The sequence below is a fragment of the Pleuronectes platessa genome, chromosome 15 (genome assembly GCF_947347685.1).
Source record: "Pleuronectes platessa chromosome 15, fPlePla1.1, whole genome shotgun sequence".
NCBI lineage: Eukaryota > Metazoa > Chordata > Actinopteri > Pleuronectiformes > Pleuronectidae > Pleuronectes > Pleuronectes platessa.
The window spans coordinates 261,789-396,508 of NC_070640.1; the positions used below are offsets into that span (position 1 = coordinate 261,789).

At 45.8% G+C, this 134,720-nt stretch overlaps 12 protein-coding genes and 1 long non-coding RNA gene across 18 annotated transcripts; 10 read left to right on the forward strand and 3 right to left on the reverse strand.

Annotated features, from left to right (window-relative positions):
- The first annotated feature begins 5,091 nt into the window (after positions 1-5,091).
- Positions 5,092-12,936, forward strand: cdx1b (caudal type homeobox 1 b). Its single transcript, XM_053442287.1, has 3 exons — positions 5,092-5,639; positions 12,382-12,530; positions 12,667-12,936. The coding sequence occupies exons 1-3, from the start codon at positions 5,102-5,104 to the stop codon at positions 12,934-12,936; spliced, it is 957 nt and encodes a 318-aa protein (XP_053298262.1). The 5' UTR covers positions 5,092-5,101.
- Positions 12,937-25,726: 12,790 nt separating this feature from the next.
- Positions 25,727-27,991, forward strand: taf9 (TAF9 RNA polymerase II, TATA box binding protein (TBP)-associated factor). Of its 3 annotated transcripts, none has more exons than XM_053441505.1 (8): positions 25,727-25,801; positions 26,361-26,457; positions 26,539-26,620; positions 26,813-26,949; positions 27,028-27,162; positions 27,245-27,323; positions 27,426-27,539; positions 27,664-27,991. In XM_053441505.1, the coding sequence occupies exons 3-8, from the start codon at positions 26,542-26,544 to the stop codon at positions 27,819-27,821; spliced, it is 702 nt and encodes a 233-aa protein (XP_053297480.1). In that variant the 5' UTR covers positions 25,727-25,801; positions 26,361-26,457; positions 26,539-26,541; the 3' UTR covers positions 27,822-27,991. The 3 variants fall into 3 exon arrangements, with proteins under 3 accessions (XP_053297480.1, XP_053297479.1, XP_053297478.1); XM_053441504.1 differs by having other exon boundaries at positions 26,361-26,453; XM_053441503.1 differs by lacking the exon at positions 26,361-26,457 and having other exon boundaries at positions 25,733-25,801.
- Positions 27,992-28,740: 749 nt separating this feature from the next.
- Positions 28,741-47,648, reverse strand: LOC128456575 (arrestin red cell). 2 transcript variants are annotated; one of them, XM_053440780.1, is made up of 16 exons: positions 47,417-47,648; positions 42,897-42,927; positions 42,618-42,678; positions 42,422-42,466; positions 41,162-41,259; positions 40,958-41,056; positions 40,630-40,689; positions 38,961-39,028; positions 38,651-38,786; positions 38,449-38,533; positions 37,989-38,061; positions 37,720-37,857; positions 37,291-37,374; positions 32,897-32,973; positions 32,596-32,650; positions 28,741-32,187 (listed from the first exon to the last, which is right to left on the reverse strand). In XM_053440780.1, the coding sequence occupies exons 1-16, from the start codon at positions 47,437-47,439 to the stop codon at positions 32,100-32,102; spliced, it is 1,221 nt and encodes a 406-aa protein (XP_053296755.1). In that variant the 5' UTR covers positions 47,440-47,648; the 3' UTR covers positions 28,741-32,099. The 2 variants fall into 2 exon arrangements, with proteins under 2 accessions (XP_053296755.1, XP_053296754.1); XM_053440779.1 differs by having other exon boundaries at positions 28,741-32,190.
- A 304-nt stretch (positions 47,649-47,952) lies between these two features.
- Positions 47,953-60,158, reverse strand: ap4m1 (adaptor related protein complex 4 subunit mu 1). 3 transcript variants are annotated; one of them, XM_053442399.1, is made up of 16 exons: positions 60,022-60,158; positions 59,513-59,633; positions 58,864-58,949; positions 58,475-58,581; positions 57,836-57,932; positions 57,408-57,518; positions 56,064-56,141; positions 55,874-55,936; positions 55,706-55,772; positions 55,156-55,209; positions 54,893-54,999; positions 54,175-54,266; positions 53,827-53,871; positions 52,059-52,109; positions 48,385-48,502; positions 47,953-48,298 (listed from the first exon to the last, which is right to left on the reverse strand). In XM_053442399.1, exons 2-16 carry the CDS (start codon positions 59,568-59,570, stop codon positions 48,107-48,109), a joined length of 1,326 nt encoding a protein of 441 aa, XP_053298374.1. In that variant the 5' UTR covers positions 59,571-59,633; positions 60,022-60,158; the 3' UTR covers positions 47,953-48,106. The 3 variants fall into 3 exon arrangements, with proteins under 3 accessions (XP_053298374.1, XP_053298375.1, XP_053298372.1); XM_053442400.1 differs by having other exon boundaries at positions 59,967-60,099; XM_053442397.1 differs by having other exon boundaries at positions 59,960-60,083.
- A 605-nt stretch (positions 60,159-60,763) lies between these two features.
- rbmx2 (RNA binding motif protein X-linked 2) lies at positions 60,764-63,572 on the forward strand. The gene is made up of 6 exons (XM_053441863.1): positions 60,764-60,902; positions 61,610-61,725; positions 61,801-61,852; positions 61,935-62,064; positions 62,278-62,473; positions 62,540-63,572. The coding sequence occupies exons 1-6, from the start codon at positions 60,898-60,900 to the stop codon at positions 63,310-63,312; spliced, it is 1,272 nt and encodes a 423-aa protein (XP_053297838.1). The 5' UTR covers positions 60,764-60,897; the 3' UTR covers positions 63,313-63,572.
- Positions 63,573-65,537: 1,965 nt separating this feature from the next.
- Positions 65,538-71,951, reverse strand: siah2l (seven in absentia homolog 2 (Drosophila)-like). The gene is made up of 3 exons (XM_053441984.1): positions 71,595-71,951; positions 66,021-66,200; positions 65,538-65,909 (listed from the first exon to the last, which is right to left on the reverse strand). The coding sequence occupies exons 1-3, from the start codon at positions 71,949-71,951 to the stop codon at positions 65,538-65,540; spliced, it is 909 nt and encodes a 302-aa protein (XP_053297959.1).
- Positions 71,952-71,965: 14 nt separating this feature from the next.
- On the forward strand, positions 71,966-73,586 carry LOC128457334 (uncharacterized). The gene is made up of 2 exons (XR_008341919.1): positions 71,966-72,093; positions 72,226-73,586. It is a non-coding gene; the product is annotated as an uncharacterized LOC128457334 (long non-coding RNA).
- Positions 73,587-75,414: 1,828 nt separating this feature from the next.
- Positions 75,415-87,413, forward strand: LOC128457336 (neuronal acetylcholine receptor subunit alpha-10). Its single transcript, XM_053441986.1, has 6 exons — positions 75,415-75,466; positions 80,360-80,505; positions 80,581-80,735; positions 80,820-81,066; positions 81,144-81,429; positions 85,406-87,413. Exons 1-6 carry the CDS (start codon positions 75,415-75,417, stop codon positions 86,122-86,124), a joined length of 1,605 nt encoding a protein of 534 aa, XP_053297961.1. The 3' UTR covers positions 86,125-87,413.
- LOC128457335 (E3 ubiquitin-protein ligase TRIM39) lies at positions 81,834-84,911 on the forward strand. The gene is made up of 2 exons (XM_053441985.1): positions 81,834-82,246; positions 82,360-84,911. Exon 2 carries the CDS (start codon positions 82,369-82,371, stop codon positions 84,019-84,021), a length of 1,653 nt encoding a protein of 550 aa, XP_053297960.1. The 5' UTR covers positions 81,834-82,246; positions 82,360-82,368; the 3' UTR covers positions 84,022-84,911.
- An 18,008-nt stretch (positions 87,414-105,421) lies between the features above and the next one.
- LOC128457279 (olfactory receptor 146-like) lies at positions 105,422-111,778 on the forward strand. The gene is made up of 3 exons (XM_053441914.1): positions 105,422-106,354; positions 110,538-110,643; positions 111,708-111,778. The coding sequence occupies exons 1-3, from the start codon at positions 105,422-105,424 to the stop codon at positions 111,776-111,778; spliced, it is 1,110 nt and encodes a 369-aa protein (XP_053297889.1).
- A 1,063-nt stretch (positions 111,779-112,841) lies between these two features.
- LOC128457280 (olfactory receptor 146-like) lies at positions 112,842-114,259 on the forward strand. The gene is given in 3 exon segments (XM_053441915.1): positions 112,842-113,513; positions 113,516-113,759; positions 114,243-114,259. Coding segments are annotated over 3 exon segments (933 nt in total).
- A 5,307-nt stretch (positions 114,260-119,566) lies between these two features.
- On the forward strand, positions 119,567-120,547 carry LOC128457281 (olfactory receptor 146-like). The gene has a single exon (XM_053441916.1). It carries the CDS (start codon positions 119,567-119,569, stop codon positions 120,545-120,547), a length of 981 nt encoding a protein of 326 aa, XP_053297891.1.
- A 5,113-nt stretch (positions 120,548-125,660) lies between these two features.
- On the forward strand, positions 125,661-127,067 carry LOC128457282 (olfactory receptor 146-like). The gene is made up of 2 exons (XM_053441917.1): positions 125,661-126,593; positions 127,059-127,067. Exons 1-2 carry the CDS (start codon positions 125,661-125,663, stop codon positions 127,065-127,067), a joined length of 942 nt encoding a protein of 313 aa, XP_053297892.1.
- Positions 127,068-134,720: the final 7,653 nt, after the last annotated feature.

Sequence of the window (134,720 nt, forward strand, 5' to 3'; positions counted from 1 at the left end):
ACCTTTTAACAGGTACAAACACATAGAAACCTCAGAGACACATGTGAGGACCCGTCTCCCAGGACGGACACAAGTCAACAGATGTCAAGTGAAGGAAACATCAAGATTAAAGTTGTTAGCAGCATTGATGAGGGGAAACATCTTGAAGGATAACTTCAATACGACATGTCAGCAACCAGCAAGACCATGATCCACCATCCAGACCAGATCCACTATAGTCCACAGTCATTGTCCACTGCCACCAGTTAGGATCCATCATCAGCCGCCGACCTCGGTCGTGGTCCACCACCATTATCTGACGCCAAAGCGACACAGGATCCACCATCACCACTACGATCAGCCCACACGATACAGAATCCACCAAACTGGATCAAACTGGATCCACCACCGCGACCTCTGATACGCGATCCACAAATCACAATCCATGGTGCGGCCACAGAGGCCCTGGATCCGCGGGCGATAAAACAAAGGGACTCTGTGAAGAGGTCAAGGGTCAGTAACATGTACTGATGAGATATGAATTACTTCAATGTGATAGGGATGAAGAAGAGGAAGAAGAAGCTCCGTGTGTCATGTGTCATAAAGTCCCTTTGCACCATCAGGTGTGTTTGTCTTGTAATCAATGACACAATGATACAGGCTGAACCTGAGGCTACACTGAGGCTCAAGGTAAATCTGACTGGCTACTGGTTTGTATGGTAGTACGATGAAAACCATGTGGCCCACTCAGTAGATCAGACATCAATACCTCTATGCCTTTTTAGACTAAACGCTTCCTATTTTAGAAAATAGAACAAGTAACGTTCTGCTGCACTAATTAGCTCTAACTATAAGCTTTATCAAAAATGAAGGTTTTGAGTCTACTCTTAAGCGAACAGATGGTGTCTGCCTCCAGAACTGAAAGTGGTAGATGATTCCACAGCAGAGGGGCTTGATGGCTGAAAGCTCTGGCTCCTCCTCTACTTTTAGAGACTTTAGGGACGACAGCCTGAGTTCTGGGAGCGGAGTGCTCTAGCGGGTTTATAAGGTACTAACAGCTCTTTAAGGTAAAAAGGCGCTATATTATTAAGGGCCTTGAAGGTGAGGAGGAGAATTTTAAATTCTATTCTAGATTTAACTGGAAGTCAGTGTAGCGATGGTAACACAGGAGACATGTGGTCTCTGGTCCTGGTTGTCTTCAGGACACGTGCTGCAGCATTTTGGACAAGCTGTAGAGTCTTTAACGACTTCCTGCTGGAGCCTGATAATAATGAATTACAATAGTCCAGTCTCGATGTAACAAAGGCGTGGACTAGTTTTTCAGCATCTTTTTGGGAAAGGACATTTTTTAGATATTACGTAAGTGGAAAAAGGCGGTTCTAGAAATTTGTTTTAGGTGTGAATTAAAGGACACCTAATATGAATTACTTTGATATGATAAGGATGGAGAAGAGGAAGGAATCACATGTTATCATGTCATCACATGTTATCATGTTATCATATCATCACATGTTATCATGTCATCACATGTTATCATGTCATCACATGTTATCATATCATCACATGTTATCGTGATATAATATCATCACATGTTATCATGTCATCACATGTTATCATGTCATCACATGTTATCATATCATCACATGTTATCATATCATCACATGTTACCATGTCATCACATGTTATCATATCATCACATGTTATCATATCATCACATGTTATCATATCATCACATGTTATCATATCATCACATGTTATCATATCATCACATGTTACCATGTCATCACATGTTATCATGTTATCATATCATCACATGTTATCATATCATCACATGTTACCATGTCATCACATGTTATCATGTCATCACATGTTATCATGTCATCACATGTTATCATGTCATCACATGTTATCGTGATATAATATCATCACATGTTATCATGTCATCACATGTTATCATGTCATCACATGTTATCATATCATCACATGTTATCATATCATCACATGTTACCATGTCATCACATGTTATCATGTTATCATATCATCACATGTTATCATATCATCACATGTTATCATATCATCACATGTTATCATATCATCACATGTTATCATATCATCACATGTTACCATGTCATCACATGTTATCATGTTATCATATCATCACATGTTATCATATCATCACATGTTACCATGTCATCACATGTTATCATGTCATCACATGTTATCATGTCATCACATGTTATCATATCATCACATGTTATCATATCATCACATGTTACCATGTCATCACATGTTATCATGTTATCATATCATCACATGTTATCATATCATCACATGTTATCATATCATCACATGTTACCATGTCATCACATGTTATCATATCATCACATGTTATCATGTCATCACATCGAATCATCCCAGTTCATTTAGGCTCAGTAAAATAAGTGATATGCTTTCAAGAGAAGCTAAAGGTCAATGCTAAGCTAACACCTGATGTTTTAGATTTATTTTAAAAAGTGAAACTTTGATGAAGCAGAAACTTCTGCTGCGTCTCACCCTGCTAGCGGCGCATGCTAGGCTAACAGAGCAGAAGCAGCTGGCGCTTGAGGTTTTCAGGATTAAAAAGCTAACGTTTCTCGTTCTCACACAAACTGTGTCAAGGTGAAGAACGAGCTCAGCGAGGCCATAAAGCTTTTCAGCCTTTACGACCCGTCATCATCCACCTCCCAATAAAATGGAGTTTTATGGCCGTTAGCAGGTTAATGGTTCACCTGGAGACAGGTGACCGAGGGAAACACAAGATGGCCGTTCACACACAATCCTCCTTATCGTCTTTTCATTAACGTCTGCCTCCATCATTCTTCCTTTTCTCTTCTCAATTTATCCTCACTCTTAAGATGTATTAATGATGAATGAATTAAAGTAATTTATTTAACATTAAATCAACTTAATGTGACGTTCATGTTATTTAACAGATTTTTTCCATTTCATTGCAACTTTATTTTTCTGCCTCAAAACATTTTGTTTGATTGATTTCAAAGGAAAATGTTTGTAGTTTTTATTTCTCCTCTTTCTAAATTTATTTCTTAATTTTATTTGGATTTATCTTGATTCTCCCTAAACATTATTGTAAGTTTATTAAACCATTAAAATTCACACTGTGTGTATTTAAATGTTATATTAAACTTCAAAGTGACCAAGAAAATATTCCAGCTCTGTGAATCAATTTAACTAATTTCAATATTATACATATAATATACAAACAATATAAATATCAATTGATCATTATCAATTAAATCTATTTGTTCATTATTCATAATTAAATATGATTTAATCACCTGAGTGTTATCTGAACACGGGATGTGAATGTGTCTGAAACACGAGGAGATTTATATTTGTTGTAAAGTGTCGTTATGCAGCAGCCGAAGATTTTAACAGATACTTTGATTAACAGAGATCAGCTACATTATAGTTTGTTGTATAATATATATTAATTATTATATTTTATTATATTATATATGTTATTGTAAAGTTCGTTTTACTGTGAGTTAAATAGACGTCAAACTAAATTCGTCAATGTGGCTTATTATTATATTTAATCTTAAAATCTTCCACCTGCCGTATATTCATTAAAAGAAAACAAATCTTACTTTTATTACTTTAGTTATTTTTTATTTAATCAATAATATATTGATATATATGTGTTGCAACAGAATAACTGAATAAGAGGTCAAGATTTACGTATATAGAAAATAGAAGAATATTTCTGTTCATTAAAAGTATTTGATAAACAGAGGCTGTATGCCACATAATATATAACATAAACACTAAATAAATACATTATACACACTACATAAATACATTATAAATAAACATAAATACTATATAACATAATTAATACAAAATACTAGATAAATATAACATAAATACTGCATCAATGAAAGATTTATACTATGTCAATACAATGACAATATAACATCAATATAAGATCTATCAAACTGTTGAAAACACCAATAGTCGTGTGTATAATGATAATTATTGTAGTGTTTATGTGATTTTACTGCACTAAACTAAATACTCATCAGTGTAAAACAATAAATCTCCAATAAATCCATAAAGGCAGTTAATTCCTCTTCAGGAGGCAGCGGAGAGGGAATCTGAGGACGGGCCGGACGGCCGCTTCTGCTGGAGGGTTGTCGGTTTGAATCCACGACGATATCCATCTTGAAAAGGGTTAGGTTTAGGGCAGGTTCAGTTTGGTTCAGTTTGGCTCAGTTTGGTTCAGTTTGGTTCAGTTTGGCTCAGTTTGGTTCAGTTTGGTTCAGTTTTGTTTAGTTTGGTTCAGTTTGGTTCAGTTTGGCTCAGTTTGGTTCAGTTTGGTTCCGTTTGGTTCAGTTTGGCTCAGTTTGGTTTAGTTTGGTTCCGTTTGGCTCAGTTTGGTTCAGTTTGGTTCAGTTTTGTTTAGTTTGGTTCCGTTTGGTTCAGTTTGGCTCACTTTGGTTCAGTTTGGCTCAGTTTGGTTCAGTTTGGTTCAGTTTGGTTCAGTTTGGCTCAGTTTGGTTCAGTTTGGTTCAGTTTGGCTCAGTTTGGTTCAGTTTGGTTCAGTTTGGTTCAGTTTGCTTCAGTTAAGAGTTTAGATTTGACTCTTGACTTTATTCTTCAAAATAAATATGAGAGAGAGAGAGAGTTACTCACTCTACCTGAAGACAGGTGAGAGAGAGAGAGAGAGATAGAGACAGAGAGAGAGAAAGAGACAGAGAGAGAGAGAGAGAGAGAGAGAGAGAGAGAGAGAGTTACTCACTCTACCTGAGGACAGGTGTGAGAGAGAGAAACAGAGACAGAGACAGAGACAGAGAGAGAGAGATAGAGAGAGAGAGAGAATCACTCACTCTACCTGAGGACAGGTGAGAGAGACAGAGAGAGAGAGAGAGAGAGAGAGAGATAGAGAGAGAGAGAGAATCACTCACTCTACCTGAGGACAGGTGAGAGAGAGAGAGAGAGAGAGAGAGAGAGAGAGAGAGAGAGAGAGAGAGAGAGAGAGAGAGAGAGAGAGAGAGAGAGTAACTCACTCTACCTGAGGACAGGTGAGAGACAGGTGCGTGGACGGACAGGCTGGAGCCTCAGTATGCAGAGGGACCCCCCCTCACCTGGAGCCATGTTCGTCAGTTACCTGCAGCTGGATAAAGAACCCCCCATGTACCCGCACCAGAACCCGGGCACCCGACACCCGGGGCTCGGCCTCAGCCCGCAGAGCTTCCCGGTGTCCGCCCCGCCTCAGTACTCTGACTTCGGCTACCACCACCACCACCACCACGGCCTCAGCAACGACCCGCACCCGGTGCAGCAGGCCGGGCCGGGCGCTGGTGGCTGGAGCCCGGCCTACCCCCCACCTCCTCCGGCCACCCGGGACGACTGGTCCACCCATCACTACGGACACCAGGCCGCCGCCGCCGCCGCAGCAGCGGCCGCGGCTGCCGGGGGAGGTCCCGCTTCGTCCTCGTTGCCCGGAGCGGTGGGTCCCCCCCTGGGGTTCAGCCCCCCGGAGTTCCCCGGGCAGCCTCCAGCGCTGCTGCCCGGAGCGGGGCAGCTGTCCCCCGGGTCCCCGCTGAGGAGGAACCCGTACGACTGGATCCGCCGCTCCTCCGCTCCGCCCGCCAATCCAAGTAAGTCCCGGGACAGCGGCCTCATGGTCCCGGACAGAATATCACGATGACCCGCAATAACAGTAGAGTTTATATATGTGGTTGATTGTATTATTTACTAAATATAATTACATCATTAATTATGTCTGTAACAAAATTAATTAAATCAATATAGTCAGTTATAAACAGTTAAATGATTTGATATGATAAACACTGGTTCTCAAATATCATTCAAACCTTCAGCTGATGCGGATTTCTTTTGTAACCGTTTTTTAAATAATGAGTTTGCGTTGAGCTAAATGAAATCAAATGATAATTATAATTTATAATATATTATTACAATACATTATAATTATAAATCTGGTGTAAAAATATTCTGATAAAACTAGTTAAAGAATGAATCACTAAGTATAAAACATTCTATTTATTTTCTAAAACATCTGATTTAAACCATTTAATACCTAAGACAATCAATAATAATAATATTATTATAAATTCATAATTGAAGGTCTGCATATTGTTTTAATTGTGTGTGTTGAAGGTTAAAATGTGATTTACAATTTGTATTAATATTTCTTCAAGCTACTTTTTGGTGAAAGTTTTGTTTAGAATCTCAGAAACGTTTTAAGTTAAGTTTCATTGAATTGAAATGCTTCACTGCTAAATCATGAACTTCACGACTGTGTCCTGGCTCCTGAGCGGAGGAACCAGCTCCACATCGACATCCAGACATCACAAAGTTCACACATCTTCCGCCTCAAACTAAAAACACACCTCTTCCGACTATACATTGAATAATTTTGAAACTAACAATTTAGTAGCACTTAATGTTACTTACTTTTAGCACTTTGTAGCTTGGCTTTCTTGACCCAGAACTACTTTCTTGATTCTTGTTGTTCTGGGTTTGTTCCCTCATGGTTGATGCACTTATTGTGAGTCGCTTTGGGAAAAAGCTCAATGAAATGTAATGTAATGTTGAATTTTTTCAGCTTTTCTTCATTTTAATTTCGATTATTTGCTTCATAATTTCATTGAACTCGGTTGATCAGCTGTGACTTTTATTGATCATTAATTTCTCACCAGAAAATATCTCAAGCTTTACTTGTGTTAGGCACGGCTGTTTGAAGCCGGTGTCAAGCTAGTGTGAAGTCAGTGTGAAGCCAGTGTGAAGCTGGTGTGAAGTCAGTGTGAAGCCAGTGTGAAGCTGGTGTGAAGTCAGTGTGATGCCGGTGTGAAGTCAGTGTGAAGCCAGTGTGAAGCATGTGTGAAGCCGGTGTGAAGCCAGTCTGAAGCGATATGAAGCCAGTGTGAAGCCGTCGTGAAGCGGTGTGAAGCCGGTGTGAAGCTTGTGTAGAGCGGTGTGAAGTCGTGTGAAGCTAGTGTGAAGCAGTCTGAAGCGGTGTGAAGCTGGTGTGAAGCGGTGTGAAGCCTGTTTGAAGCGGTGTGAAGCCAGTGTGAAGCGGTCTGAAGCCGGTGTGACGCAGTGTGAAGTGGTGTGAAGCGGTGTGAAGTGGTGTGAAGCCAGTTTGAAGCGGTGTGAAGCGTCGTGAAGCGGTGTGAAGCGATGTGAAGCCAGTGTGAAGTGGTGTGAAGTGGTGTGAAGCGGTGTGAAGCGGTGTGAAGTGGTGTGAAGTGGTGTGAAGGGGTGTGAAGCGATGTGAAGCCAGTTTGAAGCGGTGTGAAGTGGTGTGCAGTGGTGTGAAGCTGTGTGAAGGGGTGTGAAGCGGTGTGAAGCCAGTGTGAAGCGGTGTGAAGCGGTGTGAAGCTGTGTGAAGTGGTCTGAAGTGGTGTGAAGTGGTCTGAAGCGGTGTGAAGTGGTGTGAAGCCGGTGTGATGTGGTGTGAAGCCGGTGTGAAGCGGTGTGAAGTGGTGTGAAGCGGTGTGAAGCCAGTGTGAAGCGGTCTGAAGCCGGTGTGACGCAGTGTGAAGTGGTGTGAAGCGGTGTGAAGCGGGGTGAAGCCAGTTTGAAGCGGTGTGAAGCGTCGTGAAGCGGTGTGAAGCGATGTGAAGCCAGTGTGAAGTGGTGTGAAGTGGTGTGAAGCGGTGTGAAGCGGTGTGAAGTGGTGTGAAGTGGTGTGAAGGGGTGTGAAGCGATGTGAAGCCAGTTTGAAGCGGTGTGAAGTGGTGTGCAGTGGTGTGAAGCTGTGTGAAGGGGTGTGAAGTGGTGTGAAGCCAGTGTGAAGCGGTGTGAAGCGGTGTGAAGCGGTGTGAAGTAGTCTGAAGCGGTGTGAAGCGGTGTGAAGTGGTCTGAAGTGGTGTGAAGTGGTCTGAAGCGGTGTGAAGTGGTGTGAAGCCAGTGTGAAGCGGTGTGAAGTGGTGTGAAGTGGTCTGAAGCAGTGTGAAGTGGTGTGAAGCCGGTGTGATGTGGTGTGAAGTGGTGTGAAGTGGTCTGAAGCGGTGTGAAGTGGTGTGAAGCCGGTGTGAAGTGGTGTGAAGCGGTGTGAAGTGGTGTGTAGCGGTGTGAAGCCAGTGTGAAGCGGTGTGAAGCCAGTGTGAAGCGGTGTGAAGCCAGTGTGAAGCTGTGTGAAGTGGTGTGAAGCGGTGTGAAGTGGTGTGAAGCGGTGTGAAGCGGTGTGAAGCCTGTTTGAAGCGGTGTGAAGTGGTGTGCAGTGGTGTGAAGCTGTGTGAAGGGGTGTGAAGCGGTGTGAAGCCAGTGTGAAGGGGTGTGAAGCAGTGTGAAGCGGTGTGAAGTAGTCTGAAGCGGTGTGAAGTAGTCTGAAGCGGTGTGAAGCGGTGTGAAGTGGTCTGAAGTGGTGTGAAGTGGTCTGAAGCGGTGTGAAGTGGTGTGAAGCCGGTGTGATGTGGTGTGAAGTGGTGTGAAGTGGTCTGAAGCGGTGTGAAGTGGTGTGAAGCCGGTGTGAAGCGGTGTGAAGTGGTGTGAAGCCGGTGTGAAGTGGTGTGAAGCGGTGTGAAGCGGTGTGAAGCGGTGTGAAGTGGTGTGTAGCGGTGTGAAGCCAGTGTGAAGCGGTGTGAAGTGGTGTGTAGCGGTGTGAAGCCAGTGTGAAGCGGTGTGAAGCCAGTGTGAAGCAGTGTGAAGCCAGTGTGAAGCTGTGTGAAACGGTGTGAAGTGGTGTGAAGCGGTGTGAAGCGGCGTGAAGCCGCGTGAAGCCGCGTGAAGCCGGTGTGAAGCGGTGTGAAGTGGTGTGAAGCCGGTGTGAAGCGGTGTGAAGTGGTGCGAAGCGGTGTGAAGCGGTGTGAAGCGGTGTGAAGCGGTGTGAAGCGGTGTGAAGCCAGTGTGAAGCCAGTGTGAAGCGGTGTGAGGCGGTGTGAAGCGGTGTGAAGCGGGGTGAAGTGGTCTGAAGCGGTGTGGAGTGGTGTGAAGCGGTGTGAAGCGGTGTGAAGTGGTGTGAAGCCAGTGTGAAGCGGTGTGAAGCCAGTGTGAAGCGGTGTGAAGCCAGTGTGAAGCGGTGTGAAGCGGTGTGAAGCGGCGTGAAGCGGCTTGAAGCGGCGTGAAGCCGGTGTGAAGCCGGTGTGAAGTGTTGTGAAGCGGCGTGAAGCGGTGTGAAGCGGCGTGAAGCGGCGTGAAGCGGCGTGAAGCGGCGTGAAGTGGCGTGAAGCCGGTGTGAAGCCGGTGTGAAGCCGTGTGAAGCCGTGTGAAGCGGTGTGAAGCGGTGTGAAGCCAGTGTGAAGCGGTGTGAAGCCAGTGTGAAGCGGTGTGAAGCCAGTGTGAAGCCAGTGTGAAGCGGTGTGAGGCGGTGTGAAGCGGTGTGAAGCGGGGTGAAGTGGTCTGAAGCGGTGTGGAGTGGTGTGAAGCCGGTGTGAAGCGGTGTGAAGCGGTGTGAAGCGGTGTGAAGCGGTGTGAAGCGGTGTGAAGCCAGTGTGAAGCGGTGTGAAGCGGTGTGAAGCGGTGTGAAGTGGTGTGTAGCGGTGTGAAGCCAGTGTGAAGCGGTGTGAAGCCAGTGTGAAGCGGTGTGAAGCGGTGTGAAGCGGTGTGAAGCGGCGTGAAGTGGCTTGAAGCGGCGTGAAGCGGCGTGAAGCGGTGTGAAGTGGCGTGAAGCCGGTGTGAAGCCGGTGTGAAGTGTTGTGAAGCGGCGTGAAGCGGTGTGAAGCGGCGTGAAGCGGCGTGAAGCGGCGTGAAGCGGCGTGAAGTGGCGTGAAGCCGGTGTGAAGCCGGTGTGAAGCCGTGTGAAGCCGTGTGAAGCGGTGTGAAGCGGTGTGAAGCCAGTGTGAAGCGGTGTGAAGCCAGTGTGAAGCGGTGTGAAGCCAGTGTGAAGCCAGTGTGAAGCGGTGTGAGGCGGTGTGAAGCGGTGTGAAGCGGGGTGAAGTGGTCTGAAGCGGTGTGGAGTGGTGTGAAGCCGGTGTGAAGCGGTGTGAAGCGGTGTGAAGCGGTGTGAAGCGGTGTGAAGCGGTGTGAAGCCAGTGTGAAGCGGTGTGAAGCGGTGTGAAGCGGTGTGAAGTGGTGTGTAGCGGTGTGAAGCCAGTGTGAAGCGGTGTGAAGCCAGTGTGAAGCGGTGTGAAGCGGTGTGAAGCGGTGTGAAGCGGCGTGAAGTGGCTTGAAGCGGCGTGAAGCGGCGTGAAGCGGTGTGAAGTGGCGTGAAGCCGGTGTGAAGCCGGTGTGAAGTGGTGTGAAGCGGCGTGAAGCGGTGTGAAGCGGCGTGAAGCGGCGTGAAGCCGGTGTGAAGCCGGTGTGAAGCCGTGTGAAGCCGTGTGAAGCGGTGTGAAGCGGTGTGAAGCCAGTGTGAAGTGGTGTGAAGCCAGTGTGAAGCCAGTGTGAAGCGGTGTGAGGCGGTGTGAAGCGGTGTGAAGCGGGGTGAAGTGGTCTGAAGCGGTGTGGAGTGGTGTGAAGCCGGTGTGAAGCGGTGTGAAGCGGTGTGAAGCGGTGTGAAGCGGTGTGAAGCGGTGTGAAGTGGTGTGTAGCGGTGTGAAGCCAGTGTGAAGCGGTGTGAAGCTGTGTGAAGTGGTGTGTAGCGGTGTGAAGCCAGTGTGAAGCGGTGTGAAACGGTGTGAAGCGGTGTGAAGCGGCGTGAAGCGGCGTGAAGTGGCGTGAAGTGGCGTGAAGCCGGTGTGAAGCCGGTGTGAAGTGGTGTGAAGCCGGTGTGAAGCCGGTGTGAAGCCGTGTGAAGCGGTGTGAAGCGGTGTGAAGTGGCGTGAAGCGGCGTGAAGTGGCGTGAAGTGGCGTGAAGCCGGTGTGAAGCCGGTGTGAAGTGGTGTGAAGCGGTGTGAAGCGGTGTGAAGTGGTGTGTCATTATTTACAAAAGTCTCAGTTTATGTTCAGATTAAAACACAAACCCAGAGTTTTGAAACCAAAGCTGATGAAAACACAACGTGACATAGAATCATTAACATCTGTGGCTTCACACACCATGTGAGCAGGAAACACTGTGTGTGTGTGTGTGTGTGTGTGTGTGTGTGTGTGAGTGTATGTGTGAGTGTGTTTGAGTTTGGGTGAGTGTGTATGTGTGTTAGGGTGTGCGTGTGTGTTAGGGTGTGAGTGTGTGTGTGTGTGTGTGTGTGTGTGTGAGTGTGTGTGAGTTTGTGTGAGTGTGTATGTGTGTTAGGGTGTGAGTGTGGGTGTGTGAGTGTGTGTGAGCGTGTATGTGTGTTAGGGTGTGCATGTGTGTGTGTGTGTGAGTGTGTGTTTGTGTGTGTGTTTGTGTGAGTTTGTGTGTGTGTGTATGTGTGTTAGGGTGTGCATGTGTGTGTTAGGGTGTGTGTGTGTGCTGTATAAATAAATGTAAACATTTCATGAATCGGCTTTTCACAGCTGAACTCATTTCAGTCACATTCGATCATGTAATATATTTATTACAACAGATTTAGTGTTTGGCGTCTAGGCTCCAACTTAATCACTCCCCCATATGATTTTATAGGAGTGATGAGCAAATACTTGTAACCCCACGTTGGAACCTACAGGTGGATGTTGGGGGGGTGGAGGTGCTAAAGCAACTGGTGGCGATACTGCAGTAGCAGTGCGAGCAAGAGGGGTTGATGGGAAATGTCTCTCTGGTTAAATAGACCACCTGATAAGGTGGGTGTGTATTAGAGATGGTTGTGGAGAGTGAGGTATGAAACATGATGAACGTCACATGATGTATGTCACATGATTAGCGCAGCGCGAGTTCCCTGCCAGAACTAGCTCGCCGGCGTCGCCATATTTGTGTGTTTTTAGAAACAGCAGATAACAGCAGTTGTGTATTTGCCTGCGATGAGAAGTCGGAGCTCCGTCACATTCATCACGCTTCCGTTCAGATTCTACGATTCTCAGCTCGTCGCAGTCGTACGTTGATTTTCTGATTCACAACAACAACCGGACCAATCAGCTAACACAACATTGTCTGTTAACTGAAAGGAAAACAAAGAGACATGTTTAATAAAAAAAAAATTCTGTTGTGATAATTAATCAATAATATATTTACTATATGATCAATACTATATATATATATGGAAAGGAATTTAATAAAATGTGTTATTTTTAGTTTAGAAACAAGTAAATTATATTAAATATAGTAAATAATTCTGTTGAAGAATAACTCGCTAGCGCCTCCTGGGGAACTGCAGCAGTTGTTCTCTATAAAGTATACGGAGGGTTTGTCGTGACCTCGTCTGAAAACACGATGTTCCGTGGTCACGACGTCTACTGACTGCAGTTCACACACTGGCCACCGGTGTCAGTAGTAAGATGTTTTTTTAACGTTACATACAGAACCGGGTTGTTCCCATGTTTGTCTCAGTGTGGGCGGAGCTCTTTATCCCCTGTCTGGCAGATTCCAGCTTTAATTCAGATTGGTTTGTAATAACCTGGTAATGTTTCGGTGTTTAACAGACGGAAAGACTCGGACCAAAGACAAGTACCGCGTGGTTTACACCGACCACCAGCGTCTGGAGCTAGAGAAGGAGTTCCACTACAGCAGATACATCACCATCCGGAGGAAGGCGGAGCTCGCCACAGCGCTTAGCCTCTCGGAGAGACAGGTACTGATTCACAGCATAAAAACATTTAGAGTTGTGGTGAATGTGCAAAAACACAAATATGGTCCTTGCTTAATATTCAGAAAAGTTTTCCGGTATTATATAAAAATCAAAAATGTATATTTTGCTTCTGCTGCAGGTGAAGATCTGGTTCCAGAATCGACGGGCGAAGGAACGTAAGATCAACAAGAAGAAGCTGCAGCAGCCCGCCTCCTCCACGACCGCGCCCACCCCGCCCAACGGGAGCAGTGGCAGCGGAGGAGGAGGAGGAGGAGGAGGAGGAGGAGGAGGAGGGGGAGGGGGAGGCGGTTTCCATAGAAACGGAGGCAGCAGTGTCCCCATGGTGACGAGCAGCAGCGGGATGGTGTCCCCCTCGTCGCTGCCTCTAAACATCAAAGAGGAGTACTGACGAGGACGAGGACGCTTCCTCAGACGCTGATTTCAGGGATCGCAACCAAAAGTGAATTCATCGGACTGAAAGACGTTTTGCGTCCCGTCCCCGTGGAGATGAAGTTCACAGAAGTTCTTCAGCCTTCAGCTGCAGGTGGTTCGTCCCGAGGATCGACTGCGCAGAGGAAATCAGTCGTTTGGTTTCATCCAGACTCAACACGCTTCTAAAACCTTCTTCTTATCATTTGTTCTGTTGGTGAAAACATTTTCTTAACGCTTGTAGTTTTAGTCGAACTTTATTCAACCTCATTGAACTTTATTTGAATGCAGAGATCCTGCAATTTCCACGTAGGATATTTCCATGTGGGTGAATCCTCATCATAAATAATCATATCATCATTGAGTGACAGTTTGTGCGAAAACATTTGTTTTTTATCTCTATAGCTTAAATACTCATAGTTTTGTTTTTATCATTTTTTTATGAAGTAAAGTAAAGTATTTTCACAATTAATTAACAAATGTATTCTCAGGCCATATGGGGCGATGAAATCCTTTTATCTGAAGTTAAACACTCACACGACGCTGCACTTCTATTCGTTCAGACTTTGTCAGTAACAGCTCAGAGGCTCCGCCCTCACCGGATTGTCATCACTGCTGCTATGGTTTCACCTGGCGTCCTACATGACTCTGAATCAGAGACTGGTGTGAACTGGTCTCATTCCAGTTTGAAACTCTGGTTTGTGTTTGAGTCTGAACAGAAACTGAGACGTTCTCGTCCTGATTGGTTCTCATCAGTCACATGACTCGACTTCCAGCGGTGAACACAAAGTGTTGCTAACACTTCCTGTCAGTAACACTTCCTGTCAGTAGCACTTCCTGTCAGTCTCACTTCCTGTCAGTAACACTTCCTGTCAGTAACACTTCCTGTCAGTAAAACTTCCTGTCAGTCTCACTTCCTGTCAGTAACACTTCCTGTCAGTATCACGTCCTGTCAGTCTCACTTCCTGTCAGTCACACTTCCTGTCAGTGACACTTCCTGTCAGTGACACTTCCTGTCAGTGACACTTCCTGTCAGTAACACCTCCTGTCTGTAACACCTCCTGTCAGTGACACTTCCTGTCAGTGACACTTCCTGTCAGTCTCACTTCCTGTCAGTGACACTTCCTGTCAGTGACACTTCCTGTCAGTCTCACTTCCTGTCAGTCTCACTTCCTGTCAGTAACACTTCCTGTCAGTGACACTTCCTGTCAGTGACACTTCCTGTCAGTCTCACTTCCTGTCAGTAACACTTCCTGTCAGTGACACTTCACCTTCACTGTTCCTCCTTCAGAGGAGTTTCTGTTACTAAGCAACCAACTGCAGAGGAGACAATCCACTTCCTGTTTACATCACATGACCAGTGTAGGTGAAGGGTCATGTGACGTGTGTTCAGGTGTTGGTGTGGACGGAGTCTAAGTACATTAATACCCATGAGTCTGAGCTCCACAATAATCATTCTAGATGTATGAATATGACATAGAAGGAGTTTCCCCAGCATCACGTGCACTCTGTGCCCGCTGAGTTAATCAGTGATCAACAGTAATAAACTGACGACGGTTCAAACTTCCCTCCTGTTTTTATTCTGCTCCATGTTCAGTAAATAACCTGTAAATGTTTCTTTTTCATGTGAATATTTTCGAATGGAATTTCTATTAAACCTCAAAGAATTTATTGTACAGCACAATGTGTTATTTTTTATTTAGTGTTTGTGTTATTTGACTAATTAGAAATAATTAAGATAAAACGTATAAAAACGGTATTTGTTTAGTTAGCGTTGATATTTGTTCAAGATAAACTCTTGTCTCTGAACAACTGAGTCAGAAAACTGACGTTAAATTTAAACAAGAAAGTGAAAAGAAACAAAGAAAAAACCAAGAAGAAAAACAGAATAAACACGACACACACACACACACACATTTACTAATTGATGCAGCAGTTGAGGTGTGGTGTCCAAAGGGCGAAGAGGAACTCTGGACAAACACGCTATCTGTGTGTGTGTGTGTTTGTGTGTGTGTGTGTGTGTGTTTGTCTGTGTGTGTGTGTGTGTGTGTGTGTGTGTTTGTCTGTGTGTGTGTGTGTCTACACGGATAGAGATAATCAGCTATGTGATTGGTTTCTATATTTGTGAGGATCAAGAGTTGGTTTGAAGGTTAAAGTTTGAATGACTTTTATTCTCCTCCTCCTCCTCCTCCTCCTCCTCCTCCTCCTCCTCCTCTTCCTGCCACATGTTACAACAGGAGAAGTTGTTCACATGGTCGCTCGTCCTCATTTTTATGTAAACACATGAACCAGCTGCTCTCTCTCCTCGCCACCATAAACTTTATTGGGGGCGGAGTCAGTGAAGTGTGTCACCACAGAGACACAGACATGTTTGTTGAGGAGACGAAGCTTTTAATATCTGTCCATCACACACATGTGTGTGTGTGTGTGTGTGTGTGTGTATATATATACTTATGAATACACATATAAAGAACTAAGTGAACCTTAATGTTCACAGTATAAAGTTAAACTCCAGAGATCAACGTGTCCATCAGAAGAACCAGTTTCTCTGATTTGGTGCAAATCAAAGTAACAACAGGTGAAATGGAGACAGAAACGTGTCCACGGACACCTCCTCACTGCTCCTCCTCCCTGACTCCTTCTTCTTCTGGGTCCTGCTCCTCCTCACTGCTGGTAGCATGGGGAGCTACCTGCTGCTCCTCCTCCCTGACTCCTTCTTCTTCTGGGTTCTGCTCCTCCTCACTGCTGGTAGCATGAGGAGCTACCTGCTGCTCCTCCACCCTGACTCCTTCTACTTCTGGGTCCTGCTCCTCCTCACTGCTGGTAGCATGAGGAGCTACCTGCTGCTCCTCCACACTGACTCCTTCTAGTTCTGGTTTCTGCTCCTCCTCACTGCTGGTAGCATGAGCAGCTACTTGCTGCTCCTCCTCCCTGACTCCTTCTACTTCTGTGTTCTGCTCCTCCTCACTGCTGGTAGCATGGGGAGCTATCTGCTGCTCCTCCTTCCTGACTCCTTCTACTTCTGGGTCCTGCTCCTCCTCACTGCTGGTAGCATGAGGAGCTATCTGCTGCTCCTCCTTCCTGACTCCTTCTACTTCTGGGTCCTGCTCCTCCTCACTGCTGGTAGCATGAGGAGCTACCTGCTGCTCCTCCTTCCTGACTCCTTCTTCTTCTGGGTCCTGCTCCTCCTCACTGCTGGTAGCATGAGGAGCTACCTGCTGCTCCTCCTTCCTGACTCCTTCTTCTTCTGGGTCCTGCTCCTCCTCACTGCTGGTAGCATGAGGAGCTACTTGCTGCTCCTCCTCCCTGACTCCTTCTTCTTCTGGGTTCTGCTCCTCCTCACTGCTGGTAGCATGAGGAGCTACCTGCTGCTCCTCCTTCCTGACTCCTTCTTCTTCTGGGTCCTGCTCCTCCTCATTTCTGGTAGCATGAGGAGCTACCTGCTGCTCCTCCACCCTGACTCCTTCTACTTCTGGGTTCTGCTCCTCCTCTGCTGGTAGCATGAGGAGCTACTTGCTGCTCCTCCTTCCTGACTCCTTCTTCTTCTGGGTCCTGCTCCTCCTAACTGCTGGTAGCATGAGGAGCTACCTGCTGCTCCTCCACCCTGACTCCTTCTACTTCTGGGTCCTGCTCCTCCTCACTGCTCCTCCTCCCTGACTCCTTCTACTTCTGGGTTCTGCTCCTCCTCACTGCTGTTAGCATGAGGAGCTACTTGCTGCTCCTCCTCCCTGACTCCTTCTAGTTCTGGATTCTGCTCCTCCTCACTGCTGGTTGCATGAGGAGCTACCTGCTGCTCCTCCTCACTGACTCCTTCTACTTCTGTGTTCTGCTCCTCCTCACTGCTGGTTGCATGAGGAGCTACCTGCTGCTCCTCCTTCCTGACTCCTTCTTCTTCTGGGTTCTGCTCCTCCTCACTGCTGGTAGCATGAGGAGCTACTTAATGCTCCTCCTCCCTGACTCCTTCTAGTTCTGGTTTCTGCCCCTCCTCACTGCTGGTAGCATGAGGAGCTACCTGCTGCTCCTCCACACTGACTCCTTCTAGTTCTGGTTTCTGCTCCTCCTCACTGCTGGTAGCATGAGGAGCTATCTGCTGCTCCTCCTCACTGACTCCTTCTTCTTCTGGGTTCTGCTCCTCCTCACTGCTGGTAGCACGAGGAGCTACCTGCTGCTCCTCCTTCCTGACTCCTTCTTCTTCTGGGTCCTACTCCTCCTCACTGCTGGTAGCATGAGGAGCTACCTGCAGCTCCATCAGGCTGAACAGGTAGTCCAGCTCCTCCAGGAGGACACAGCCATACCTGTGGTCACGATAAGGTTTGTGTCTGCCAGCACAGTGTCCAGAGCCTGGAGGAGACACCAGGAGAAACAAGGAGACGCCAGGAGACGCCAGGAGACACAAGGAGATGCCAGGAGACGCCAGGAGACACCAGGAGACACCAGGGGACACCAGTAGACACCAGGAGATGCCAGTAGACACCAGGAGACACCAGGGGACACCAGGGGACACCAGTAGACACCAGGAGACGCCAGGAGACGCCAGGAGACACCAGGAGATGCCAGTAGACGCCAGGAGACACAAGGGGATGCCAGGAGATGCCAGGAGACACCAGGAGACACCAGGGGACACCAGTAGACACCAGGAGATGCCAGTAGACACCAGGAGACGCCAGGAGACACCAGGAGACACCAGGAGAAACAAGGAGATGCCAGGAGACGCCAGGAGACACCAGGAGACACCAGTAGACACCAGGGGACACCAGTAGACACCAGGGGACACCAGTAGACACCAGGAGACGCCAGGAGACACCAGGAGATATTACAATAGGACACAACAGGAGACACCAGGAGACACTAGGAGACACCAGGAGACACCAGGAGACACTAGGAGACACCAGGAGAGCTGATCAGCTTGTAGTTTCAGTTTGCAACTGGGATGTTCAGTGTGGTTTTGAACCCAGTTCTCAGTGAGTTGATGGTTTTAGTTTCCATTGGTTGTAGTTACGACATTTTGTTCTCAACAAATTACACAATATTCATCAGTAAAGATTTTCCACTTGAATCATTAGTTTGTAATTTTGGGTGCCCTGCGTTTAAAACAAAAGTATTATATGTATATTATTTACAGCATACTAACATATTATGTTCAATTGCTCTCTGTCTTTTTTTTGTAACGTTTTCTTTCTTTATATTTTGGTCGTATAGTTTAACAGTGTTTCTCCAGTTTGGCATCAACGAATGAAATGATCTGTTTATCCATTATTCCAAAGTAGCATGAAGGCTAACTACGTAGCTTCAACCGATGTACACCTGTGATAGAGGCTCGGGCCGGCCCCCTACAGGCCAGAGCCTGAAGTACAGTTTCACTTTCCCTGTACGAACGTTTCCTCCTCAGACGACAAGCCGCTCGGGGTTTTATGACTTCGCTCTGAGAGCGAATGAGGAACAACGTCCTCGTTATCTGGAGTCAAATGTTCACATGGCAGCGAGTCGCTAACGAGCCCAGATCACCTGATTCCTGATGAACTCACGTAACCTTTACTGCCTCGGCTTTCAAAACAGCTCCAGTTATCTCCAGAGTGGTTCTCCGGGGTTTCACTGATGTTCTCTGTAATGATCAACTTCAGGATCCGTTTGGAATCAGCTCCTTCTTCCTGGAAACCACAGACAGAGTTTGAGAAGCAAGGAACTGGGCGGCGGCCATTTCAGGCCACTCGCTTCCCTCCAAAACAAAATGGCTGAAAGTAAAAGATCAGAAATATGTGATGCTTCAATTAAAATATAATATGTGTGTAGAAACAAATGAAGAAAGAACAACTCAACAATAGACAATAATAAATTTATATAATAAATCAAACTTGAGAATCTTAAATGATCCATTTTAGTGTGAAAAAGAGAAGCAACATGTTTATATGAAACGATCACATGACTCCACCTCCTCAGAAATAAAAGGACCTCTGGTCTATAAACAGAATCCTCCAGACGTATACAGCCACTGGTTTATGAGTCAGTTCCCATAAACTTTCATTTCCACCAGCCTCCGTGTTGACAGAGCTCACGTCCTCCTGAGGATGAACCCTCACCCAAACTCAGAGTTACACAGATTCTGCTTATGGACGAAATTATATAACTTAAAGAATTTAAAGATTAGAAACAATAAAATATTTTAAATAGACCGTAACTGTGTGTGTGTGTGTGTGTCTGACTGTGTGTGACTGTGTGTGACTGTGTGTGTGTCTCTATGTGTGCGTCTCTATGTGTGTGTGTGTTTGTGTCTGTATGTGTGTGTGTGTATGTATGTGTGACTGTGTGTGTGTGTGTGTCTGTCTCTAAGTGTGTGTGTAGGTGTGACTCTGTGTATGTCTCTCTGTGTTTGTGACTGTGTGTGTCTCTGTGTGTGTGTGTGTGTGTGTGTGTCTCTGTATGTGTGTGTGTGTGTGTGTGTATCTGTCTCTATGTGTGTGTAAGTGTGACTCTCTGTGTGTGTCTCTGTGTGTGTGTGTGTCTCTGTGTGTGTCTCTGTGTGTGTGACTCTGTGTGTGTGACTCTGTGTGTGTGTCTCTGTGTGTGTGTGTAAGTGTGACTCTGTGTGTGACTCTGTGTGTGACTCTGTGTGTGACTCTGTGTGTGACTGTGTGTGTGTGTGTGTCTCTGTGTGTGTGTCTCTGTGTGTGTGTCTCTGTGTGTGTCTCTGTGTGTGTGTCTCTGTGTGTGTGTCTCTGTGTGTTACCTCTCCTGCTCATTAACCTTCGACCTGGTGATAATGTCGAACGTTTCGACACCACGTTGCAGAATCATGATTCCAAGTTCATGTTTGAACAGAAGAAACTGAGATAGAAGATGTCTCCTTCTCTCTTCCTTCTCCTCCTTCTCCTTCTTCTCCTTCTTCTCCTTCTTCTCCTTCTTTTCCTTCTCTCCTCCTTCTCCTTCTTCTCCTTCTTTTCCTTCTCCTTCTTCTCCTTCTCCTCCTTCTTCTCCTTCTCTTTCTCCTCCTTCTTCTCCTTCTCTTTCTCCTACTCCTTCTCCTTCTCTTTCTCCTCCTTCTTCTCCTTCTCTTTCTCTTTCTCCTCCTCCCCCTTCTCTTTCTCCTTCTCCTCCTTCTTCTCTTTCTCCTTCTCCTTCTCTTTCTTCTCCTTCTCCTTCTCCTCCTTCTTCTTCTTCTCGTTCTCCTTCTCCTCCTTCTCCTCGTTCTCCTCCTTCTCCTTCTCCTTCTCTTTCTCCTCCCTCTTCTCATTCTCATTCTCTTTCTCCTTCTCTTTCTTCTCCTTCTCTTTCTTCTCCTTCTCTTTCTCCTTCTCCTTCTCATCTTTCTCTTTCTCCTTCTCCTTCTCATCTTTCTCCTTCTCCTCCTTCTTCTCTTTCTCCTTCTCTTTCTCCTTCTCTTTCTCCTTCTCTTTCTCCTTCTTCTCCTTCTCCTTCTCCTTCTCTTTCTGTTTGACTCTAGTCAGAGGAAGTTGATCCTTGTTAACATCTGTGAGACAAACTGGGATTGATTGATGTGACAGCCCCTCTAGATGGCAGTGTTTGTATCGGTCATCTATATTTACAGTGTGTACTTTCAGCTTTGTGTGTCTGTGTGTGTTTGTGTTGTCAGTAAATGGTTAACCGATGAAAAAGTAAAAGGAAGTGAGGAGCAGCATCTTCTTCTCTGTTACAGTTTTATGAGACGCTGTAGTCCTTGTTATGACTCCGATCACCTCCCCCTGTGTGTGTGTATGTGTGTGTGTGTGTGTGTGTGTGTGTGTGTGTGTGTGTGTGTGTGTGTGTGTGTGTGTCTGTCTGTGTGTGTTGTCAGTAAATGGTTAACCAATGAAATGTGTGTTTGTGTATGTGTAGTAATGAAAGTTGTCCACATATTTTTGGCCATATCTGCTTCCTGTGTGACCCTTGTTGACCTTGACTCTACAGGTCAAGGTCGTTTTTTTCTCAGGCTCCGCCCACACTGACACGTCACCCCTGTTGCTATGGTTACACCTGCTGGTCTCGTTTTGATTTGAAAACTTTGAGTTTGTGTTTGAGTCAGTAACTGACACGCGCTCGTCCTGATTGGTTCTCATCAGTCACATGACTCGACTACCAGCGGTGAACACAAAGCGCCGCTCACACTTCCTGTCAGTTACACTTCCTGTCAGTGACTCTTACTGTCAGTGGCTCTTCCTGTCAGTGACTCTTCCGGTCAGTCGCTCTTCCTGTCAGTGGCTCTTCCTGTCAGTGGCTCTTCCTGTCAGTGGCTCTTCCTGTCAGTGACTCTTCCTGTCAGTCGCTCTTCCTGTCAGTGACTCTTCCTGTCAGTGGCTCTTCCTGTCAGTGACTCTTCCTGTCAGTGGCTCTTCCTGTCAGTGACTCTTCCGGTCAGTCGCTCTTCCTGTCAGTGGCTCTTCCTGTCAGTGACTCTTCCTGTCAGTCGCTCTTCCTGTCAGTGACTCTTCCTGTCAGTGGCTCTTCCTGTCAGTGACACTTCCTGTCAGTAGCGCTTCCTGTCAGTGACTCTTCCTGTCAGTGGCTCTTCCTGTCAGTGGCTCTTCCTGTCAGTGACTCTTCCTGTCAGTGACTCTTCCTGTCAGTGGCTCTTCCTGTCAGTGACACTTCCTGTCAGTAGCGCTTCCTGTCAGTGACTCTTCCTGTCAGTAGCGCTTCCTGTCAGTGACTCTTCCTGTCAGTGGCTCTTCCTGTCAGTGGCTCTTCCTGTCAGTGACTCTTCCTGTCAGTGACGCTTCCTGTCAGTGGCTCTTCCTGTCAGTAGCGCTTCCTGTCAGTGACTCTTCCTGTCAGTGACTCTTCCTGTCAGTGACACTTCCTGTCAGTAGCGCTTCCTGTCAGTGACTCTTCCTGTCAGTGACTCTTCCTGTCAGTGGCTCTTCCTGTCAGTAGCGCTTCCTGTCAGTGACTCTTCCTGTCAGTGGCTCTTCCTGTCAGTGACTGTTCCTGTCAGTGGCTCTTCCTGTCAGTGGCTCTTCCTGTCAGTGGCTCTTCCTGTCAGTGACTCTTCCTGTCAGTGGCTCTTCCTGTCAGTGACACTTCCTGTCAGTAGCGCTTCCTGTCAGTGACTCTTCCTGTCAGTAGCGCTTCCTGTCAGTGACTCTTCCTGTCAGTGGCTCTTCCTGTCAGTGGCTCTTCCTGTCAGTGACTCTTCCTGTCAGTGACGCTTCCTGTCAGTGGCTCTTCCTGTCAGTAGCGCTTCCTGTCAGTGACTCTTCCTGTCAGTGACTCTTCCTGTCAGTGACACTTCCTGTCAGTAGCGCTTCCTGTCAGTGACTCTTCCTGTCAGTGACTCTTCCTGTCAGTGGCTCTTCCTGTCAGTAGCGCTTCCTGTCAGTGACTCTTCCTGTCAGTGGCTCTTCCTGTCAGTGACTGTTCCTGTCAGTGGCTCTTCCTGTCAGTGGCTCTTCCTGTCAGTGGCTCTTCCTGTCAGTGACTCTTCCTGTCAGTCGCTCTTCCTGTCAGTGACACTTCCTGTCAGTAGCGCTTCCTGTCAGTGACTCTTCCTGTCAGTGGCTCTTCCTGTCAGTGGCTCTTCCTGTCAGTGACTCTTCCTGTCAGTGACGCTTCCTGTCAGTGGCTCTTCCTGTCAGTAGCGCTTCCTGTCAGTGACTCTTCCTGTCAGTGACTCTTCCTGTCAGTGACACTTCCTGTCAGTAGCGCTTCCTGTCAGTGACTCTTCCTGTCAGTGACTCTTCCTGTCAGTGGCTCTTCCTGTCAGTGGCTCTTCCTGTCAGTGACTCTTCCTGTCAGTGACGCTTCCTGTCAGTGGCTCTTCCTGTCAGTGACTCTTCCTGTCAGTGACGCTTCCTGTCAGTGGCGCTTCCTGTCAGTGGCGCTTCCTGTCAGTGGCTCTTCCTGTCAGTGGCTCTTCCTGTCAGTGACTCTTCCTGTCAGTAGCGCTTCCTGTCAGTGACTCTTCCTGTCAGTGACTCTTCCTGTCAGTGACACTTCCTGTCAGTAGCGCTTCCTGTCAGTGACTCTTCCTGTCAGTGGCTCTTCCTGTCAGTGACTCTTCCTGTCAGTGGCTCTTCACGGCTCCTCCTCAGAGTGTCTGTTGCTCAGTGGAAGCAGCTGAAACAAAGGACAGAAGTTGACGTTTGATAAGAACCTTCTGAGAAGTCGTAAAGCAGCTGTGGACTCTTATCAGAGGAGGAACCGCTGCAGGTTCCTCATGACTCATGTTCCCTGAAGACCAACAGAGATCAAAGTCACAGAGCATCAAACAGCAGCCGCCATGTTTCTTCACACAGAAGAAGGAGACTTTCATCAGCTTCTCTGTGAGGACTCTCTCCGACCAGCCACAGTGAGAAGACGTGTGTCCAGCTCCTGATCAGCTGACCTCCTGGTTTGTTCATGAACAGTTTATGAACACGTTCACTCACAGCGTCGCCATAAAGTCGTGAGAACCACGACTGTACGCTGTGTGTTCTCATGATGACGAGCAGTAAACCACACACTCCACACAGACATCACAGTAAAAGTCGTCTTGAGCAAACGAAACTCAACATGTGATATTTGTTTCACTTCCTGTGTGAACAGGATGTGATCCCGACCTCGTTTGATCTTCAGTCACAAAACATTAAAAACATAAAAAAACTGAAACATGAACAATTAGATGAATGATTCTCAACCAGGCGGGAAATCTAATTCACTTGAATCATTTCCACTACGTCACTTATTTTATTTTTATTTAAAAGCCAAATTATGTGACAGAAACTTTTAACTTTAAATGTGAACTGAGACACATGGATTTAAAATCTTTTTAAAACCTGATGAGAGCCATCGTTTCGACTGTTTCTATTGGTCGATTTCATCTGTGATCTGTTGGTTCGTTAAAATTTTCACAGAATTTATAAGTAAATAAGAAAAACATATTTCATGTAAGGTTAGAAGAATAAAGTTGAGGTGTTAAAACTCTTATTAAAAAAAGTCATCCCCACAGTTCAGTACGTGTTGTTATAGCGCCTCCTGCAGGATTTCTGTTGTTAAAGCTTTGTCTCCTGTGTTAGTGTCACTGTTCATCATCATTAAAATAATACAAATGAAATATAGTAGAAATAACATAACGATCCTTTTCACAGTGTTAAATGGTTGAAGAGTGTGAATGTTGCAGCTGATTTTATTTATAACACTAAACTTTATTGAGGTTTTACCCTTTGGAATTTGGGTTTGTTTTATAGATCCATATTTTTTTATGTTGTTTAGAACCAAATGTTTTATTTGCTAGAGTCAACAAAATGATCAGCTAACTGACTAACCAAGAATACTTATATTTAATCCACTATCCATTTTCAGTAGTGGTAAGTAAATAAGTACAGTAACTCAATTACAGTTAATTTACAGTTTTCAGGTAGTTGTACTTTACTTGAACATTTACACAATTTCTACTCCACTAAACCTCAGACACAAATATTCTTCAATTATTCTTCCACATAAATATTAATCTACTGGTTACTAATTCATTTAGATTAAAGTTTAAAACTTATACTAGAGTAGGATTGAACTGTTTTAGATTTAAATCACAATTTCTTGGTCGTTATTTTTCTGACTTCTCAGCATCACGTACCAGCCTGCTTCAAGACCTCCACCATCATCCCTGTCCCCAAAGGAACAGAGATCTCTGGACTCAACGACTACAGACCCGTAGCCCTGACCTCTGTGGTGATGAAGGCATTCGAGCGCCTCGTGCTGTCCCACCTCAAAGCCATCACTGACCCTCTCCTGGACCCCCTGCAGTTTGTTTACAGAGCCAACAGGTCTGTAGACCATGCAGTCAACCTGGACCTCCACTTCATCCTCCAGCACCTGGACTCCTCAGGAACCTACGCCAGGATCCTCTTTGTGGACTTCAGCTCTGCCTTCAACACAATCATCCTGAATCTGCTACAGGAGAAGCTCTCCCAGCTGAGTGGGCCTGACTCCACCTGCAGGTGGATCACTGACTTCCTGTCTGACACGAGGTAACGTGTGAGGCTGGGGAAGCATTTCTCTGAATTCAGATCCATCAGCACCGGTTCCCCTCAAGGCTGTGTTCTTCCCCCTCTTCTCTTCTCCCTGTATACCAACAGCTGCACCTCCAGTCACCTGTCCGTCAAACTCCTTCAGTTCACTGATGACACCACCCTCATTGGGCTCCTCTCTGATGGGGATGAGTCCGCCTACAGGGGGGAGATTGACCATCTGGTGACCTGGTGTGACCAGAACAACCTGGAGCTCAACACTCTGAAAACAGTGGAGATGGTTGTGGACTTCAGAAGGAACCCAGAGAAGGTGATCGGCTGCAATCTGCCATCTCTACAGGACCTGTTGCCTCTAGGACCCTGAGGCGTGCAGGTAAGATGGTGGCTGACCCCTCCCACCCGGGTCACAAACTCTATGAGGTTCTTCCCTCGGGCAGGAGGCTGCGGTCCATCAGGACCAGAACCTCCCACCACAGACCAGCTTCTTCCCGGCTGCAGCTGGCCTTATCCACAAGGCCCGGGACCCCCACCTGACTCCGACTCTTATCCCCCCCCACGCCTCAAGGATGTGTTACATTAACACACATAACAGTGCATTGCATATTATGCATCCACATTTCTCTCCTGTTTTGCAATTTACTTTTATTTAACTTTTTATATCTTGTATATAATGTGTAGTACTTATTGTGTTTTTATGTTTTGTGTTCATTGTATGCATCTATATACCAAAGAAAATTACAGGTAGGTGTAAACCTGATTCTGATCAGTGTAATACCGCCACCCTCCTCCTGACCGGCAGGAGGCGCTGGAGCTTTGTGTCTGAGCGGATACTACCAGAGAAGAAGACGTGACGTCACTGCAGAGGAAATCAAAATGTCTGCTCCGAAAACGATCCCGAAAGATGCTCAGGTACCGAGTCTCACTCCGGTCCTCCGGGTCCGCGGTTCCGGTCCGACTCCGGCGCATCGAACAGTTCGTGTCACGCGTCATTTAACGGTCACCGGAAGTTTCTTTGAGCCGCCGAACGACGGCTAGCTTAGCTGCTAACGTTAGCATTGGACCGGCATTCACAACAATAGCTTTCTGCTAACTCGCTAGCTTAGCGGTTCTAGTTGTTTATGTGGGTGGAGGCTGCACGTTATGAACAGTAACGTTACCTCGATTCTGAGAGACTGTGTTTACTGAAGTAATCCGATTACTCATTTAGGTGGAAGTATACTGTAAAACATGTTAAAGTCATTCAACGTTACCTCAGCCTGACCTCTGACCCCATTGGTCTGATGTTTGAACTTTACCTGAAGCTTCTCCTGTTCTGACACGTGATTGGCTGATTGGATTCTACTGGTGTTCCTAACAAAGTGCTCACACTTGTGGTTCACAGCTGTTCATTGTAAATGTTTCGCCCGTCTATGAAATATATTTATATATAATGACGATCAGAGAAATGAAGCTAAGATATCTCCGATAGGAAGGCTGCCACCTAGTGGACGTGGCGGTATGACAGAGTCTCCGGACACGAGGACACGTTGAATTGGACTGAAGCACTTGAACGTTCCACAGTGTTGGTGATAACTGTTGGTTCTGGAATCAGACCTGGGATCTGTTGGAGGATCAGCAGTCGTGTAACATGGAGGTTGTTTCTCCAGGTGATGATCCAGATCCTGAAGGACATGGGCATCACCGAGTACGAGCCTCGGGTCATCAACCAGATGCTGGAGTTCACCTACCGTGAGTCCACGTTCGATTCCCCCTGTGACACGGAGCTGTACGAGGCCCGAGCGGCACATTCATGATGAAGCTGCTTTATGTTTATTGATGTTCCGTCTTCATAGAGGCCTCAGCACAGGAAACAGTTTGTCTCCATCATCACTGACACTTGTTGGTCACCGTCAGTCTTTAACCGGCTGTGTGTGTTCGCAGGCTACGTGACGACCATCATCGAGGACGCCAAGATCTACGCAACCCACGCCAAGAAGTCCAACGTGGACGCCGACGACATCAAACTGGCGATCCAGTGTCGCATGGACCAGTCGTTCACTTCACCGCCACCACGAGATGCAAGTCGCTACACAAACATCTTACTGACAAATGTTTCTGTTGTGTGTGAGTGTTGTAACGTGTGCGTCTGTGTTCAGTTCCTGTTGGAGGTTGCGAGGCAGAAGAACCAGGCTCCTCTGCCGCTCATCAAACCGTACACGGGACCTCGACTCCCCCCCGACCGCTACTGCCTGACGGCGCCGAACTACCGACTCAAGTCCATCCAGAAGAAGGTGAGAACTTCCCCCTGGTCTGAAAACATCTGGTCTTCTGTCGGTTCTGCAGCTCGGTGACGTGAGGATTTGTTTTCTTCAGGTGTCGTCTGCCGGCAGGATCTCGGTGCCTCGCCTCAGTGTCAGCGCCGTCTCCAGCAGACCGACCACGCCCACCCTCGGTGAGTCTTACCCAGACTCCCTGTGATTCAGCTGTGAGGCTGTAGAGGGCGCTGTGCACAGTGAAGTGGAGCTGTTTGTTCTGACTGGTGTCGTCTCCACAGGAACTCCATCGGTTCAGTCCGTCACCGCTAAAGTCGGAGCTCCGGTGTCTCTGACGGGTCAAAGGTTCACGGTGCAGATTCCACCGCCCTCTCAGACGACCATAACCAAAACCAGTAAGAACCTGACTCCTCCCACTCTTTGTATTTAAAATGTATTTCAAAAATAGTTACTGTGACTGTGAAGAAACCTGTAAAGTTAAAAGTATCAATCTTTACTTCCTAACTTTTGTCCGGATAGCGGCACCGTCCACGCCGGCCGTCTCCAGCGTCCTCATCAACCCGTCTCTGATTGGCTCCAAAAACATCCTGATCAGCACCAACATGGCGTCGCAGAGCTCGGGGGGCGAGTCGCTGAAGAGGAAGCACGAGGACGAGGACGACTACGACGCTCTATGACCTCACGACTGAAGAACACGGCTTTTTTGAAATGTGTCCGAACCTTTACAAGATGTCAGTAAGGAGGCGGAGTCCTGTGCTCATTAGAAACTGTTGTTTTTGATTTTCTAGAACTTTTGTTAAAGACTCTTCAGTTCTGTGGATTTAAAATAAAACTATTAAAATGAAAATGAGCTGCGTCTGTTTTATCAGGAAAACTTGAGAGAAACACACGAGACGAGTTCTGCTTCACAAAAAGTGACAAATTATTTAACTCTGCTCAGTTTGTGTAGAAGCGTCGTCTCCCAGCAGAGGGCGCTCTTCTCCTGCTGAAACTCGGATACTCTTCAAGTGATTGGAATTATTTATTTGTTAACATAACTCACGCCCCTTACAAAGCCTGGGTCACGTTCAAGGTCGAAAGCTTTCGTCAGTTTCAGGTTGAACATCATGTTTCCTCTAAACGGGTCAACGAGCTTCCTGGTTGGTTTACTGTGGTTTGGTGGGTGTGTCAGAGGTGTCGTCCAATCAGCAGCGAGGTACATGTAGACTGATGGATCGTAGAGTTCTGTACAGACTGAAACATCTGGAACATGGGTCGTATGTTTTTCAGGCTGTTTCTCTTGAAGTGGGTTTGCTGCTTTCTGATAGGCCCTGGTCTCCTGACTTCCTGGTTACTGGGAGACTCCGCCCATCTTGTTTGTTTGTAAATACAAATCAAATATGAGATCTGAATCTGTCCGAGGTCGAAGGTTCGGTTTCCCCTCGTGACTTCTCCTTCTCGGTTTCATCACTTTGACGTGAAGGATTCCCCGGAGCGCGCTGCGGCTGGATGATGTCATCAGTGACATCACAGTGTTGTGTCCATTTTGTGGCAAAGTTTGACTTTGAAGAAAATGAAATTAAGTTCACAAACAACACAATCACCAGGGAAACAGGATGTTAGTTCATTTTACCTTTAATAATAAAAAGAAAACTAAAATAAAAATCTCAACATAAAAAATACATGGCAAAACAATAGACTCTTAAATGATTATGAGAATAATCATGGTTGTAAATGATGATACAGTAGATAATAATAGTAAGTCACCATAATAATAATCAGAAGCATAATAATCGTAATTCTGTCGTTCTGGTGTTCGTCCACCAGCAGAAATCACTTCCTGTTTTAGAGACATTATGGTTAAGCATCGCACAGGCCGGGGGCGTGGCACTTGGCAAAAATATTTTCACACTTAGCAAAGTTACCCCACAAACGCACAACGAAATAAAGACAGAATCACAGCTCGTACAATTCACAGCACTGCTTCCAAATCAAACTAATCAAATGAAACGTTAAAAACATGCTCCTCCGCTTCTTCTTCGTCCCTTCTGATTCGCCGCTTCAGTGACGGGGGGGGGGGGGGGTTCCACGACTCGATGAATCAAGTAGAAGACGCGACAAAGAATTAGGAATTAAAACATCTACTTTCCCGGAATAAGTGAAAATAGAATGAAACAAAAGTTCAGTGTTTTTCAGATGAAAAAGTCTGAAATGTTGAACTGAATAAAAACAAATAACTTAAAGGCAACGTACGAACATCGGAAAACAACTGATCAGAGCCCAGAAGAGAAACGATCTCATGATCCTATATTAGAAATCAATTGAACCCAGAGCTGAAGAAAGGAGATGGAACCTGGACGTGGTCGAAGGGAAACACCGCAGCCGTTTGGTTTATTTTGAAAAGGAATCTCTTTTAGTTTTTGGCTGAAGAGTTTTTCATGGCACTATGTTTAAACATTATTTTCTCACATGGCATTAACATTAAATGAAAAGATAAAATTTTGATTGATACGATGATTTGGGGACATTGATAAGGAACAAAAGAAGTGATTTTATGATTAAATATTTCCAGGGTGTTGTTGTGAGAGAGAAAACACTTTGTTGTTTTACAAATAAGGTTTTGATATTTCAAAAAATATTTTGAGAAAAAAATGGCAGAAAACTAGAAAAAATAACTAAATCCACAATTTTATAATTTGGCCAAGAAAATAAAAAATTCTTAGTAGAACAGTTTTTAAAATGTAAAATCAGACAAGGCTAAACTTTTATAGTTATTTGTCTAATTTGCTTGAGTATTTCTTTTAAATTCAGTTTATTATTCTGAATTTATGAAATCATTTTGAATCAAGGTTTTAAATTAGACAGTGAATAAGTCCTCAGGACGTTGGTTCTACTTCAAGTAGATAGTGAACCTGCTGATCAGACATGTTGTTGGCAACAGTGTAAAAGGCACAAAGCAGTTTGAGTGTTTATAATTCTACAACACAAGTTAAGGATTTTAAAGTGAGACAATGAAAATAAACCAAAAATTAACTTCAGTGTTTCCCTTAAACGAGCAGACGATGAAGTTTGAGCCTCAGAAAACTGGATTTAATCATTTCTTCACACTTGAAGTGACGTCTGGGGATTTTCTACATTTTTCTTAAGCTGTTTTCAGACCCGAGCTCCAGATGGAATCCAGAGTTTGTGTTTCACAGCTGAACAACTCAGCAGCAGATCCTCCTCATGGTTCAGGTGAGAGGTGGAGCAGCCGGGTGCAGCAGACACACACAGGAAGTGACCCGTTACCTCTGCTGCAGAGGTCACGTGATCATGTTTACATCACCTGACACGTCGTCAGCTCTGATCACCACAAACTCTCTTCACATCTTCGTGTGAGTCTTCACTTCTTCACCAGAGATCTTTGTTTTAGTTTCTTCATGTTTGGGTCCCATGTTAGAAGCTCCTCACTGCACCCCCCCCCGCCCCCCCACTCACTCAGTGAACCAGTGGAGGATCCTCTGCTGTTCACTCTGCTCCTGGATTCAGACTTTATACAGGAGCTCAGGAGGAGGAGGAGGAACTGAGTGAGATCCTCCAGAGAAGATCCAGAGACCTGAGGAGCTCAGTGTGAAGCAGCTCAAGAGAAAAGACATAAAACCATCATAAATGTATCATCTGTAAATAAAATCAAATTTTCCTCCAACGTAAAAATGTCACAGCTTGTACGTTTGTCTTAATAAAGATGAACTGAAGACAATTCATCTTTATCGCCCCCTGGTGTCTGGCTGCAGTATTGGTCATAAACTCCTCCATGTTAGCAGATGGGACAAGGACCAAACTAAAAACATAAAAGTAGACGTTCAATAAATGTTTATAAAGATGTTTCGGTTCTTATCTCTCAGATGTTCAAGTTTATGATCAGTTTGGTTTGAATCAGATATTTGATGATATAAAAACAAGCTGAGACGTGATGATTGACAGATGAGCCTGACTCAGGATTGGTCAAGCGCACGTGTGGGCGGGATCTGGATACCACGGCTCCACCCCACGATCGCTCCTGCTCAACTGGACTGTAGATAACATAATCACCACAAGATGGCAGCATTCGTATCTGAGATATTTTATCTTAATTTCTGGAGGAAGAGGATTTTATGTATTATTTACAATAACTGATTTTATCTAGAAACAATAATTTGATTGTTTAACGACAGTTTATTTTCTTGTTGCTTTGTTTTTACAAACTGTCAGAAAAACGTAGACGACTTCTGTCGGTGAAATGTGAAATAAAATGACTTCGACGCTGGAATGACTGAAAAGAACCCACAACCAGGAAGTGAGGAACAAATGGACGGGGGGGGGGTGCTGGTGAAATCGAACTTCAGTCGTCTGTAAGACTGGTGTGATTGAGTGTTTCCTCCTTTTGCGACCACAACACAAAAAGCGTCTACAGTGTAAATGTGAAGAAAAACTGCGTCAGCACAGATTCTCCGCTCGTCCTGTTTGAACGCGACGCTGATCATCGCCGCAGGAGAAGCTCGACATTCAAGAAGGTTTTCAAAGTAAAAGAAGACAAACGCGGCTTCTTCTGTGAACAGAGTTCTTCATGTTTCTAATCTTTTGCCTCACGTGGTCGCCCTCTGGACTCCGCCCATACCTGAACGTCCTGAACTACAAACAAGGAATCAGCTGATTTCCCCTCCGGACCGCCAACATCTGTCCTGCAGCTGCTTAACATCTAGAGTTTTTTAACCTTCAGCAACAACAGAGGGAAACGGAGAAGATGGATGGAGGAGGCGGTGGCAGGAAATGGCGGCAGCGTGATGAATGGCAGAAGCAAGAGAGGAAGAACACCAGCAAGGCTGCGAGGCCTCCGTCTAAACACGCCCTCATCCGTCATGGGGAATGTAACGTGAAGAGAGTGTGTGTGTGTGTGTGTGTGTGTGTGTGTGTGTGTGTGGTTGGTTGAAGCCAGCGTGTGAAGGGTCGGTGGAGTCCTAGCAGTCCTCGTCTTTGTCGTCCACGGCTCCTTTGAGTCGCAGGCGAGCGAAGTCCTCGAAGACGAAGTCATCGTCCTGGGAGATGCTGCTGCGGGACGAAGGATGACATCATCACACACACCGACCAATCAAACACACCGACCAATCAAAAGTGAACGCAACTTGATTCTGCTGACAACACACGACTGTAAAGTTCAAATCCGTTTTCTGTGATGTCATGAAATGACTAACAGAGATCAACAGATTTCTGATCAGCTTTATCATCCACAACATTAAACCATCCGAGGTCGACTCACCACAAACACCCGGATGTGAAATGTCCTTTTCTCCGATAGAAGCTACAAATGATATCAACTGGAAGAAAATCATTTTCCTTTATTGTTTTGTAATATTTGTTTGACTCCGGATCAACTGAAGCTGCTCGACCTGCGTCCAGGATCAGAACTCTTTATTTTAAGAAACATTCAGAACGTGAACATCAGGTTTTACTCACTTTGTGTCAAACTCTATCAAGTTGGTGTCGATGGGGGGGTCCATCTCCGGAACAGCTGCAACAAACACACAACACGTCACACCCCTGTTCCCATGGACACGGCCTCTCGTCTCTATGGTGATTCAGTGTATGATTAAATCATAAACACAACAACATTTATATGCAGCTATTTTAATAATCAATTTATAATTTTTCAAGGAAAACGGAGAAACCTGAAATGAATACTACAACTCCCATAATCCCACACTGCTCCTTCAATGTGTGTGTGTGTGTGTGTGTGTGTGTGTGTGTGTGTACTCACCTGATTGAGGACGAGACACTGGAGCTTCCACAGGTTTAGGATGCATCAGGATGAAGGGGAGCTCCACAGACACGTCTCTACAACACAACCACACACACAGACACACACAATGAAATCCAATGAGCAGGACGTTGCAGATACAAGTCTGTGTCTGGAAGCTTCTCTCGTTTAAAACCAGTTCAAACTGTTTTATCTGTTTTAAACTTCAGATCTGTTGTTAAACCAGATTTTACTCACAATTTTAAGTTTCTATACATTTCTCCAATATTGAAACTCATTTTAAAGCAGTTCCAAGAAATTCATTTTGTTTAAAAAAAGATTTAGATCCACTTGAACAATGTTAAGATTTAGATCCATTTTAATCTGGTTTAAAGCAGACTCCTCCCACGTTAAATCACATCATCTGTCATTTAATCCAGGTTTAAAACTTCAAACTGTGACGGACAGAGGAACCCGTGTCTTCATGTGTGCTGTGCTCGTCAAATGAAACACATTTACCTCTCCAACATGCCTCGCAGCAGCCTGAAGGGGGCGACAGAGGGGCGACACAGAAAGCCAAAAACACAGAGGGGAGATGAAATGAAAAGCAGGAGGCAACACGATCACAACAAACTACAGTGGAAGCAACAACAGTGAAGAGCAACTACAGCAGGAAGCCAGAGGAGGGAGCAGGAGGTCAGAGGAGGGGACAGGAAGTCAGAGGTGGGAGCAGGAGGTCAGAGGAGGGAGCAGGAAGTCAGAGGAGGGAGCAGGAAGTCAGAGGTGGGAGCAGGAAGTCAGAGGAGGGAGCAGGAAGTCAGAGGTGGGAGCAGGAGGTCAGAGGAGGGAGCAGGAGGTCAGAGGAGGGAGCAGGAAGTCAGAGGAGGGAGCAGGAAGTCAGAGGTGGGAGCAGGAAGTCAGAGGAGGGAGCAGGAAGTCAGAGGAGGGAGCAAGAGGTCAGAGGAGGGAGCAGGAAGCCAGAGGAGGGAGCAGGAGGTCAGAGGAGGGGACAGGAAGTCAGAGGAGGGAGCAGGAAGTCAGAGGAGGGAGCAAGAGGTCAGAGGAGGGAGCAGGAAGCCAGAGGAGGGAGCAGGAAGTCAGATGTGGGAGCAGGAAGCCAGAGGAGGGAGCAGGAAGCCAGAGGAGGGAGCAGGAAGTCAGATGTGGGAGCAGGAAGCCAGAGGAGGGAGCAGGAAGCCAGAGGAGGGAGCAGGAAGTCAGAGGAGGGAGCAGGAAGTCAGAGGAGGGAGCAGGAAGTCAGATGGGGGAGCAGGAAGTCAGATGTGGGAGCAGGAAGTCAGATGTGGGAGCAGGAAGTCAGATGTGGGAGCAGAAAGCCAGATGTGGGAGCAGGAGGTCAGAGGAGGGAGCAGGAATTCAGTGGAGGGAGCAGGAAGTCAAGTGGAAGGAGCAGGAAGTCAAGTGGAGGGAGCAGGAAGTCAAGTGGAGGGAGCAGGAAGTCAAGTGGAGGGAGCAGGAAGTCAAGTGGAAGGAGCAGGAAGTCTAGTGGAGGGAGCAGGAAGTCAAGTGGAGGGAGCAGGAAGTCAAGTGGAGGGAGCAGGAAGTCAAGTGGAGGGAGCAGGAAGTCAAGTGGAGGGAGCAGGAAGTCAAGTGGAGGGAGCAGGAAGTCAAGTGGAGGGAGCAGGAAGTCAAGTGGAAGGAGCAGGAAGTCTAGTGGAAGGAGCAGGAAGTCAAGTGGAGGGAGCAGGAAGTCAAGTGGAGGGAGCAGGAAGTCAGAGGAGGGAGCAGGAAGTCAAGTGGAGGGAGCCGGAAGTCAAGTGGAGGGAGCAGGAAGTCAAGTGGAGGGAGCAGGAAGTCAAGTGGAAGGAGCAGGAAGTCAAGTGGAGGGAGCAGGAAGTCAAGTGGAGGGAGCAGGAAGTCAAGTGGAAGGAGCAGGAAGTCTAGTGGAAGGAGCAGGAAGTCAAGTGGAGGGAGCAGGAAGTCAAGTGGAGGGAGCAGGAAGTCAGAGGAGGGAGCAAGAGGTCAGAGGAGGGAGCAGGAAGTCAGATGTGGGAGCAGGAAGCCAGAGGAGGGAGCAGGAAGTCAGATGTGGGAGCAGGAATTCAGAGGAGGGAACAGGAAGTGAGAGGAGGGAGCAAGAGGTCAGAGGAGGGAGCAGGAAGTCAGATGTGGGAGCAGGAAGCCAGAGGAGGGAGCCGGAAGCCAGATGTGGGAGCAGGAAGCCAGTGGAGGGAGCAGGAAGTCAGTGGAGGGAGCAGGAAGCCAGAGGAGGGAGCAGGAAGTCAGATGTGGGAGCAGGAATTCAGAGGAGGGAACAGGAAGTGAGAGGAGGGAGCAGGAAGTCAGATGTGGGAGCAGGAATTCAGAGGAGGGAACAGGAAGCCAGAGGAGGGAGCAGGAAGTCAGATGTGGGAGCAGGAAGTCAGATGTGGGAGCAGGAATTCAGAGGAGGGAACAGGAAGCCAGAGGAGGGAGCAGGAAGTCAGATGTGGGAGCAGGAATTCAGAGGAGGGAACAGGAAGTCAGATGTGGGAGCAGGAGGTCAGAGGAGGGAGCAGGAAGTAAAGTGGAGGGAGCAGGAAGTCAGAGGAGGGAGCAGGAAGTTAGAGGCTGAGCTTCCTGTCAGGATAAAAATACAACTGGATAATTTTTCTACTTCCTGTGCTCATAAAACAGCTGCCAATTATTTTCTCAATGAATCAATGTATTGTTTTCACCCAATCATATTCAAGAAGCTGAAGATAATTATATATCATGTATGAACCAGATCAAAGACTGTAAACAAGGACGCCTCCTCTCCTGATCCTGTGCAGAGCAGAGAACGACCAGTAGGGGGCAGTAATGCACCTTGATGTTAGTTGCTACCCACCAATTAACTGACCAAAGAAGAAGACGACACTCCAACACCAACGCTGCCATCTTGTGGTAATGACTGCAATTACAGTCAGTCCGTGCAGCAGTGACAGTGAAGGCCAATGTATGCTTCTTCGTTTTGACGGACACGGACACATGGCCACGCCTTCTTTGCCGTGGGACCTCCTCTCCCGGCTCCTCGGAGAGCTTTACGTGCAGCCCTGATTTTTCTAACTACACGTCTGCATGGCGGAGAGCCTACGGAGGCCATTGGCTGTGATTGGTCCGCTAACGACAGCATTTCGGAATGACATCATTTCCGGACCTCAAACTTCCTGTTTCATTCCCTACATCACAATAAACCCAAATCACAACTACGACTCTATGATTAATGTGACAAGTGTGTTAAGCCAGTGGCGTTGTCCGGCTGACGGTGGCTGGTTAGAGCACTTACAGCATGTGTGTACGGTCACATGAGGTTATAACGAACTTTGATAACGGGGCTAGCGGGCTAGCCACCATGCTAACTGCGGTGGGAACAGCACACAAACCCGCTGACTTTAATCCCACGGCTCTCATGACACTGTTTCTCAAACACCGTCAGGTTAGAAGCAAACACTTGGTAGTAGCTAGTATCGGGTGTCCCTGCTGACTGTGTGTGGAAGCTGGGGGGGGGGGGCGGGGGGGGGGGGGAGCTAGCTGCCTCCGTGTAGCTTCAAGCTGTTGAATTAGCAACGCAGTTTGGAAACAAGACCGGGAACCGCTGCGCTAAGACATGATAACATAAACATTTTGACCCGCTGGGTGTCACTTTATTTGATTGAGTTGCCATCAGTTGCCAGCAGCGGAGAACTATAAATGAAAAAGTGTCGGTCCGTAACGGACTCGGAGAAGCATACAGAGGCCTTAAGGCTGTGGTGTCGAGGCCCCGCCCACATTATTATTATTAAATGAATTGTTGCCGCTATCATTAATAACATCTTTACACTCTTGTTTCGTTATAACTTGTTAGAACTGAAACCTGATCCCTCCCCCCCCCCCCCCCATTATCTGTCAATCATCACGTCTCAGCTTGTTTTCATATCATCATATAACTGATTCAAACCAAACGAACTGAAATGACAGAAACATCTTTACAAACATTTAACTTCTACTTTGATTTTCTTTATTTGCTCCATGTCCCCTCTGCTAACATGGAGGAGGAGGGGTTATGACCTTTACTGCAGCCAGCAACCAGGGGGCGATAGAGCTGTCATGCCATCCATCTTTATTTACAGTCTGTGGTTTTAACGTTATCTAGTCGAGCTGAGGACAGGAAGTGATGTCAGCAGAGTGGGAGGTGTGTGTGTGCTCTTGTACAGATGTGTTTGTGAGGACATTCAGATCTAGACCTTGTTGTGGGTTAGAATCAGGTTTAGATCTTTAGTTCTGATGGGGAGGGGCTACGGGTCCGCACTAAGATATAAGTATAAATATTTGTGTGTCTATGTATGTGGGTTTGTGTACGTGTGTATATATATGTGTGTGTGCATGTATATATATGTGTGTGTGCGTGTGTGTATGTATATATGTGTGTGTGTGTGTGTGTGTGTGTGTGTTACCCTCCACGTGAGACCACCAGCTTCACTTTGACTCTGTACGACACCAGGATCCCCAGAACCTCTTTGTTGGTGACGTCCTTCACACTACAACAGAAACAGAGCGGGTCACATCGCCCCCTGGTGGCTGAGCATCATCATTTCACCTGCTGCCGTTAATAACATCTTTGCATGAGTGTGTGAGTGTGTATGTCTCTGTTCCTCTGTGTGTGTCTCTCTCTGTGAGTGTGTCTGTATGTGTGTCCCTCTTTGTGTGTGTGAGTGTGTCTGTATGTCTCTGTTCCTCTGTGTGTGTCTCTCTCTGTGTCTCTCTCTTTGTGTCTCTCTGTATGAGTGTCTCTGTGTCTGTCTCTCTGTTCATCTGTCTGTGTCTCTCTCTGTGAGTGTGTCAGTATGTGTGTGTCCCTCTGTGTGTGTGTGTGTGTGAGTTACATGGTGGACGAGGCCAGGTTGGTGTCTTCGTGCTTCAGCTTCCCGTCCAGAGCGAGTCCTCTCTTCTCTCGGTTCTTGTCGAGCGTGGGAGTCAGAGTGTAAACTTTACAGAAGGTGGAGCTGGACGACACCTGGTCACTGTGGAGACCACACACTGCTGTCAATCAAACTGTTCAGGTAAACCACACCCACTGAGTGTTCAGCTACATCCTGTTGGACTTGTGTGGTGGAACCTGTGGATGTGGATTGTGAACACAAGAGGAACTTACTCTGCCTCCTGCTGAGCCACAGGACATTTGTACTGAGCCGTGCTGAACAGACAGATGTCTGCATACTGACGCACTGCGGAGACACACAACACGCACACACGGGAATCACGTGAGGAAACAGGTTCACAACTCAATACCCACAACATCATGCACGCTCATTTAGTCCAGGAAACTAAGACGTTCTTTTCTAATCCGTGAAAATCTGCAACTTCAGCTTTGCGACTTGTTCCAATGTTTACTGCCCCCTCCTGGTGTGGAGGAGTAAGGTTGCTTCTGTGAAGGAGTGTGTTGTGAACGTCCTGATGGACCAACCGACCACATGACCTCTGACCTTGTGTCTGTGGGACCTCTGACGACCATGTTTCAACACGAGACACATTTATTTTCACTGTTTAAAAAAGGGGAAAGAGAGGATCAAATAAAAACAGGAGGAGAAAGAGGAGGAGCGAAGGAGACACACCTGAGATCTTCACCCTCTTGACGGTCTTGGTGGAGTTGTTGGTGACGTGAACGTTGACGCTGATGGGCTCGCCGTGGTAATACAGCTACACACACAGGAAGAGTAGATCAACACATTCACCTCATCAGTCTCCAACAGTACAGGTTCCTCAGTTATTTGTGTCCGAGTGTGTGTGGTTACTTGTGTGTTTGTGTGTGTGTACCTCCTTGTCCAGAGAGGCCTCCAGGTGCAGGGACCTGTCCGACATCAGGAAGCTGCGAGTCGTCTCCACCATCGGCTGAGGACCTGGTTTCTCTGGAGCATACTGAACCTTCCTGATGACCAGACGCACGGAGTTCCTACACACACACACACAGGTTGTTTCCAGGTTTGTTTCATTTCTGTTTAAAAATGAAACAAACTAAAATAAAGTCTGATCCAGAGTCAGCTGAGCTCCTGGTCAGTTTCTGGGTCCGATGTGAGAAACTGAAGCTCCTCTCTCCAGCTCTCTGAATCCTCACAAAGCTCCTCACCTCTTGTGAATCTTCTCTTCTATCGACTTGGCGCAGAAAGCTCTGATCTCAAAGTCCACGCCACAGGCCTGAGGACACAGACCAGAAAGAACAGTTCAGCTGCTGAGGTTAGGGTTAGGCCACTCCCACTGGTCACTCCTCACTTCCTGGTTCGACCCTCAGGACGAAGGCTGCACCTCCTTTTATTCTGAATCTCTTCTCTGCTGAGGTTCAAGAGCAGAAGCAGGAAACTTCATTTGAATCACAACTGAGGCTCAATTAAGGTTTAGAAACAACAATTCTCTGTTGTTCCATGAATAATATATTGTTTTTGAATAACTCAATATTTCAGTGCAGGTTTTATGGTTACAGAAATAAAGAAAGTTACCAAGTGTTTAAATGTCTATTGAAATGGACAAATGTTCATGATCACATGACCTCTGCAGCAGAGGTAACAGGTCACTTCCTGTGTGTGTGTCTGCTGCCCCCCCCCCGGCTGCTCCACCTCTCACCTGAACCATGAGGAGGATCTGATGTGAACGAGTCTGTGGACCTGACCTGCAGGTTGTGTTAGAAAACTGCTCGTGTGTCAGAGAGCGAGTGTTTTTGTGTTAGTGAGTGAGTGAGTGAGTGAGTGAGTGAGTGAGTGTGTAAAGGCCAATGTATGCTTCTGCGTTTTGACGGACACGCACAGATAGGACCGCCCTCTCCAACGTGGAACGCCCTCTCCGGGCCTCTCCCGGCTCCTCGGAGAGCTTTTCGTGCAGCTCTCATTTTTCTAACTATACGTCGAAATGACGGACAGCCCACGGATAGCACTTGGCTGTGATTGGTGCGCTAACGCCAGCATTTCGGAATGGAAACTTCCTGTTCCATTCCCTACATCACAATAAACCAAAATCACAACTACGACTCTATGATTAATGTGACGAGTGTGTTAAGCCAGCGGCGTTGTCCGGCTGACGGTGGCTGGTTAGAGCACTTACAGCATGTGTGTACGGTCACATGAGGTTATAACGAACTTTGATAACGGGGCTAGCGGGCTAGCCACCATGCTAACTGCGGTGGGAACAGCGCAACAACCCGCTGACTTTAATCCCACGGCTCATGACACTGTTTCTCAAACACCGTCAGGTTAGAAGCAAACACTTGGTAGTAGTTAGTATCGGGTGTCCGTGCTGACTGTGTGTGGAAGCTGGGGGGGGGGGGGGCTAGCTGCCTCCGTGTAGCTTCAAGCTGTTGCAGCTGTTGAATTAGCAACGCAGTTTGGAAACAAGACCGGGGAACCGCTGCGTTAAGACACGATAACAAAAGCCTTTTGACCCGCTGGGTGTCACTTTATTCAGCAAAAACTGTTGCGTCATCAACATCATTTTTCTGTTACCATCGTTCACTGTGTGTGAGGAGCCGGGAGGACGTAAATAAACCAGCGTGGACTTCTTCTATATACCTCATGAGGTAGGCTTCTCTAAGCTCGACTTCAGTTGCGCCATCTACTGTTCTGGCGGTGAATTGTTTTCACAACAAAAAGGCTCGTAGAACTATAAATCAAAAAGGGTCCGTCCGTCAGTCAGTCTGAAACGGACTCGGAGAAGCATACTGAGGCCTTAAGAGCGAGTGTTTTTGTGTGTGTGAGAGAGTGTGTGTGTGTGTCTGAGAGAGCGAGTGTGCGAGTGTGTGTGTGTGTTACCTTCCCAGTGTCCTCTGGGCCGGGCTGTAAAGTGACAGAACACGGGAGGTTCTGAGGAACCTGAATCAACGACATAAAAAGGTTCAGTTTCTGAATTATCCATAATATAAAGACATATGAACAAAATCTTTACAGTTAAAAATCTGTAACACAAATAACCATGTGAGCAAGTTGTGTGACCTCTGACCCTGAAGAGTCATGTTCAGTTGATAATAAAGTTTTCAAAGCAGCACACGAGTGAGACTCCACCAGACGTGGAGGAAGTGACGCTTCATAAAATGAAACGGGTTTCATCTCAACAGGAACCAGCACAGGTCATGTGACTCACAGTGAAGTAGAAGGGGTGTGCATGTTGGCCCAGTTTCTTCAGCAGCCGCTCCTGAAGGCGACTGTTTGGTTTCCGCTCCTCAGGCACCGGAGGAAACGCCTGTCAGACGTAGAGCAGGGTTTATTAAAGGAGATAAACCACAGGAGGGTCACATGTTCAATGTTAAAATACACAGGTTAAGTACAAGTACTGCGACCATGTGACCTGGAAGGTGGAGATGTAGAGATCCTTCCTGAACGACAGACCCAGCACGTCCAGGTCCTCGCGTCCGTAACGAAACGCACACGTCAACGTGACGAAGACTGTGAAGAGGAAGAGCAAAGACATCTGTTGGTCACATGACTCATCACCTGAGCATTCCTTCTATAAAATGTTTAAAAACCATCGGACCTGCATTACACATGTTTACTTACATTCAACACAATGTTCTGTTCAAGCTAACACGGACTTTCATTCTGTCTACAGGTTCTGACCAAACTATGTATGACACAGCTAGCTTGTTGAAGCTCCTCCCACTAAGTGGGACACCCCAGCACGTGCACTCCGCTCTGCTTCGGCCAATCGGCTCGTTGCTCCTTCACTGCTAAACACTCATCAACATCACGACTGTGTTCTGGCTCCTGATTGGTGGAACCAGCTCCGAACTAAAAACACACCTCTTCCGACTATACCTTGAATAAAAAAAATAAAAAATACTAACAATTTTTGAAACTAACAATTTAGTAGCACTTAATTATAGCACTTTGTAGTTTTGCTTTATTTGAAGAAGGGAACTTTCTTGCTTCTTGTCTGGTCTGTTCCTTCGGGGTTGAACCACTGATTGTGAGTCTCTTTGGATAAAAGCCTCAGCTCAATGAAATGTAATGTAATAGTGCAAACACACAGAGGAACCAAGTGTCCCAAAGAAAACTACAACTCCCACAATCCTCTGCTGCTTTACCGAGTCAAACCACTTGGGCTTTTGAGACTCACATATCCTGAGATCATACACGGTAGGTTTAAACTCGTGGAATTAAGAGATTATGATGAAACGTCACATATTATTTCTGAATTGATTTTTCCCACAGGAGCTCCAGGTGGAATCGTCTCCAGAGTTTGTTCCACAGCTGAACACCTCAGCAGCAGAACCTCCTCATGGTTCAGGTGAGAGGTGGAGCAGCCGGGGGGGCAGACACACACAGGAAGTGACCTGTTACTACAGGAGGAGGAGGAACTGAGTGAGATCCTCCAGAGAAGATCCAGAGACCTGAGCAGCTCAGTGTGAAGCAGCTGTGGTACGTTTGAGGACTGTGGGAAAGTTGATACATTGTCTTTTTTAAGGTTCTGTCTGTTACATTTTCATTTTTTTTTTGGTCAAACACTTTTTCTCTTCAGGTTTTTGAAGTAGAGATAAAGTTCTACTTTGAACTTTTCTCTGTATTTGTGTTTCTTCTACGCTTGGAGCTCAGCAGGAAGTGGTCCTACCTTTCCTGTCCTTCAGATACTCGGGGTCGACGAGGATCACTCCGTCTGTCAGCAGGAGGAAGGAAGACAAAACGCTGTGTCAGCACCAACCTCACGTCCACTCAGCTGTTTTAAACATGTGACCTTTCAACTGACGGATTCTATCTGCTCAGCAACTGGGAAATCATTTTCTACTGAGCAGGGAGAGTCGACTCACCTACAGGATCCACGTGATCCAGATGATCCACGAAGTCTCTCTTTCCCAGGTAAACTGTCACCTGAACACAAACCTCACGTTTAGTCACTTCCTTTCATTCCAAAAAAACATACAAAAACAAACTTTCAAAAATGTTTGTAACGACTTTAAGTTCGGACTCAGGTTCTTCTTCTTATCATCCAGTCAAAGTTGGTCTGTAGAGACGTCTGTGTTTCCACAGACTGAACATCTCCTCTCAGTCCAGTCGGTTGTTGCAAAGTTAATAAAGGACTGACTCACCTTACAGTTGGGACTGGACTTCTTAAAAACTCTGAGAAGTTTGGAAACAGGAAGAGGATGAAGAGGAGGAGAAGAGGAGGATAGAAGAAGAAGAGAAGACCGTGACGTTAGTTTGATTTTTCAGTGTTTGTGTGAACGTAGAAACTGAGACGCTGTAAAAAGTGAGAGAAAATATTCAGTGAAAATAATCGGAGGAAACTAAGTCAGTTTATTTCAACACGGCAGGAAGTCGAGGAGGAAGTGAAGAAAAATAAATAAAAGGAAGTTGCTATTCGGGTCAGTGCTGAGGTTTAACGGACTGACGCCATGAACCTGGTCCTCACAGAGGTGGCTGATGGGAAACGGCTTCGATGCTGGCATGTTGATGGCGTGATGTTTTCTGAGCGTTTACAGCCGCAGCTCAGTGAACAGATTAAAGTCTCCCATGATTCCTTGGTCTTTCTGGTCATGGTCGGCAAAGGGAGGGCTTCATCCTCTCAGGGGGCGGGGCCTGATGCTCGTTTTCTTGGCGTGTGCATAAATATTAAAACTTTTCTTCTACATCAACATTTGACACTTTTTTCCTTTCAGATTCTGAAGACACACACACACACACACACACACACACACACACACACACACACACACACACACACACACACACACACACACACACACACACACACACACACACACACACACACACACACACACACACACACACACACACACACACACACACACACACACACACACACACACACACACACACACACACACACACGCTTCCTCAATTCCAACTTAGTTCCATCGGTCAGAGCCGACACCCCGGTAAGCAGACGTCTCAGCTCACTGACGTCCACAGACGTCATACATGTTCTCACTCGTCATACATGTACATGTTTATCCCCGAGTGCAGACCATGACAGAAACGTGAGATCCAGGATATGAAGGAACATCAGTGTGACTGAACATCAGCAGGTTGAGTCAGACAACGTTCTGTTCAGGCAGCTACAGAACTAGTGTCAAAGGAACAAGGTGAACCTAAACTGAATTTTTAACATATTTAAATATCTTTGATTATATCTTTGAGGCCTAAAATTCTGATTATTAAATATTAAAACTTTAAGACCCAAACAAACCGAGTCCAGTTGGAACCAGATCGCCCTGCAGCACAGTTTGATTGACAGCTTTCTCACCTAACCAGTCAATCCACCAGAGTCCCGGCCACTTCCTGGTGGCAGCACACAAACAGGAAGTTTGAGGCCGCAGCAGTTAAAGAAAATGAAAATCCGTCGAACCTGCAGCTTCCTGTTGCTGATAAATTTAGACCAACACACACAACAACATGCAACTGAGTCTGATCAGGTCTCATCGACTGCAGGACTCAAACACAACTGCAGGTTTCACTGTCAGAGCTGAGACTCACCAACATCATCAACTGACACAGACAGTGAGAAACGGGACGAAGCAACAACAACAACAACAACAACAACAACAACAACAGTGAAGAACTATTCAGATTTCAGAAGATTCCAAACAAGAGAAAAGAAGCTGAACGTTTAAACTCCGACCACTGGAGCATTTTGTTAAATCATCAGAATAAATAAAATAATAATGTTGATCAAAACAAGTCGCTAATTAGCTGCAAACAGAGTCAAATCAAGATGGAGGACACTGGTTTCTTGCCCAGACTTGAAGCGATGTTGACATGACGCAGTCCGTGGTCACAGGAGGACGGGACTTCCTTCTCAGCCTTCGTCCCTGCAGACCTTCCACTGCAGCTGGGTGAGCCGCCGGCGCCGCTCGCCACCATGACACATCCATCAGGTTGAGAGATGTGGAAGCAGCAAGCAGAGCGTGAAGGTGTGTGCATTCCCACGGGCGTCAGGATGGACGCTGTGCAGGTGAACATGTGACGGCAGTAGATTCAAAAACAAAGTCCTGACGCACATCATCAGTCAAAGACCTGCTCATCAATCCACCCGGTTTGATCAATCACAAACATTCATTCCATTTCCTGTAGTGAGTGTCTGTGGAGCAACAGCAGCAGGTTGTCGGGTCCGACTCGTTCAAACAGGAACATGTGGGAACATCCAGGCGAGGGGCGGAGCCTGTAGAGCAGCAGGAGGCGGGACATGACGTATAAACTCTGCTGTGGAAAGATCAGTGTTGTTGTTTACAGCTCATCAACACCGGAGTCGGCCTTCATCACCAGAACATCTGGAACCTCCTCGTGTTTCCAAGTGGACGTCTTCGTCTTCTACGTGAACGAGGAACACGTGAGGAACACGTCAGGAACACGTCAGGAACACGTCGTAGCTTTATTTCAGATGTCTGAGAAGATTCTGGATTAATTCACAACGTAGAAAAGGAGTTTGATAGATGAGATTTTGGCTCAATGTGTTTCTATGTGGAGAAAGTGTCCAGAGAAGAAGAAGAACTCGTCTTCAGATCAAGTCGATGTTGTGACGAGCAGCTGAATCGGATCTGAGATGTTGATTTCATCTTTTACTCTGCAATATTAACATTCTCCAGATCTATGTTATTAAATGTTTAGATTTTCTTTTATCGTCATTTTTAAGCCTTCAGCACTTGTTTTAAAATTTGTATTTCAATCCGTGTTTTATCATTAATTATGATCTCACGTCACTGAACATGTTTCATCTGCAGTGACTTCAGTTTGTGTTGCAGGAGATGATCATCATGATTATTGCTGTTGATAGGAACCAGAGTGTGAAGACACAGTTGTCCTGTGTGATAACGTCTCAATGTTCCAGGAAGTTTCCTCATGTCAGTGTTCACATGGCGTCACACCCCCCCCCCCCCCCCCCCCCGTTTCCTATCAGGAAGTAACATGTGGGCAGAGACAGGAAGTCCCAGCTGAAGTGGACAGAGTGAAAGTCGACACAGGATCACAAACACAACCTGAAGCCAGATTGTGTTTGTGTTGATCAGCTGTGAATCGTCTGTTTCCATCTTCTTCATCAATGTGTCATAACGTGATGACCTTCCTCATGTTCGGAGCATATTTATCATTTATTCTACATTTTCTTTGACTGTAACAGTTTATATAAAAATAATCAATACTGTTTCAAACCTACTTAAGAACAAAGAGAACTCTACATGACATGTTTGAGCTGGATGTGATATCATTTCTTGTCGTGTGTATAAAGTGAATCATAAAAAACAGCTGTCAATCATTTCTCCGCCAATCAACCAATCACTGCAGCTCTTCGATTAACAACAAGCGCCTGTCACATGATAAAACTACAAATCAGGATTCAGCCAAAAGTTAAATCAAGATTAAAATGTTCCTATAATTAATGATGATAGATTCCATGTTATTATTTGTGTTTTGTTTAAAGAGGATTGAGTGACGGCTCTTTCAGAGAATTAGAAACTGGATGTAGTTCAGTTAAACCTCCTCACTGTGTTTACACAATGGGTTAATGAGATATACACATATCACCTTTGTTATGTTGCTACTGAAGAAAATGTCATTGTAATAATTATTCATACGGACTTATCTCCCAGCTCCAATAAAACTTCGCCTCGTGAGAAACACGTCGAGTCACTGATCCTCTGAGATTCATTCAGCAGCTGCTTGATTCCACATCCGAACTATATCAACAGTTTGTTAGTAACTGATCTCAGTTACTGGCTCGTGATGAAAGAACATATTTAAAGAGATCTTCATGAAGCTCTGAGCTCCTCATCGTCCCTCTGGACCTGGGACTCGATGGTTTCTAAACTACTGCTCGGTCCTTTTCTCCGTCCTTCATGGGAGATCTTCTTCTTGGCTCGGTGGACTTGCGGGAGGCCACCATCGTCTTGTTTGTATCGTCATCACCATTTGAGATGATGAGTGTAAACACCTGAGGATCAAAGGAACCGGTTGATCCGGATCCAGGGCTTTGATCACCTGCTGGCTGCAGCTCCTGCTTCCTCCTGCGGTGTGATGAGCCTGAACCACGGGCCAGCAGCACCGGCCTCCACCCTCACCCTCCCCCGGGCAGCTTCCATCTGACCCCCGGTCATCACAGGTGTGAACACAGACCGTCTGTAGAGAAGCTGTGTGTCAGTTGACTTGCAGCGGCAGGGTGGTGAGCAGGGATCGATGCCGCCCCCCTCGCCGTGTTGTGGGTCTCCGTGTGTCCACGGTGACAGCTGGTTCCTGTTCACCACCCCGACGTGTAGGGGGGAGCAGCGGCAGGTTCGCGATCACACACGGATTCAAACATCAGTCACACGCTTCATCTGACAGACCAGTGCCCGGAGGAGCTCCGGTCCGCGGCTAGCTAACCCCACCCTGCCGAGCTAGCGTGGCCTCCCCAAAGAAGAGGTCATCGCCCCGGAGGCTCGAACACGACCCGGGGGCTGGCTGAGTCACCTCCGGGCCGGTCTTCCCCAGGAAGCGGCTAAATGTGTGCAGCACAGCCGGAGAAAAGCCTCCCCGCCCGGCCCAGCAGCCACTCGGCTGCCGCTAGCGAAGTGCGTGAGCTCCGCTGCTAACTAGCTGCTAGCATGTTAGCTCCTACCTGGTGCCCGCCTTGTCCCCCATCTCCTCGGCAGGCGGACGACAGAAGACCCCGACAAACTGAGCCTGGAGGCGGGGAAGGATTGACGTTAGACCCGGGGAGTGCTGACGGAGCTCCGCTCAGAAGAGCCAGAAGATCCAGAAGATCCGCTCCGAAGATCCGCTCAGATAACGACTGTGTCCGGATGATAATTTCATTTAGCGCCGCCTCGAATGCTCCGACTTCCGCAAAGACAGGATATGTGTGTGTGTTTGCACGTTCGCGCGCGCGCACGCACACACACATACACACACAAACACTCCAGCATCAGTTTAAATGTTAAAAGACAGAAGATGATTCATCGATGAGAAAAGAAACTGAATCACTGACACGTGAAGAAGTGACACAGGTCGGGACCCACAACAAATATACACAATATACACAGACACACACAAACACAGAAATACACAAACAAACACAGAAATACACAGACACAGAAAAACACAAACAAACAGAAATACACAAACAAACAGAAATACACAAACAAACCCCATGTGCAGGTTTCAGGGGAGAAATGAAAGTCTTTTATTTGTTCTCAGATTTGTGTCACAGTGTAATAAATAAAAAGTGATAAACATGTAGATTATCGTAGGGACTTCCTGTGAGTACCACTGGTCCAGGGTGGGTCCTCGCTGGTCCCACTGGGCAGTGTTACATCCGGAGTGTGTAGGAGTCGGAGTGTGTGACGTAGCGGACCCAGCGCTGGGCCGGGCCGGGCTGGACCGGCGACAGGCGCAGGAAGCGGATCTGCAGCCCGGTGGCCGTGACCTTCGGCAGCTCGAAGCTCAGACCCACTGGACCCACCTCCAACAAGGAGGCGGAGCTGAGACCGGCCACCTCCAGCTGGGGGGTCAAAGGTTAGATTTACAGTGAAAACTGTAGTGTGTGTGTGTCAGTGTCCATGTGTGTCCATGTGTGTGTGGGTTCACCTTGAACACAGCACAGAGTTGTGTACCTCCGGGGAAACGAGGGATCTGCCAGACAACAGCTCGGCTCTGTGGCTTCAGCTCGGAGCTCTGATCTGGACTGCTGAGCTCCTGTGACAGACTGCACACACAGACACACACAGACACACACAGACACACACACACACAATCAGGTAACTACAGATGCTGCCTGTGGAGGTCAGAGGTCACCAGGGGGGTTGAGGTTGGTGCAGTGGAGGTGTTACAGAGGTGAGGTAATTTTTTAACACACACACACACTCAAACACACACACACTCAAACACACACACACACACACACACAATTTGATGGATAATCCTGTCAACAGCTTTCAGATGATGAGTTTCCACCAAACTGATTCAGAACAAGAGAACATTCATCTGCAGCAGAATGAGTCACAATACACAACACACACAACCAACACACAAACAATACACAACACACAACCAACGCACAACCAGTACACAACACACAACCAAAACTGACATGGCCTCTATTTAAAACATAGTGTTTTAAAACTAAAACCAACTCTGTCCACACTAACACCTGAACACACGTCACATGACCGTTCACGTACACTGGTCATGTGATGTAAACAGGAAGTAGATCGTCTCTGAAGGAGGAACAGTGATGGTGAAGAGTCAGAGCAGGGACGACGAGGTGGAAGTGTGACTGACAGGAACTGTTACTGACAGGAGGTGTCACTGACAGGAAGTGTGACTGACAGGAAGTGTTACTGACAGGAAGTGTCACTGACAGGAAGTGTGACTGACAGGAAGTGTTACTGACAGGAGGTGTCACTGACAGGAAGTGCCACTGACAGGAAGTGTTACTGACAGGAAGTGTTACTGACAGGAACTGTTACTGACAGGAGGTGTCACTGACAGGAAGTGTTACTGACAGGAGGTGTCACTGACAGGAAGTGTTACTGACAGGAAGTGTTACTGACAGGAAGTGTTACTGACAGGAGGTGTCACTGACAGGAAGTGTTACTGACAGGAGGTGTCACTGACAGGAAGTGTTACTGACAGGAGGTGTTACTGACAGGAAGTGTTACTGACAGGAGGTGTCACTGACAGGAAGTGTCACTGACAGGAAGTGTTACTGACAGGAAGTGTCACTGACAGGAAGTGTCACTGACAGGAGGTGTCACTGACAGGAAGTGTTACTGACAGGAGGTGTTACTGACAGGAGGTGTCACTGACAGGAAGTGTTACTGACAGGAGGTGTCACTGACAGGAGGTGTCACTGACAGAAAGTGTTACTGACAGGAGGTGTCACTGACAGGAAGTGCTACTGACAGGAGGTGTCACTGACAGGAAGTGTTACTGACAGGAGGTGTCACTGACAGGAGGTGTTACTGACAGGAAGTGTCACTGACAGGAGGTGTCACTGACAGGAAGTGTTACTGACAGGAGGTGTCACTGACAGGAAGTGTTACTGACAGGAAGTGTTACTGACAGGAAGTGTTACTGACAGGAGGTGTCACTGACAGGAAGTGTTACTGACAGGAGGTGTTACTGACAGGAAGTGTTACTGACAGGAGGTGTCACTGACAGGAAGTGTTACTGACAGGAAGTGTTACTGACAGGAGGTGTCACTGACAGGAAGTGTCACTGACAGGAGGTGTCACTGACAGGAAGTGTTACTGACAGGAAGTGTTACTGACAGGAGGTGTCACTGACAAGAAGTGCGACTGACAGGAAGTGTTACTGACAGGAAGTGCCACTGACAGGAAGTGCGACTGACAGGAAGTGCGACTGACAGGAAGTGCGACTGACAGGAAGTGCGACTGACAGGAAGTGCGACTGACAGGAAGTGCCACTGACAGGAAGTGCCACTGACAGGAAGTGTTACTGACAGGAGGTGTCACTGACAGGAAGTGTTACTGACAGGAGGTGTTACTGACAGGAGGTGTCACTGACAGGAAGTGTTACTGACAGGAAGTGTTACTGACAGGAGGTGTCACTGACAGGAAGTGTCACTGACAGGAAGTGTCACTGACAGGAAGTGTCACTGACAGGAAGTGTCACTGACAGGAGGTGTCACTGACAGGAGGTGTCACTGACAGGAAGTGCCACTGACCGGAAGTGCGACTGACAGGAGGTGTCACTGACAGGAAGTGTCACTGACAGGAAGTGTCACTGACAGGAAGTGCCACTGACCGGAAGTGCCACTGACCGGAAGTGCCACTGACCGGATGTGTTACTGACAGGAAGTGTTACTGACAGGAAGTGCCACTGACAGGAAGTGCGACTGACAGGAGTTGTCACTGACAAGAAGTGCGACTGACAGGAAGTGTTACTTACAGGAAGTGTTACTGACAGGAAGTGCCACTGACAGGAAGTGTGACTGACAGGAGTTGTCACTGACAAGAAGTGCGACTGACAGGAAGTGCGACTGACAGGAAGTGCCACTGACAGGAAGTGCCACTGACCGGAAGTGCCACTGACCGGAAGTGCCACTGACCGGAAGTGCGACTGACAGGAAGTGTCAATGACCGGAAGTGCCACTGACCGGAAGTGCTACCGACAGTAAGTGTGACTGACAGGAGGTGTCACTGACCGGAAGTGCTACCGACAGGAAGTGTGACTGACAGGAGGTGTTACTGACAGGAGGTGTCACTGACAGGAAGTGCCACTGACAGGAGGTGTCACTGACAGGAAGTGCCACTGACCAGAAGTGCTACCGACAGGAAGTGTTACTGACAGGAAGTGTCACTGACAGGAAGTGCCACTGACCGGAAGTGCTACCGACAGGAGGTGTCACTGACAGGAAGTGCCACTGACCAGAAGTGCTACCGACAGGAAGTGTTAGCGAAGCTTTGTGTTCACCGCTGCTAGTGGAGTCATGTGACTGATGAGAACCAATCAGGACGAGCACGTGTCAGAGTTTTCAAATCAGAACGAGACCAGAAGGCGTAACCATAGCAGCAGTGTGTAAAGAAACTTCTGTTAAGATTGAAGATGAATAAATGTGATTAAATGAAATTAATAATTTACACAAAACATTCTGCTTCTTTCTTCACATCACTGATGTAAACTGTGGTTAATTCTGGAGAAACACAAACAAACCAAAGGAATACTGAAGGTTTTATTATATACACAAAAATCTGAAAAATATCTCTTCAACCTAAATTCAAAATCGTTTGGTTTATAAACATTATTCTATTTTTATGTCAATGTTGCAAATTCTATCTTTCATTATTATTATTAGACTTTTATTTGATTATTTAACAGTTTGATTTTATTGCTGAGTATGATCTATCTTCCTATGATTATCCATCTCTTCACAAATACTAATAAGTTAATGATGATAAGGTTTAGTTCCCTTTCATCTACGTTTCCCTGTTTTTATTTTATTCAGCTCATCAGTGGATTGTGCAGAACTCTGAGCTGATAAAGTTTGACAGATTTAAACTGGGTTAGTGAGTCATGTGACCTGTGAACATTTCCATGAGTTTAAATAACAAAGCAGGAGCGCTGAGGTCGGCTCCTTCCTGATTTGTTAATGTCGTTTCCTATTTAAACTCCGCTCCAGGTTTTTACATGTGACACCAGGAGCTTCCTGCTGGACGAGTGCAGACGCTGCTTCGGCTCATTTCCATAACAAACATCAGATTTCAATGTCAGCACATATTTGAATGGGAGCGTCTCACCTCACGGAGCCTTTAGGGACAGGGACGGTGGCACAGACGTTGATGGCAGCGCTGCAACGACAAAGACATCAGCATCTTCATCAGCATCTTCATCAGCATCTTCATCATCACAAGTGCTAACGTACATTAATCCTCCACATGTTTATAAACACTGTCTTTGCTCAGTCATCGGAAGATTAAAAGGTACAATGACTAGAAGAGAGCCTGAGACTGCTGAATGTTATTGTTGTGCATTTGATAATAAAAAACTTGAATCTTGAATCTTGAATCAACTACTCCGTTTACTCTAACTACATTCTTCTTCTTCTTCTTCTTCTTCTTCTTCTTCTTCTTCTTCTTCTTCTTTATTCGGTTTATCCACGGCTGGCACGCTGCTGTCAATCATCATGTCATCAAATAACTAATTAAAACCAAACTGGCAGCCATGTTTTTTACAGTAGCCCAGACTGGACAAGCCCTGACAACGGAAGCTACCACGGGGGGGGGGGGGACATGCAACGTGTTAGTGCATGTGTGTGTGTGTGTCTGTGTGTGTGTGCATGTCTATCTATAGTTATGAGGCCAATTTTGGTACAATACCATCATTGTGAGGATATTTTGTCTGGTCCTCTCAAATTCAGAGTCAGTCTCAGGGTTGAGACTTGATGTTAGTCAGCGAATGCATTATATCACTGGAGCAGACTCCAGATCAGATCCAGAGAATCGTCTCCAGAGCTTCTCCAGAGTTTGATCCACAGCTGAACAACTCAGCAGCAGGTTTCTGCACAGACTCATTCAGCATCAGATCCTCCTCATGGTTCAGGTGAGAGGTGGAGCAGCATGGGGGGGGAGGGGCAGACACACACAGGAAGTGACCCGTTACCTCTGCTGCAGAGGTCATGTGATCATGTTTACATCACCTGAGGATCCTCTGCTGTTCACTCTGCTCCTGGATTCAGACTTTATACAGGAGCTCAGGAGGAGGAGGAGGAACTGAGTGAGATCCTCCAGAGAAGATCCAGAGACCTGAGGAGCACAACTATAGAGAGGTGTGTGTGTGTGTGTGTGTGTGTGTGTGTGTGAGATCTGTAAAGTAGTGATGTGTCCTCCCGTGTCGAGGCTTGTGTTGATGACGTCCTCGCGAGCCGGCCGAGCACGTCACTGATTCAGGAAAGGGTTCGCGGGTTTGTTGTGCGATTCAAAATAAAAGGGGCCGCGAAACACAATGGATTCCCCCCCCACACTACTTGTCTTGGGACTTCATTGTGCGTTTGCTTGCAATATATTCTGAGTATTGGATGGAGAAAAGGAATTTATTTCCTAACTTGTACAAACTTGCGGTATCTTTTCTTTGTACCCAGCATCCTCTGTGCGCTGTGAAATGATCGTTTCTAAAGCAGGAGAAATTATTTCAAAAAAATGAATCCGCCTGAAACCAGCACTGTTGAGAAGCTGTTGTTTTTAAATAAAAATACATTAACTGTTATCCATTTTGTACTTGTACGTGTATTGGCATCACAAACATCATTAATTCGTTTATTCAATTCAAAGCTTCACACACCAAAGCCATGGTTTCATTATAATTACATTTAATGTCCACTTGATGGCGCAGTAGAGCAAATGAAGCACCATGAAGCTTCGGCCCATGAGCGAACCAATTGGATGGAAAGCTTCAAAGCTTCATGAAGCTTCATCTCGCCATCACTACTGTAAAGCTTCTTTTAAACATTCTAACTTCAGAAGAAGAACTTGGCTTGTAAAGAAGTTTGATGATGAAATAAAAACTCACGTCTTCGGAGGCAGATCACAGCGAAGCTTCATGTACATCAACAACCTGAAGAAGAACAAACCTTTGACCTTTGACCTACAAATCAACTTGACTCATATTCTGATGGCAACAAATATTTCATTGAACGTCCAGAGTAACAGAAGAACTGGTCGTCTGTCCTCAGTTCAAACTGATGTGACGAGAAACTGAATCTGATCTGAAGCTGTTTCTATCAAACGTGTTTGATTTGAGACATTCAGTGTTGAAGCTTCATATTAATTCATGTTAAAACATAAAACACTGTTAATTCTTCCCATCCAACCGTCACGTGTGAGGTTGTGTTGTGTTGTGTTGTGTTGTCGTCTCTACCTTCCTCCGCTGTCTCTCTCGACGGTGGGGAAGAGCCGGAAAGGAGGAGCCGAGGGCAGATCGTTGCTCAGCTGGTACTGCATCACTGTTTGCTGTGAGGACAGTGACAGACAGGAGTTCAATAGATTAATACTATACACAGGAGAACGCATCCACAGTACAACAACTGGAGGAATCTGTGAGAACATTTGATAAACAAGGATCAGAAATGAGACAAAATGACAGGTTTTTATCAGAAGAATAATTTGTTATATTTCATAAATAAAGTCCAGATAGGAAATCAAGATAAAACTGTAATAATTTCTACTGAGGTTTATAGAAGTGAAGGTCGTGGTCTAAACTCTTTCAAACGTCTGAGAATGAAAAACATTCAAAAAGAACAATTAGGTGTTCAACCTCCTCACTGTGTCTACACAAGTAAATAAAGTAATATGTTGATAAGTATTCAACTCAGTGTGATGCGATTTTTTGTATGTTGGTATAAAATATATCAAATGTTAGTAGTTCAACATTTTCTTAAAAGTTCAAATTAAATCTGGAAATTTCAACTTATGTCTCGTTCTATTGCTTTTATTCACAATATGAAGAATCTGATTGTATTCTTGAAATGAAATAGAAATATATTTGATATCATTTTAAGTTTTCTACAGGTTGGTGTAACGGGTCAGAGTCTGAGCTGCAGCTCGTGGAGCCGTGGTGGGAGGACAGTGGGAAGCACCTCGCCCGGACTGGGACACAGCCGCAGGACGCGCTGGCTGTCGAACTCGTCCAATCGGACGGCTTCATGGAAGCTGCACTCGTCCACCCGGACCGCCGCTCCGTAACCTGGACACAAGGACCACCACCAACTAGAAGGACTTTCACCAATCAGAGCAGGTTGAGGCCGAGGTCACAGTGACCTTTGACCTCTGACATCTTATCAGTTCATCTGTGAGTATGTATTTGTGTAGGTGTGTGTGTGTCTGTGTGTGTGTGTGTTACCTCTGAGCTGTGACTTTCCGATGCTGAACTCTTCATTCAGACCGATTCTCATCTCTATAAAAAAGACGACATGTGATCAAAGATAATAATTCGTACTTATAATAACAATATTTTTTTATATATGAATAAATATATTTATACATTTATTCATATATGAAGCACAAATACATTAACATCCCGTGTCACTTTACTAAAGAACGCTTCTCTACACATGATATTCACGTCTATATAAGGTTAATGTTAATGTTATAAGGTTAATGTTATGTACATACTCTCTGTATTGATATTTAATTGTTTATGTTTTATTCTATTTGATACTTTCACGTGTTTCTCTTCAGTCTCATTCTGACGACGTTCTGCTGTAACGTGTTCATCTTGTCTATGATTGGCTGGGGCTGGATGCTGTCATCAGACGGATGTTTAGATGAAGAGTGTGATTGGTTGGGGTTGGTTTAGGGTGGAGCTAGGTCTGGTAGCTCCATCAAACTAAGCATGTGGGTGAATGAACGTGTCTGTGCTACACCTCTGGGTTCTGGTCCTGTGAAGTCACCTGAGCAGCTGGACATGTAGCACTTGACTTTGATCTCTCCCTCCACGTCGGCCTTCATCACAACTCCCTGAGACACACATTGAAACAGGTTCACAGTCGGGACCCGGAGGCGGGACCCGGAGGCGGGACCTGGAGGCGGTGACAGACCGAGCGACTGACGCTACTCACGTTGGAGCCGATGACGACCGACATCCTCTCGATCACGTCCACAAAGATCTCGCTCTTTCCTCCCTGGAAATAAACATGTGTGGAAACTGTGAGGTTTGTTTTCAGGAAGTCCGCCTGGGACCAGACTATCAACTGGAACATGTCAGAGGATTTTTAGTCAGTAAAGGTTGAGGAGACGTGGGGGGGGCACCTGCTCTCTGCTGGACTGGATGGGTCGGGCGGCTGCAGAACTCGGAGCCACTTTACTCTGCTGCGTGTCCGCACCGAACTACAACAACAACAGGAGAAATCAAACCTGTGACGTGTCGTCCACATGGAGTGAGATCACACCAGAGCTATCACAGTCATGTTGTAAACACAATGAGAAGTTAGTGTTACTTAATATTAAAAGTATAGACACATAACATGTGTGTAAATTACAAACACATCATTTACTCCAACTCAGAGAAACACAGGAACATTCCACTGGTGATGAAACATACGACACTTCAGAAGTTAGATTCACTTTTAAATACACAACTATGACACTGAGTCTGAGGACACACACTGAGTCTGAGGACACACACTGACTCTGAGGACACACACTGACTCTGAGGACACACACTGACTCTGAGGATACACACTGAGTCTGAGGACACACACTGACTCTGAGGACACACACTGAGTCTGAGGACACACACTGACTCTGAGGACACACACTGAGTCTGAGGACACACACTGACTCTGAGGACACACACTGACTCTGAGGACACACACTGACTCTGAGGACACACACACTGACTCTGAGGACACACACTGAGTCTGAGGACACACACTGACTCTGAGGACACACACTGAGTCTGAGGACACACACTGACTCTGAGGACACACACTGACTCTGAGGACACACACTGAGTCTGAGGACACACACTGACTCTGAGGACACACACTGACTCTGAGGACACACACCGACTCTGAGGACACACACTGAGTCTGAGGACACACACTGACTCTGAGGACACACACTGACTCTGAGGACACACACACTGACTCTGAGGACACACACTGAGTCTGAGGACACACACTGAGTCTGAGGACACACACTGACTCTGAGGACACACACTGAGTCTGAGGACACACACTGACTCTGAGGACACACACTGAGTCTGAGGACACACACTGACTCTGAGGACACACACTGAGTCTGAGGACACACACTGCACTGTGAAGATAGAGCCCAATGCTTTCATTGACTCGTGATGCAAACTAAGAGAGTTTAGCTCCGGCTGCGCTCAGTCTGTTCAGGATCTTTTACTTTAGGATTTAATTCATATTTGACTCATGATGTGTGATGTCACTGACCTGAACCCATCTGCTTTTAGAAACAGAGCTCACATCTGAAGTAACTGTATCATGGGGTTAAATAATCAGTGTCAACAATCAAAATGGCTCCTCTATCGCCTCCTGGTGTCTGGCTGCAGTATAGGTCATCAACTCCTCCTCCTCCATGTTAGCAGATGGGACAAAACAGATCACAGCAGAGTGTTTAACGCACCAGGCCGACATTGCTCAGGTCAAACAGGCTGAACGGTCGAGAGGAGACAGCTTCAGTCTGGATGAAGTTCTTCAGGACGTCGGAGGACGTCGTCTGGACATAACCGTAGTCCTGACCGGGACACACACAGACACACACACAGACACACACACACACAGACAGGTGCAGAGTTACTTCCTCTTTCCTGAGGTGAAGCTGTTTTCTAAATGTTGAATTCTTTGCTATGGAGAATGAAGGAGGAAACTACAATATGATTTCAGGAGACATATTCTGTTTATATTCAGGTTGAGATTTTTTACTTTGCAGAACTTTTACATAAAAAACCTTTATAACCCACTAGAGGAAAGTTCATATGTTTAACAGTTTGACCTCTGAGGAGCTCATCAGCGACAGTCTTCAGTGGAGTGATGAAGACGAGCAGCACTCACCAGCACCTCGTCCAGCAGCTCGTAGATCAGAGCGAAGTTCATCTGCACCAGCTTCTCCGACAGCGAGCCGCAGTAATCCTTCACCAGAGCCGTGAGCCTGTGGACACACGTGTTCCTGCTGTCATGTGACCCGTACTACCTGGACAGCTGACATGAGTCTACCAAAGAGCTGTGTGATAATTACACTTCTATTTAATCTTTAGATTTATGTTTAATACATCAATACGTTTTCTATTCCTTTTGAATGCATCATTTCATATTTCTATTTTCAATTATTCAGAATCTTCTCTTGTGAAATAAAACCTGAAAACGATTTTCAAAGTATATTCGTGATCTTTGTCTCTTCTTTAAATTCACATACTTGTTTAGTATCAATGTTTTTATTACAGGTTTTAATACAACTACTAAAACTTGATTATGACTGTTAAAGATTAAAAACATCTAAAAATCTGCCAATAGTGAAAAAAATACACTGACACTTCCCAGGGTTACATATACTGGCAAATGATTTTATATATAGTCATAAAGATGAAGAGATAAATATAAACCGTGATATTTGTCTACATGTTGTGTTTGCTGGTGTCAGGTCTGCGTTCCTGTTTTGTTATTATTTCAAACTTTTGATCATAAACTTCGAACCTGTTGAGAAACTCGACGACGGTGAACGGCGAGGAGTCGTGGGTTGTCGTGGCGACCCAGTACAGCCCCCCCTGCCTGACGTGGATGAAGTTGAGATCTTTGTGAGTCTGCACAATCAAACACAACAACATGCTTATGGATATGAATCCTGTTCTCTTCTTCTTTGAGTCCTGTATTATACATGAATTTATTATGTACTAACTCACATTAATGCTACAGACGTTTCTGACCCACAATCCTTCACTTCCTCTTTGAGTCTAAAATCGTTCCTCTGAACATATTGAATCAATCTTTTTAATTCAATATTAATTTTAATCCTGTTTCCCTCATGTCGGCTGAACTCATTGAACTAATGTTCTATAAATGTAGTTTGATTGACACAATGTTACCATGACCACCGGAGGCTGGTCTCCAGTCAGCGCTGTGACCTTCTCGTAGAACGAGCCGACGTCATCGCTCCCAGCTCCTCCTCGGACTGGTGCTCCAGTTAAGTACATTCAAACAATTTAAGAAGAAAAGTAGAAACACGCGGTCTTTCATTATTAATTATTCATTCATCTAGTAACGAGCTGAGAGACTAACACATACTGAGACTAGTTCTGGTTAATCTAACCCAAGCTAACTTCCTGTTTGATCACATCAGCTCAGTTCCTCTGCAGAGAAGTTTGACTTCTGAAGAGAAAACGAGCAAATACCTCAACTGAGGGAAACTCTCTGAAGGTGGATCCTGATCCTGAAGGTGGATCAGAGATCCTGATCCTGAAGGTGGATCCTGAACGTGGACTATGATCTCATCACTAATACAATGTGATTGATTGGTTGAAACTTGTATGCAGATGTTTAAATGGATGAAATAAAGAGAAACTTTGAAGAACCTCATTTTAACGTCTGTTTGAGAGATGAATTTATTTATTTCACTGTCAAACTAAAGTTTTCTCAGGAAACAAGTTCAGAAAGTTAAAACCGACACGTTTCTGGAGTTAGTGTTGTGTCATATATAGTGTGTTGTGTGTCATAGTGTGTATATATGGAGGATACAGTCTTTGTAGATGAGCCGGTCGCCCTTTGATGACAAGATGAAGATCTGACCGATCATCCTGTGGAGACAACCAATCAGCTCTCAGGTTGGAGGTGACACAGTGGCTCCCCCTGCTGGTGCCTTCAGATAAAAACAACGATTAAAGTTAATATCACATCAAATACACACATACTTTCATCACCTCACAATAAAACGTGTGTGTAACACAAAACAGGAGTCTGGTTAAACTGAGCGAATGTGATGACACTTCAATGAACTGTTACCACAGTGATGCTAACAGCAGCAGAGCTAACAGTATCATGTAGCTAATGCTAGCTCCATGGAGCTAACAGCAGCTCAGCTAATGCTAGCTCCATGGAGCTAAGTGAGAAGAGTTCGTATAGTGAAGCTTTCACAGATCAGATTATTATAATTACTATACTAGTTAAAAAAAAAAACGTAAATACTGTTCACGTGTTTTGTTTCCCTCTCTGATCCTGAAGCAAGCGACACACTGATGTTTACAAACCGGGTCGCTCGATGTGTGTTCGCCGAGCAGCGCCGCCTGGTGTACGGGAGGTTCACTGAAATATGTCAAGCTGCGTCAGAGGTAGTTTTTTTCTGGGAATGACTCAGAATCCAGCCAGCAGGGGCAGCAGAGCGACCGGAAGCTTTGACTCTTTGCATCGTTCGCTCGTGGGCAGAAGCTTCGTGGTGCTTCATTTGCTCCACTGCGCCATCAGGTGGACAATACATGTGTAACAGGCAGAGTGATTATAATGACACGGTGGCTTTGGTGTGTGACGCTTTGAAGTTAATAAATGAATGAATTATGTTTGTGACGCCAATACATAAATGATGAACTTATTAATATGGTGCTGTCTTTATGATGTGGCCTAGGTGGTAGAGTGGTGATTCTTCAACAAGAAGGTTGCCGGTTCAAATCCCATTCTTCCCCATCTGCATGCCGAAGTGTCCTTGGCAAGATACTGAACCCCTAAATGGCCCGTCATAAATGTTGAGTGTAATAATTGTAAGTGCTTTGGACAAAAGCGTCAGCTACATGACGTAATGATACAATGGAGGGGTCGAACGGGAAAGCGGATTGTCACTGTGCTTGTGTGTGTAGTGACAACATGTAACACGTACAACAGGGATAACAATTTATTCATATTTAAAATAACTGCTTCTCCACAGTGCTGCGTCTCGCGGCCCCTTTTATTTTGATTCTCACACCAAACCCGCGAACCATTTCCGGAATCAGTCACGTGGTTCGGCCGGCCAGCGAGGCTTCGAACGTCATCACCACGCGCCTCAATAGGCTCTTCACCAAAATCTTCCTGATCACTCGACACACACCTCGAAACCTAGACACGTGACGTCACATCCCTGCCGTTAACTCAACATGAAGTAAGTGAACGGTTCTTCCACGTGATTATTTCACTTAATAACCGTTTCATTGTGTTCTCGGTGCTAACCGGTGGACCGATGCTAACCGCTACCCGCGCAGCCGCCGCTGAACCCGGTTCAGAACCCGGTCCAGTTCCCGGTCCAGTACCCGGCTCAGAACCCGGTCCAGTACCCGGCTCAGAACCCTCGTCCGGTCACGTCGCTGTTCACACGCTGAATGAAACGAGCCCTCGTTGGCTCCTGAACAGGAAACAGCAGCTTCAGATGTTTGAACTCTCTGTTGTTGTCCTGGGTTCGATCCTCGCGGTCGCTTCCCGGTCAATTGAAACGTTTCATTAGAATCAGTTGATTTGATCTTTGAGTTAAAATGAATCTTGCATTTGAAACGTGTTAGATTCTAATGTAGCTCCAAGATGTGCAGGTCTCAATCTACATTTGGTTCTAATCTGAGTCTGACTCCGGTTTCAAGTCGTTCTCACATTGTAGATTCAAATATTCACAATATTCAGTTCTTTCATAAATAATGACAAACACTAAGTATGAATAAAAACAGCTATTAGCTTACGATGCATGTAGGGGACAAACTGCTGCCAGCCACCAGGAGGCGATAAAGATGATTTAGCTTTACTTTCGTCTCCATCTTTGTTTACGTTTGTGTAAACGAAGTTGCGATCTCTTCTAAAGAATCATCACGATGTCTGTTTCAGTCCGCTGACGAAGGTGAAGCTCATCAACGAGCTGAACGAGCGGGAGGCGGACCTCGGCGTGAAGGAGTCGGTGTCCTGGCACACGGAGTATAAAGACAGCGCCTGGATCTTTGTAGGTGAGTCGCCCCCTTGTGGTGGAGTCAGGAGCTGCACGTGGTCTGTTTACTGAAGCAGCGTTTTGTTTGGTGCAGGAGGATTTCCGTTCGAGCTGACTGAAGGTGACATCATCTGCGTGTTCTCTCAGTACGTAGCTCGTTCTCTTTATCTCACGTTACTCAACGAACACGACGTGAGGACTGACTCTGTTCCCATGACGACCTGTCAGGTACGGAGAGGTGGTCAACATCAACCTGGTGAGGGACAAGAAGACGGGGAAGTCCAAAGGTTTCTGCTTCATCTGCTACGAGGACCAGCGCAGCACCATCCTCGCTGTGGACAACTTCAACGGCATCAAGGTGACGAGACCGATCAGAAACCAGCGGCTGTCTCTGAGAGGCACTCAGTTAACGTCCACTGTGATTTCTTAGTTTGGTCCATGTCCCCTCTGCTGTCATGGAGGAGGAGGGTTTATGACTTCTACTGCAGCCAGCCACCAGGGGGCGATCAAACGATTTGGCATAACCTTAAGGAGGGGTCATATTTCTAAGTTGCACCTGTTCATGTTTCAGATTAAAGGTCGGACCATTCGTGTGGATCACGTTAAAGACTATCGTCCTCCCAAAGACTTCGAGGACATCGATGACATCACCAAGAATCTGAGGGACGAGGGCTGTGCTCCCAAAGCCACCAGGTCGACCTCCTCTTCCTCCTCTTCCTCCGAGGAAGACGAGCAGTACGTCATCCCTGTGAAGAAGCTGAAGAAAGGTGAGGACGTCTTTAATCCTCCTGACAAACAAATCCATACTCACCTCCCTCTGTTTTCTGCCTCAGACAAGAAAGAGAAGAAGAAAGAGAAGAAGAAAAAGAAGAAGAAGAAGGCAGAGCAGGAGAGAGGGGGCGGAGTGTCCTCCTCTGCCTCGCCTCCTCTTCATCGTACTCCTCCCGCTGTCAGAGTCAAAGAGGAAAAGGAGGACAATGCCTACGACAAGTACAACCAGAGGGGGGCGCCGCCAGGAGGACAACTGAATGGACAGAGAGGGGGGGAGGAGGCAGAGAGGAGGAGAAATCATGAGAGGGAAGGAGAGAGAGAGGAAGACAGGCAAAGAGAGACAGACAGAGACAACAGAAGAGAGGAAGACAGACGAAGGGAGACGGACAGAGACTACAAAAGAGAGAGAGAGGAAGACAGACAAAGGGAGACGGACAGAGACTACAAAAGAGAGAGAGAGGGAGACAGACAAAGGGAGACAGACAGAGACGACAGAAGAGAGAGAGAGGGAGACAGACGAAGGGAGACAGACAGAGACGACAGAAGAGAGGGAGACAGAGACAACAGAAGAGAGGGAGACAGACGAAGGGAGACGGACAGAGACTACAAAAGAGAGAGAGAGGGAGACAGACAAAGGGAGACAGACAGAGACGACAGAAGAGAGAGAGAGGGAGACAGACGAAGGGAGACAGACAGAGACGACAGAAGAGAGGGAGACAGAGACAACAGGAGAGAGGGAGACAGAGACAACAGGAGAGAGAGACAGACGGACAGAGCTGGTGAGCCAAGGAAAGAGACAGACCGGGACAGAGACAGCAGAAGAGACAGACGATGATAGAAGACAGATGGTGAAGAGAGAGAGACAGTGACGGAAAAAGAAACAGATTTGTTTGTTTCCTTCAGTTTAGAACAATTTTCTTGTTGGATTAAATTTTCTAATAAAACCTTTTGTTAGAAAATTTAATCCAACAAGAAAATTGTTCTAAACTGAAGGAAACAAACAAATCTGTTTCTTTTTCGTTTGTTTCCTTCAGTTTAGAACAATTTTCTTGAATGAGATGAGATTAAATTTTCTAATAAAACCTTTTGACTCGAGTTCAGACATTTTATTTCTGTTCAAACTATTACAATAATTTTATTGTACATAGAATATTCTAATCAGGTGTTCGGGGGGGCTCCCCTGTGTTCCAGTTCGGTTCAGAAGTGACTCCTGCTTGTTTCTGTTCCCGCGGCTGCGTCTCATTGGTCGAACAGGTTTATGTAAAATGAATCAACGTGATAAACTGAAAATCTGAAGAAAATGCTTTAAAGATGTTTAACTAACATTTTGAGTCAGAGAAAAGCAAATCTATTTCTAAAGCACCTTTCATATACGGGTCGATTCCAGCTGCTGCACAGAGACTAAACTATTTCAAATCCCAGATTCTAACATTTTCAAGCAGAATTGTAATAAATATATTTGACCTTTTCAAACGGCTTTGGTAAAGGTACTTGTAGGAGATGCTTTTAAGTTTATTTTTATGTATGTAATTCACTTAGTGTTTCTCTGTTATGTTTGCTGGTGAAGCGTGCAGCCCCACAGTTGAGGAGGGCGCCCTATAAGGTGATAGGCATGGTGCATGCTGGGACAGAGGAAGCTGGCAGACACGTCTGTGACCTCAGCTTCAGTGAAACCCTGAAACAACTGCATCCTGTTTCCTGTTTATTATAAACTCTGATCAGAAACCGCTCTGTGGTGAAGACAACAGGGACATCGTGTGAGAGGGAAAACTCTTCAGATCAAACTTCAGTGTTTTCCACTTGTGACTGACTCTCTTCAACCTGGTTTGAAAATTGCAATGTTGGAGCATTAATGTCTACTCGTCCGTAGCTTCATAATTTGCTTCTGAACTTAACCGATTAATTTTTGATGCTCAAGGACAAACGTCATATTTTAACATGCTCAGCAGAGCGGCTTCCATTATTACATTTAAGTTGTATAAAATGAAAAAGCTGTTTAATTTACATTTTGCGGTTAAATGTGGAAAGAAAACAGGACAAGGTCTAAAATATTTATTACCTGGAAGTTTTATTTTTGTTCAAATGAGTAATATTTACTGTGTCGAACAATAATCAATAAAATAATTGCACAGAAGTTATTGTATAAAACACTGGTTGTAAAAATAGATTAAACCTTTATATATAATTATAAACACTCTTTTCTTCCAAACTGAAAGACAGAGCTCGTATATAACCTTATAAAACTCATTCACATGTTAACGTTTGGAAATTAAAACTCATTAAGAAGCTTTTGATCATTTTGATTAAAAACAAAACAGAGACGTGATGGCGAGGTGGGAGGAGTCAACCCTTCAGGGATCGGAGGTGAATTCAAAAGTGAAGCAAAATCCTCATCATCGCCCCCTGGTGTCTGGCTGCAGTACAGGCCATAAACCTCCATGTTAACAGATGGGACATGGACTAAACAAACTAATCTAAGTCGACGTTAAATAAACGTTTGTCAAAGATGTTTTTGTTCTTATCTCTCTGATCAGTTTGGTTTGAATCAGTGGTTCCCTCACTTCACACAGCTCAGTGTCCCCACAAACACTGCCACTGTCCAGAGGGATTCAAACCAGCAACCTCAGACTCCCACACTGTTCTTTCAATTTATTCAATGTATAAACATTTCATCTATTGACTTTCTGTATGAATACAGTTTGATCCACACACTCTGAGCTTCATCAACAACGTGTCAATCAACCAAACATGTCTTCCAGTTTGAACGACTTTCCTCGTCCGATGAAAAACTGAAGTTAAGTTAAAAATGTTGTACGAAGAGTCTGCTGATGAACACGTGACCTCGATCCTGCTGACCACAGCGAACACATCATGAACACGCCCACATGGAGTCAGACGAGCGACAGACGCTCGTGGACAATTTGTTGATTTGTTCCCGACTCGGTACAGCTCGCTCTCTGTCCAGCTCGGGCAGCGCCCTCTGGTGGGGGGGGGGGGGGGGGGGGGGCCCCCACCACCTGAGCTCTGGATCCTGCAGCGCCGGCCGATACCGCTGCTCCCTCAGCACATGGAGATGGTGACGTTAATTCCCAGGTTACCATTGTCGGCGAACAGGTGGGCGATAGAGGTGTCGAACACCAGGCAGTCACTGTTCAAGATGGCGGCCGCCACCCCGTCGTGGATGGAGCGGGGCGTGGCCTCCCAGGTGAGCCGGCGGCGGTTGCCGTTGAGCTCCAGGCGGTAGGCAAAGTTCTCGGCCTGCTTGCGGGAGCCGATCAGCAGCACGACGGCAAAGAACTGCTGATGGCCCTCGTACTTCTCCTGCTTCTCCAAGACCAGCATGAAGTGGTGACTGAAACACGACTGCATCATCACCCAGTCCACGGCGCCCGGGAGACTGATGTCTGTCGCCAGGAAGACGATGTCCTCCCCCTGCAGACAGGAAGACAGAAAGATGTTAGAACATCTGGATCGCCCCCCCGGTGGCTGGCGGCAGTACAGGTCAAAGACCCTGCCCACGGACCAAACAGAGGTGTTGCTGACCTGCAGCGTGGTGATGGACTTGTGGGCGTGCATCAGGTGAGGCATGACGGCCTCCAGCGAGCCCAGCCACTTGCAGGTGGCCCCGGGACATGGACACGTGAACGGCCTGAAGCCGCACACCTCCTCGTGGTCGGGCTTCTCCGTGTGGTGGAGGGACAGCAGGCAGCCGGCCGACAGGAACTGGACACAGAGACGGGACGTGTGTTATTCAAACAGCTCGTTAACCCGGAATTCAAAACTTCTCAGAGTCAAACATGAATATTTCTTATTAACACTGACGGGTTATTGTAGTTATGAAGCACCTTTCGTACAAAGAGGAAGATTCAAGGTGCTGCTAATCTTATTTATTCTCAACCTTCACTCATCAACGCACGTTTTAAGTTTCTCTTCTGTCCTCTGTCAAACTTTGTGTAAATCACATTTACATCTATATCTTAAGTTATATCTTTAAAAAAGTCGATGTAGCAGAAAGTTATTGTAACTTATGTGTTGTTAGTAGCAGTAATAGATTACTTAAGCGTTCGTTTTGTCTTGTGTGACTGACATTCAAACTTTTTCCTGATCATCAGCCCTAACTTAGCTTAGCTAACTTAGCTAGTACAAGACTGATGATTAGCTACGCAAGGCTTCTCCTCTGATCGTCCTCCGACGCTGCTGCAGGTGTCGCTGGATTTTTTAATAAATTAAATCCTTTTTGTAAAAACCACTGACTTGAGGAGCTTCATCATTTCTGATCATTTGTTTTCATCTTCAGCAAAATGCTTTGCAGCCTCGATGCTAACATGGCTTTAAAGATGTTAGCTTTATCTGACCAGCGGAGACGTCACATTCAGCAGAATGAGGTCCATGCAACCAGGTGTGAGACGAGAGACAAAGATGCAGCAGAGAAACTGTTTTCAGACACACACACATTCACAACACACACAAGCATTCATCACCTCGACTCTGCAAGCGGCTCAACTCACGCTAAGAAGTCTCGGAGGCGTCGGATTGGCTCTAGAAGGAAAAGGAGGAACGAAGCCGGAACATGCACCTTGAACTAAAATAGAATAATTTACAGAGTCAGTCCATCAAAGTGTGTTTGAGGAGACCAGACGTGATATCCACTCACCAGCCATGTTATTGGGAACCCCTTGCTAGGCCCGGGCTGGACTCCCGTTTGCCTTCAGAACTCACTTAATTCTTCGTAGCATAGATTCAACGAGGCGTTGAAACGAAGCTCAATTGATACGAAGGTGCCAGGAAAATATCCCCCCCACCACCAGCCTGAACGCTGGCACACAGCAGGATGGATCCATACGTTCATGTTGTTTACGCCAAATTCTGACCCCCCCATCTGAATGTCGCAGCTGAAATCCAGACTCATCAGAACAGCCATCGTTTTTCCTTCTTCTACGATGGTCCTGGTGAGCCTGTGTGAATCTTATCCTCAGCTTCCTGTTCTCAGCCGGCAGCAGTACCCGGTGTGGTGTTCTGCTGCCCCCCCCCCCTCTGCGTCAGGGCTCCACGTGAGGTGCCTTCAGAGATGCTTCTGCAGAGCTTGGATGTAACCAGTGGTTATTTGAGTGACTGTTGCCGTTCTATCATCTCCAACCATTCTCCTCTGACCTTTGACATCAACAAGGCATTTTCTGCCGCTCACTGGATATTTTCTCTCTTTCGGACCATCCTCTGTAAACCCTAGAGATGGTTGTGGGTGAAAATCCCAGTAGATCAGCAGTTTTTGAAATACTCAGACCAGTCAGGCCACGTTCAGTCACTTAAATCCCTTCTCCCCCATCTGATGCTCGGGTTGAACTCCAGCGAGTCGCCTTCACCACGTCCAGATGCCTACATGCATTGAGTCGCTGCCATGTGATTGGCTGATTAGCTATTTGTGTTAACAAGCAATTGAGCAGGTGTGCCTAATAAATCGGCCGGTGAGTGTGTATTCCTCATATATAATGAGTCTTTGAGCCTGGACGAACAGAAACTGAGATGTGTGGAAACAATGACGTAGACATTCACAACCTTTTGCTGATTGGTTCTTTTCTGTCACGACAAAACCTTCACTGATCAATCAATCAAACTTTTATTTTTATAGCCCATATTCCCAAATCACAGTTTGTCTCATAGGGCTTTAACATGGTGAGACATCCTCTGTCCTCAACAAGAGTCAGGACAAACTACTAAAACCTTTTAACAGGTACAAATACATAGAAACCTCAGAGACACATGTGAGGACCCGTCTCCCAGGACGGACACAAGTCAACAGATGTCAAGTGAAGGAAACATCAGGATTAAAGTTTTCAGCAGCATTGATGAGGGGAAACATCTTGAAGGATAACTTCAATACTATATGTCAATCAGTCCTGCTGCATCATAGTCTGTGGTCAGCAGCCAGCAAGATCATGATCCATAATCCAGACCAGATCCACTATAGTCCACAGTCATTGTCCACTGCCACCAGTTAGGATCCATCATCAGCTGCCACCTCGGTCCTGGTCCACCACCATTATCTCACTCCACCGTGACAAAGGATCCGTCATCACCACTACGATCAGCCCACACGATACAGAATCCACCAAACTGGATCAAACTGGATCCACCACCGTGACCTCCGACACGAGATCCACAAATCGCAATCCATGATGATGTGGCCACAGCTGTGGCACTGATTGGTCAGGCTCCTATTCCCCCCCCCACTAAACTCCAGCAGAAACGTCAACAGTGTCAAAGACATGTTGAGTATTTTAAACCATGAAACCTGATATTTCATCAAACATGTGATACATTGGTTTGTATATTTAGAACTGCAGGAAACACTGATCTATTTAACTGATCCTGTGAAATTAATTAACAACCAAATCTCACTAGTCAGATGATTTATTAACTACCGACAGAAAACAACCGAAATGTAAATGATTTCCTTGTCATAAGTTATATTATAGATGCATCTGCCAACTGAAAAAACCTGGATCACAACCAGTCGGCAAAAATAATAATAATAATTATCATTAAATAATTAAATAAACGAGCAGTGACGACGATGTGTGTGTTTGTGTCTGTGATATGTGTATGTGTCTGTCTGTGTGTGTGTTGCAGGTGTAAACGCTTCTTATCGGAATGGATCTATGTTTTATTTAAAGAAACGACATGAGTCAGTTTTTGACGTCAGAACGTGAAACTTTAAACCAACATCCTGTTAGCGCCGCCCTACAGGCGACACTGTTCCTTACAGCCTCAACTGGTTAGTCCGATTTCTTATGTTGCTGATTTCAGAACATCTGGACGTGAGGTCACAGCGTCGACATCTGGCTGCTCATCCACAGAAAAAGAAGGATTTAAAAAGTAAACGCCAGATTTTGTGTTGTTCAAGAACTTCGACTTCAGAACCAAGGTCTCAGAACCGATTCAGGGGCCGGTTACAGGATCTGGTTTAAGTAACGCCAGACCGTTATCCTCCGGGACTCACCTGGCTGCTCGGCAGAGGTTTGGTGCAGCCGACAGGTCGATTGGCCCTGTCCGTGACCTCTGACCCCTGCTGAGCTTTCCGTTGTCGTTCCAGCGTTTGCCGTTAGCCGTGTGGTGGTGGTTGAACCGGTTCCGTGGTGGTTGAACCGGTTCCGTGGTGGCGATGCCAGCCCAGCAGGTAGCGCCACTGAGCCACCTCCCTCAGGAGAGGCAGGCAGGAGGCCGGACACAGCATCAAAGACACACAGCTGACACACACACACACACACACACACACACACAGTCACACAAAGACACCATTCTTTCTGTCTGATTATTAACAACACATGAAATCCATCGATCTGGATCAGTTCTTCACAAACGGATGGAAGTAAAATCACGTTCCAACAGTTTTTTGTTTCCGTTGGACTTTAATGTCAGAGATGTTTCTCTTCAGAATAAATCGTTAACCATTCAGTTTGTGTTTTAATCGTCTTCCCTTAACATATTTTTAAACAAATCTCCAAATGTGGCTTGCAAAAAATAGACACAAATATCCACATTGTAAATGATATGAAATCATATACGATTGTGCTTGTATACGTATATGATTTCTATGTATTTAACTACTATTTATTACGTATTTAACTACTTTATTTTAACTGACACGGAGCTTCCCTGATCATGATCATGCTGAAAATAAACGTCTTGAATCTGAAAGTATGGCTGCAACCTATCTTCATAGTGAGGTCAGACTTGGAGGTAAATGTACGTCTGTGGAACCAGAACCTCAGCTTGAGGAGCACGTGTGACACATTGAGCCAATAACTGATCATCAATCATCTGTAAACACGTTCCAGCTGCTGATGGAAACACACGTAATGCAGCTGAACCTCGATCGTCCACTCTCTCTCCTACTGCCGCAGCACCAGAAAAAAACTGTTTTCTTCTTCTGTGATGACCACACACACACACACACACACACACACACACACACACACACACACACACACACACACACACACACACACACACACACACACACACACACACACACACACACACACACACACACACACACACACACACACACACACACACACACACACACACACACACACACACACACCATGGGGGGGGGGGGTCCAACTGGTCATCATAAAAATAGCTGCACCAGAGCACACACAGTCGGGGCAGGGTGAGGGAATGAACAGGGTGGTCCTCCTCCTCCTCCTCCTCCTCCTCCTCCTCCTCCTCAGAGCCTCTCACCTCCTCAGAGCCTCTCACCTCCTCAGACCCTCTCACCTCCTCACACCTCCTCAGAGCCTCTCACCTCCTCACACCTCCTCAGAGCCTCTCACCTCCTCAGAGCCTCTCACCTCCTCAGACCCTCTCACCTCCTCACACCTCCTCAGAGCCTCTCACCTCCTCACACCTCCTCAGAGCCTCTCACCTCCTCACACCTCCTCAGAGCCTGTCACCTCCTCACACCTCCTCAGAGCCTCAGAGCCTCTCACCTCCTCCTCAGAGCCTCAGAGCCTCTCACCTCCTCACCTCCTCACACCTCCTCAGAGCCTCTCACCTCCTCACACCTCCTCAGAGCCTCTCACACCTCCTCAGAGCCTCAGAGCCTCTCACCTCCTCAGAGCCTCTCACCTCCTCACACCTCCTCACACCTCCTCACACCCTCTCACCTCCTCAGACCCTCTCACCTCCTCACACCTCCTCAGAGCCTCACCTGAATGAGTCGGTAACAGATCCCACTCAGTGTCACAGCTGCTCGGACCAAGATCAACCAACACTCAGGCTAAGTGGTCACATGACTAAGAGGTCACATGACTAATGAAAGAGTGTCTGTCCATCTAAGAACATGATGTCATGTTCAAAGGAGGTGATTGGTCAGTGGGCGGGGCTTATATACTGTCTGATTCCAACTGATCCTGGAGCAGGTCAGCTGTTTAGCAGAAGTTACCATGGTGACGAGCTTCATAGGACTGGGAGCTCTGAATTAAACCGGAAGTTAACCTGATGTGAACTGGCCTGACTGGTTTGGTGAGCCTGGGTCTGGTCGGCCTCAGGTGCGTGTGAACCGGAGTGAACCGGTGTGAACCGGAGTGAACCGGAGTGAACCGGGGGTCTCACCTTGCAGGGGAACGGCAGCGTGGAGGCCACCTTCTCCATGGCCAGGTTGCGGATGCTCGGGGTGAGCGGGCCCCGGCAGGTGGGGCAGCAGCTCAGCTTCTGGCGGCAGAGGTTACACAGCAGGTGGCCGGCCTGGCACTGCAGGATGGGCGGCAGCACGGAGTCCGAGCACACGGGACATTCGAACAGAGCCGCGAGCCCCGCGGGGAGCCGGCTCAGTCCGGCCGGGACCAGGGACCCGGCGGCGGCAGGAGGGGCAGGGTCCGACCCGGACACGGAGCTCACACCGGAGGCGGCAGGCTTCCCTCCGCCTGCCTTGTCCGCTCCGGGTCCTCCGGGTGAGGACGGACTGCTCATCGCGTCCAGCGGCGGGAACATCCAGCGGCTTCACAACATGGCGGCTGTTTGTATCGCCTGCTGACGGCTGCCATTGGCCGCTGCATCAGCGATTGACAGGACGCTCAGCCAATCAGAGAGCAGGGTCGTGTCACTATGGCAGGTTTGTCAGCGAAGTGGAAGAAGAGTTTGTCAATAAAATAAATAAAGTTTAAATACATTTTTATTATTATTATTATTATTATTAATAATGCTGATAAGAAGTTTTATTATTTTTTACTTGGGTAACATGCAGAGCCCTTAATGAACCCTCACGGAGAACATCTGTCTGACTGAGCAGGAGAACATCTGTCTGACTGCAGCTGGAGAACATCTGTCTGACTGAGCAGGAGAACATCTGTCTGACTGTAGCAGGAGAACATCTGTCTGACTGTAGCAGGAGAACATCTGTCTGACTGAGCTGGAGAACATCTGTCTGACTGAGCTGGAGAACATCTGTCTGACTGTAGCAGGAGAACATCTGTCTGACTGAGCAGGAGAACATCTGTCTGACTGTAGCAGGAGAACATCTGTCTGACTGTAGCAGGAGAACATCTGTCTGACTGCAGCTGGAGAACATCTGTCTGACTGAGCAGGAGAACATCTGTCTGACTGCAGCTGGAGAACATCTGTCTGACTGTAGCAGGAGAACATCTGTCTGACTGTAGCAGGAGAACATCTGTCTGACTGAGCTGGAGAACATCTGTCTGACTGCAGCTGGAGAACATCTGTCTGACTGAGCAGGAGAACATCTGTCTGACTGTAGCAGGAGAACATCTGTCTGACTGTAGCAGGAGAACATCTGTCTGACTGCAGCTGGAGAACATCTGTCTGACTGAGCAGGAGAACATCTGTCTGACTGAGCAGGAGAACATCTGTCTGACTGCAGCAGGAGAACATCTGTCTGACTGTAGCAGGAGAACATCTGTCTGACTGAGCAGGAGAACATCTGTCTGACTGAGCAGGAGAACATCTGTCTGACTGAGCAGGAGAACATCTGTCTGACTGCAGCAGGAGAACATCTGTCTGACTGCAGCAGGAGAACATCTGTCTGACTGTAGCAGGAGAACATCTGTCTGACTGAGCAGGAGAACATCTCTCTGACTGCAGCAGGAGAACATCTGTCTGACTGAGCTGGAGAACATCTGTCTGACTGCAGCTGGAGCTTTTTGATTTTAAAGACGGCCAGATGACACATGCACACCGGATGAGATCAGAGTCACATCAGCTGGTTCTCCAGCTCATTTCTACAACTTGCTGCCTTTCACGCACATCTGGCTCCTGCTCAGTCGGGTTGTGTCCCACCACAGCTGAAGGAGGATCCAGGTCTATTTATACAAAGAGCACCAGTCTGTCTCCAGCTGGTTGAGGCCGGCTCAGTCCAGCTCCGGCTTCCTGCCCACCTGAAAGCCTCTTACTTTTATTTCCGGGAGGATTTAAAGACGCAGCTCAATTAACCTTCAGTCACTTTCAAGTTCAGTCAACAGAAGCTTTTAAAGAAATGAGCAGAGCTGATATTTTACTCTGCAGCTCAGTCGTCCATCGGGCTCTGAACCGGACAAGTTCAAACTGGATTTATGAGCTTTATACTGGTCTGAAATAAAAAATCGAAGATCTGCTCAGATCAGATGTTCCTCTTTGAATATATTGATATTATATATGATGTTAAAAACATGAACCAGGTCTTCATCTCCACACCACAAATGATGATGATGGCGATGATGATGAAGATGATGATTGATAAAGTTGTCACATTGAATTGTATTGAGTTGATTCTGAGACATTTGTTCTTGAACCAAATGTGACAAAGTGAAATGTTGGACTAATGATGGCGCGAGAGATCTCTGAAGTTAGGATCCTGTATGGTGTTGGCATCTGATAGTGGTAGTGGATCCTGATCCTGATGGAGGATCCTGATCCTGATGGTGGATCCTGATCCTGATGGTGGATCCTGATAGTGGTGGATCCTGATCCTGATGGTGGATCCTGATCCTGATAGTGGTGGATCCTGATCGTGGACTATGATCACAACAAGTCTGCTTGATATATAATATTTCTCCTCTGATACTCGACCATTACTGATAATAATCCATCAGGTCATTGATCTTCAGTTCTGCTACAAAGTGTTTATTCTAATCAAAGCTGTAAAGACTCTGATCTCTGTGATGTCCTCTGTTCCACGGGACATCTGTTGACTTGTGTCCGTCCTGGAGACGGGTCCTCACATGTGTCTCTGAGGTTTCCACCTTCTCCACCTGTTGAAGGTTTCAGTAGTTTGACTCTTGTTGAAGGACAGAGGACGTCTCACCTGGTTAAAGACGATGAGACAAACTGGGACTGTGAATATGAGACTATACTAATAAAATGTGATTGATTGAGCACATTTAAACCACTTGACCAAAATGATTCACAAAGTTGTAGGTACAACAAGAAGACAGAATATCAATAGTAAAAAGAAATGAGATAAAAGAACGAAATAATTGAAATTAAATTAATACACATATAATGATAAAAATGTTGTTAAGTCAAGAAGAAGGCCGAAGAGAAGAGATGTGTGTCGAGCAGCAGGCGCTGAATGGACAACGGGTCTGAGCCCCACACAGAGAATGTCCCTCTGTCTCGTGGGATTGGACCAAAGTGGTCGATGGACACTGAGACGTTTCTCCGCTTCGTCTTGAAATGTCACCGTGCTACATTTCAGCTCGTTAGTCAAACGACAAAAACAGGTGGCAAAGACGGTAAAGACACAGTTTCTATAATTCATGGACACATGAGTTGAAATTGAAAACTAGACCAGGTGAAGGGTGAGGGTGGGGGGGTGTCGGGGGAGTTAAGTCGCCGTCACCTGATGTGTTGAAGGTTAAAGCAGATTTTTGTTGATGTTACAAAGAAATGAGACAAATGGTCGTAGCTTTAATCAATAATCAGTAAAAAGCTGAAGAACACGAAGGTCGTGAGACGAGCTGCGCTCTTCATCGTATGAGGAAGAGGAGACGTGAAGACTCGTGCTTTCAGCTGTCGGGAGCATTCGACAGGAATCCAATCAAATTTTAAAAATGAAGTGAAATGTCTCGATAGCATATTTTACAAATTATAAAAAATGAGAAATTAAAATAAAACCATTCATCCATTTCCCCACGAAACGCCTGAACTAATATTTACAGATTAGCGAAGCACGTGGTAGTGTGCGTTCTCATTTCCACTGCCCCCTAATGGTCAAACATGACCTAAAGAAGGTTTTTTATAAAAATGTATATTGTTAAAGAGAAGATCAATTCTTAATGTAACGTTATGATTTTCCTCAGTTTTTTAAGTGAGTGTGAAAGAGTGACCAGGTTAGTTCAGCCTGAGTGTGGCACTAATCGCTCCTCATACCTCACAGACCAGCGCACTCCAGCAACACAGAGTCGCAGCAGCAGCTTCATCAGCCTCCTCTTCATCAGAGATGAAGCTGCTCTGCTACGAGTCCATGGCCGCTCTGCTGCTGCTTCTTCCAGGTGAGAACATTTTCACTTGTCAGAACTTGGGACGATTCCTGAGCTGATCCAGGACCTGCTTCTGGTTTCACTTCTGATCGTTTTCTGTTTGATTTGATTGCAGCCTGATGAAAAGCTCAGGGTTGATTGACAGCTGTCAGTGATGCATCAGTGTAGAATCAATAAGAAGAAAAACTGAATTTTAAGGCCAAACTTTAAAAAGCCTCACAAGTTTAATTAGTTTTAAAACTTTTTTTTGGAACAATCTAAAACTACTGTTAAATTACAAAGAGATTCTTTGACATTTTCATTTGAGCAACAAGAGGCTTCGTTCAGTCTGGTGTCGATAGAATCATCAAATCCTACAGAAATGAAAATTGATTTCTTTTTTCTGTCCAGCTCCTCATTTAACCAGCAGCTGAAGACATTGTCCATTTGACAGCGTTTGTCTGAGTGATGAGACAAATCCAGACTTCACAGGTCGAGGGGACGGACGCTCAGTCAACGTCCAACCAAAGGTTGTGAAGCTGAACACATCCGAATCTAAAGGTTCCACCGATACCAACCAATCAGGAGACAGTGTTTACAAACGTCTTTGACCATAGCAGCAGTAGAACAGGGAACTTTGTGATGGACGAGTGGATCAAAGATGAAGTGAGTCTGTGTGTGTGAGTGTGTGTGAGTGTGAGTGTGTGTGTGTGTGTGTGTGTGAGTGTGAGTGTGTGTGTGTGTGTTTGTGTGTGTGTGTGTGTGTGTATTTGTGTGTGTGTGTGGTTCAGGGTCAGTTGTGGGTCCATGTTGTGTCCTCAGAAGTGATGGGAACATGATGTGTGTGTTTGCCAGCTGGCGTCATCTCAGCTGTTGACGAACACATGAACCTCCTCCATGTTAACAGACAGGACATGAACCTCCTCCATGTTAACAGACGGGACATGAACCTCCTCCATGTTAACAGACAGGACATGAACCTCCTCCATGTTAGCAGAGGGGACATGAACCTCCTTCATGTTAACAGACAGGACATGAACCTCCTCCATGTTAACAGACAGGACATGAACCTCCTCCATGTTAACAGAGGGGACATGAACCTCCTCCATGTTAGCAGAGGGGACATGAACCTCCTCCATGTTAACAGACAGGACATGAACCTCCTCCATGTTAACAGACAGGACATGAACCTCCTCCATGTTAACAGACGGGACATGAACCTCCTCCATGTTAACAGACAGGACATGAACCTCCTCCATGTTAACAGACGGGACATGAACCTCCTCCATGTTAACAGACAGGACATGAACCTCCTCCATGTTAGCAGAGGGGACATGAACCTCCTTCATGTTAACAGACAGGACATGAACCTCCTCCATGTTAGCAGAGGGGACATGAACCTCCTCCATGTTAACAGACAGGACATGAACCTCTTCCATGTTAACAGACAGGACATGAACCTCCTCCATGTTAACAAACAGGACATGAACCTCCTCCATGTTAACAGACAGGACATGAACCTCCTCCATGTTAACAGAGGGGACATGAACCTCCTCCATGTTAACAGACAGGACATGAACCTCCTCCATGTTAACAGACAGGACATGAACCTCCTCCATGTTAACAGACAGGACATGAACCTCCTCCATGTTAACAGAGGGGACATGAACCTCCTCCATGTTAACAGACAGGACATGAACCTCCTCCATGTTAACAGACAGGACATGAACCTCCTCCATGTTAACAGACAGGACATGAACCTCCTCCATGTTAACAGACAGGACATGAACCTCCTCCATGTTAACAGAGGGGACATGAACCTCCTCCATGTTAACAGACAGGACATGAACCTCCTCCATGTTAACAGACAGGACATGAACCTCCTCCATGTTAACAGAGGGGACATGAACCTCCTCCATGTTAACAGACAGGACATGAACCTCCTCCATGTTAACAGACAGGACATGAACCTCCTCCATGTTAACAGACAGGACATGAACCTCCTCCATGTTAACAGATATTTGAGTCTGATGTCATCACCACAAGATGGCAGCGTTTGTATCTTAAATATTTTAGTTTCATATCTTGAGGAAGTCGTTTTTAAAATCAAAGCAAAATAGTTGAGTTAAAGTTTTCTTACTCTAGGAAAGTGTCGTGAAATAACAATAGTTATAATCACAAGAGTCATGAATAACATTGATCCTTCACAAGCAGCATGAGGCTAATGTTCATTTCCATTTTAGTACAAAAGATGTTAACACTCACACTCACACTCACACACACAGACACACACAGACTCACACTCTGTCTCTGTCTGAGTTTCTATTTTACATGTTCTTATCTGAAGGTCACTGAAAACCCTGTGGGTTTGTGCACTTCCTTTTTTGTGCAAAGCATGTGTGTGTGTCTGTGTATATGTGTGTGTGTGTGTGTGTGTGTGTGGTTGTCTGTGTGTGTGTGTGTGGTTGTCTGTGTGTGTGTGTGTGTGGGGGGGGAGATACCTCTGTTTATCTTGTCCTAACGTCTCCTCTTACACTCATCAATCTCTTTGTCTTTATTGCTGTTAAGAGTTCAGGAGTTTTTCCTGCTGACTCAAGGCTGTTTATTAAAATCATTTTTCTCACTCGTTACACAGATTCGCGATTCTTCAAAAGGCCTAGAGGCCGGCGCATGCTTCTGCGTTGTCACGGGCCCTTTACTTGCGTCGCCCAAATTTCTAAACTTTACAGCAAAGCTCCTCAAGCTTCACCAGCCCACAAGGCTGTGATTGGTCGGCTTACTACATCCTTTCCGGAGTCGCATTTCCGGTTTCATGTCCCATAACACCGGCAGAAACAACGGAAGATTTAGAAGATCGAATATGGACCAAATAGAAGAGCGTTGGCAAAAGAGATCCCAAAGTATGATCACTTGTATAACCCGTCACTGACTGGAGGATTTGTCCACCAGAAAGAGGCTACGAGGAGCCGCAGTGGTGATGTAAATGAACAGTCAACGAAGAAGAAAGAAGGCGTCTCTAAGGTCGTCTTTGACAAAACACGTTACTCCGCCTAGTGTTCTGGCGGGGAACTGCGTTGCAACATGGGCAACCCTTTGGGAACATAAATTCAAACGAGTCCTACGACACAGCTGCGTGAAAAGCCGCGTCGGCCTTAAGACAGAAAAACACATTTCTACTTTGGTTGTTTTTTCCATTCTGTACATTTTGTTCAACTAAAATAAACATTGACTTTACGACCTTAAAGGAGAAGTATAATAAATAGATTATTTTTCATAAAGATATCACAAGGTCACATCTTCAGGATAAATGAAGAATGTCACTGACCTTTTCAGTCAGTGCTGAGGCTGCACGTTCGGTTTCAGCAATGAGACCAAGTTTATCTTTTATGTTTTATTGAAAATGCAATTTATGTAAACTACAAATCTATAAACCAGTGTCTGGAGGGGATGTGTCTGATTTTCAATTTGAATGAATAATTGCGTCTGTGTGAAGGAGACTCTTCATAAGGCTGAATAATGATGAGAGATGTTGTGTTGAATGTTGTAGTTGAAATAATAAATGATGAAGTTTGTATTTTGTTGAGCCACGGTGACTCAGAGGGGGAGGAGATCCTGAAAGCGTCTTTGTCTTCGATGTTCACACGAAGCAGCGCATCACTTTTAAACAGATTAATCACACACAAGATAATTGGATGTTTTTATATTGAAAATCAGCCAAGATGGCTGAACTGCCTGATTTACACAAATATTTAATGTGCATTGACCCTGAATAAATATATATGGTGAGAATTTAGTTTTTGTGCATCACAGACTATAGAGCCAGATTGATATGATATATCTAATTCTATATCTATATCTTTTGTAAAATAGTTGTAGGTCATTCCATGGTATTCCACTGGATGAATCCTCCCACACCTTCTAAAGAACCAGGCTCTGCTGTGTCCTCGGGCCAAACACTGAACAACAGGTTTGATTAAGAGGCACAAAGTCAAACAGACTTCACAGAATGTCTCTCTGGGGACTGGACGTCTTCCACGGCTGCATGGAGACGACTGAGAGCAGCTGAGAGTCACAGGCTGGATTCTAGTTACTTATATGGTGACTGGAGCCGGAGGAGCTCTGTGTGCTGTGTCACTTTTATCTGCTCTGACTTACAACATGTTCATCTGATATGAACCTGTGAATCCTCTGGTTCTTCATGATCCGATCCGACTGGTGTGGACCCTGAACCTCCACAGCTGATTTCTCCCTGTCAGCTCCGACTGGTCATCGTGGTGGGATATCATCACATCCTGTAGCTGCAATGCATTGTGGTCCCTTCACTGTTGTGTTTGTGTGGATTCATTCAGAGCTAGTGAATGTTCTGTTTCTCACTGAACTGATCCACGTTTCATATCATGGATCCGTCTGTTAAAGTCCTGTCAGCTTAGTGTTGGCAACAGAGCTGTTTATGAATCTGGAGTCACTGGATTACGTTGGTTTCAGTTCAGGCTGACGGAGGAATATTCACTCGTCTCCTTTTAGTTCACATCCTCATGCTCATTATTAGTTGTGGCAGGATTTAGTGGAATTATCAGAAGTAAATCCTGAGGAGGCAGGGAGGTTAATTGAACTGGGAGTTGTGGTTTGCGGATGTGTGGGTTTTATGGAACATGAGATGTTTCAGGATGAAGAGAGAATCACCGCAGAGAAAAAGGACCACGTTCAAAAATGTAATTTATTTAACCCAACTTAAAGTTGAATAAAAAACTGGAATATTCTGCCTCAGTTCATTTTGGTTCAGTTGTTTCATTTAGCTGTAAATATAAAGAGGGAGAGGATGGCGCCCTCTTGAGGCTGCACTCAAAGGCTTTCAGAAGCTGAGCAGTTGTTCCTGAAGGGGGCGCTACAGAAAGGTTCATGGATTTGTCTCTTGTTACTCTGCAGTTTGTCGGGCTGCTCACGGACGCTTCGCTCAGAAGCTGCTCAACGACCTTTTCTCCAACTACACCAACGCCCTGCGGCCGGTGGAGGACACCGACCACATCATCAACGTCACGCTGCAGATCACTCTCTCCCAGATCATCGACATGGTAACACACCCTGACTGCACATGTATTCCTGTTGTGTACATCTGTGTTACACACACATGTCCGTGCTTTCACCAGGATGAGCGGAACCAGATCCTGACCACCTACCTGTGGATACGCCAGGTGTGGATGGACGCCTACCTCACCTGGGACAAGGACGACTACGACGGTCTCGACACCATCCGCATTCCCAGCAGCTACGTATGGAGACCAGATATTGTTCTGTACAACAGGTGGGTGTGTCCTCGATGAACACTCACAGCTACACAGACTGACCCCTTGTCCTCTATTCACCTCCTCAACTTTCTCCTCCACAGTGCGGACGATGAATTCTCCAGCTCCATGGAAACCAACGTAGTTCTCCGTCACGATGGTCAGGTGATGTGGGACCAGCCGGCCATCACGAAAAGCTCCTGCTCCGTCGACGTGGCCTTCTTCCCCTTCGATTTGCAGGAGTGTCACTTGACCTTCGGCTCCTGGACTTACAATGGAAACCAGATGGACTTGTCCAATGCCCTGGACAGTGCTGACCTGTCCGACTTTGTCTCCAACGTTGAGTGGGAGGTCAGTTGTTCCCATGTGTTCACAACGTGTTCAAGAGTTCTTTGACAAAATCTAAAATATTTCCTTTTCACAACCAGGTTCTTGGGATGCCAGCCAAGAAGAACGTCATCCTGTACGGCTGCTGTTCGGATCCGTACCCGGACATCACCTTCACTCTCCACCTGAAGAGACGGGCGTCCTTCTACATCTTCAACCTCCTCATCCCCTGCATGATGATCTCCTTTCTGGCTCCGCTGGGCTTCTACCTGCCCGCTGACTCGGGTGAAAAGGTTTCCCTGGGCGTCACGGTGCTGCTGGCCCTCACTGTGTTTCAGTTGCTGGTGGCTGAGAGCATGCCGCCCTCCGAGAGCGTCCCACTGATAGGTGAGCAGACTCAGGGAAGCTTTGTTACAGTTCTTCAAATGTTATTGACTTTCTAAATGGAGCAGGTGAGAGGGACCTGAAGAAGTTCTGTTGGAGCTGGACCAACTTCTTTGGAATCTCAAACGAGAAGATATCGCGTGATCAGTAGACAACAGATTTTTGTGAATCATTTATTTTACATGTGTCGTGTCAGGACGCAAAGAGAGTCCCAATGCTTTCATGTCATAATGGACTCATGGTAAAAAAGTTTATTCATTATGTTCACTTTTTATTAAACAAGTCAACAAATGACAACACTGATTTCGAGCCTGAGAAGCAAATCCTCAAACAACAGAGAGCAGTGCAGGTGAATCACATCAGAGGAACTTTGTGACTTCCTGTCAAACTTGTTCTGTTCGCTCAGCTCGTTCTGACTCTAACATTAGAGCCAAAGCAGAACATGTCAGTGCTTTAAAGAACCACTGAAGAAAACCATCCAGCTTTATTAGTATCACTTTGGAAACTTTGATCCCGACATGACGTGTCGTGGCCGATGGATCCAAAGACAATGAGCTCTCCATTGACCTATAACTGCCGGGGCTGATGGCTGCTCTGAAGAATAACTCCAGTTACAAACTGTGCCAAACATGTGTCACTGTGAAAAAATCCCAAACCAGAAATGCAACATAACCTGGTGAGAGTTCCGGTTAGAGCCGAGCCAGAGCAGAGAGCGGCGAAGCCTCATTCCACAGACGACAGGTCCAGATCAGTCGCTCTTCTCCGAAGTACTTAGAGAAGTTATTTAACAAAGAAGATCCTCTCAACAGCACAGAACCCGGTGAGTACACAGCTCAGCTGGGAGCATTAACACAAGCTCTGCTCACGCTCCACTGCACAGTAACACAGAACTGATAAAGGTTTTGTTTTTCACACTTTGATTTTTGTTCTCAGCGTGTGCACATGGCTGCTTCCAGCTACCGACTGAGTCAAGACCAGTTTGTGTGCCCCATCTGTCTGGATGTGCTCACTGACCCAGTGGCCACCCCATGTGGGCACAACTTCTGTAAGAGCTGCATCACTCAGCACTGGGCTGTCAACACCCCGTGCAGGTGTCCGATGTGTAAGGAGGTTTTCTACAGCAGACCGGAGCTGCGGGTCAATACTCTGATCTCTCAGATGGCCGCTCAGTTCAGACAAACCCAACCAGAGCCAACCCGTGTAGCAGCAGAGGAGGTTTCCTGTGACGTCTGCACTGGAACCAAACTGGGAGCCTTGAAGTCCTGCCTGGTGTGTCTGGCCTCCTACTGTGGAACTCACCTGGAGCCGCACCTGACTGTGTTAGGTCTGAAAAAACATCAGCTAATCCATCCTGTGGGAAATTTGCAGGTTCGGATGTGCATGAAACACGATAAACCTCTGGAGCTCTACTGCAAGATCGACCAGATGTGTGTCTGCATGCTCTGCATGGTTTTAGATCACAAGACACACAATGTCGTCCCCGTGAAAACAGAATACCAAGAGAAAAAGAATGAACTGGACGAGAAAGAGGCTGAGATTCAGCAGATGATCCAGAAGAGAGAGGTGATGATCGGGCAGCTCAAACACTCGGTGGAGGTCAGCAATGAAAGTGCAAACACAGAGAAGGAACAAGGTCTTCAGGTCTTTGCTGCTCTGAAGGAACCCATCGACCGAAGCCTGGCTGAGTTCATTGAGACGATCGATAACAAACACCGACCAATAGAGAAGCAGACCAAAGGCTTGGTTGCAGACCTGGAGCAGGAGATGTTTGACCTGAAGAAGAAAAGTGAGGAGCTGAAGCAGCTCTCGTGTTCTGAAGACCACTTCCAATTCCTCCAAACCTTCTCGTCCTTAAAGGAGGCCAAAGACTGGACAGGAGTTAGTATCCGTCAGCCATCATATAAAGGGACTGTGGCAGCGGCGGTGGCTGAGCTGGAAGAGGCGCTCAATAAAGAGATGCAGGTCTTCTTTGAGGCAGAGCTGAAGAGGGTCCAGCAGTATGCAACCAATGTGACACTAGATCCTGAGACAGCTAACCCCTGGCTCCTCGTGTCTGACGACAGGAAACAGGTGACGTTCGGTGAACTTAACAAGAATCTCCCCGACAACCCCAAGAGATTTTCGTATTATGCCAGTGTCTTAAGTAAGAACAGTTTTTCGTCAGGAAGATTTTACTTTGAGGTTCTGGTTGAGGGGAAGACGAAGTGGGACTTAGGAGTAGCCAGTGAGTCGGTGGACAGGAAGGGACAGATCACACTGAGTCCTCTGAACGGTTACTGGACCGTGTCTTTGAGGAACGGAAACGAGTACAAAGCTTTCGCTGAATCTCGCGTCTGTCTCCGTCTGAAGTCTGTGCCCAAGAAGGTGGGGGTGTTTGTTGACTATGAAGACGGTCTGGTGTCTCTGTACGATGTGGACACAGCTGCCGTCCTCTACTCCTTCACCGGCTGCTCCTTCACTGACAAACTCTTCGTCTTCTTCAATCCCTGCAATAGTGACTGTGGGAGAAACTCCGCCCCTCTGGTCATCTGTCCGATACAGAACCTCCAGTTGACGCAGTTATACTCCAGAGTAAAAAACAGAATAAATAATTGACAAAATATTTACTCCAGAACTTCAACTCAGATCGATGAGGACATTGGATTTCCTACTTGTCATTGATAATCATTAGATAAAGAATAGTAATGTGAACTGTTTATAGGAACTTGGCTGGAGGATCACATCTTTCTTTACCGTTGTGAAACAGGATGTTTTAGACATTTACCTTATGAGAATGAATCATGGATCTTGATAAAAAAAAATACTTAAGGGAAGGGTTGGGCCTTTGCAGAGGTGTGAGCTCTACTGAGTGAGATTGACGGGTCACATTCTTCTACTGCTACAGGAAGATCACAGAGACTGAGATCATCTAAGTTCATGTCATTACAATAAGCACTAAATTATATGTAATGTGAAAAAGGACGAGATATGAGCATGATTCTCTCTCTGGTGCAAAGTGAAACAAAAGGGGGACATGAGGAGCAGTGATGGTTATAGAAAGCTCCAGTGATGCAAAGGAGAAATATTGTGAATCGCTTTGGATAAAAGCGTCAGCTAAATGAAATGTAATGTAAAATAATAAGCAGGAGGAGAGGTGATTGGCAAACAGCCCCCCCCCCCCCCCCCCTGGTTCACCTAAAGCCTGAGTCTCCTCCAAACAGCATTTGATCATTTACAATCAAACTGGTGATTTATGAATGAAATATTCCACGTAATCCAACACCAGGATTATTCAAAGATTGATTTGTTAGAACTGACAAATACACATTTTATTACTCAGAACAAATCGACCCACTACAAACTATGACCACACAAATACCATGGAGATGGGTTAGTGTGTCATAATCGAAACGAAAACCACCGGAGTCTTTTATTTTGAAACGATGACTGTTATTCTTTGTGAAATGATTTTTCATGTCACATTAAAATCAAGTCAAACTGCTGAACTGAAGGTGTCTGTGATATTTGTTTGTTCAACTGAGGTTTAATGTGATCACATGGAGGAAATTGTTCTTTGCAGTGAAAGTCAAATGGAAATACATATCCAGTGGACGTGGGTTTTAAAACCTGAAGCAGCTTAGATACAAACCAATCACGTATTCATCCCAAATCAAATATTTATTACGTTCACACACCAAATCACTCAATAGAATGCTATATGATAAATAAACCAGGAAGATTTTGCTAATGGCTAATATCATATAATTGGAAAGAGATGAGATGTAAACGTTACTCTTGTTTATCTTGTTTATCTTTCATTTCTCTTACCGCTTCGCTTCTACTGGAGTTAGCATGCTAGCCAGCTAGCCAGCTAGCCAGCTAGCCCCTGCCGCCTGGCCTCTCTCCTCACTTAGAGACACACAACATTTTATAATCTGGTAATTACTCCTGTGAAGAATGTTCGTCCCTCTAAACGATCTTCACTTTCCTTTTTCAACAGGAAAATACTACATAGCGACCATGACGATGGTGACTGCTTCCACAGCTCTCACCATCTTCATCATGAACATTCACCACTGTGGTCCGGAGGCGCGTCCCGTCCCACCGTGGGCCGAGCGCTTCATCCTCAACCACCTCGCCCGCATCTGCTTCGTCTCTGAGGTCGGAGAGAACTGTTTCGGTCGGACTTCATCCAACAAACAACCTCTGTCCCAGGACGAGTCCGAGGCCCCATCAGCCAATGGGAATAACAGAGGAGCAAACTGGGATGTGAACGGACAGGCCTGGGGAGGGAGGGGGGAGGAGGGCGGGTCAGGGGAGTCTTCGAAGGTGAGACAGGATTTGACCAACCAGAAGGCCTGGAAGGAGGATCTGCTGGTGACCATCGACCACTCGAAGGAGGAAGGAGCTGCTGGTGGTGGAGAAGAGCAAGGAGATGAGAAAAACCATTTGTGTGGAGAAGAAGATCTTGTGGAGGAACAGAAAGGAGGTGAAGTCCTGAAGAACAGGAGGGAGATCTTGGTGAAGTGTATCTGCCAGCACCAGGGACTGTGCAAGAACGTCGAGTACATCGCCAACTCATACCAGGACCAGCGAGCGGCACAGCTGCGCATCGGGGAATGGAGGAAGGTCGCCAAGGTCCTGGATAGGTTCTTCATGTGGCTGTTCTTCATCATGGTCTTCTTCATGAGTATCCTCATCCTGGGAAAAGCCATCTGATAGAGAGCGAGCTTCAAAGAATCACAAGAGGAGAAGTTAGTCGTAGATCTAATGATTTGCTCCTTCAATGTAACACTCCTCATTTCCACTGGTGGTTTGTTAGTTCATGAGCTTCAAGGCTCAATCCAGACTAAACAAGTCAAATCGCATCATTTTAAAGCTTCTAAAGAAATCTCGTCCAACATGAGTTTCCTATTAAAGCATAAACTTCAGGTTTCAGATCTCAGAAGCTAACCCACTGTGCACTCGATATTTCCCAGTAGCTCTAAAGATCTTCTAATGTATTATCCATAGGAGTCACATGACCTGATGCAACTGAGAAGAGCAAAGATCTGTTTCCTTTACGTTAGATATGTTTCTGTCAAGTTGTCATAATAAATGAAACAAATTATTAGTGATTATGATCCAAACAACATAAATGTTTCCTGAGAATCAGGAAAAAAAACCGTCACTGTTTTGATGAATCTACAGAAAACTGATGCAGCACATTAATAGTATTTTATTTGCATTTTCATTTCAACATCTTTGTTCCCTATATAACAGAACATGGGACTGAGCTAGGTAGATCTATGTATTTCAACCACACAACATGCTACACACATCTATTTCTATGCAGCTTCATGCAGCTGGACACACAAGTCCTGCCGACTTGGTCCGATTTATATTTAAGGACTTATCTCAGCTGGATTCACGAGAACCTGGTTTCAGTATTTTGTTTGAAGGAAACTGTTTTCAGATGAATGTTCTAACGAAGAGAAGAAGTGATGCAGTGAGCTTTACAGAACCCAGACTGGTTTACATCTGTTTACATGATAACAACACTGACCTGATCTACAGCAACACACTTTGTCTTACAACTGAACACAAACACAAATGTCACAATTTTAAAAATGTTATGTGTTTTGCGTGTGCGTTTTTTGCCAACTACATGCCAGACTTTTTACATCAATCACATTCATATTAATTATTATGAACAACTCTGCTGAAATGTTATGATTTCTGTATCCTCCAACCGGAGAGGCTGGAATCAGCATCTGAGGTTCGGAGATTCAATTTGATGAATGTATGTCATCTATGAATATTGTGGCAACTAATTGTTACTTGTGTGTATACCAAACGTGTCAGTTGTGAATATTTCTTTTTAAAAGTCCCTCAAACAGAGGATTGGGCTGAAAGAAGGAACAGAACTCGAACCCATGCTAACCTCATGATTCCCTTTGAGTGCAGTGTTTGTAATGATCAGTGTGTCAAACTGATCCCAGTTACTACTTGTTGTATTTCCTGTTTGTGTGGCCGTGAACATTTGTCAAATGATTTATCACTCATTAAATCTTTCACATTAAAACAACTTTGTCCACTGCCTTTTATTTTCTAAATGTGTTGCATATAGGAGGTGTTGGGACCCAAGAGGGTATCGAACCCACGGCGTTGTCGATGTGCTGAAGGACACTGAGTCTGGTCTGTCCGCTGAGCAGTGACACGGACACGTTTAGAAACTGAAGAGTCAGGGGGAGAAGGACCAGAGCAGGACAACCAGAGGAGGGACGAGCAGAAGGTGTGAGGGGACAGAACGGATCCAGTGGACATGTGGACGGTTCAGACCACAGGAACAGTTAGAAGGACATTTAAGCTACAAGGGAAACAAGGCAGCGTTTCACGTTGAAGCCGATGCTGGTGACACGTTGAATTTGATAGATGATAGAAAGACATCATTGATTTATAAGATCTATATAGACGAACCAGTGGGATCACATGACCTTTGTGAAAGAGTGAAACCCCAGAAGGCTCAGTAGCACAGACCCTGAACCGAGTGTTGTGACCTCACCGGGTGTCGTCAACAGATTTAATACACAATTTACACAACTGCAGCACTTTGGTGTGTACCTAAATGTTACTGGAGCCGAGATCCTTCTGGTTCGTTCTCATTACCGTGGCTCATTGCTCTGTGGACCGCGCTGACTTTGCACTGGTCAATTCACACATAGAGATTTGTGTAACAAACAAAAGGCATCTTAACAATTCCCCGGCCTCTCAGCTGCAGCCAGGCCCCGGAGCTGAGTGGGAGGAAGTCACAAGAATAAAACCTGGACCAAAAAGTAACTTCAGTTCACGTCTGTCAATGTAAAGAAGATTTCTGATTAGGAGAGAAGACGGGATGAAGTCTTATTCATAACTTAAACATTTCAGATGAACTTAACTGATATTTCCTTCACTTCTTATTTGGAGTCACTTTCCATTCAGTTCAGAGAAATGTCTGTTTCCTTCTGTCATCATCTCTTGTTCCTGATCATCATTTCCCTGCTAAGAACGTTAAGAACAGCTGTTAATGTGCAGGACTGAGTCCTGGACCTGTGAGACCAACAGGACCCCGCTGATCCACATCGATCCATACGTTGTCTTGTGAGATGGTTTAGATTTGAAAACCTCTGGGGGCTGTTGGAATCAGTTTTCTTGATGTGCACGAAGCTGTAATAGCAGGGAATGGGCAGCAGATGGCACTAAACAGCTGTAAAATCCAAACTGTGTCTGTGCAACTTCACAATCCTTCAAAAGTAATTACTCAAGTTTCACGGGAGAGGCGGTGGACTAGTGGCAGAAACTTGGACTATGGGCAGAAAAGGTCTCTGGTTCGACTCCACGGAGAAACAACAAAAAGACGAACCTGGATTGATCTGTCCAAAATCCAAGAGGATTCTCCCTACCCTGTCTAGTGCCCCTGAGCAAGGCACCTTACTCCCCCAACATCTGCCCCGGGCGCCGTACATGGCTGCTCACTGCTCTGTGTGTCCTGCACCAGATGGGTCAAAAGCAGAGGTTACATTTCCCTACCTGCATGAGTGTGTCTGTGTTTGGGACACAGACACACTCTTAAGATAAATGCATCTTAATCTTAATCTTAAGAGTTTATTGTCATAAACAAAACAATCACATTCAGCAGTCGCTTGCAGTGAAATGCTTGGGTCACAGGCTCTGTTATGGCAATCCTCAGAATATTACAAGCGGACAAAAAAAAAAAAAAAAAGATAAATAGAATAGAAAAATGTCAATAGAAAAAAATATACATATCTAAAATATATATATATATATATATATATATACACCTGAAGAAAAAAGAAACCAATGGTGCAAATATGCTAAGGTGCAGAGTCAGTTGAATTATGACTTATGGCCGGGGGGGTGGAACTGTCTCTGAGCTGGTGCTGCCGGCCCGGATGCTGCGGTACAGAACAGAGAGTGGCCGGGGGGGAAAGGGGGCTCTGAAGATCCGGTTGCTCTTCTTCCTACAACGTTGAACATGCGTCACCAATCTTATTCATGTTATTTTTATTGTGAAGTTTAATTCTTCTTTAATCTAATGACATGAATCTATTCAGGGAACTGTTGGTTCTGGTTCCAGTGTCATTCATATGTATCTCTGCACCTTGAACTTTACACAAACACAACTGCTTATTTTCTGAACAAGGACACGTGACTCATAAATTCAGAGGGATCATCGCTACCTCTGTTCAGCAGCAAAGTTCTGCATTGTAGAACTTTGCTGCTGAACATTAAACCACAAGAGAAGGTTTCATCATTGTGTTATGCAGTTACCACAGCAGCCAGTAATGAGTGTTGATGGTCCGCTGTGAGCTGCCTCCGAGCAACACACTTACCAGTTTGTGCTGCTGATTAGTCCTGTGGGAGTGGGAGATGTCTATCAGAGCTCAGAGGGTCAACCTGACACCAGGGGCCTCCAGGGACACACAGGAACTCACAACAACAACATGAGGATGACATGTCCCTGTGTGAACCCTGACCTCTGAACATTACATCATCATCTAATAGACAAACTCCAATGAAACTTCAGAGAGCAGAAACTGTGCAGGTGCTTCAGCCCCGAGGCTGCTGACCTGGTTTGGGATCAGCTCATACATTCATCCAGCTCAGCATCATGGAAAGTTTCAGACCAAGTTTCCCAGTTTGTTGTGACACATTTAGGCTGACACACATTCAGCAGCTCTGGGATGAACTGGAACGTTGACTGAGAACCAGACCAGTCCCACTGGGAAGCTGCTCCCTGCCCATCAGCCCCTGGACGCCTCACTGATGCTTCTAATTCTATTAAAGCACTGGTCACTGAGCCTCCTGGGGGGTCTGAGACCTCCAGGACACTCATTACCCCCCCCCCACACACACACAAACACACAGACTGAAAGCTCCCTGCTGTCTGACCCACAGTGTGGAGAACATTGTCCTTTCTAACACAAGCTTCAGAATGATCACGTTAGAGACATAGGCCACAGAGGGCAGTTTGGGGGGGGGGGGGGGGGGGGGGGGGCAGAGATCAGCTGATGGACGCTCACGACTCAATGTAAAATCATTTAAAGTGGACGACTGTCCTCAGACCAGTCAGAGCTTCACAGCGACTGACAGGACGCTTTAGGCTTTTCAAAAGAATCTTTTTTTTTTTGAACAATTTATTTATTTCAATTTTTCAAACAAACAACAGTGATACAGGGCATCAAATCCCTGCCCCCCCCACCCCCACCCCATGGGCCAGAGTGGAACGAAAAAGGACAACAGCAATAACCACAGCAACAAAAAAATAAATAAATAAATAAAATAAAATAACAACAACATCAGCGAAGATAATACTGACAAATCAAAACAAAAAAGATAAAAATAAATTTAAAAAAAATAAAAAAAAATAAAAAAATAAAAAAAATACATTAAATAAATAAACAAAAATAAACCACAACAAAATCCAGATCACACACAATGTAACAACATAACAACAGTCCCATTCAGTGTATCCAGTCCTATCTCAATGTTGACCACCCGTGTCACGCCCAGGAGCAGCTCCACTGTGTAGGAATGCCACAAATCCTCCCCAACACCTATCAAAAACTGATGGCCTCCCCCTGAGACCACACAAAATCTTTTCTGATGGTAAATATGATGAGAGCTCTTTAAGCCACAAGGAAACACCAGGGGGGTCCTCACTTTTCTAGTTGATAGCTATGCATTTGTTAGCTGCAATCAGGGCTAATCTGATAAAACGAGTGTTGACTCTCATATTAATTGGTAAAATCGACAGGTCCCCCAATAGTGTCAGCCGTGGATTGGCTGGGATTTCCACCCCTACAATTCTTTTAACAATGTCCAAGATAGAGCTCCAGTACTGCTCCAAACAATCACACGTCCAGAACATGTGGAGAAGGGATCCTATTTCAGTCTTACACCTAGGGCAGTATTCAGAGTAGTTACTACTTATCTTATGGAGACGATGAGGAGTCAAGTAAACCCTGTGTATAAGATTAAACTGTAATAATTTGTGTCGGCTGTTATAGGAGAATGATTGAGAGCTACTACAAATCTTCTTCCATTCAGAGTCCTCAAAGGCATAATCAATGTCTGTTTCCCACTTAAGTTTTACCTTCAAAGCTGTATTTTCTGACAGGCTCATTAGTCTGTTGTAAGCATAGGATAAAAAGCCTTTAGAGTTATGCTTGTCTCGCATCATACTGTCTATCTCAGAGTCCTCTAAGGGGGTAAGTTTCCCACCTTGCTATACCCTAATGAAATCCCGGACTTGTAAGTATTTATAAAAATGTGCAGAGGGGAGCCCAAAAGAGAGCCTCAGTTGCTCAAAGGATCTCAAATTATTGTGCTCATATAAGTGTCCAAAGGTGCATATACCTCTGCTATACCACTCTCTAGTAATACCATCTCTCAAAGCCCCAGGTAAGGCCGGGTTAAAATGAAATGGAGTAGAGCCATACAGTGTGCGAACACTATGGGACTTTGCTCTGATTTCATCCCAGATTTGTGATGTAAATTTTATCATTGGATTTGAGGATACAGGTTTTTGCTTGTGATAAGAGTTAATAAATGGAATGCTACACAAAGCTTCCGCTGTATGAGACTGTTCAATCTGTTTCCAAGCTGGAGGGTGTTCTAAATCTTTAATCCAAGTCCAGATAGCTCGGGATTGAGCAGCTAAATAGTATAACCGAAAATCTGGTAAATTTAGCCCTCCCTGTTCAGGGGGCCGACAGAGTGTTTTGAGCTTGACTCTGGGAGTTTTACCATTCCACAGAAATCTAGATATCAGTCTGTCCAGGTTTTTAAAGAAAAATTTCGGAATTGGTGTTGGCAATGCTTGAAACAAGTAAAGAAATTTGGGTAAAATATTCATTTTAATACAATTTATTCTTCCAATTAGGGATATGGGAAGAGACTTCCATCTGTCTAGGTCTGCTTCAACTTTTTTAAACAGGGATTCATAGTTGAGAGAGTAAATCTGATGTAGCTGGTTGGATATTTGCAGACCAAGGTAGCAAATTTTACAGGGGTCCCAATGAAAGGGAATGTCTCCTCTTGATAATCCCTGAGCAGCTAGGTTAAGAGGCATCATCACACTTTTCTGTTTGTTTATCCTGTACCCCGAGATGCAGCTATATTCCTCTAACAGGGTGCAGAGGGCAGGTAGCGACGTTAGTCAAATACAGCATAATGTCGTCGGCATAAAGCGAAATTACGTGCTTTTTGTCTTCGACCATAACACCTTCTATTACAGGATGCGTTCTAATAGCAACTGCGAGGGGCTCGACTGCCAATGAGAAGAGGAGAGGGGACAGGGGGCAGCCCTGGCGAGTGCCGCGTGACAGGGTAAAAAGTGATGAGATGTCAGCATTTGTTCGAATCGTTGCTGATGGATTAAGATAGAGTATTTTTATCATTTGTATCAAATTTGGACCAAAATTCATTTTTTCTAAAACTGCAAAGAGATAGGGCCATTCTAAACGATCAAATGCCTTTTCAGCATCTAATGAAAGGGCAACGGCCGGCGTGTTGATGTTTTTGGCGCAGCAAATTACATTGAGGAACCTACGAATGTTATCAGAGGAAAAGCGATTCTGAATGAAGCCAGTCTGATCTTTATATATGAGGTCGGGTATCACTTTCTCCAGCCTGGTAGCTATGACCTTGGTGAATACCTTATATTCTGATGAGAGAAGAGCTATGGGCCTATAGGAACCACAGAGTTTTGGGTCCTTACCAGGTTTCAGCAGGACAATAATCAGAGCCTGTTCTAGAGTTTTAGGTAGTTGATGTATTTCAAGTGAGTGTTTGAACATATCCATTAGCGGTGTTATTAAATTAGATGCAAATGCTTTATAGAAGTCCATAGAGAACCCATCTGGCCCTGGCGATTTTCCTGCCGAAAGTTTACCAATTGCATTCAAAACCTCCTGTTTAGTAATATCTGCCTCTAGGCTCTCCCGTGTCCCCATCTCCATCCCCGGAACGTCCAGCCCCTCTAAGAAGTTAATCAGTTTATGAGTATCGACCCCCTGAGAGGAATACAAGTCAACATAGAAGTCCTTAAAAATGTCATTAATACATTTGGGATCATGGACTATTGTGGCACCATCCCTGGTCTTAACTGAGGGGATGCATCTAGAGTTTTCTTCTTTTCGGATCTGCCAGGCTAATAATTTACCACTTTTATCGCCATGTTCGTAATATTGTTGTTTCGTTCTAGCCATAGCATTCTCGATCACCCTAGTGGTTAGCAGATTATATTCAGTCCTCTTGATGTTTAAAAGATCTAAAGTCGTATCACTTTGAGTCTGAGAATGTTCCCTTTCAAGATTCCTAATCTCTGATTCAACTGTTTTGGTTTTCAGCATGTATTGTTTTTTTTTCCATGATGTATAGCTTATAGTCTCACCTCTCACATAAGCTTTTAAGGATTCCCAAACAGCTGTTGGCGAGGCAGTCCCTTTATTAATGCTAATAAAACTGTCCATTCTATCACTAATAAGTTTAACATAATCTACATCGTTAAGTAGGTGTGTGGGGAATCGCCAAAGTCTGAAATTACTAGTAGCGTTCTTTTGGGCCATCTGGAGCATGAGAGGAGCATGGTCCGAGTGAGTCATAGCTAGATATTCACATGAGGATATAAGGTGAAATCTGTCAGCATGAGTAAGAAAAATATCAATTCTAGAGTAGCTTTTATGAGCATGTGAGTAGAAGGAATACTCACGTACTGACTTGTGTTTATCTCTCCAGACATCTACAAGTTTGAAATCAGCCATTTCTTTTTTGAGAGTTTTCGCTGCTTGAGACAGAGTTTTGGGGTTAGAGGATGACCGATCTTTGGATGGATCCAGGACTAAATTCATATCACCACCTATGAAAAGTTCACTAGCATGACAAGTTAGTGTGAAAAGTAAAACTTTGGAAAAATTGAGGGCAGTCGTAATTTGGGCCATATATATTAACTAACGTGATGGGTTCACCTGATAGGGAGCCTTTAAGTATCAAGTATCTGCCCTGTTTGTCTTTTTCAACATTATCTACTTGTAGAGGGACATTTTTACCTATCAGCGTGGCGACACCTCGGGATTGGGATGTGAAGGAGGAGTAAAAGGTCTGCCCTTGCCATTGGCGTGTTAGTCTAGCATGCTCAGCATCGGTTAGATGAGTCTCCTGTAGTAGAGCTATATCTATTTTATGATTCTTAAGAAAGTTAAGTACCTTTCTGCGTTTTGACAAATCATTGATGCCATTAGTATTCCATGTCAAATACTTAAAAGCTACCGCTGTCATTTTTTCCCCCTAGATATCTATTTCTCCTATGAGGTGACGTAAGGTCCAGAAACAGGCAATAAATCCAGGCTATTGTTTTATCTAATGGATACATTTCTATGTCTTGTGTACAGAGTAAGAATGTAAAAGGAAAAAAGAACAAAAATAAACTAAACGGAAAAAAAACAAAAAAAACCCCAAAAAACAAGAAAACACCCCTCTTGCCCCACTCCCTCCCCAACTGAGGAAGTGGTGAACCCCTAATCTTCCTGACGCTTTCTTAACGCAGCTGAAACCTATATTGCTGCGTCATTGAATGGTGCCTAACCTCCTTAAAAATTAAGTAATCTATTAGCCATTAAGCCAAGTTCACACCAGAAAATTACAACTAGCCTATTTAAGGTGAGGGAACAATGTATGTAATAACAATTACCCAAAACAACGTCAATATACACAAGTAAGACCATGTCTGTCTTAATATGGTGATTTGGAACATTTTATAAACATAGTTTAAAACACAAATGCACCCCCCTAGTAACCTACTTACATCTGGGGTCCGCGATAAAGATGAACAAGTTTGAACAGTGTCCAGAAGGAGAGTGACAGCCAGGTTACAAGTCCAGAAAGATGCCAACGGCAGACATGCAGTTACTCCAGAGAACAGCGACACCGCGTCGGAGCAAGAACAAAAATCCTCTGGCCAAACAGGTCCGTGTCATTCAAGCACTGTTGGGCGGTAAAATTGCACCAGCAGGGGAAATAAGTTTCTTCGGCCATCTGAAGTCAGTCCTGTCCATCTGCCGCTGATATAAGTCTTTGTAGATCACGGAACAGGGTCAAGATGCGTAATCCAGTTTACCTTGTAGTAAGTTAGACTTATGGCAGCACATCTGGGTGGTATCTCTTCAGATAATTTTCAGCAGCCTGTGGCGTTGTGAAGGTGCGCCGTCCCCCCTCCAGATCCATTATGAAAGTGGTTGGATGCAGCAGCCTGAAGGTGATGTTCTTTTCTTTGAGTTTCTTTTTCAGAGGTGCAAAGGCTTTCCTCTTCTTGTACAGGGCTGTTGACATATCTCTGAATATCATTATGGCCGAGTTGCCATATTGTAGCGAACTTTTGTTTCGGGCTGCCTCGGTGATCTTGACCGTGTCAGAGAAGCGGAGCAGCCGGATCACAATGGCGCGGGGTCTGGCGCCGTCTGTTGGGCGTTGTAGCAGAGACCTGTGAGCACGCTCCACTTCAAAGATTTCCCCTTCTAAGTCAAGCATCTTGGGTAGCCATTCTCGTATAAATGCTACCGTGTCCTTCCCCTCCACTCCTTCTGGAAAGCCGACCAGCCTCAGGTTCTTCCTACGGGCTCGGTTCTCTTGGTCATCCAGTTGTTCCCTCAGGTCACTCAGTTCGCCGTCCGTAGTTTTTTTGTAGTCATCCAACTCACACTGCATGGCGGCTAGCGCGTCTTCAAACTCACATTGCTTCCCCTCGATGCTCTTTACTCGGTGTCCAATAGCTTCGTTGTCATTGACGATCTTTTCCATTGTTTCAGAAAGCCTGTTTAAACGTCCCTCAATCATGGACTCGATCCTATTTATTCCTTTCTCCATTTCAGAGATGAACCACTGAGGCGCGTGCTGTGGAGGCTGGTCAGCTAGCCCGCCGCCGCTGCTAGCACTCGTTGACGGCACTTGCTTGTTCTTCTCATCTTTGTTTCCGTCGTTCTTTTTCGGTGGCATGGTCTCGTTTTCAGTGTTTCCACTTATTAGAGCACGGTTATCGTCGAGTTGACTTGGTGAAAAATCGGCAGAAGGCCAATGTCAGTAAGCTAGTAAGCGGAGCACGGTACCATGCGTCTGCTTCCTAAGCTTCCATAACCGGAAGTCTTTTTCAAAAGAATCTTAACGGTTTTATGGACTTTGAGCTTTTTGTATTTATTGAAAAAACATTTGCTCGTCAACTAAATGAAATGTGATGTAATCAAGCCTCAGTTTCCTGTTTTACTGCCGGTGCCGCTAATCTTTTTAAATAATCGAGAATTACACCAGTTTTCTGTTCCTGAGGTTTCGGTGACAAACTGATTCCTGAAAGTTTGGGATTCAGAAGATATCTCCAGGAGCTGTGGATGGAGAACGGGTCCGTGACGAATCCTCAGGAAGCCTATCGTGTTCGAGCCTATCAGTGCACCTGTCCGGTGCCTCAGTGAAGACTCTTCTGGCTGCGATGACCTACGACAGGTGTCCAAGTCCTCACCAGAACTATCGGTACTATGTGTTAAATATGTGTTCGTTCTTGTTGCCCCCTTCCCAAGTTCTCAGTCTAAATCCAGGGGAAAGAAAAGTGTTTTAGTGTCTCATGTGTTTTTTAGATCCAGGTACAAAGATTTCACAAAAACAGAGTGAAACAAACTAGATTAATGTTAACGTATTTTTCTTGACTAGCACAAGACACAAATTCGCATGGTTTTATGAAGTAAAATAATTCTCAACCACTTCTTTGCTTGAAATCATAAAGTGTCTCTGTATTCATAGAAATATCCTTGATCTCACATATTCATGAACTTAGCAGAACACAGTGAGAGATGCTGAGGGCTTCTATATAAAATATATATATAACATATCTATAACGTGAAACGCTCTGTCTGCAGGTACATTACTGTGTGTGAGCCGCTCAGGTATCAGGCCATCATGACGTCAGCTCAGCTGCACACCTGCTGCGTCCTGGCCTGGTCCGTGGCTCTGCTCTGCATCACTGTGCTCTTCAACCTTCACATCAATGTTCCTCTGTGCGGCAACACCATCTAGCATGTCTACTGCAGCAACCGGGCCATCATGGACCTGGCCTGCAGGTCCGCCACAACCAATAACATCTATGGTCAGTGCACTAGTGTAGAACACACAGAGCAATACTTCACAGAACTGACAGCTCAGCAGACGTCCCCTTGAGAAACCACATGTAGAGTCCCTAGATCCAGGACTTTTATTTAGTCCCCTAACAATTCCCGACTCTTTCAAATCAACATCCATGAATTATTCTGTGAGAAATCAAATCAGATATTAATTCATTGATTCATTGCAATGTTAAATCCAAAGGCCTGGGGATCCTCCTGCTGCTCAGGTTGCAGTTCTCTTTGCTCTTTCAGCTAAGTTCTCATGTTTTCCTTTTTAGTTAGAACTAGCACAGCACTCAGTAGAGCACACACCATCACTCCTCTTATCAAAACCCAATCTGCTCCACTTCAAAACATCACCAAACTATTACAAACCCCTTGACTCTGGAAAAAGGTTAAAGAGAATTACAAATGTTAATTAATTTCCAGGTTTTAGGATTCATCCCTGGAGCACTGTATTTTCAGTGAATGAGATAAAGCTTTATAAACCCACAAGGAAATTCTTCTGCCAGCTTGCTCCATAATTACAGTACAGAACAAGATGAAGCAGAAAAAACACAAGAAAGAATTAAGTCTCAAATACCCACGAAGATTAAACAAGTGTATATTGTAAATGAAATAAAATTAGGTGTATAGAAAGGAACTAATACTTTACAGTGGCGGTAAGTAGAAATGAAATAATGAAGGAGTGGATACTGCAAATTATATTGAAATTTAAATATCGAAATATAATGAGATAAAATATTGCACTTGATAATAAATTAATGTGATAATGAACAAAAACAAAAATGTTAAGCAAATTCCATTTGAATGGTGTTTTTCCACATGAGTGGTGATGAAGTTGTATTTACTGTAAGTGATGAGAGTCCGTGGTTGTCCCAGCAGGAGGAGGCGCAGTGTGGCTGAGGAGTCTCCTCAACAGTTTCTCTTGAACCTCCGAATGGTCTAAGTGTTAGAATTTAAGGATCACGCACATAAAGTTGTTGAAACCTAACATGTTTCTGGGGAAATCATGTGATGGTGAAAAAATAAGTTTGGTTTTATTTAAACATCAAAATAAAGGTTCAAGGACTAAGATCACTCTTAAAATCTGAAACAAAATACAAACCGCTTTTGGGCTTTCCAAGTTAATGTCATCACTAACAAGCATTGGATCTACGAAGACCTTCACACGGTCACATATGGGATTGGTTAACCTTCACCAGCGATTTAATGAGGACAACCTCAACGCATTGGAGCAGTTGGAAAAGGATTCTGTTTATCCCAAAGCAGATTTCTTCACATATCTTCAACTGAAAACTTTTCTAACAAAACACAAAGAGTTTGGAAAGCTTTTAAAACGTACCAACTAAGAAGGTTTCTTAATAGAAATACAGATGGGGAACGAAGATAAGAAAACAATACGTAAACTATAGAACATATTTCTATCTATGAATCTACATAATTCCCTACAGATAAAGCACAGATGGTAAGTGGAAATGAACGAGGTCATACCACAGAATACCTGGGAGGGTTCACCTGAGCTAACAGGCTAACAGGCTAATCCCCGTGAACACGACCTGAGTCTGTGGAGAGGATTCAACTCACGTGTCGGATGAATAACACGGTTTGATGTTCTGCTTGTTCTCCTGACGGAGAAGCTAGAGACGTCTGCGCTGCCGTTTCTGTGGTAAGTCAAGTTTAGTATATTATTTATGTGTTAGTAGTAGGGCTGCTCGATTATGGAAAAAATCCTAATCACGATTATTTTGGACAATATCGAAATCACGATTATTCAAACAATTATTATGTGCCCTTATTCTGAAGTCTATGCTTTATTCTTTAAATGACTGTTACCAGAAGTGTCACTCATTTTCGGTTCAGGTAAACACCGATGACGGCTGTGGGTCTTATTCCTCCGTGAAGTCCTTCGGTGCCCGGTTATTCAAACCCTTAATGATGGCAACCCTAACACTCTCCAAAAAAACACAAGCACACAAGCACACAAGCAGACAGACAGAGAGAAAAAGAGAAGGACGGGGGGGGGGGGGGGCCTATGAGGACCATCATCATTTACCCCCGAACCCCTACATTGAACGGGTTACATACAACAACGAGCGGAGAATCGCGGGCTGACCGGCGCTAGAGAATGGACGCTGCGCGGCGCGGCCGCTTTATTGTGTGGTGCTGCTCCACGTCGGATTCGAAGATAACTTTTTCTACCCATCTTGTCGATCAGATGTGGCTGCCCTCCCTCTGCCATTTTTACTCGTGCTGTGTTTTACTTACCGCCGGTCACCACACACACAACTCGCCTCCTTTACTTTACAGCTGCTTGAGGGTGAGAGCCGGTCAGCTAAGCCGAGTTGGATGCTTTGGGGGAAGGACTGAATTGCGCATGCGCGTCTCTTTCGAAAAAAATGCCAAATAAACGTTTCAACTCGATTATAGTAGTTTGGAGATCGTTTGACCCCATAACTAGACGTTAGGGGTAGTTGGGGCCCCCCCGCCCCGCCCGCCACCACCGCCCTCAACTACACCACAATAGATAGATAGATAGATAGATAGCTTGGAGACAGTGCTGGAGATGGTGGATTGTTGTTGCTGGAGGCCATCACGTTTACCTTTTAAAGAAGTCCACAGGCTTCTCTTTCAATTCCGGGTGTTTGGTGTCGAGGTGTCTTTTTAATTTGCGTGGCGTCATGCTGTCACTTACCAGCACCTCGGCAAACAAAACACACTGAGGACGCTGCTCAGTCGTGCCAGTGACGGTGAAACCAAACTGCAAATGGCTCTCGTCATATTTGCGAAGCTTTGGCTTCTACGCAACTGGCGCATCAGTTGCCTGATTTTAACGAATCAGAAACTTGTCCATAGTTGTGTTTGTTTGCTGATACGTGTGTGTGATGTTAATAAAGCTCTAATTGCGACGTCGTGGTCTTGTGAGTGTGTTTGTATGTGTGGCTGTGAGCGACTTGCACAATAATGAATAAGGCTGTGCTAGGCAATGGTTCCTAACAAAACGAACAGTTCACAATGTACAGGGACAGCACAGAATAGTGTTCAAGTGCTGGTGTTTTATTTGTTGCAACACGCTGGATGAATGAAGATGTAAAGGTCGGTGTTAAGGAGAAAAGGGCTAGCTGCAGTTGGAAGACGTTAGCTAGCTAGAAGGCTAGCTCTTGGGGCTATGAGCTTTCTAAAAAGACTGTGGAGCAAACGACTCCTTAGATTAGCTACGAATAGGCCGGCTGCAAGTGCAGGAAGGTTCTACTAAGGAAGGAGTGAGTCTTTAAAAAGACTGTTTATAAAGCAATGAATATCTGAATGATAGAGGAAACGAGAGCAGTCACACAGACTCTGCAGGGTGTGGTCTCAGTGAGGGGGAGCTGACCAGGCCTGCAGCTACTTTATACTCGGAAGCGTACGTGCAACTCGTGTTCAAATGATAACACTCCTCTTTTGATTGGTGGATCAGGAACCAAACAGTATTTGATTTGTTTGTGTCAGTCCAGCTCCTTCCAGTTCACCAGTGAGGGAGCTTCACTAACCAGTGACAGGTCGTCTGTCGTTTCTTTTGTTTTTTTTGTCGGTGACATCGCGCCCCCCTAGTGGGGAAATTTGTGTTTTAAGACCCTTTTTTCGTCACTAAAACTGCTCTCAAATCCCCAAACGAAGGTCCTCAGACATGATTTTTAGATATTTTAGGTGGCGAGATTGTTTCCTTCGCAGACATGTCACTCTCAAATCTCTCGGACCTGTGCTTATAACCGCCACAAGAAATCGAGGAATCTTTTTCAAAATGTTCTCCCATTAGGGCCCATTTTGAAGTTATTTCTGAAAAGATTAAAACTGAAAAATAAAACGTAAATTGCTCCCACTGCTCCATTTCTGGTTGCTCATATGTGGTGGTAGTGTAAAAACTTGGGATTCTCAAACTGTTTTCATTTCCCAGATAGGACTTATAGTTTTTGAGTAACAAGTATTAACCCAGACGTCAGATTTCTCCCTCGCTCTCTGTCACACCTGCATGTTAGTGAGATCCACACCCAGAGGGAGTGCTTCTACACGTTAATGTGGTATCTGGCATGTCTACCGTCCCCAAAACTCTGGAAAAAAACAACTCCCGCGATTTGTTGTGGTTCCTCTATGTCAGAAACTATACGATAAAGTGCGTCGAATGGGAATACGACCAGAATTGACGTCACAGTCGGTCTACATGGCATAGCCCCCCCCCCCCCTGGAGGCGGAGATCTGGTGGAGGAGGAGACCGGGTTACGTTACGAGCCCAAGCCCCCTCCTCAGCTCGGGCTCGCTGGGTGATGTCGTCGGGATGCTGGCTCCATGTCTGCGGCTCGCTTCTGCTGGACCTGTCGGTGTTTGTTTACGGTTAGCAGCAGGGAGCTAACGCTAGCTTGCTGTTAGTTTGTGTTTAAAGTTGCTTCAAATGGCTGCTTGTGCACGTTTTTACAGCAGTATTGCATGTGGCAGCCCACCCGGGAAGCAGCGGAGATCTGGCCGAGAAGCAGAGCCTGCGGTCGGGGTAAGACACGAACAAAAGCCCCCTCCTCAGCTCGGGCTCGTTAGGTGATGTTGGGCTGTGGACCCATGTCTGCGGCTCGCTTCTGGTGGACCTGTCGGTGTTTGTTTACGGATAGCAGCAGCCGCCTGACTGATCTCCCCACGGACAGGGGAGCATTGATGGTGCGCGTCTCATGTCGCAGTGTCTTCAACTAGAAAAGCTGTTGTTTTGTTTTGGTAATTGACGGTGACATGTAAGCTAGGTGGCGTTAGCCTCATAGCAATCAGTGCCCGGCTTGCCGGCCTGCGGCAGCGGACAGCTGGCTGCTCTGTGGCGGGTTGGATCCCGGCTGTACCCGGGCGGCTCACTGCGAGGCTGGCGATGCTCCCGCTGACTTCACACAACTGAGAGCCGGACACGTCTCACCGGCTCAGGGTTCCCCACGTCTGCAGGGTATGTCTCATTTTCATCATTGATCATTATCGATCTGTGACAAATCTCCAGCCTGTGTGTCCCCTATGTGTGTCCCGCTACGGTTAGCAGCAGGGAGCTAACGCTAGTTGGCTGTTAGTTTGTGTTTAAAGTTGCATCACTTTCTGGAATGGCTGCTTGTGAACGTATTTACAGCAGTATTGGATGTGGGACCCCGGCCGGGAGGCTAACCCGAGTCGTTGCTTCTGTGTGTGTCGCCCGGTTGAAACAGCAGGTATAACTTAAAACAGCTGTTTGTGGAGCTTTGTTAGAAAATAGCACCGGAACGTGTTCCAGGACCCCCCCCCCCCCCCGGTCTCCGGCTGCAGCCGACAGCCTCTCCTGCGATGCCCGGGCGGCGAAGCGGAGGAGGAGGAGGGGGGGAGAGAGCTGCGCCTTATAACTTTTGTGGCCCGTACAGATTTGCTCCACGCACCCCGAGCTGCACGAACCGGTGCCGGTCACCAGCAGCTCGTTGCCGCCTCCATCGCTCGCTATAAAATAGACTCATACCCGGGGTTTTAAGTGCATTTCGCCTAAAAAGTTGCAGCAGTGTTAGCCTCCAACGCTGTAGCCCCTCCACGATCCCTTTGTCTGTGTGTGTGTGTGTGTGTGTGTGACTGTGTGTATGTTCCTCGATGAAAACTATTTCATGTTCGGTATGTTGCAGGAGGTCGGGATATCCGAGTTACCCTGAACGCAGCACAGCGATGTTGTTAGCAGCCCGGAGCTAAGCCTCCGCTATTTGCTCGGCTTCATGTCCGCACACGGACCGTCAGTCCACGCGGAGGGGAACCCGGACAGACCCGGGTCTGGGCGAGGGGTTCCGGGAGTGAGGGCGTGACAACAACCGGACTGAGACGTCGAGGCTGGACGTCGAGGCTCAGCGGCTAGCTGGTCTCTCATCGGGGCTTGAGAGTACAGCAGCGCATATTTTAAGTGTAGATATGTGTGTATACACACATATCTAATGCATGTATTTAAATAATGTACATCTTTATCAGAAGATGTACTAGTTTGAAAATTGTAGCTTCAATGAAGAAACACAACAAACGGATACAGAAATATATGTGTAGGACAGTGACTTAAAATGATTTTAACAACCTTAAATATGCTAAGGGGAGATTTAAGATGTGTGTGCGTGTGTGTCTGTGTGTGTGTGTGTCGGGGGCGGGGCGGTGAAAGGGGGGTGGGTTGTTGGTGAGAGGGGGGGGGGGCACTCAAAACAGGTCAATCTGAGGAAGGCTGTTTTAGACAGGGTAATAAGGTGCTGTTTTAAATGATCCTTGTGGTATTTTGACCAAAATATGTTACAGACATTTCATTAAGACCCCAAGGAACCATATCCACTGTGGTGAAATGGGCATAATATGTCCTCTTTAATGTGTATGCAGTGATAGTGATAGCACCACCTAGTGGTCTGTGTGAAATGAAGTTTGACCAATCGACCCCAAAATTCTGTCACATGATCAGAGCCCTAACCTGAAGAGATCTATGAGTGTGTATGCAGTGTTAGTGATAGCGCCACCTACTGATCTCTCTCTCTCTCTCTCTCTCTCTCTCTCTCTCTGAGTCTGTCTCTCTCTCTTAAAGCAGCCAGTCTGTCTCTCTCTCCCCCCCCAAAAAAAATTTGGTCCGTGGATCCGGACGCAGAAGGCACCAATTCTAAATTTCTCGGCAGGAAGAATTATCTACTTTATTCTTCAACCTCTTTTTCTCTTGGAGTGAGCACTATTTGAGGTTTGTTGTTCTTTCTATGCGTTGCACACTGTACCTGAATACCATTTATACCAATATTACATACAGTTGAAAAATGGACAAAGAAAGTAACTGTCGAAAATGCATATTGTTTTGTTGTTGACACTAAATAAACAATAAGTAAAATAATAAATAAAATAAAGGTCCATTGTCCAAATATAAAAATACAAAATGTGCCTGTGAGGTGGATGTGACCTTTGACCTCTAAAATGGAATCAGAACCTCCTGGAGCACAAGTGAATGTTTGCTACTTTTCCTTTTGGAACTTAATGAACTGAAAAGTGAAGATCGTATCCAGATTTCTGAGGGTACCTGAATGTCACATTAACAGGATCCTGTCTTTTTTGTGTTTTCAGATAGAAAACTACACCAACAACAAAGTCCAGATGGAGGGTTAAAGGTCACACAGAGATCCACGTTCCGATTCTTTCTTTAATGGAGATGAACATTCTATCGAATGCCACACAATACTGGGAAGAGGTGACTCAGGTGTAAAATTGACCCAAGTGTGTACCAGGCTCATCTGGGCTCGTGGTCGTCACTGTTAAAAACCTTTTCAACCAGAACGTCGAGTCTAACTTGGGTTTTGCTGCCTGTGCTTTTTAGAGCTGATCATAAAGTACGACTCCTTTGAACTACTTGTGCTTTGTGCTGGTTTTCTTCATTTGTTCTTTGTGAAACAATCTATAACAACTGTTCTGAAAGTGCTGTGTAAGTTATTTCTGTTGTTCTTATGATAAGATTCTGTGTGCGGAGTTTAGTGTAAATTGGACTTTGCCTCGTAGGAAAGTCCTTTAATATTACATCATACATTATGTAATGCTCAGTGATTCCCCAATGATATAAATGTGTGTATAAAACAGGAGGAGCTCTTACTGCTTGTGCAGATGAGTAGGGACTGATGAAGTCCCAGAGCAGGTCAAGCTCTACTAGGACGTGTTTTCATCATTTCTAAATGTAGTTTTGTAATTTGTATTTCTGTTGTTACTACATTAACTTTTGGACGTTATCCAGTACAAATTGTCATTTAACACATTTCAAGTATCGATTGTATTAAGACTAACTCAACTGATATAATAATATTCATTTTCGTTCCAGGTTGATGGAAAACTACACCTTCAACAGCTTCACTCTCCAGATGGAGGGGTTAAAAATCACAAAGGAAACCATGTACCCTGTCTTTTTCTTGTACTTAACTTCCTATATTGTTATAATGGTTATGAATATTGGGATTTCCATTCTAATTGTCATAGATAAGAACCTTCACCAGCCCATGTATCTCCTGTTGTGTAGCCTGTCAGTCAGTGACATCATCGGAAGCACTAATATTATGCCCCGGCTGCTGTCGGACATCCTGCGTCCGCCCTCCGAGCGCCTCATCAGCTACTACGAGTGTGTGCTGCAGGCGTTCACCACTCAATTGTTCGGCACCACCTCTCACACCGTGCTCATGATCATGGCCTTTGACAGATACGTGGCCATCTGTAATCCTCTGCGTTACGCCGCCATCATGACCAGCAACATGGTGGTCAAGCTGACCGTGTCTGCCTGGGGCGTGGCCTTTGTTCTGGTGGGGATTCTGCTGGGTTTGACCATAAGACTGAACCGATGCAGGACTCTGATCACGAACCCGTTCTGTGACAACGCCTCGCTGTTCAAACTCTCCTGTGAGAGTGTGTTTATTAATAACATCTACGGCCTCACATACACCGTGGTCCTGCTCTCAGCTTCTATCGGCAGCATAGTTCTCACCTACGCTAAGATCACAGTCGTGTGTGTGACCAGTAAGAACCAGTCTCTGAACAGTAAGGCCCTGAAGACCTGCAGCACTCACCTGATGTCGTACCTGATCATGTTGTGTAGTGGATTTATTGTCATCATTCTGCATCGCTTCCCTCAGTACTCCGACTACAGGACACTTTCGGCCATTCTTTTTGTCCTTGTCCCTGGAAGCCTCAACCCCATTATTTATGGTATCCAGTCCAAAGAGATACGAACGTTTCTATTTGAAATGTTTTGCAGAAGAAAATGTTTGGCATCATGTAAAAAATAAAGCAAAGTTTCAAAAGAAGTGAATAAACGGATTAATTCTGAATGAAACAATCTGTTTTTGCGTAAAATATTCAAGTATTAGAGATCGCAATGGTGGATCCAGTTTGGTGGATTCTATATCGTGTGGGCTGATCGTAGTGGTAATGACGGATCCTTTGTCACGGTGAAGTGAGATAATGGTGGTGGACCATGACCAAGGTGGCAGCTGATGATGGATCCTAACTGGTGGCAGTGGACAATGACTGTGGACTATAGTGGATCTGGTCTGGATGGTGGATCATGATCTTGCTGGCTGCTGACCATAGACTTTGATTACAGCAGGACTGTTTGATATATAATATTGAAGTTATCCTTCAATATGTTTCCCCTCATCAATGCTGCTAACAACTTTAATCTTGATGATGTTTTCCTAAACTTGACATCTGTTGACTTGTGTCCGTCCTGGGAGACGGGTCCTCACGTGTGTCTCTGAGGTTTCTATGTATTTGTACCTGTTAAAAGGTTTTTAGTAGTTTTTCCTGACTCTTGTTGAGGGTGAAGGACAGAGGATGTCTCACCCTGTTAAAGCCTGATGGGACAAACTGTGATTTGTGAATATGAGCTATACAAATACAATTTTATTGATTGAATATGTAAATAAATGTTTACAGCAAAACACTCCAGTCTGCAAATGATTGTCAGAATCAGAATCAGAATTCTTTTATTTGCCAAGTATGTTTGCAAATACAGGAAATTGCCTTTGGCGTCGTTCGTTGGTGCACTCAACATAAAACAACAATATAAAAACAACAATATAGAACTAGGGATGCACCGATTTATTGGCCGAACATCGGTAGCGGCCGATATTCGCCTCGTTTACTGATATCGGCTTATCGGTAATAAACTTGACTTTCACCGATATCATTGGCCGATGTTCATATTTGTGGTAAAACCGCTGGGCACGTGCCGCGGCTGGGGGAGCAGTCGCTCCGTCGCCCTCCTCTCCGCGCCGCCGGAGGCTCAGTGTGCGGCACCGGGAGGTCCTCATCCGGTGGCACCTCACGGCGTCTTGTGCGGGGGCTTTCTTTCTCTTGGACCGCGGGGCGGTGTCCATCGCCGGCGCGGGAGGCGGGCCGTTGGAGGGGACCGGGTACGCGGTCAGCGGCGGCCACTCTGGACGCGTGTCGGGCCCTTCTCGCGGATCACCTCAGCTACGGCGCCCGCTGGGGGAACCCTCCGGCTGGCGCCTAGCAGCTGACTGAGAACTGGTGCGGACCAGGGGAATCCGACTGTTTAATTAAAACAAGCATCGTGAAGGGCCACGTGGGTGTTGACGCGATGTGATTTCTGCCCGACACTAAAAACAGGTCAAACTGAGGAGGGCTTGTTAAGTTATCTTGACTCACAAAGTGTAACTTGGTGTAAAAAGTATGAGCGTAGCGTCTGTTTAAGTACTTTATTCTCATGTGCATCGGCTCTATTCATCCGTCTCATGCACAGGTAACAAGGGAACTGACAACATACGTCATACACACAGAAGCCGTAACACATCTAATAAACGGGCAATACTGCTACCGTAAATCAATGAGAAGAGCGTTCTCTATAATGATACTTTAACAGGGCTGTTTTAGACAGGGTAACACGGTGCTGTTTTAAATTATCCTTGTGGTATTTTGACCAAAATATGTTACAGTCATTTCATTAAGATCCCAAGGAACCATTTCAACTTGCGGTAAAATGGGTATAATATGTCTCTGTTAAATAAAGTTTAGTTAAATCAAAGATTGTTTCATAAATCTGATTCAATTTGTGCTCATTAAAAGATAAGACTGATGAAGGGCTGAAATGTTTTTAAATAGTGCTTTTAAATAATGATTAAATTACTTTTCTGGCACAAAAGGGTGAATGAATAACAACAAAAAGAAAATAAACAAATATCGGTATCGGTATCGGCTATCGGCCAGATTGTTATTTTAAATATCGGTATCGGTATCGGCCAAGAATTTCCATATCGGTGCATCCCTATATAGAACAAAATATATACAGTAACAGAGTTATGGGCACGTGCGGTGCTAAGGTGCAAAGATTGGTGATAGTGCCACAAATATATTTCTGTATCCGTTTGTTGGTTTTCTTCATTGAAGCTACCATTTTCTAACTACTACATCTTCTGATAAAGATGTACATTATTTAAATACATGCATTAGATATGTGTATACACTATATAATTGTATGTGTATATTTATTCATACAGGGCATATATTCTGAGCGCAAACACACACGCACACACACATGGATCGTGGGGGGCTACAGCATTGGAGGCTAACACTGCTGCAACTTTTGCGACGAAATGCAATTAAAACCCCGGGTATGAGTCCATTTTGAAGCGAGCGACGGAGGCGGCAACGAGCTGCTGGTGACCGGCACCAGTTCGTGCAGCTCGGGGTGCGTGGAGCAAATCTGTACGGGTCACAAAAGTTATAAGGCGCAGCTCTCTCCCCCCCTCCTCCTCCTCCGCCTCGCCGCCCGGATATCACAGGAGAGGCTGTCCGCTGAGCGAGCGCCTAAGCACGGATACAATGCAGCCGGAGACCGGGGGGGTCCTGGAACACGTTCCGATGCTATTTTCACCCACACACAGACACACAAGCTACGACTCCGAGAGCATTGTTCCTCCACTCTGGACCAGAAATGGGATCTCTCCCCCCACCTCCCAGTCCGATCCTTACCGGGTGGGGTCCCACATGCAATACTGCTGTAAAAACGTTCACAAGCAGCCATTCCAGAAAGTGCTGCAACTTTAAACACAAACTAACAGCCAACTAGCGTTAGCTCCCTGCTGCTAACCGTAGCGGGACACACATAGGGGACACACAGGCTGGAGATTTGTCACAGATCGATAATGATCAATGAGGAAAATGAGACATACCCTGCAGACGTGGGGAACCCTGAGCCGGTGAGACGTGTCCGGCTCTCAGTTGTGTGAAGTCAGCGGGAGCATCGCCAGCCTCGCAGTGAGCCGCCCGGGTACAGCCGGGATCCAACCCGTCACAGAGCAGCCGGCTGCCACTGCCGCAGGCCGGCAAGCCGGGCACTGATTGCTATGAGGCTAACACCACCTAGCTTACATGTCACCGTCAATTACCAAAACAAAACAACAGCTTTTCTAGTTGAAGACACTGCGACACGAGACGCGCACCATCAACGCTCCCCTGTCCGTGGGGAGATCAGTCAGGCGGCTGCTGCTAACCGTAAACAAACACCGACAGGTCCACCAGAAGCGAGCCGCAGACATGGGTCCAGCAGCCCAACATCACCTAACGAGCCCGAGCTGAGGAGGGGGCTTTTGTTCGTGACTTACCCCGACCGCAGGCTCTGCTTCTCGGCCAGATCTCCGCCTCTCACCCCGCTCACCGGCTGGTTAGCATCCCCCCTTGGCTAGCTTCCCAGCTAACACCCACAGCCTCGAGCTGAGGAGGGTGCTGTGGCTCGTAACGTAACCCGGTCTCCTCCTCCACCAGATCTCCGCCTCCGGGGGGGGGGGGGGGGGGGGGGTTATGCCATGTAGACCGACTGTGACGTAAATTCTGGTCGTAATCCCATTCGACGCACTCTATCGTATAGTTTCTGACATAGAAGAACCACAACAAATCGCGGAAGTTGTTTTTTTCCAGAGTGTTTGGGACGGTAGACATGCCAGATACCACATTAACGTGTAGAAACACTACAAAAGTGGATTTTTCATAATATGTCTCCATTAAGGTAACTGGATTCATAGCAACTGAGTAGGCGCCGCGGACGGCTGCCTCGGCGTGTTGGTGCGCGATGTTTTGTAAGTCAATTCAGTGTTTTGCCTAAAAAACGGGAGCTCTTTCACCAGAGAGATGCTCATGAACATCAGGGTAATAACTCCTGAGAATTAATTCCCGACTTTCATTGCCTCATCTGTCGAAATTTTGGATATTCTGGTCAAAGGTGCGCTCACCTTTGTACACACGGTGAAGCGGCGGAGGAGAAGTAATCGAGGCCGGTTGCTTGTGCGTCTCCGCCGGCGGGGACTTCGCACAGCGCCTCCTGGAGTATTCCTCTCCAACGTGCACTCACTCTGCAACAAACTGGAGGAACTCCTGCTACTAGTTAGTGAAACCAGAGACTTCTCCTCATCTCTCGTTCTGTGCTTCACGGAGACGTGGCTGTGTGGATCTGTACCGGACTCTGCGCTGCAGCTGGCTGGGTTCCAACTCTTCAGAGTGGACCGCAACACGGAGCTCTCGGGCAAAACGAAAGGTGGAGGTATCTGCTTTTACACTAACTCTGGCTGGTGCAACGATGTGACAGTTATTCAACAACACTGTTCTCCTGATCTGGAATATTTTTTCATCAACTCCCCCCGTGAGTTCACTTCATTCATTCTGGTCGGTGTTTACATTCCACCGCAGGCTAACGTGCAAGAGGCACAACGCACGCTCGCTGATCAGATACTGTGTGTGGAGCGGACTAACCCGGACTCCTTAGTGATTGTCCTCGGTGACTTTAACAAAGGAAATCTCACCCGTGAACTCCCCAAATATCAACAATTTATTAAATGCCCGACCAGAGAGGAGAAGATTCTGGATCAGTGTTACACCACAGTAAGCAGTACTTATCACGCCGTCCCCCGGGCTGCACTGGGACTCTCGGACCACGTCATGATCCATTTGATTCCTGCATACAGGCAGAAATTAAAACTCTGTAAACCTGTTGTGAGGACTTCAAAGTTGTGGACCAGTGAGGCTGTGGAGGATCTTCAGGCGTGCTTTGACTGTACAGATTGGGATGTGTTCAGGACTGCCATTAATAGTCTGGATGAGTACACAGAGGCTGTGACTTCTTATATCAGCTTCTGTGAGGACAGCTGAGTCCCATCACGCACCAGGGTGATTTACAACAATGACAAACCCTGGTTCACAGCCAAACTCAAAAAGGTAACGTTGGAGAAGGAAGAGGCGTTCAGGAGTGGAGTCAGAGTCAGGTTTATAGAGGGTCCAAGTTCGGCTCTTCTCATATAACTCTCGCAATGACAGTAACTGTCCAAAAACCCGCTGTCACGACTTTAATTCCACGGCTATCATGACACCGTTTCTCCAATACGTCAGGTTAACACTTGGTAGTAGTTAGTATCGGGTGTCCCTGCTGACTGTGTGTGGAAGCTGGGGGGGAAGCTAGCTGCCTCCGTGTAGCTTCAAGCCGTGGAATTAACAACACAGTTTGGAAACAAGACCGGGGAACCGCTGCGCTAAGAAACGTTAACATAAGCATTTTGACCCGCTGGGTGTCACTTTATTTCAGCTAAAACGATCGTTTCTACGCGTGTTCAGAGTCAACTACGATTCTTGCAGCTCGTGCCAAGCAAGTCCTCTTCCATGTCAAGCAGCTCCAGTTCCATTAACAGCCTTTGTCTGTTAGTTGCCATAGTTCACTGTGTGTGAGGAAAGCCAGAAGGAGGTAAATAAACAATCAACGACTTCTACTTACAAAGACGTCATGAGGTAGGCTTCTCTAAGCTCGTCTTCCGTTGCGCCTCCTGCTGTTCTGGCAGTGAATTGTTTTCAGCACCCACAGCTTTCGGAGAAGCATAAATGAAAAAGAGTCTGTCCGATCCGTCTGTCCGTCCGTCCGTAACGGAGTCGGAGAAATAGCATATAATAGCATAACTTCAGCCTCTAGGCAGATTACAAACTCTAAGCCTAGAGCCCCTCACTCCACTAACGACTCACGCCTGGCCAACGACTTGAATGAGTTTTAATGTGGCTTTAAAAGACAATGGGACAGTCCTGACACCAAACCCCCTGACACCACCCTCCAGCCCATCAACTGAACCGCCCACACCACAGCAAAGGCCTGCACCTTTCCACAACTGCCCACCTTCATTGTATGCACCAACAACCAGAGCAAATTCCAGTTAGGTGTAAACCTACTTGGCAATAAGTACATTCTGATTCTGACTCTGATTAATAGCATCACTATTTTCAGTATGTGTGTCACAGACATCTTTGTTGCATAAAAAAGGATCTATATAGTATGCTTCATGGACATTATATGGACATTGCCTCCTGCTTTAAGTTGTTTCCACCGTTCTTTGTGAAACAATCTATAACAACTGTTCTGAAAGTGCTGTGTAAGTTATTATGCTGAGTAAGTCCTTTAATATTACATCATACATTATGTAATGCTCAGTGATTCCCCAATGATATAAATGTGTGTATAAAACAGGAGGAGCTCTTACTGCTTGTGCAGATGAGTAGGGACTGATGAAGTCCCAGACCAGGTCAAGCTCTACTAGGACGTGTTTTCATAATGTCTAAATGTAGTTTTGTAATTTGTATTTCTGTTGTTGCTACATTAACTTTTGGACGTTATCCAGTACAAATTGTCATTTAACACATTTCAAGTATCGATTGTATTAAGACTAACTCAACTGATATAATAATATTCATTTTCGTTCCAGGTTGATGGAAAACTACACCTTCAACAGCTTCACTCTCCAGATTGAGGGGTTAAAAATCACAAAGGAAACCATGTACCCTGTCTTTTTCTTGTACTTAACTTCCTATATTGTTATAATGGTTATGAATATTGGGATTTCCATTCTAATTGTCATAGATAAGAACCTTCACCAGCCCATGTATCTCCTGTTGTGTAGCCTGTCAGTCAGTGACATCATCGGAAGCACTAATATTATGCCCCGGCTGCTGTCGGACATCCTGCGTCCGCCCTCCGAGCGCCTCATCAGCTACTACGAGTGTGTGCTGCAGGCGTTCACCGCGCACATGTTCGCCACCACCTCTCACACCATCCTGATGATCATGGCCTTTGACAGATACGTGGCCATCTGTAATCCTCTGCGTTACGCCGCCATCATGACCAGCAACATGGTGGTCAAGCTGACCGTGTCTGCTTGGGGCGTGGCCTTTGTTCTGGTGGGGATTCTGCTGGGTTTGACCATAAGACTGAACCGATGCAGGACAGTGATCATGAACCCGTTCTGTGACAACGCCTCGCTGTTCAAACTCTCCTGTGAGAGTGTGTTTATTAATAACATCTACGGCCTCACATACACCGTGGTCCTGCTCTCAGCTTCTATCGGCAGCATAGTTCTCACCTACGCTAAGATCACAGCAGCGTGTGTGTGACCAGTAAGAACCAGTCTCTGAACAGTAAGGCCCTGAAGACCTGCAGCACTCACCTGATGTCGTACCTGATCATGTTGTGTAGTGGATTTATTATTGTTATTCTGCATCGCTTCCCTCAGTACTCGGACTACAGGAAGCTGTCGTCCATTCTTTTTCTCCTTGTCCCTGGAAGCCTCAACCCCATTATTTATGGTGTCCAGTCCAAAGAGATACGGACGTTTCTATTTGAAATGTTTTGTAGAAGAAAATGTTTGGCATCATGTAAAAAATAAAAATAATTTTTATTATGCAAAGTTTCAAAAGAAGTGAATAAATTGATAAATTCTGAATGAAACGTTCTGTTTTTGCATAATATTTTCAAGTAATGTCAATATGTAAATAAATGTTTTCAGCAAAACACTCTAGTCTTCAAATGATTGTGATATTCACTGACATTTATTGAATTGGAACAAGGTGAATATGAGAATACAGCACAAAAGAATAATAACTCCTGTGTGACTCAATGATAATTAATGTAATGATTATTACTGGATACACAGCATGTTGTGTGATCAGTTCAACACTTTGTTGTGTCATTAACATTGAAGCCATTAAGGAACGAACTTCTAACTGCAGCAGTTTGTGTTTCTTGTTTTGTCTGTGTTTCATTTGATCATATTTCTCTAATGGTCGAGTCAATGGCTCTAACACAGTGTTCTCAGATGTTGGTGGTTTGTCCAGTTGCCCTGATGGTTTAGAGTAGAGACAAAGCAGCAGTATTCCAGAGGGGTGTGTGTATAAAACCGGAAGGTTCAATAATAATCTAATAGCAAGCTCTATTGTGGAGCTTATCTAAAGAGAGTGCTGTCCCGTGACCTTTTCTCTTTGGCACAGGATACGATATTCTATCACAATAGCTCGACACATTGGACTTCTCCAGTGAATTCAACACAATTCAGCCGTCACTGCTTAGTGGTGAGCTGGTAGTAGCTGGATGTGAGGCTTCCTGCCCATGTCTGATATGGTCTGCAGCAGGAGCTCCAGAGGAAATAAAAAAATGTGTCACGGGCCGAACTTGATTTTGGTATTTTGTTGCTAGGATTTCTGTGGACAGCAGGCTGCAAGCCAGTTTTCATCAATAAGAGGCGTCCTCCTAGCTGGTCACAGAATCTTGTCTCTATGAACAGGCTGAGAGACGAGTGTGAAGGGACCTTCTACCAAGTGCAGCACCGAAAAGTATTCTATAACTTGACTGTAATACTGTGTGTTCACTCATCACCTGATTGGAGCAGCTCCAGTTGGTGGCCTGAACTAGCTCGCAGGCTAAACAATTAGATTTTTTGTATCAGATTCATTAATGAATAATGAAATAATGACTTATCACATTTTTCGATTTTGGTTTTCAAATTGAATAGAAAAAGAATGATACACAGATTATTATCTTGTACCATTGCACTCATTCAGATCCTCTTTTCCTTTTATATCATATCGTTTAATTGCCAAGCCCTGTCTACGCCTATACCGCAGGACTAGCACAGCTCTACCTACGCCTGGACAGAAGCTCTAACTACGCCTATACCCCCAGCTCTACACTTGGAGATGATCCGTCCCCTTACATGTCTGTTCTCTTTTATTCAGGATCCGTGAAACATTCCCTAGGAAATCAGTGAGAATGTTAACAAAACAATCCTGCATCGTCAAAGTCCTGGATCCTCCCCCTGATCCAGATCCGCACCATATTCAACTTTGACCCACAAACAAACACACTCTACAACCAACACATGGACAGGGTGACAACCCATTTAATGTGCTCATATTAGTTTCAACAGATCCAGCTCAAATTATTGATGATGATATATCACAAATCTGTGAAGAGAGGCCACCTCAGGTAATGCACACATTATATAAAACTAAATAACTCATGTAAAAATGTATCCATAAACGAGTAGCAAATTTTCTACTTGTAGAAATGACTAAAGACAGATGAACCTACGTCACAAAGAAGGATGTAGTTTAGCACTTATATGTAAAGATGTTAAACTTTATTAAATTAACCTTATGGAACTTATCATTGTTATATAGCCAGTCTAACCTGTTCTTTTTATTATTTCAGGTTGATGGAAAATTACTTATTCTTTAAGAGCTTCACAAGTCACAAGGGATTCTTCGTACGTTGTCTTCTTCTCGTTCTTAATTTCCTACATTGTTATGATGGTGGTGGCCTGTGATGGGTCCTGGTGGGCAGCGGTGGACGGTGACTGAGGACTGGAGTGGCGTCTGGTCTGGATGGTGGATCGTGGTCTAGATGGTTGCTGAGCATGGACTGTGCTTGCAGCGGGACTGCTTGGCATGTCATGTTGGGGTTGTCCTTCGGGATGTCTACCCTCATCAAATGCTGCTAGAGACTTTGATTATTGATGATGTTCTCCTACACGTGGCATCTGTTGACTTGTGTCCTTCCTGGGAGAGGGATCCCTCACATGTGGCTCTCTCTGAGGTTTCTATGTATTTGTACCTGTTAAAAGGGTTTTTAGTAGTTTTTCCTTACTCTTGTTGAAGGTTAAGGACAGAGGATGTCACACCCTGTTAAAGCCCTATGAGATGAATTGTAATTTGTGGATATGGGCTATACAAATAAAATTTGATTGATTGATTGATGGTGATGAATATTGGGATTTCCATTCTAATTGTCATTGATAAGAACCTTCACCAGCCTGTATCTCCTGTTCTACACCTTCTCCACTGAGACACTTGAATTATTTTTGTCCTAAATCTCCAGCTCGCTCACACTGAGTTGTCCAGTCAGAACCTTGCAGTATTCTCACAGGGAGCTTTACTAGGGAGCTGGCAGGAAAGCTGCTGCAGGTGTTGATAGTTGAATTCCCTAAAGTAGGGATCACATCAATATCAATCAATCAATCAATCAAATTTTATTTGTATAGCCCATATTCACAAATTACAATTCATCTCATAGGGCTTTAACAGGGTGTGACATCCTCTGTCCTTAACCCTCAGCAAGAGTAAGGAAAAACTACTAAAAACCCTTTTAACAGGGTAAAAATACGTAGAAACCTCAGAGAGAGCCACATGTGAGGGATCCCTCTCCCAGGACGGACAGAAGTGCAATAGATGCCACGTGCAGGAAAACATCATCAAGATTAAAGAATAAAGTCTCTAGCAGCATTTGATGAGGGTAGACATCCCGAAGGACAACCCCAACATGACATGCCAAGCAGTCCCGCTGCAAGCACAGTCCATGCTCAGCAACCATCTAGACCACGATCCACCATCCAGACCAGACGCCACTCCAGTCCTCAGTCACCGTCCACCGCCGCCCACCAGGACCCATCACAAGCCACCACCGCAGTCCTGGTTCACCGCCCGTGCCCAATGCCAACGCGACACAGGGTCCACCACCAGCACCACGATCAGCCCACATAACTCAGAATCCGCCACACTGGATCCAACACCGCGACCCCCGGTGCATGATCCACAAACCGCAATCCATGGTGCGGCCACAGAGGCCCTGGATCTGCGGGTGATAAAGCAAAGGGATTCCGGGGAAGGGGGATAGGGATGGAGAAGAGGAAGGAGAAGCTGGAAAGAGAAGCTCCGTGTGTCATGTGTCATAAAATAGAACAAGTAACGTTCTGGCGTACTAATTAGCTCTAACTATAAGCTTTATCAAAAAGGAAGGTTTTGAGTCTACTCTTAAACGAACAGATGGTGTCTGCCTCCCGAACTGAAAGTGATAGATGATTCCACAGCCGAGGGGCTTGATGGCTAAAAGCTCTGGCTCCTACTCTACTTTTAGAGACTTTAGGGATGACAAGTAGGCTTGAATTCTGGGAGCGGAGTGCTCCAGCGGGTTTATAAGGTACTAACAGCTCTTTAAGGTAAAAAGGCGCCATATTATTAAGGGCCTTGAAGGTGAGGAGGAGAATTTTAAATTCTATTCTAGATTTAACTGGAAACCAGTGTAGCGATGCCAATACTGGAGAAATGTGGTCTCTGGTCCTGGTTGTCTTCAGGACACGTGCTGCAGCATTTTGGACAAGCTGTAGAGTCTTTAACGACTTACTGCTGGAGCCTGATCATAATGAATTACAATAGTCCAGTCTCGATGTAACAAAGGCGTGGACTAGTTCTTCTGCATCTTTTTGGGAAAGGACATGTCTAATTTTTGAAATATTACGCAAGTGGAAAAAAGCGTTCCTAGAAATTTGTTTTAAGTGAGAATTAAAGGATAAATCAGGATCAAAGATCACTCCCAAGTTCCTGATGTTTCATTGGAAGCAAGGGCAATGTCGTCTAGCGCAGCTATATCATTAGATAATGTATCTCTAAGGTGTTTGGGGCCAAGTATTATAACCTCTGTTTTGTCTGAGTTTAATAAGAGAAAATTGCGGGTGATCCAGGTTTTTATGTTCTTGAGACATGATGAAGTTTAGTTAATTGATTACTTTGTTCAGGTTTTATTGATAAGTATAACTGGGTGTCATCCGCATAGCAGTGGAAATTTACCGAGTGTGTCCTGATAATGTTTCCTAGTGGCAGCATATATAATGAGAATAAAATTGGGCCGAGCACAGAGCCCTGTGGAACACCATGGTTAACTTTGGTGCGCACAGATGATTCATCATTAATTTGCACAAATTGGGAGCGATCAGAAAAATACGATTTAAACCAGTTAAGGGCGGTTCCATTAATGTTAATTAACTGTTTTAGTCTTTGTAATAGAATTTGATGGTCAATTGTGTCGAATGCTGCACTGAGATCTAACAGAACGAGGACAGACACAAGTCCCTGATCTGAGGCTATTAAAAGGTCATTAGTGACTTTTGCCAAGGCTGTCTCTGTGCTGTGATTGGCTCTAAACCCCGACTGAAAGTCTTCATATATATTATTTTCCTGGAGAAACTCACACAGCTGATTGGCAACAAATTTTTCTAAGATTTTAGACATGAAGGGGAGATTAGATATTGGTCTGTATTTGGCTAAAACCTCTGGGTCTAGGGTGGGTTTTTTGAGTAGGGGTTTGATGACAGCTATTTTAAAAGACTGTGTTACATAACCTGATGATAATGACAGATTGATAATGTTAAGTAACAAACTATCAATTAGGGGCAGAATTTCTTTAAGTAATTTGGTAGGAATGGGATCTAAGATACAGGTTGTTGGTTTAGAACCTGAGATTAATTTGGTAAACTGATCACGGGTGATCAGAGAGAAGCTGTCTAAGTAATGGGTAGGATTCTCAACCGTTTCTGAGATCTCTGTTGTTGGGAGGGTATTAGTGCCAATTGAGGGCAGGAGATGGTTGATTTTATTTCTAATAGTTTGAATTTTATCATTAAAAAAGGTCATAAATATATTGCTATTTAGGGATGGAGGAATACTGGGTTCGGTGGAGGTGTGACTCTCTGTCAGCCTGGCTACAGTGCTGAAGAGAAACCTGGGGTTGTTTTTATTCTCTTCTATTAGTTTTGAATAGTAGGCGGCTCTTGCTTTGTGGAGAGCCTTTTTATATTCTTTAACACTATTCTTCCAGTCTATTAGATTTTCAACATTGTTGCTGGAGCGCCACTTCCTTTCTAGTTTTCTTGATAATTGTTTTAACTCATTTGTCTGGGAATTATACCACGGAGCTAATTTACTATGTTTGACATTTTTCTTTTTAAGAGGCGCTATTGAGTCTAATGTTAATCGTAATATAAGACTGTTGTTAACGTGCAGGTGGCTGTGATCAGCAGGGGCCGACACCAAAGAAGGCAAACTGACATCAGACTCCGAAGTATGTATCTAGTACTTTAAATCTTTATATCCTTTACCCTTTTATTATTATTATGTATTTACTGTTATTCTTCATAGAGAGGAAATACGATACTAATATCATCTCAGCTTTCATTGTTCATTGTGATTTGTTCTGAAGCTAAAACTTCAGATACAAGCTGCAAAAGAAACGAGAAGTAAATCTGCTTACAAAGTACTTTAGCTCTGCTTTGTTGCTTTTCAATGTCCTATAAAAATAATGTGATAGGATTTGACTTTTGTCTAAAGTGACCATGAGAACATTGCTTTATTGTTTCAGGTTGATGGAGAACTCCACCTACAACAGCCTCATACTCCGGTTGGAGGGGTTGAATGTCTCCAATGAATCGATCTACCCAGTCTTTCTCTTTTTCTTTTGCTCCTATCTGTTTATACTGGTAGCTAACATAAGCATCGTGGTGCTGGTTCTCACTGACAAAAACCTTCACCAGCCGATGTACCTCCTGTTTTGCAACCTTCCATTTAATGATATACTTGGAAACTCCATCATGTTGCCCCGGCTGCTGTCGGACATCCTGCGTCTGCCCTCCGAGCGCCTCATCAGCTACTACGAGTGTGTGCTGCAGGCGTTCACCACGCACATCTACGGCACCACCTCTCACACCATCCTGATGATCATGGCCTTTGACAGATACGTGGCCATCTGTAATCCTCTGCGTTACGCCGCCATCATGACCAGCAACATGGTGGTCAAGCTGACTGTGTCTGCCTGGGGCGTGGCCTTTGTTCTGGTGGGGATTCTGCTGGGCTTGACCATAAGACTGAACCGATGCAGGACTCTGATCACGAACCCGTTCTGTGACAACGCCTCGCTGTTCAAACTCTCCTGTGAGAGTGTGTTTATTAATAACATCTACGGCCTCACGTTCACCGTGGTCCTGCTCTCAGCTTCTATCGGCAGCATAGTTCTCACCTACGCTAAGATCACAGTCGTGTGTGTGACCAGTAAGAACCAGTCTCTGAACAGTAAGGCCCTGAAGACCTGCAGCACTCACCTGATGGTGTATATGATCATGCTGTGTAGTGGATTTATTGTCATCATTCTGCATCGCTTCCCTCAGTACTCCGACTACAGGACACTTTCGGCCATTCTTTTTGTCCTTGTCCCTGGAAGCCTCAATCCCATTATTTATGGTGTCCAGTCCAAAGAGATACGAACGTTTCTATTTGAAATGTTTTGCAGAAGAAAATATTTGGCATCATGTAAAAAATAAAGCAAAGTTTCAAAAGAAGTGAATAAACGGATTAATTCTGAATGAAAAATTCAGTTTTTGCATAAAATATTCAAGTATTAGAGATCGCAATGGTGGATCCAGTTTGATCCAGTTTGGTGGATTCTGTATCGTGTGGGCTGATCGTAGTGGTGATGACGGATCCTTTGTCGCGTTGGAGTGAGATAATGGTGGTGGACCAGGACCGAGGTGGCAGCTGATGATGGATCCTAACAGTTGGCAGTGGACAATGACTGTGGACTATAGTGGATCTGGTCTGGATGGTGGATCATGATCTTGCTGGCTGCTGACCATAGACTATGATGCAGCAGGACTGTTTGACATATAGTATTGAAGTTATCCTTCAATATGTTTCCCCTCATCAATGCTGCTGAAAACTTTAATCCTGATGTTTCCTTCACTTGACATCTGTTGACTTGTGTCCGTCCTGGGAGACGGGTCCTCACATGTGTCTCTGAGGTTTCTATGTATTTGTACCTGTTAAACGGTTTTTAGTAGTTTGTCCTGAATCTTGTTGAGGCTGAAGGACAGAGGATGTCTCACCATGTTAAAGCCTATGAGACAAACTGTGATTTGTGAATATGAGCTATACAAATACAATTTTATTGATTGAATATGTAAATAAATGTTTACAGCAAAACACTCTAGTCTGCAAATGATTGTCAGAATCAGAATCAGAATTCTTTTATTTGCGAAGTATGTTTGCAAATACAGGAAATTGCCTTTGGTATCGTTCGTTGGTGCACTCAACATAAAACAACAATATAAACACAACAATATAGGACAAAATATATACAGTAACAGAGTTATGGGCACGTGCGGTGCTAAGGTGCAGAGATTGGTGATAGTGCCACAAATATATTTCTGTATCCGTTTGTTGTATTTCTTCATTGAAGCTACCATTTTCTAACTACTACATATACAATAATGACCAACCCTGGCTCACAGCCAAACTCAAAAAGGTAAGGTTGGAGAAGGAAGAGGCGTTCAGGAGTGGAGTCAGAGTCAGGTTTATAGAGTCGAAATACAGGTTTAGCAAAGAGGTGAGAGAAGCTAAAGGTCTGTACTCTGAGAAACTCCAACACCAGTTCGCAGCCAATTACTCTGCCTCTGTCTGGAGAGGGCTTAGGCAGATATATGCTACTCCGTTTTGACGCAGAAGGACAAATTAGAACGGCTTCGCCGAAGTGGAATTTCCTCTCCGAGCTCCTCGGAGAGCTCTACGTGCAACTCTGATTTTTCTAACTATCCGGCAGCATGTCGGAGAGCCTAGTGGTACTCCTTGGCTGTGATTGGTCCGCTAACGACATAATTTCCGCATTTCCGGACCGAACACTTCCTGTTTCATTCCCTGTATCACAATAGACCCAAACACATCTATGATTCTACGATTAATGCAACAAGTGTGTTAAGCCAGTGGAGTTGTCCGGCTGACGGTGGCTGGTTAGAGCCCTGACAGCATGTGTGTACGGTCACATACGGTTATAACGCCCTGTCATAACGACGCTAGCGTGCTATCCACCATGCTAACTGCGGTGGTAATGTTGGGATTTTAAAATCTAGCTGGTCTGTGTAGGTCTGTGTGAAGATGTTTATAGAACTGAAACTCTAAACAATAAAGCAGGAGGGGGGGCATGAGCAGTTTAGGTCAGATATATGGCCTTCACACAAATTACTTTTAATAACTGTTGCTGCTTGGTGTTAATCATGAATCTTTTACTTGTTCTCATTTCTAACTTTTGATATTAAAGCATAATTCCCTTAGATTCATTCGACATCAGACAGAGTTCAAGGAGCTGTCCCATCTGGGGGACAGACTGAGGGACTTTGTTTTGGTTTCGTTGTTACACAAACAGAACATATAGCTGATAAAGCAGGAACACAATGGACAACCACTGGCCCACATGGCATCAGCTGTGTCAAGGCCTTTCAAGAAGTGAACATTTTGCCTAGCAACTATCAGAGGAGGAGCGTGACTGGGAGTGCTCCTTGTCACTTCCTGGATTCCAGTGCCAAAAGGGTGGACTACACCTGTGCACTATCGAGGAAGAACCAAGGAAGACTTCCCCTCCTTTTTGACCAATCCTGTTCTACCTATTGTTATTTGGGATTACAGACGCCGGCTGTTTGATGCGTTTTGATGCGACTCGAGACTTCCCCGGGGCTGCTAGAGTTCCGGGGTAGTGTGATGCCCATTGCTTTGCTGTTCAAACCTTCTCATTTCTTTTTAATAAATACTTGATTGAACCAAACCAAGTTCGGCTCTTCTCATATAACTCTCGCAATGACAGTAACTGTCCAAAAACCCGCTGTCACGACTTTAATTCCACGGCTATCATGACACCGTTTCTCCAATACGTCAGGTTACAAGCAAACACTTGGTAGTAGTTAGTATCGGGAGTCCCTGCTGACTGTGTGTGGAAGCTGGGGGGGAAGCTAGCTGCCTCCGTGTAGCTTCAAGCCGTGGAATTAACAACACAGTTTGGAAACAAGACCGGGGAACCGCTGCGCTAAGAAACGTTAACATAAGCATTTTGACCCGCTGGGTGTCACTTTATTTCAGCTAAAACGATCGTTTCTACGCGTGTTCAGAGTCAACTACGATTCTTGCAGCTCGTGCCAAGCAAGTCCTCTTCCATGTCAAGCAGCTCCAGTTCCATTAACAGCCTTTGTCTGTTAGTTGCCATAGTTCACTGTGTGTGAGGAAAGCCAGAAGGAGGTAAATAAACAATCAACGACTTCTACTTACAAAGACGTCATGAGGTAGGCTTCTCTAAGCTCGTCTTCCGTTGCGCCTCCTGCTGTTCTGGCAGTGAATTGTTTTCAGCACCCACAGCTTTCGGAGAAGCATAAATGAAAAAGAGTCTGTCCGATCCGTCTGTCCGTCCGTCCGTAACGGAGTCGGAGAAATAGCATATAATAGCATAACTTCAGCCTCTAGGCAGATTACAAACTCTAAGCCTAGAGCCCCTCACTCCACTAACGACTCACGCCTGGCCAACGACTTGAATGAGTTTTAATGTGGCTTTAAAAGACAATGGGACAGTCCTGACACCAAACCCCCTGACACCACCCTCCAGCCCATCAACTGAACCGCCCACACCACAGCAAAGGCCTGCACCTTTCCACAACTGCCCACCTTCATTGTATGCACCAACAACCAGAGCAAATTCCAGTTAGGTGTAAACCTACTTGGCAATAAGTACATTCTGATTCTGACTCTGATTAATAGCATCACTATTTTCAGTATGTGTGTCACAGACATCTTTGTTGCATAAAAAAGGATCTATATAGTATGCTTCATGGACATTATATGGACATTGCCTCCTGCTTTAAGTTGTTTCCACCGTTCTTTGTGAAACAATCTATAACAACTGTGTTGGGACATGGTTTTTGTGCAAACCACAGGCCTCCTTTCAGTCAAACTTGAAACAAACATGCCGCATGTGCTGGAGTGGACTCAATCCCCCAAGATGCCACAGGTTCCATTGATCTTAGAAAGTCAAGGAACTCAGTCTCCCAGAGGATGTAACAGGATGCTGCATGTCCTGGGGTCTGGGCAATGTCACACAAAGGTGTCAAGAACCACCAGGGTCAACTCCTATTGGTAACTCTGGTCCAAGACCCGTGAGGTCACCGGGGCCAATATAAGGAGAGGTCTCCCCAAAATCTTGCTCTCTTCTTCCATCCCGCCGAGGGCGGAAGGCTGCTCAAGCTCTCTGTCCAGCTTACTTCTCTATCCAACCCACAACCGGAGGTCAGAGGTGCAGCTCCCAGCTCACCCCTCTCAAGGAAATCTCCTCGCCCTTCAAGCTCTACAAAACTCCTTGTAGCGACGCGATGTCCTGCAGGAGAACTTCAACCAGCATCTGAGCACACGGCTCAACAGAATCACGAATGCAGAACTCTACGACCACAAAGCCAGGAGACGTCACAGAACTGCAACTGGACTGCAACTTCTTTTCCCCTTTCCCTCGGACTGGTAACATAATCTGGGCTTAATAATTATACATGCTAAGCAAGACTGTTTACTCAATTCTGTGTGTTTACAAGTTTGATATATGCTGTGATGTTGTGTGTATAAGTTAAATGAGGGTTAATGGCAGTTAGGCTCGCCACAGGCTTTGTCCCTGACTCTATCATTATCTGATTAACATCCACACAGACACGCATAGCATCTCACCAAGTTAAACCTTCCCCCTCAGCCGTAAAGCAACGGCCATAAGCAACCACAGAAGAAGGGGGGGGGGGGGGGGGCTCTTATCTTAGGGACCATATTTTTTAAAGCATGCTAATTTACATTCACACACACACTCACACGCCTCCTTGTTAGTTAGTTTGATTGTTTAGTAATTTGTCTTTTTATACTTTATTATGTTAATAATAAATGGTCTTCTTTCACAAATGTTCTGTCATTAATATTGCATAAGTGAATTTTGCCAACCGTAACACTGTTAAGAACTCCATAACCTTCCCTGTTCATTATATAATCTTTAATGGTAAAATATTGAGATTTCTAATCGAAATAGATCTAATTGAGACTGATCTTAATCAATAAATTGGCTATCTTTTCCCTTCTATGAAGGGTGGTGCCCCGCGAGAACTTTAACCAATTAAAGTTATGATTTAATATTAATATTTTAAATATTAATGTTTTATATTTTATTTTGATAACCAAATTTATTGAGTGCATAAAGGTACACCATTCTATGGTAACACTTTTTAGGCACTATTGCACAACAACTGTTCTGAAAGTGCTGTGTAAGTTATTATGCTGAGTAAGTCCCTTAATATTACATCATACATTATGTAATGCTCAGTGATTCCCCAATGATATAAATGTGTGTATAAAACAGGAGGAGCTCTTACTGCTTGTGCAGATGAGTAGGGACTGATGAAGTCCCAGACCAGGTCAAGCTCTACTAGGACGTGTTTTCATAATGTCTAAATGTAGTTTTGTAATTTGTATTTCTGTTGTTGCTACATTAACTTTTGGACGTTATCCAGTACAAATTGTCATTTAACACATTTCAAGTATCGATTGTATTAAGACTAACTCAACTGATATAATAATATTCATTTTCGTTCCAGGTTGATGGAAAACTACACCTTCAACAGCTTCACTCTCCAGATGGAGGGGTTAAAAATCACAAAGGAAACCATGTACCCTGTCTTTTTCTTGTACTTTACTTCCTATATTGTTATAATGGTTATGAATATTGGGATTTCCATTCTAATTGTCACAGATAAAAAACTTCACCAGCCCATATATCTCCTGTTGTGTAGCCTGTCAGTCAGTGACATCATCGGAAGCACTAATATTATGCCCCGGCTGCTGTCGGACATCCTGCGTCCGCCCTCCGAGCGCCTCATCAGCTACTACGAGTGTGTGCTGCAGGCGTTCGCCACGCACATGTTCGCCACCACCTCTCACACCATCCTGATGATCATGGCCTTTGACAGATACGTGGCCATCTGTAATCCTCTGCGTTACGCCGCCATCATGACCAGCAACATGGTGGTCAAGCTGACTGTGTCTGCCTGGGGCGTGGCCTTTGTTCTGGTGGGGATTCTGCTGGGCTTGACCATAAGACTGAACCGATGCAGGACTCTGATCACGAACCCGTTCTGTGACAACGCCTCGCTGTTCAAACTCTCCTGTGAGAGTGTGTTTATTAATAACATCTACGGCCTCACGTTCACCGTGGTCCTGCTCTCAGCTTCTATCGGCAGCATAGTTCTCACCTACGCTAAGATCACAGCAGCGTGTGTGACCAGTAAGAACCAGTCTCTGAACAGTAAGGCCCTGAAGACCTGCAGCACTCACCTGATGTCGTACCTGATCATGTTGTGTAGTGGATTTATTATTGTTATTCTGCATCGCTTCCCTCAGTACTCGGACTACAGGAAGCTGTCGGCCATTCTTTTTGTCCTTGTCCCTGGAAGCCTCAACCCCATTATTTATGGTGTCCAGTCCAAAGAGATACGGACGTTTCTATTTGAAATGTTTTGCAGAAGAAAATGTTTGGCATCATGTAAAAAATAAAAATAATTTTTATTATGCAAAGTTTCAAAAGAAGTGAATAAATTGATAATTCTGAATGAAACGTTCTGTTTTTGCATAATATTTTCAAGTAATGTCAATATGTAAATAAATGTTTTCAGCAAAACACTCTAGTCTTCAAATGATTGTGATATTCACTGACATTTATTGAATTGGAACAAGGTGAATATGAGAATACAGCACAAAAGAATAATAACTCCTGTGTGACTCAATGATAATTAATGTAATGATTATTACTGGATACACAGCATGTTGTGTGATCAGTTCAACACTTTGTTGTGTCATTAACATTGAAGCCATTAAGGAACGACCTTCTAACTGCAGCAGTTTTTGTTTCTTGTTTTGTCTGTGTTTCATTTGATCATATTTCTCTAATGGTCGAGTCAATGGCTCTAACACAGTGTTCTCAGATGTTGGTGGTTTGTCCAGTTGCCCTGATGGTTTAGAGTAGAGACAAAGCAGCAGTATTCCAGAGGGGTGTGTGTATAAAACCGGAAGGATCAATAATAATCTAATAGCAAGCTCTATTGTGGAGCTTATCTAAAGAGAGTGCTGTCCCGTGACCTTTTCTCTTTGGCACAGGATACGATATTCTATCACAATAGCTTGACACATTGGACTTCTCCAGTGAATTCAACACAATTCAGCCGTCACTGCTTAGTGGTGAGCTGGAAGGAGCTGGATGTGAGGCTCCTGCGATTTGTTGTGGTTCCTCTATGTCAGAAACGATACACTAGAGTGCGTCAAATGGGATTACGACCCGAATTGACGTCACAGTCTGTCTACATGGCATAGCCCCCCCCCCCCCCCCCCGGGGCCGGAGATCTGGCATGTCGTTGTTGCTCCGGGGACGTGTCGGTGAGAGGACCTTGTCTCTGCCGGTGCGGCCACTTAGATGCCTTACGGGTAGCAGCAGTGAGCTAATGCTAGCTTGCTGCTAGTTTGTGTTTAAAGTTGCAGCACTTTCTGGAATGGTTGCTTGTGCACATATTTGCAGCAGTATTGCAGGGATATGTGGCTGCCCACCCGGGAAGCATCGGACTGGGAGGTGGGGGGTATTGACATACACCAAACACATAATACATACTCATATTGATACACCACATATATTCCTTAAACCATACTCATAGTCAACACTTTATATCACACATCCCAGCTCCCTGATTCAGTTCGCACAGAGACAGTGAGTAGACCTTGGCCCACAATCTCTCCCCCAGACAGCACACTAACGCAGCTGCACTGATACAGCAACATTATCACCTCTGGTAACCACGACAACGGAGTGCACGTACGACATCGTCATCACGCGATATTCCAAGAGGATATAATCTATGTGCGCACTCTGTTTAAGCGTCTTTCTTCCTGTGCAGCCTTCTGCATAGAACTAGAGACCCATGCATGTTCAATTGCTGGACACCGCGTTTTCCTGACCTGTGACCTCTGAATAAACTTGCTTAACTTCAACCTGAGAACGACGACTACTCTCCTTTGATTTCCACCCGCAACAAATGGTAGCAGAGGATGGTTTTAGACGATTGAAAAGAGCGGAGTGGAAATCAACCAGTCGGGGAGGAGGTCGTCTCTCGGACGGGAAAGAACCGCCCTGCGTGGCTTGTCTCTCCTCGGGAACCTGATCAAAACAGCGCTGTACTATTAAAAGGTAAGCAGAGCCTATTTAATTGAAATCTGCATATTGTCATGATAGGAAAAAAAAACAAATTCTTGATCAGTAGTACTGAGGGTGAGTACAAGTTGCATATGCTAAATTTAGAATAGTAATTAAAAAGGTCTGAAAACGCTGTGTATTTAGCAATTGTGTTTTTTTTTTTTTTATATTTAATAAATCTGACTAAATGAGTTGGTGTAAGAGTTGCTGAAGAAGAAAAAAGGAGTTAAAATTCAGCCAGACGCATGTTGTAAAATCGCTCCACGACGGTGGTTAATGTGGGGGTTGGCGTGACGACACACACTGTAAAACACAGCGCCTTAACGGGTTTGTGTGTGGGCATGTCGCTACGGATTTAACTCACAGGCCCTCCAAATCTCGCAAAAAAGGGAATGGAAGGGCCTAACAATTGGACTATCAAATATTATATGTAGAAAGAGATATCAAATTAGAAAAAGTGACTGTGGGGGAGACTTCTGAGGAGCAGCCCTTTTTGCGGTCTCTGCCCGTGTGTTAGCATTCCTACACACTGATAGTAAAGCGCACACACATCCCCTCTCACTGACGAAGCAGAACACACACAATTTCATGGACTGACTGAAAAAATGGAGCATTTTGGGGAATATGTGACAGCGCAAGTGAGAAATATGACCGCTCCTAAGGAGTGGAAGAGTAGGGAGGAAGTGTGGAGCAAGATTTTGATCGGGTGGCGGAATAAAGGGTGGATATTGCCAGGGAACATAGCCCCAACCCGGAAGGTGATTGGAAGTATGAGAGCCGCACTGCTCTTAGCAGTGGACGAGGCGGAATCAGCAGAGAAAGCAGCTAAATGCACTCTGTTCACCAACCACCATGTTAAAACTAAAATGGCTAAATTGGAATTGGAGATAGGCTCACAGGCTCTGGATGTTTGCTTGCGGGTTGTGTTCGGTATGCCGAAATTCGGAGAAGGGACTGATGGCTTGGGAGTGAATGTCAAAACTCCCAGTGGGGACAAGGAGCAACTGCAGGAAACAGCCAACGCCGTTGCAGTGCCAACCCCGGCTGCTGTGCCATCCCTATATCCCCAAATGCCCCCTCCTTACGGTGTCAACGCAGGTGTAATACCTCTGTCTCCCCAGAAGAGGGAGACAAAGAGGGCTCCAACTGAACTTCCACCAAGTGCCTACACGATGGCGCCAGTGCGCGTAGTAGAGGGAGGAGTGCTTCATGGAGTCATGCAATTGACAGGAGGACAACTTACGGTGAAAGATGATTCACTTTCGGAGGCAACACAGATCCTTACAGGAACAGTAGAAACAGTCCAAAGTGAAATCAGACTGCTGAGAGAGGAAATAGCTGCAATGACTGCTGCGGGGACAACTGAAGGAGACCAAGAAGGAGGGCACGAGGGTCACAGAAGCAGAAGAGAGACACCATCGTGCTCCGCCAGTGGATCGGTGAAAATGCATCGCTCACCGTCACCAGATGGGGCTAAAGGAGGGCCGGCCTCTGCCCACGCATTTGAAGGGAGGATCAGAGAGAGGAGGTCCAGCCTTGGAGACCACACTCCATGGGGAAAGGGGTACACCTGGACAAGGTCAAAACAACATCCCTCCATGACACGCACCCTGCTGCCCTCAGAACGATGGGACCTGTCTAGCCCACTTAAAAAGGGGGCGCCGGTTCTCCATCACTCAGATGACGAGTGGGAGAAAGAAACACAAGATTGGGACAAGCACCAGTATAGGTCGGGCCACTTAGAAGAGGAAGGCGAAAAGGGGGAGGAAAAAGAGGGAGTCCACGTAATTAACGGCATCTTACATGGCAGTGCCACACCTACGAGGACGAGAGGGCATCATGAAAGGATGAGGGAGGCCCAGAAGAGGGAAGAAGCAAGACAGGAGGAGAGGCCTGCATACTCGCTCCCCTTGAGACAGGCACCTGGACAGTCACCCGGCATGTGTGACTTCCACCCATGGGGATTTGCTGATATGACTGGCCTAATTGAAGGATTGCCCCCTCTCACGTCAGGAGCCACTCCCTGGATTGAGGCGTTTGAAACCCTCACCATGGGGAACAACCTGGCCGCTGGGGACCTCCGCCCGGTGTTAGCTCGCTGCACAGATCCACATCGTGCGGCCAAGCTGCTACAGGAAGGAGGAATCACTGCATCAGTCCCCAACCATGCATCCTTCAACCCCTACCGGAACCCCCTGTGGACCGCCCTGAGGCGCAAGTACCCAACCCCACTAAACAAAGGTGCTCTGAAGGCCTGTAAGTGGGATGGGAAGGTGTCCCCTGCAGAGTTCGCCACAGACACAGCAGGCCTGGAGGAAGGCCTACCTTGGACCCCACGACTCCTCAGACCTTACCCTATCCATGTGGAGAACAGCTACCGTTCAAGGACTTCCACAATCAGTACAGACTAAGCTGGAGGATTGCGTGGGCCTGGACGAAATGGTTGAAACTGAGTGGCAGGCTCAAGTCACTCACCACATGAACAAGCACACTGAAGCCCAAGACAAATATGATGATGAGATGAAGGTGCTGCAGAGAAGGCTCATGGTGGCTCAAGTTTCTGAATATGAAGGCACCAAGACTGAGAGGAAAGCAGCAGCGGCTGCCAAGGTAGTGAAACCTCCCACGGCTGAAGAAGTAGCGGACCTGGTGGTTAAGCGGATGACAGCCACACAGCCTCTTCCTACGCCTCAGCCCCAGATGCAGACTCCTCCCCTCTACTATGGCCCGCAACAACAGCAGCAGTATGGCCAGTATCAGCAACCACAAGGCCCGTATCAGCACCAACCCCAAGGAGGAAGAGGAGGTTGGGCACCAGGAGGAAGAGGAGGTTGGGCACCAAGAGGCAGAGGACGTGGCACAGGAAACACCTCGTTTCTCTGCTATAACTGTGGACAACCAGGGCATTTTGCCAGATACTGCAGGCTGGGACCCCAGCAAATGGGGCCCCCACATGGTCGAGGCTATGACCAACCCAGAGGACCACCCCACCAACCACCTTACCAACCACCCCCTCAGAAACAAGCCAACATCCCTTACCCAGTCCCATATGATGTGGACCCAGCCACCCAGGCCCCCCTGAGGGAGTGGAGGAACCAATGAGGATGCCCGCCACCAAAAGGGGGACTGATGCGACACTTTGGACTAAACACCGAACCACTTGTGTCATGTGACATCGATGGTGTCCCTCATCTCATGCTGGCAGACACTGGAGCAACATACTCCTGTCTGCGGACCACACAGCCACTTTCAGAAAACTCCACTATGGTGGTGGGAGTTACGGGGTCCCCAGTTAGACAGTCCTTCACCCAACCCCTCCGTGTGACGCTGGGAAGCCACACAGTTTCTCATGCATTCCTCTCTGCCCCAACATGCCCGGCCAACTTATTAGGACGTGACTTGATGTGCAAACTCAAGTTGAAGATTTATCTCGATGAAAAGGGGGTCCAAATCTCCTCTGAAGTCCCAGAAACCACAAGACAGCATCCAATTCGTATCCTATTCACTGGAGAAACACCCCAACCGCAGGATCAAGAAGTGTTTTGGCTCAGACTGATGCCCACTGGCCCCTCAACACCACACATCCAGTTCCTGTTCAATACATACAAACCTAAAATGTATGCCTTACACCCATACAAAACTCCCCTCTCACACATACACTGCACTCTTAATGTCACCTCGAACCCTGATGAACAATATGAGGAAGACTGGGACGAGAACATGGCTCATCTACAACCCAAGATCACATGTTCAAGTATAGTGTGTGGCAAAGAAGGTGTGGCTGCAGAGGTTAAACTGGATGACTTTGCTGAAGAATGGTACCAGCTCACAGAGTCTGCTCCACATGTAACACTAACTGTGGGATTTGGCCATGAAGCTCGCAGTCTAGGCCCCATGATGAAGAGAGCACAAGGTTTGACCTGGATTGCCACTACAGACCCAGAAGTTCTCAAGGCCGCCACTGAAGACATGTGGAAGTTCAACATCCCTGCCACCACGGAAACCACACTCCCAGAACACTTGCCCATACCAAGACATCACGGTTTGTCCTGCACTGGCCACACCAGACTACACCAAGCCAATTCATCTTGATGTTGCAGAGATGGGTGGTGTTGTGAATGCAGTATTATTCCAAAGGCGTTCAACAGACCGATGTGTCCTCATTTACCATTCCTCCAAACTCGACACGGTCGAGACAGGACACAGTTCGTGTGCCCGATACGTTGCAGCTGTAGCGAAAGCCATTGACAAAACCAGCCATGTCGTCATGGGACATCCAACTCAGATTCACACCCCGCATGGAGTTGCAGCTTTCCTCCAGAGCAAAGAGTTCACCTTCAGTGCAGCCCGGAAGACTAAACTTCAGGTCCAGTGCACTCAGTCACACATAACCTTTGTTCCAAGCATCAACAACATGGCCTCCAACATTGCCAGTGGGACACCCCATGTGTGTGGAGAGCTTGCGATCAAGGAAAACAAGCTCAGACCAGACCTGAGTGCAGACCCCATTCTGAATGCTGATGCCTGGCTGTACACGGACGGTTGCTGCTACAAAGGAGAAGATGGCAATGTGGCTGCCTATGCTGTAGTGTAGCAACACCCAGATGGAAGTCACACCACCTTGGAAGCTGCAATCATTCCCCAGCCAGCTTCAGCTCAGTTAGCTGAAGTCACAGCCCTCACAAGAGCCCTAGAGTTGGGGCAAGGGCAAATTGTAAATGTCTACACTGACTCTGCATACGCACATGGTGCCGTTCAGCTTGATGGCCCGTCCTGGATGAGACGAGGCTTCCTGACTACCGGTGATCAACCGATCAGACATCAAGTTCCAATGAGACGCCTCCTGAGTGCAGTTCTGTTGCCCAGACGCCTGGCTGTCATGAAGTGCAAAGGACACGACACCAACCAAACCAGAATCAGTGCTGGAAATAATGCAGCTGACCAAGCTGCCAAGGAGGCAGGAGGTTACACGCCGCCTCAGATGGTCCCACAGCCCAGCTCAGTTCACGGAACTCACTGAAGACACGCTCATCCAAATTCAGGAAAAAGCTGGACCGTATGAATGGTCCACATGGAGACAAAAGGGGGCCTTGAAGTCTAAAGAAGGCCTCTGGAGGTCCCATGATGGACGCATCGTTGCCTCGGCAGAACTTTGTGCCATGTTGCTCAAGGAAGCACATGGCCTCACCCATGAAGGAAAACTCAGAACCTTCCAGAGAATTTCAGCCCTATAGTGGCATCCAAATCTCGAGAGCATCTCCAATTTATTTTGTGACGAATGTTCCATTTGTGGGAACCACAATCCTAGAAAACCTTTCCAAACGCCCATAGGTTCATATCCCGTTCCTGCCGTCTGTTTCCAAGACATCAGTATAGACTATACAGATATGGGTGCAGACATGAGAGTGCAGGGAATGAGATACATGTTGGTAATGGTATGTAGGTTTTCTAGATGGGTTGAAGCCATCCCCCCCAGACGGGAGGATGCAAAGTCAGTGATGAAGTGGCTGCAGAAGGACTTGATCCCCCGTTACGGGGTTCCACGGTTCATTCGCTCAGACAATGGCACACACTTTAACAACACACACCTAAGAGAGGTAGAGGCTGCCTTGGGCATACACCACAAGTTTGGCTCAGTGTATCATCCACAGTCACAAGGCCTTGTAGAAAGAGCCAATCAAACGTTGAAAGCCAAAATTGCGAAGGTTTGTGCAGACACTAAAATGACATGGGTTGAAGCCCTGCCATTGGTGTTGATGACAATGAGGTCGTCCCCAGGCGGTAAGACACACCTGTCGCCACATGAACTGTTGACAGGCAGAGTTATGCCTGGTCCACCCAGGGATGGAGGTCACGTGCCACCCCTGGATGAACATTGAAATGTCAAGTTATATGAAGGTTTTAACTGCTGTTACTGTAGCTCTCTCCAATCAGGTCTCCAGGGCCCTGGCGACTGATCCGGAGGAAGCTGCAGGACCAAAGGTAAAAGTCGGTGACTGGGTAAGAGTTAAGGTTCACAAAAGAAAGTGGCCAGAACCCAGGTGGACTGGACCGTACGAGGTGAAGGAAATTACTTCACACTCGGCCCAGGTCAAAGGTAAATCAGGCGCTCCTTGGCACCACCTGACACATTGTACCCCAGCACCTTCAACTTCCCGCCCATTGGCTGAAATAAGAACTAATTTGAAAAATGGAGAGGGTATAGGTTGTGCCTGTGTTACTCCTGGACTGCCATGGAGTCCTGTGCTTCTTCTGGTCGTAAAAATTACTCCCAAGATTAAGACGTGCACAGCACAGGATGAAAAGGGGGAGGGCCAGAAGCCTTACAGCTTACCACTGGCGTTAAACATCACAAAGAGACGTGGTTGTATGATTGTATGTCTGTTTGTTTTTATTTGCTTCATTCAGAAGTAAAGAATTCCCAA

What these genes read in the sequence shown, in the direction of transcription:
- taf9 (XM_053441503.1), top strand. Translation starts at nt 25,766, where the DNA reads ATGTCTGCTCCGAAAACGATCCCGAAAGATGCTCAG. An exon ending in CGATCCCGAAAGATGCTCAG is followed by an intron (nt 25,802 to 26,538) that starts GTACCGAGTCTC and finishes TTGTTTCTCCAG; the next exon opens with GTGATGATCCAGATCCTGAA. An exon ending in GACGACCATAACCAAAACCA is followed by an intron (nt 27,540 to 27,663) that starts GTAAGAACCTGA and finishes TTGTCCGGATAG; the next exon opens with CGGCACCGTCCACGCCGGCC.
- LOC128457281 (XM_053441916.1), top strand. Translation starts at nt 119,567, where the DNA reads ATGAGAACATTGCTTTATTGTTTCAGGTTGATGGAGAACTCCACCTAC.
- siah2l (XM_053441984.1), bottom strand. Translation starts at nt 71,951, where the DNA reads ATGAGCAGTCCGTCCTCACCCGGAGGACCCGGAGCGGACAAGGCAGGC. An exon ending in CGCTGCCGTTCCCCTGCAAG is followed by an intron (nt 66,201 to 71,594) that starts GTGAGACCCCCG and finishes CTCTGTGTCCAG; the next exon opens with TTCCTGTCGGCCGGCTGCCT. An exon ending in AGTCCATCACCACGCTGCAG is followed by an intron (nt 65,910 to 66,020) that starts GTCAGCAACACC and finishes TCCTGTCTGCAG; the next exon opens with GGGGAGGACATCGTCTTCCT.
- LOC128457336 (XM_053441986.1), top strand. Translation starts at nt 75,415, where the DNA reads ATGAAGCTGCTCTGCTACGAGTCCATGGCCGCTCTGCTGCTGCTTCTT. An exon ending in TCTCCCAGATCATCGACATG is followed by an intron (nt 80,506 to 80,580) that starts GTAACACACCCT and finishes TGCTTTCACCAG; the next exon opens with GATGAGCGGAACCAGATCCT. An exon ending in GATATTGTTCTGTACAACAG is followed by an intron (nt 80,736 to 80,819) that starts GTGGGTGTGTCC and finishes TCTCCTCCACAG; the next exon opens with TGCGGACGATGAATTCTCCA.
- cdx1b (XM_053442287.1), top strand. Translation starts at nt 5,102, where the DNA reads ATGCAGAGGGACCCCCCCTCACCTGGAGCCATGTTCGTCAGTTACCTG. An exon ending in CGCTCCGCCCGCCAATCCAA is followed by an intron (nt 5,640 to 12,381) that starts GTAAGTCCCGGG and finishes GGTGTTTAACAG; the next exon opens with ACGGAAAGACTCGGACCAAA. An exon ending in TTAGCCTCTCGGAGAGACAG is followed by an intron (nt 12,531 to 12,666) that starts GTACTGATTCAC and finishes CTTCTGCTGCAG; the next exon opens with GTGAAGATCTGGTTCCAGAA.
- LOC128457282 (XM_053441917.1), top strand. Translation starts at nt 125,661, where the DNA reads ATGGAAAACTACACCTTCAACAGCTTCACTCTCCAGATGGAGGGGTTA.
- rbmx2 (XM_053441863.1), top strand. An exon ending in CAGCGCCTGGATCTTTGTAG is followed by an intron (nt 61,726 to 61,800) that starts GTGAGTCGCCCC and finishes TGTTTGGTGCAG; the next exon opens with GAGGATTTCCGTTCGAGCTG. An exon ending in ACAACTTCAACGGCATCAAG is followed by an intron (nt 62,065 to 62,277) that starts GTGACGAGACCG and finishes TTCATGTTTCAG; the next exon opens with ATTAAAGGTCGGACCATTCG.
- LOC128457279 (XM_053441914.1), top strand. Translation starts at nt 105,422, where the DNA reads ATGGAAAACTACACCTTCAACAGCTTCACTCTCCAGATGGAGGGGTTA. An exon ending in TTTGCAGAAGAAAATGTTTG is followed by an intron (nt 106,355 to 110,537) that starts GCATCATGTAAA and finishes TGCTTCACGGAG; the next exon opens with ACGTGGCTGTGTGGATCTGT. An exon ending in GGGCAAAACGAAAGGTGGAG is followed by an intron (nt 110,644 to 111,707) that starts GTATCTGCTTTT and finishes ACGCGTGTTCAG; the next exon opens with AGTCAACTACGATTCTTGCA.
- ap4m1 (XM_053442399.1), bottom strand. Translation starts at nt 59,570, where the DNA reads ATGATCGGTCAGATCTTCATCTTGTCATCAAAGGGCGACCGGCTCATC. An exon ending in GTCGTCGAGTTTCTCAACAG is followed by an intron (nt 57,933 to 58,474) that starts GTTCGAAGTTTA and finishes GTGTGTCCACAG; the next exon opens with GCTCACGGCTCTGGTGAAGG. An exon ending in TGTGATCTGCCTCCGAAGAC is followed by an intron (nt 52,110 to 53,826) that starts GTGAGTTTTTAT and finishes TTGTCGTTGCAG; the next exon opens with CGCTGCCATCAACGTCTGTG.
- LOC128457335 (XM_053441985.1), top strand. Translation starts at nt 82,369, where the DNA reads ATGGCTGCTTCCAGCTACCGACTGAGTCAAGACCAGTTTGTGTGCCCC.
- LOC128456575 (XM_053440779.1), bottom strand. Translation starts at nt 47,439, where the DNA reads ATGGGGGACAAGGCGGGCACCAG. An exon ending in AGGCCTCTCTGGACAAGGAG is followed by an intron (nt 38,534 to 38,650) that starts GTACACACACAC and finishes CTGTGTGTGTAG; the next exon opens with CTGTATTACCACGGCGAGCC. An exon ending in CAAGAGGGTGAAGATCTCAG is followed by an intron (nt 38,062 to 38,448) that starts GTGTGTCTCCTT and finishes GTGTCTCCGCAG; the next exon opens with TGCGTCAGTATGCAGACATC.